Source organism: Elaeis guineensis, chromosome 4, assembly GCF_000442705.2.
Source record: "Elaeis guineensis isolate ETL-2024a chromosome 4, EG11, whole genome shotgun sequence".
NCBI lineage: Eukaryota > Viridiplantae > Streptophyta > Magnoliopsida > Arecales > Arecaceae > Elaeis > Elaeis guineensis.
Window position 1 is genome coordinate 30,802,563 of NC_025996.2, and position 144,179 is coordinate 30,946,741.

Here is a 144,179-nt window from a genome sequence, read left to right on the forward strand (position 1 = left end):
TATTTTTTTGATATTATAAATATTATAATCAGATCAAAAAATAAAAAATAAAATTTTAATTTTTTCATAAAATTGATCTGTTGCATGCTAGACTAGTTGTAGAAGTGTTCCAGTAACTTGTCTAGAATAGATTTAATTTTGAATAGTTCAATTTAAATCTTATTTTTCAGATATTACATGTAATGTATCAGATTTGAAAGCATGTTAATTAGATCAATTTTTGATACATGAGATGTATGCAAAGCATGTATTAGTTAGATCTTAAATTGTATATGAGATATGTAAATTTAAATCTAACTAGTTTTGTAGTTAAATTTATATTTTTGATTAAGGTGTTCCTCATGGCCGTCCGATCATAAGAACAAAGTAAGATTTTAAGACCCTCTCTTCCCATTCAATGAGGTGTTCATATGATGTGTAGGGGTGCCGTGCGTTCATCAGAAATCAAAACTTACTTTTCTGCAAAATTCTAGATCTTGAAACTTTAGGATTTATTTTATATGCTTTGTTTATGAATCCAAATTTAATTAATGAATTAAGTTTATGAAATCAATTTGATCTAAAATTGAGAATTTTAGATCTAAGATATTTTCATAAAATTGGGTTCAGACTTGAATAGCTCAATTAGGTCTAGCGGTTGATCAAACCGAATCAAGAGTTGGTTAGGTGGGATCATGAAAGCTAATAATTGACCAGCCTAATAGGATTAAGTCTGGATCAAGGTCGAATCGTATTTAGATGTGACTTGATCAAGTTAAGACCTAATTTGGCTCAGTGGTTAGAGCCTGTATTGTAGGCTAACCCAATTAGTTCTGGTTCGATAATTTGGTATCTAAGATAAGTTGGGCAGATGCGACCGACTAATTTTTAATTGGGAGCTACTCGACTCGAATGCGTTCTTGTTGAGTTAATGGCATATTCCTTCCATCGGTCTCACTTACCTGGCCATATATGTCGATCCAGTTCTGATTAGAGGTGGCTAACAATTCGAGCTAACCCATGCCACTAGGTTAGTCATAATTGTTATGACTATGTCAAGTCAAGTTTAATAAGATCTAAATCAAATCTTCCTAAGAAATATTAAGTCTAGGTCTTCCACCATTGTGGATGTACGGGCCCTTCCCGGAGTTGATTGTTCTCAGCTGGTTACAGTGGCTCAGTTGCACCAGGAAGATGCAACCATGTCCATTAGGCATTGGATGCTATGAATTAGAGGATGGGTTGGGCTCAATATTTCGGATACGGTGAAGGACCCAATCAGGAATCTAGTTCGTGCAAATGGTGGGTCTGACTTAACTAAGGATTTGAGCAATATTCCGGACACGGTGAGCTTTATGAATTAGAGATCAAGTTTTGGGTGCACCATGATTAGAGAATCATTGGATAAGAGTTGTTCACTCATTGATTGACCCATCATCAATAACTGTTAGGTAAGGTGATGAGCCAGTTGGTGAGACCGCACCACCCACTAGAAATCACTGATCACGAAGATTTTCACATCTCTATCAAGGGAGTGTAGGGATTTAAGAAAATAGTGGGAGCCTAATTTGTTTAAAAATAAAACTCTTAAATAAATTGATTAAGTCTGATTACAAAATCTAACTAGAAACTTTCGACTCTCTACAGGAAACATGTCTACCTCTAACCCCCTGACCAAAATACTAGACACCCATAGATTGACTGGACCCAATTTCAAAGATTGGTTGAGGAACTACAGAATTTTTTTGGATTTCGAAAAATTGACTCATGTTTTGGATCAGGACCCACCTGCCATGCCAGCACGTCCGACTGCTGAACAGAGAGCGTCTCTAGAAAAATGGACGGATGATGATAACAAAGCAAGGTACTATATGTTGGGTGCAATGTCTGATAACTTACAGCGCTAGCATGAGAATATTTTGACTACCCGCCAAATGTTGGCTCACCTACAAGAGTTGTTTGGTGAACAAAGTCGCGCAGCCAAGTATCAAGTCTGTCAAAGACTTTTTAAGGCTAAAATACGTGATGGGCAGTCCGTCCAAAATCATTGTTTGACAATGATCAAGGATCTTGAAGAACTTGAGAAGCTCGATGTCATCTTAGATCAAGATTTTCAGACTGATGTGATCCTTCAGTCCTTATCTGATGCATATGATCAGTTCATCATGAACTTCCATATGCATAAGATGCGGTGTACCTTGGTCGAGTTAATGAACATGCTGGTTACGGCTGAGCTTTCTATGAAGGGTTCAAAAGATTCAGTTCTTACTGTGGAGTGGACTTCTTCCAAGAGAAAATTTTTTTGAAAGAAAAAGAGGTCTACAAAGAAGCAGAAGGTGGATGGAAAGAAGAGGAAGCGAAACTATTCTCAGTACCTGGCCACCCTAAAGAACAAGAAGGATGGTCCTTCTGGAGGTATGCTCGTTATAGAATCTAACCTTACGATTTCTTCTACATCCAGTTAGATACTTGACTCTGGTTCTAGTGCTCATTTGTGCACTTCTATGCAGGGTCTTGAGGAGAGCAAGAGAATGAGGGATGGAAAGATGATCCTACACGTCAGAAACGGAGCAAGAGTTGCTGCCGTGGCCGTAGAAACCTACCCTCTGCGATTACCGTTAGGATTAGATTTAGTTTTAAGAGACTGTTATTATGTGCCTACAGCAAGCATAAATTTAATTTCTGTTTCATGTTTAGTACAAGAAGACTATGTGATTAGCTTTCATAAGGACCATTGTAATATTTTTTATGAAAATAATAAAGTTGCAAATGATTTTGTCATTAACGGTCTCTATCAATTACATATTGATGTATCTGTATTTAATATCAAGCAAAATGTGAATGCCATAAAAATTAAAAGGCCTAAAGATAGTCTAAATAATAGATATCTGTGACACCTAAGACTAGGTCATATAGCGGAAGGCAGGATTAACAAATTGAAGAAATTTGGACTATTGAGTCCGTTGACTTCCGAGTCATATTCAGTTTGTGAATCATGCCTTCAAGGCAAAATGACCAAGCTTCCTTTTGTGGGACATGGGGAAAGGGCCACAGACCTACTTGCCCTAGTACATATGGATGTGTGCGGCCCATTTGATGTGCCGGCTAGAGGTAACTAGTCTACTTCATTATCTTTACCGATGATATGTCTAGGTATGGGTATGTATTTCTAATGAAACATAAGTCTGAAGCTTTTGAAAGGTTCAAAGAATTCAGACATGAGGTAGAAAAACAAACAGGAAAGCCCATTAAGGTTCTTCGATCAGATCGAGGAGGTGAATACCTTAGTCGGGAGTTCCTAGACTATCTTAAGGACAATGGTATAGTCTCTCAATGGACTCCACCTAGAATGCTTCAACTCAACGGGGCCTCAGAATGAAGAAACCGGACCCTATTAGATATGGTCCGTTCCATGATAAGCTTCACGGACCTTCCTGAATTTCTTTGGGGATATTATCTCATGACAGCAATTTATGTATTGAATAGAGTTTTCTTTAAAATCGTTCCTATCACACCGTATGAGATATGACATGGTAAGAAGCTAAGTCTGAATCATTTTAGAATTTGGGGTTGTCCGGCTCATGTCAAGGGACAGCAGACGGACAAGTTAGAGTTCAGATCTTTTAGAGCTCGGTTCATAGGATATCTTAAAGAGTCATTAGAATACTATTTTTATATTTCAAAAGACCACAATGTGATTGTGAGTCGAAATGCTATTTTTCTTAAAAAATAGTTTATTCAAGATGATGGCATCGGAAGAATAATTAAGCTCAAGGAGAATGTCTCCCAAGAGCAACGAGCTAAAGAACCTGAGGAACCAAATCAATCAGAACCAGTCCTAACATAACCTCTTCCACCTCGTAGATCGACTAGAATTTTTCGTCCTCCTGAAAGAAACTTAGGTACTATACAAGAGGATGTAGAGAAAATATTCCTCACGAAAAATGTGATTCATGGTGATGATCCCAAGACCTATAACGAGACGATATCAGATATCGACTTCGAGAAATGGTTAGAGGCAATGAAATCAGAAATTGACTCGATGCACTCAAACCAAGTCTGAACCTTGGTAGATCCACCTGAAGGTATTGTACCTATTGGGTGTAAATGGATCTTCAAGAGAAAGATAGGTGCAGATGAAAATGTAGAGATATTCAAAGTTAGGCTCGTAGTGAAAGGTTATAGTCAGCGCGAAGGCATTGACTATCAGGATACCTTCTCGCCTGTAGCCATGCTAAAATCCATCCGCACATTGCTTGCTGTTGCAGCCTATTTCGATTATGAAATATGGCAGATGGATGTGAAAACGACGTTCTTAAATGGATATCTTGAGGAAGATATCTATATGGAACAGTCTCTTGGTTTCACATCCAGTGATGATGATCACAAGGTCTGCAAGCTGCAAAGATCCATTTATGGACTTAAGCAAACATCTCGAAGCTGGAATACTCGTTTCAATGATGTGATCAAAACGTTTGATTTTATCAAGAACGAGAAAAAATCATGTGTGTTCAAAAAGGTCAGTGGGAGCGCAGTTGTCTTCCTTATATTGTATGTAGATGACATCCTCCTAATTGGGAATGACATTCTCATGTTGACCTCAGTCAAAGTATGGTTGTCTAAGGAGTTCTCTATGAAAGATCTAGGAGAGGCATCCTTTATACTGGGTATTAAGGTCTATAGAGATAGACCAAATAGGATGCTCGGACTTTCACAGAAGATGTACATAGAGGAGGTGCTAAAAAGTTTAGCATGAAAAACTCCAAAAGAGGTTTATTACCTTTTAGACATGGCATTCATCTCTCCAAGAAGATGTGTCTAGCACACCTGAGGAGATTGAACGCATGAGCAAGATCCCTTATGCTTTGGCAATAGGGAGCCTCATGTATGCCATGCTATGTACACGACCTGATATAGCCCATGCTGTGAGTGTCACAAGCAGATATCAGTCGAATCCAGGCGAAGAGCACTAGACTTCTGTGAAATATATCCTTAAGTACTTGAGAAGGACTAAGGATATGTTTCTAGTCTTTGAGAATAGAGAACTCCAGATTCAGGGATATATAGACTCAATTTTATATCTGATATAAATGATCGAAAGTCGACATCTGGAAGTCTGTTCATTTGCAATGGTGGTGCAGTTAGCTAGAAGAGTTCCAAGCAGATGATAATTGCTGATTCCACCATGGAGGCAGAGTACATTGCTGCATCGAAAGCTCGAAGGAGGTATTCTGGTACAAAAAGTTTGCCGCAGAGCTTGGAGTGATGTCATCGAATGCCATCCCTCTTTACTGCGACAATAATGGCGCCATAGCCCTAGCTAAGGAGCCAAGATCTCATCGCAAGTCCAAGCACATCGAGCGCGATTCCATTTGATCCGTGATTACCTCGAAAAAGGTTATGTCGAGGTCAAGAGAGTCGACTCCACAGATAATGTGGCAGATCCGCTGACTAAACCATTGGGCCAGAAAAGATCGAAGCCCACCTTGAGAAGATGGGACTTAGATATGTAGTCAATTGGCATTAGGTCAAGTGGAAGTTTGTTAGATGTGTGCCCTAGATGCCAGATTGGCTGACACATTCCTGTACAAATCTAAGGCAAATTTATAATTTTGACTATAAATCAATAAATAGTTATTCTTCTATCACATTGTGTACATTATGTCTGTGATACATCCTTTGAGTTAGTAGGAATGTAATTCATATTTTCAAGAGTTGAAAATTTAAGGCAGAATTTACATAACTAACTCATAAACAGTTTCTGACCATAGGATCATCACGAGGATGGTGATCGATTCAGAAGGTTGGTGTACGATCACTTTCTTAGGATAGATGTGTCTTGAGTCTACGGTGTGGAGACACCGGAGTGAGAATACAGTATTTTTGAGAACGAGAGTACTGAGTGTGACCATATCGAGCAGTCATAAGGAAGTCTATCTTCTCGTCGATGACTAGCTCGATCTGCAGTTGTGTGTCTATTTTTGACCTGAGGTGCATCGACAGTTCACCTTGAGTGTGTTATAGTTTGACTATACCATAACTCGATCTCCTAGCCATTCGAAATTTGAGGTGTATATTGCTGTAGCATATTCAATGTAAGAACTAGATCATACCAAGATGGGATCTATCAACCTCGATAGATGAGAGGAGTAGTCCTATGATGATCGAAAGATTGAGTCCTTTAGCCCATGGCCATGGCAGAATAAAATAATAAAAAAGAGTTTTCCATAGGGGTTTCACATCGAACTCGGATCGATCGATTGATTCATATGACTGATATTGGGTTTAACGAGTTCACCTTAACCTAATTCAGTCGAGACTCATGATAGAGGAACTCAATCACACAGGTAGCTGCACTGAGAGATTCGTCTTCAATTCTGATGGATTACCACCACATACTGCTAGATATCACTGATGAATTTTGGGAGCAATTAGAATGATATTGATGATCGATCATTCTAATTGTCTGAATCAGAAGAGTTCTGGTCCATCGAAAGAAGTTTCGATGATGTCGATGATGAGATCACGACATGTCTCATTACCATATGGAATTGAACCTAACTAGATCACACAAACAAGGGTTAGGTCTGGATGTTATCAATTGGGCTAACCCAATTGATTTGGATAAGATCCAATTAGGTTCAAAGAAATCATGCTAGCACACGATTGAGCCTAACTTTCTCCTCATGTAATCTTTTCTGTCTCTACTGAGCCAAATATGATTTGACTCATCCAGAGAACCTTGAGAAGATTTTTTTCAGTCTAAATGAAGCTTGTCCAGTTCAAAAAGGTTATCTTAATTCATGAGATGAATTTAAGACAAGCACCTACTAATTCCTGTCACCTGCCAATTTAATTTTAGGACATTGTCAAATATTGACATATGGGTCTTAAACTGAAGAGAGCTCATTGGAAGATTTTTGTGGAGTGTCCCATACCTAAACCATATCAAATTGAGTGTCATAATCAGATTATGGTGTGAGCCCAACTGGATTAAAGTGGGCGCCCCAAATGGATAAGGATGAAAGAGTCCTGATTAACATGGACTCTTTGGCGCCACCTTGCTTGTGTTATCCAATGTTGGTGTCAACTTTTGGAGATAAGGTGGGGTTTTTATCTGATGGATCAGATGACATCACTCCACTAATCAAATTTTTTCAAAATTAATTAAAATTTTTTGATTGATCGAATGATGTGGCACTGCGCAGCATCCAGGGTCTATAAAATCCCTGTCTGCGCCTAGGGTTTGAAAGTTTCTGCTCAATACCCAGCCAAAATGAGAATCCTCTCCTCTTCTCCACATCCTTCCTGCTCTCCTCTCTCCCCTCTTCACGTCTAAGGAGTTGGACGTCCATCTGGCAAAGGTCCAAGGCGTGGTGACGCTGGAACAGAAGGCTGCAGGACATCTTCGACAGGCTGCTGCTCCAACTTCAGAAGGAGTTCTGAAGTACTTCCAGATCAGATAGAGATCTGATTTTTGAGTGTAGATTCGCAAGGAGAAGACATTCTAGGTCCTGCCCGAGTGGATACCGGTAGAGGCCAGGAGCTTGTATGGCTACATCAGAACTTGGACTGTGCAGAGATCATCTACAGGTAATCAGATTATCTTTGAGGTATTACTTGTTTTCTCATCCCTTTTAGATTTATTTTAGACTTAATATCAGATATGAAGATTAGATCTAGAGACTTAAATCTGAAATAAATGTAGGATATTTTTTTTAAATTATTCTGTCTCAATTTGATGAAATCTGAAAGATCTACAAAGAAAAAAGGAATTTTTTCTTCAACCCCATCTCCACCTTGCAATATCTCATGCTAATAAAGTGGTTGCATCTTTCTTGATACAACTGAATCAGTGTATCCAGTCAAAAACAGTCAACATTTAGAAGAGCCCATATATCTACAATGGTGGAAGACTACTCGATTTAATATTTTGTGAGAAGATTTAATTTAGATCTTTTTTGAATTTAATTATTTATTTACATCACATATAAATCCACAATTAGATTGAATCTGTTAGCGAGATCGCATCTTACCTCATCATGACTAGACTCATGGTGCAATGCAATTATGGTAAACTCAACACTAAGCACCCTAAATCAGATTTAGTCAATCAAATTGACCAGATAAGTGAAGATCGGTGGGAGGCTCTCCATTACTGGTGCAACGGTCCTAATTAAATAATCATCTTTCAAAGCACTTGCCTTAGACACCAATAGATCAACCTCATCCAAATTGGCTATGGCTTTTGGTTCCTCACCACTAATTGACCTATTGCAACTATCTAAGTGAATTTATGATACAACCCTACACCAAGGATCATAGTAACTCGATTTGATCACCATATGTATCAATAAACCATATCACGATTATCTCATAATCTAATTAAATCTTTTCTTTTCTCCAAAGATGACTTACGATTAAAAAGTTTGATTACTTATTATCTTAGGATAACCTTTCAATATAATCAACTTTATGCTAGGACAACCTTATTTCAGGATGAACTTGGACTAACTCGATTACTTATCAATTAGATCTCTAATCTAAAATTTTAAATCAAATCTAAATTTTAGAAGTTTGACTTAGGGTTTCATCTCTTATCATCTTAGAACAACTTTTTAATATAACATCAGTTATGTCAGGGCAACCTTATGTCAGGATGAACTTTGATTAATCCTATATTTATTAATTATATTTTTTAATTTTTCATTAAAATTTTTGATCTAATATTTTAGATCTCATCTAAATTTCATATCATAACTAAAAAATCAGATTCAAATAAAAAAAAATAGATCTAATCTAACAATCATACTTATTTGAAAATAAAAAATTCAGATTTTATCTAAATTTTATATATAATTGATAAACATGAATTTTTAGATCCAAGCTGAAGTAGAGATCTAATCATAAGTAAAATAATTTAGATCTCATCTGAATTTTAGATCTAAAAATATGATCATGCAACCTACACTCTGATACCAGTTGAAGAAAAATCTAGGACAGCATGCATGCTAGAATAATAAAAATTTTGTATAGACAGTAAAAATAATTTAATTTAATATGTATTTTCTAGATCTCATCTCATGAGATCATCTCTATCATATTCTTAAGATCTATATGCAGCAAATAAATTTTTATTAAAGTAAAAACCATGAAGATCTCATCTTCACCTTTGTGCAGATAGTTATTCACCGCAATTGATGATCATAGATATCTTTTCGATTCTTTTTGAGTTGCATAAGTATCCGACCTCTACAGACATCCATGAGACAGATCTAAGAAAGCTTTTCTCTTATTTCTTTACTAAGAAACCAGCAAACAATCTTTAAAGGAGGAAGAAGGTGATGAGAGAACTCCTCTCAAATCAGCAATCTGCCTTGCACGTAGAAGGAAGAAGGTGCCCAATCCTTGGGTGTGGAAATCAAGGATGTCCAACTTTTGGGCATGAGGAAGAGAGGAGAGGGCGAGGGTGTGGAGAGCTCAAGAGAAAGAGGGGGAGGTGTGAAGACTTGGAGCTAACTTGCTTTGATTTCTTAGGCTTTAGAGATCTCATCTCAAGCCCTTTTTATGGCTAAAATGAAGTCCTATTTGTTAAGAAATTCTATCAAATCAGATCTTTATCTCATAAGAAATCCAAAACTAACTTTAATTAGGACTCTTGGGGCACCTCCACTTGCTCTCTTTGACACCAAAATTAGATGGGGTGTGCTGTTGGGATGCGTAGGTGATTTCATGCATGTATTTCGAAATTTTTTCAAAAAATTATAATGAAAAATAATTAGATTAATCAAATTAATTTAACATGTATATGATTTAATCATCAAATCGGCCTACTCTAGAATCTATGACATATTATATTGCATATAAAATCTGAAATAATCTGAAGATAAAATCAGCATGCATGCATATGAGCGTAGATCACATCTACTTCTAATATGAGTTCAGAACTCCATATGTGATCACGGATCGATGATCTCTACTACTGAGAGATATAGTAAAGAAGATCTTTGTTGGTTGCTCATAGTCGCACATGCGTCTGGCCTCTACGAAAAATTCATTCGAATCCCGATCTGATCAGTCTTCTCGGAAGTGCTAGCTCGTACGAAAATCTTCTTCTTAGCTGATCTGAATTTTTTTTAAAATCTTTAAAATCTTTTTAGAGGTTGAAATAGATCTCTAGAGAAGATAAAAGGTGAAAGAAAGATAGAGAAGAAAATAATTTTCTTCTAATTTATTTCCTCCTCCCAAACCCTTAAAATCAAAAATCTGAAATTCAGATTTTTGCGCACACCCCAAGAGAGAGGACCCTCCTCTCTATTTTTCATGCCATGAACTATGCCCAAACTTCTACCACATGAAGAGATCTCTTATGTATCTTGACATATAAAATAAAACACAAAAGCTTCTTTTATAGGCATGTAAAGAGGTGGGGTGAAGAGTCCTAGTGATCCTGGACTCTTACAGGATTCTGCCTCCCTTCATAATTCTATATCCCAAAATACATCAAAAAAATATGGGACATCCCTTCTTATATTTTTTTATAGTAAATCAGTCTCCAACTGATCTCCCATGAAAATCTCCTCAAAATGTCGCACATATAAGGAGAAAGAAATTTATTAACATGGAAAGATTGATCTGGATGAGAACAGATTCTTCTGATAAGAAATATTTTAAAATCCAATTTCAAATTTTCTTTTATCAAAACTAAATTAAATTTGGACATGAGATAGATAAGGGAAAGAACTGTTTGGTGTAAAAAAATCTCACACAAAATATTTTGTGTGTGGAGATATATAACGTACAATCTGGATTGACGTAGAGAGAAGAGTCCTATTCCAATAAGGACTCTTAATTTTCTTATCTGAATCCAAACCAAATCACATCTGTTTAGCCCAAATAAAATATAAATCTAATCTAATTAGATTCATATATTCTTAATCAAATCATAATCAAATTAGAAATTGATTGAATCAAAATCCTGAACAAATCAGAGATAATTTTCCTTAGCGATTATATCATCTCATAACCTAATCGGATCAAACCTAATTAAATCTAATTTAATTAGATTTTATTTAATCTTTTTGCTCAATCAAATTGAGCTAATCAGTAATCTAATTGCTAATTAATTCTCTATTAATTCACTAACACTTAGTGAATTAATTTATTATAATTTTTGCATAAGGTTAATCATCAATCGAATTGACGATTAAGTCTTGAATGATTTTCAATCATTGATCAGCTACATGATCAGTCAGAAACTTCTTTTGAGTGTGACCTCATAGGTTCAAACCTAAGTCAGTAGCACAGAAAACCTTTCTGAATCAATCGATATAACCATCTAGCAATGATGACCCGACATCCGGATAGGTCGAATGATGGCGAAGCAACATTCAAGAATCTATTGACGTATGGTTACCGTATAATTCATCTATTTGATCCTAATGCTTGAGGACGACCTAAGATTTAACTGTCATTCTAAATAAGTCATCCACATTGTATTTCAATCATTTTCAAATCTATCACATGGATTATTCAGGCCCAGATTTTGCTAAATTGAAATACACTAATGCATATCTCCTACTAATTCGGAGGGGTCAATCCCATCTTGACTTACGAACCGACTTGACAATACTTGACTGTATCCAAAAATTTTTCATCACTGAATTAAAAACTCATTAGTCCGACATCAAAGTACAGTGAGTTGCATGCAAGTCACCGTGATGATCTCAGATCAAAGGGACACTTATACCCATACCCTTCGCGAGCTATCCTTGACAGCAGAGTGCTCCACAGTTGGTCACGTTCAGTGATGATGTACTTCTGTATCTCACCTGCATGTCATATCAGTGTCTCCATACCATTTGGTTACGATGACAACCAACGCATATGGCACACAACGACCTGCACTTGATATCGCTATCATCCTAGTAACAGCGTATCGTTTGGTCACGAACCAATTTAAGGACTACGCGATAAATCCTCCTTTATCAATCAAAATAGTCCTAAGAACTTCATCATAACATAGGAGTTTGTTAGAAGATGTATCCTTGTGATAAAAAGTATAAATAACTTTTATTATTTATCAATTCATATACATTTATAATTAGCACAATCGTCAAATGATTAGCTTTAAGACATAATTTCTAACGGTGTGCGCCCTATCTTTCTCTCCCTTTCCTAGTCGTAATAGGTTAGGGGGCACCAATTGGATCCAATCCAATTGGGTTTAAATCTAATTTTTTTCAATTCAATTAATGATAGAAAATCAACTCTTGGCTACCCATAATACTTGCAATTAACTTGATCCAATCTTCATCTCATAGGGATTCAAGTCTAAAGAAGATTTTGGATTTACAATGTGCTAGCATGGTTTTCCTAAATCCAATAATATTTCTTAAATCTAAACCAGTTGGAACTATATGAGCCCAATTATATGATCCTAGATTAATTCTCTTGTTTTATGATCCCATAGGTTCAATTATATCTGGTAGTAAGATATATTGTGATCTCTATCAATAATATCATTGAAACTCCTTTCAATGGATTGGAATCCCTTTCAATTCAACCAACTCAAGAATTATTGATCATCAAAATAATTCTCAATCGATTCTACGATCTATCAGTGACACCTAAAAGTATGTAGTGGCAATTGAGCAAAACTGAATAGATGAATCTCTAGATACAGTTGTCGTGTGGTCCGATTCTTCTATCATGAGTTCCGACAAGACTAAGGTTATGGATAACTCATCAACCTGATCTTGTCATATGTAAAATTCAATTAATCTTAGTGCATCTTCATAGAAACTCATTTCCATCATTTACACTTACCATGGCCATGGACTTTCGAACTTTATTTCATGATTCTCATAGGACTTCTCCCTAACTAACAGGGTCAATAGATCTCATATAGATACACATCCCATTCCTAAATGAATCTACTGCAGCTAACATATACCTCAAAGCTTCATATGACTAAGAGATCGAGTTATAGCGTAGTCAAACTCCAGCAACCTTATTGTGAATAGCCGAGATATCGCAGGTCAAAGAATTATTCACACTACTGCAGCATCGAGTATGTACGATAAGAAGGTGGTAGATATTTAACTGACTACTCATGTTGGTCACGCTCAGCATCTTTGTTCTATAACAAATATCTGTACTCTCACTCAGTATCCCCACATTGTATATTCAAGACTCATCTATCTATAAGAAAGCGATCCGTGCACCAACCTATCTGGATCGATCATCGTCTCCGTGATGATCCTATGGTTGGGAGCAGTTTATGAATTAACTACCAATGATATATGGCTCAAATTCTCAATTTTTGAGAATATGTATCATCATCTTGTTAATTCAACGAACGATTCATAGACATATTACACAATATGAATGAATAAATAATTCAAATTTTATTTCATTAATAAGTCAAAGTACAAATTATGTCCTTAAAATGATTACATATATCGGTTAATTGACTTATAGAACGCACATCTAATAGATGGCAGATACGATACAAATGATAACAGCAAAAAATTAAGGGTTTCCAATTAACAAATTAAAATAAAATTTTTTACTTACATATTTTAAAATAAAAAATAATAATTTTAAAAATTAAATAGCAATAGTAGTAAATGTATCTGCATGTAATTTTTACTAAAAGATAGCTCAACTTTTATATTTTTTGTTACCATATTTGAAGGCTACAGGCATTTCCGGCAACGCAATTGGTTACAAAACAAAATGGCCGTCCCTATCACCTCTAATCCCATAGTTGTCCTCATCACGTCTTATTTGAAATGGCTGCACCGCAATTGTTTGATCATTATGATAGGCCTTTTTCATGGAGGATCCACATAGTACAAATTACGTCACATCATGGATCATTCATGTCCATTCTACACACAAACTCCAGTCCGATCAAACAAGCTAATTGAATCTGGTCAGGTTGAGCTGTAGCCTGTAGGTAGACCCACTCGAACTCCCTACCCGCACCTTCGCGATTCCCAGCCATAATTCCATACATGTGATAATTTAATTTTAAAACCTGCCATTCCATTGCCACCGCTGTATCATGTTTTAGATATATATATATATATAAAAAAAAAAAAAATATATATATATATATATATTTTTTTCCAGTAATGTTAACTTTCACGGCACGGTGCACCCACCACACCTCATGCCGCTCGCTCGTGGGCCTTATGTATAATGCGTGCATCGTGATGCGTAGCTGTAGAAACAAACGGTTATGATTGATGGGGTGCACGGCGAGGTGGTGCACGAAGTGCAGGGTGTAATTTTTCGCTCGCTAGAGGCGTAGAAACGCCCCACAGCGACGACAGCGTGTTGTGCTCTCATCTCCGGACCTTCGCTCGTGCTGTGCGGTCACCGCCTTCTATTTCTTTCTTTCTTTTTCCCTTCGTCTTCTTTTCTTGCCTCCCGTTCCCTCTGCCCACCACCTCTCTCTCTCTCCCACCCCCTCCTCCAATGGCGTCGTCCTACGCCTCTCTCCCCGCCCAAGGTGACCTCCGCCACGGCCGAATCCCCACTGCCATTTCTCCTTTTTCTCTTCCCTCGCATCTAATCTTTCTTGTTTTCGTCTCTTTTTCCTACTCCAGAGGCTGTACAGGTACTGGTAGCGTCGCTGGTGGACGAGTCCCCCGTCGTCAGGGAGGCCTCCTTGGCCGCTCTCAAGGAGATCGCCCCACTGTGATCATCTCTTATACCTCTTTTCCCCCATTTTTTTTTTTCTAATATTGCTTCTTTTCTTGTTCTTTCTGATTGATTTGGTGGGACGGGGTGATGTAGGAACCCTCTTATGGTTCTTGATTGCTGCTCTGCTATCTCCCGAGGGGGGCGTCGGGTATATGATTCTTTCATCGCTTTCTTTTGCTTCGGGTTGAAAATAACGTTTCTTTTCTTTTTTTGCTTTTTCCACTCTTTATATTTTGAAGTTCTCTCATGTTTCTTGAATTGGGTGGGTTTACTGGTTGAAGCGTTTTGGTAACATGGCGGGGGTGTTTCTTGTTATGGCGTGTGCGGTGCGAGCAATGGACCGCAAAGATGTGGACCCGGCATACATGGCTAAGCTTGCAAAGTTAGCGACAGCAGAGATGATCACCTCAAAGGTATGATCGTCTCCATGGACACTTAAACCATGAGGGGAAATTTTGCTTCAATTTGATTGAATTGACTTCTTGCCTAATTTTATATGGAGGGATTTATCATGGAGCTTTAGTTATTTTTTCTTGATCAATGCTCAACTTTTTTATCTGATACCCTAGGATTATGCTTCAACTCATATTTACTTATTTCTTTGTTTGGTAACGTTATCATATGAAGGGTAAACAACAGGAGAAAGTTGTATCTGAATTAGGAGGATAAAACCCTCAAGGCATACAAAAAGCTTTATAAAATAACAAAGGTGGAATAATTTGTCGTGGCAAATACTTTGCTTCATAGCTCAATTCATAAGCCTTGCAGAAAGCATATTCTCATACTCATTCTTCCGTATTGTATGTCACAGAATATAACCTACTCAAATGTATTCTTTAACGAAGAATGAATCATAATTAACCTTTTGCTAACCCTTAAAGTTGTTGGAATGCGAAGAACAGTGGCAAATCTGGACTTGACCGTTTCTATTTCACCTCAAAAATCATTGGTGGATCTTTTAGGACTTGTGCAAACAACTCTTTTTCATGTCTGTAGCGAACTCCATAATATGTAGTACATTCTTTGAAATTTATCCCTTTCAGTTTGCTTATGCCCTCTCTCATCTTTGGATGTAAACTCTGAGGCATTGCCTTCTCATGTGACATGGATTTCTTGGGCAGAGCTCTCTGCTTGGAAAATTTGAGAATTAAACTGTTGCTTGCTATGCTCATATTGATGATGTAGTTTAGGTTGAAATTAGGAATAGATTTCATCATCGTTATTATTATTATTATTATTTTCTGGGGGTCTGTTTATCAGCTAATTTGCTATTCTGTTGAGTCTTTGTTGTCTCATATTTAGTTTTTTCTTGGAGAAGTTTTCTATGTGATTTTTTTTGTACTAAATTTTGGGGCTATTTTTATAGCGAATGCTTTAATCCTATTTTGAGCAAGATTAATGCCCTTAAGCCCTATACCAGGTCCAGGTTGGATTAACAAAGGTTTTGAGTCATGATGATTTTTTTTTTTTTTTGAAATGATTTTGGTGGTCTTTCTATGTTGGATTTCATGGAGATACAAACTTGTTTAAAATGCTTAAAAAAATTATTGTTACTTGTTTTTCTTTGTTTCTCCCAAGAGAATAAGGTGTAGAGTTGCCATAGTTAATTGAGTAAAATGTTATGCCTATATTAAATGGAAGGAGGAGAGAATTTAAATCTGTTTTCATGGTGAATCATGAATGAATAAAGTAAATTCCCTTCTTCCATCTTTTCGTATCTTCTTGCCATCTTTATTCTTTGGGCTTGGGGATTTTTTGCCAGTTTGTAAAAAACTAAAAATGATTGCCTTGGGGAGCATAATTGTGTTTTAAGATCTGAAATAATCCCTAACTATTGTGTGTCCGATCATTTGGATCAGATCTGCACCATCTGATCAACAATGGCATGGATTTGCAAGCATGGTGACATTTAATGGATAAGCATGGATTTGCACACATGATTATGCTATCTCAGGGTCTCTTTTTATAACAAATTTTTGGCCAACTTAGTTCTAGCTTAATTTTTCTTAGTGTGTTGCGAGTTGTTTAATGCAGTTGAACATCAACGCCAAATGATCTATTAGATGCAAGCATTATCAATAATCAAATGTGTGCCTCTGGTAGCTTTCAACATGTGTATTGCATAATTTAAAGCGATCTAACATAGAAATTAACATTAGAATATACATTCAGGCATTATAAATTAAAATACACCGAAAATTCATGCTACCATAAACTAAACTGTAAAATCTCAAACATGACTTTCTGTATATGCATAAATATAGCATATACCATGCAGATTAACATTAAACAATCAGAATTTCCTGCTGGTACTACCTTATAATTTTTGATGGTAATAAAAAAAAAAAAAAATCATTTGTGCCTCTTTTGATATCTGAGATATTTCATACAATGTACTCCCATTTAGGTATTAAAAGCAAATAGGTGCACAAACTACCAACTAAAATATTGCTATGTACAGGGGGGCATATAAAAAGAATAACGAATACTAATGGGCAGTTACAAACTAGGTAAAGGGCACCTATAGATCATTTAATAAATATGCGATGAAATATTGCAAGATAATAATATGTTCAAACAACTATACCATGCATACGAACTCTATAATATAATTCTTCTTCTTGATCTTAATATATGTTTATTCCATTACTGTTCAGTCTTACATTCCTTTTTTAGTCCCTTTGAAGGAAACATTAAAAATTTGATTAATACAGGATACTGATTGGTGCACGATCGGTGTACTGTGTTGATAACAACACATATGGAAAATTTATCTGCTGGTGCAAGTGGATGCATTAATTCATGCAAGGCCTTATTGCATTTTTAAGTTGTTATAAACACATTTACTGTTTGACATTTATAATCCCATCAACAACACATACATAATAAAGGATACAGTTTGATTTTCTTCTTCATGGATATAAGGACTATTCTTACCCCTTGATCTAAAATAAAATGATTAGTTCACATCATCCGTGTGTCTGATCCTAAGATTGGGTCATCAAAGCCTTTAAAGAGAGATCTTACATGTGAGGGGAGGCTAAAATAAGCTCAAGTGGCCCAAAAATACAAAGCAGGCTTTTATAAACCGCCATAGACCAATAGGCATCGCACACCAGTACACACCACCGTGCCATGCTTGTACACAGCTGACACAAAGCGTACTGTCATGCGCCAGCAGTTCAAAATTGAACAAATGAAGTATGTCTGCAAGGGCATTCACTTCCTCTACTTGTGCAACACTTTCTAGAATGTGCATCCTTTTGCTCCGTGAGTTGGTACTTGATTCCTTACCACAAAGCTATTATATAGATTTGACATTCACCTGCTTCACTGAACTTGTATCATACAAAATAAAATTGTGTTGTTTTTTGAAAGTATCCTTGAATTTCAGTGTTTTGTCATCTTCTTGACACAATATAATGAACAAGAGCTGAAAAGATCAAATATTCTTTAAAGTACACGATAACTAATTCTTGTGATAGTAAAAGTCCTGTTCAATATTGCAAAAATAATGTTATGTTAAAGTTAAACCTTATCTGGCTCGAATCAGATTAATGAGTATCAATCTTTTTAGACAAAGTTATAGTGAAGTTATTGCAAAGTTATTCATTTGGATTGGAACATCTTAGAACATAGAAAGGATATTGGCCAATAATTTCTTGCAGAATTAAATCTGCTTAGAGAGGCATATTTTTTGTATTTTGAGTTTTTTTTTAACCTTCCCCCTCTTCTGGATTGCATATAAAATGGACATCATCCACCAGTTTTAAAGTTGGTATTATATATTGTTTAGGAGCTTAATGCTGATTGGCAAAGGGCAGCAGCTGGTCTACTTGTTTCAATAGGATCGCATGTGCCTGACCTGGTAAGCTCTTCTAATGGGCACAAGAATTTGTGGAAATAATATGTTTTTGCTTTTGTCATAGCTCATGGATGTATACTTTGTGATTTTCTTATCTCCTTTAAGCATAAATTACTAAGCACCATTTTGGAGAGTTTTATACTAATTTCCATTGCAAGACAAGATCAAAGTTAGGCCATGTAGGGCAGTAGGGCCTTTTCAACAATCAGCAGTTATGCTTTGCTACATAATACCTGTTATGACAGATAAACCTGGATTTTGGAGGCTTCCTTAATACCACCATTTTTTTTTTTTGTAATTGTACACACTGTTCTGTAGCTGGTTGAGTAGTTTCAGTGGCCTAATAAGAACAATAGAGTGTTCCTGTACTACATCTGCGGGCAAAATACTTGAACATGTGGGTTCATGTTTTACACATGTATATTTATGCATACCTCTGCATCTATTATGTATACATATAAATGTAAATTAGTTTGCATGTATATATGTATATTGTATGTGTGTTTTTTATGTATGTGTAATGAATACATGTATATTTTTGCTTGTCTGCATAAGCATGGTTACATGCCTCTTTATCACCCAGTGTTTCTAGATGTATTATTTTACTATTGTTAATGTTTGTCCAAATCTGACTTGTTCAATCTTTGCCCAGGGAAGTAATTTGTTTTTAAATAATTTAAAGATCTGGATTTCTGAACATAACTGGGACTATAGTCTTACTTGAACCAGAGTTACTCTGACCGGACCCTGCATGTCTCTAATGACTGAGTCTGTGTCGGGTTACCCATTTTGTGTAGGTTGTGCTGGTTGCTGGAAGTTGTACACCCAACCAAATGTTTAGATGAGTTTGCTGTGTTTGCCATTTGGGTGTCACCGAACCCTCTATCCAGCTTCTGAGCTTCGGGCTCTTCTGCAGCCTTAACCTAGTGCCAGCTGGGAATAATGAACTGCTATATCCCTTTTGCCTGAATCTTACTCATTAATTCCAAACAGCACATGTTTCTTAGTAGATTCAGGCCAGGTTTTACATTTTAATTTCCTTGTTAGAGTGTATAATATATTGATGGTGTGATGGGTTTTCTTAAGTATTGGATAAATATGTCCTTATATGTGAGTCTGTAAGCAATGAATTTTTTGTGCTTAGATGATGGAGGAAATTTTTCTTCACCTGTCTGGAACTAATTCAGCTTTACCAGCCATGGTTCAGATACTTGCGGACTATGCTTCTGCTGAAGGTTATGCATATCTTTGCCTACTTCATGTTTATCTCACAGTTCCAGAAGTGACACTCTGAGTTGAAATTGTCTATGGGACTTTTTTGTTTGTTTGAAGCTTTGCAGTTCACTCCACGGCTGAAAGATGTCCTTTTGCGTGTGTTACCGATTCTTGGAAATGTACGGGATGCCCAGCGACCGGTTTTCGCTAATGGTACTTCTTTCTTTGTATTTACCTTCCCTAGAGCTTTAACATGCACAAAAAGGTTGCAGGAATTGGCCGTTTAACATGATTACTAATTGTGAAAGCTAAGGCTGCTGCTGTAGCATTTGCCTCATTTCTTTCATGATCTTATTTGTGCTTGATTAATAATATGTCATTTGCTTCCAGCTTTCAAATGCTGGTGTCAGGCTGCTTGGCAGTATATTGGGGATTTCCCCTCTGATCCACTTCTTGATAGCGATGTAATGTAAGTTTCCTAATCTATATTGCTTATATCTTTTAAACCGTGGGGACTTGCCAGTTGTTATTCTCTGAAAATTTCATTTTTATTTACTACAGGTCATTCATGAATTCTGTCTTTGAACTTCTGTTGAGAGTTTGGGCAAGTTCGCGTGATCTGAAGGTATGAATTGGTTCTGGTGTGACCTTTAATATGCCACTTTCTCTTCTCTCATCTAAATGTTTATGCAGTAAGTATTCATCCATACCCATATGTGTCAGTTGTCTTTATTTTTCATTTTGTATGCGTTTTCATATTTCTTTTCTGAATATACAATAATGGAAATTATACTCATTCTGTTTAGTTGTTTAGTAAGTTTACCTATTGTTGCTACCATTACTGAAACGAAAAAGAAACATGTCTCTTTAGATTAAGTTTTTGTTTTTGTTCCAAATCTACTGCTGCTTGCAAAAATGTGTATGACTGGTTAATACACAACAACATTTTCTCTTCTGCTGCTTGCAACAAACATATTAGTGGTTAATACACTTCAATAATGTTTAGCATTGGGACCTTTCAATATTATAATATTCTTATGTTATTATGTGGTTCTAATCATAGTGAGAAAGCGCATGCCGCCGTATTAGTTAAAATGGTGGCACTTTCGAATGTTATGATATCATTTTTTTGTTTTTGTTGCTCCTAGAATCATCTGGTAGCACTTTTTATGTCAAATTCTTAAAATGGTGGACTTTTCCATTCTGTGATATTGTTATGATTGGACTGTTACTAACTAAGATTGTGCGGGTTCATATTCTGGCTCCACCATCTATTGAAACAGGTGCGGCTCTCATCTGTGGAGGCATTAGGACAAATGGTTGGTCTTGTTACCCGGTCACAATTGAAAGCAGCATTGCCCAGGCTTATTCCAACAATTTTGGACCTGTGAGGATAGAGCTTTGCTATAGCTTATTGACTTTATGTCAGATATGATTATAGAGCATGAAGATGGCTGCCATTTTCTTTTTCTTTTTTGTCTGTTAGATATAAGAAAGATCATGAGATTGCCTTTCTAGCCTCATGTAGCCTACACAATCTTCTTACTGCATGCTTGCTATCAGAAAGTGGTCCTCCTCTGCTTGATTTTGAGGTAACCTGTGTATATTTTTCCTCAATGCTGGTAATAGGTGCTTCTGTAATAGCTCAATCTATAAATTAGAACAATAGTTAGATATGTGTATGCATTTCTAGCAATCCAATATGAATCATTCTGTTGAAGTGCTAGGTGCTGTTAGATGATATGCTTGAGACACCATATGTTTTTACCAAACTTTTGGGTTTTAATGATGTTTATGTATAATAAATTCAAAGACTTAAAAGATTTGAGAAATGTGTTAGCATTTAGAGTTGGCATTTTGACTTGTTCAAAATTGGGAATTTGTGCTAAAGATGGGAAAAACTTTATGTTTTATGGAAGAATTTGAAGTTTTAAGATTTTTTTTTTAATTGAATTCAAATGGAAGTGCACGTGGCCAAGTGTGCAGCCGTATATGCATACGCAGTCCCTTGACATAGTTTACTTAGCTCTGTGTGGCCATATGTGTGGCTCAACTAGCATTGGGTGTTTTGTATATGTGACACACTTCGCATCATGGAACCAAATATGTTTCCCACTCTTATGTGGTCCTGTGTGGATGAAGCTTGTTCGAACTGATGTTTAAGTCGAAATGGGTTTCAATTATGTTAGAACTATGATTATTATTATTAAATAATAAATGATAAGATTAAGGATTAGTTATTTGTTATTACTGGCATTAGTATTGATATTTAATTACCTAAAAAATTACTGTTGTTGCTGTTTTATTGTATTTAATATATTTATTTATTTTTTATAGATTTAGAAAATGTTAGCCACATATGCATCTGCATACCATGTATGCATTATGCAGTCTCTGGATTGCTGGAATACCATGGCCACTTTTTAAGACATGGTATTTCCTTCTTTACATGGAACACTGTTGTGGTGCGGACTCAACCAACCTACTTGCCAACAAACCTAACCATATCTAGTACTAACTAACCTGCGCAGGAATAGAGTCAAGCATGTGAACTGAGCTAGCAGGCGCCACTTCCTATTAGAATAGGCCTACCTGGCCTATAAATAGGTTTTGGTTGGCAGCCTAAAGGAGAAAAAAGAGTGTGTGGGCCTTTTGACAGAGGAACTTGAAGAAGATAGGGAGCTTGGTCTAAATCTTGTGGATCGACTAGATTGAGAGGTAGCTTTTCACTATTTTTTGATTTTAAGATTAGATTCATGCTTTTTAGGTCTCGTAACCTTAACTTCCAAACTACCGTTATCTTTGTTTCAAAATCTATGATTTCCCTTATAGGTAACCTTTATGTATTTCTTGAATCCAAGTTGTTGTTGTTGTTTTTTTTTTTTTATTGTTCTAAGCTATGTCTTGTTTTGAATAGTAAAGTCGGAAATTGTTTGTGGATTTAAACAACAAAACCTACTGAGTTTTCGAGACTGCTTTCTTTGCTATCCTTTCATACTTGTGGTAAATTGCAAGTTTGCATCATTTTAAAAATGGGGTTTCTGAAATTTTGGTAACTTCAGCTTGACTTTTAAATTGTTCTGTATTTTGAAATGAACTGTTCATCACAAAAGGTTCTGAAATTATTCTTCCTTTAAATCTTACCACCATGTGAGTTCGAAATTATATTTTGGATTTGATGGGGAATTTCTGAAAACAAATGATAGTTTGAGTGGATTTTTTTCGAACACGTATATGTTTGTTGTGGCTTAATGTCCTTGTCTTATTGGAAGTTCTTAAACCAAGACATTTAGGATTTTTTTTCTTCCAAATCTGAAAATAATATCAAATTGAAAAGATTTATGGAGACATCTGACTTGACGGTATATTTGGCCTCATTTAAATTATTGATGATGATTTCTTTGGACTTTGGCTAGTTGGTATATGTGGTATCATTTGAATCATGGATGAGGATTTGCATGGATCCTTGGCCAAGTTTTGTATGTTGACCTTGAGGATATATGTCTGGTAGAATCAATTGGCTAATAGTAGCAATAATGAAGGAAAACAAAATTGAGAAAAGATAAGGATAGGAATGGGGGAAAACTAAGAAGAAGAAAGAAAAAAGGGAAGAAAGAGGTGTGATGGGAGAGAGGGATGTCAGATGGTGTCTTAGGACCTCTGTGACATCAGGGGTGTGTTCTTGTAGAAGCATGTTTCATATGATGTTACAAAATACTTTTCTTTGGTTTGCTTAAAATTTGGAAAAGCACTTTTTCTAAGCAATACCAAACATGCCAAATATCTCAAAAAAAAAAGTGGTCAGCCCCTTAATTGGTAGAGGTGGACAAAAATGCCCCTAATCAGTGACATTTTAAATATGGATCCATTATGTTGGGCTTGACTGATAACTAGAGTCCATTAGAAACATAACAGAAATATTCCATATATGATTCTATAGCCGGGTAAGACCAGATCAGCTAGATTTCATGAATATTCTTGACAATATGAGGTCTCATTAGGTTTACCGGTACACTGGTGAGAATTTATGTGGCTTTATCCAGTTTACTGGTGAGTATTTGATGTAGCCTTGTTTGCATTGCTCAGCAGGATTTATGTGGCCTTGAGGGTACAAGGCGAACCTTTACAAGAATAGGATTTTGAAATGCCATGTGATTTACAAGAGTCTTTTTTGAAATGGCCATCTTGCCTTAGTTTTTGATATTGAACAATTTGTTCGATCATGATTTTGATTGATTTGTTTGAACTTTCCCCCTAAAATTGTGTTCTGAAACTTTCATGTATCTTATTTCTTATTAAAGATTTTAGTTTGGGATTTCACTGTGAAATGATTTCATTGAACCTTCACTTGAAATTTCGAATGAAAATTTGATATGTTACGTTTTGAAGGTTGCATGTTTTTACTAACAACCTAAGTTCTTCTATGATGATAGAAGTTTTTATTTGTTGAGTTACGTAGCTCACTTTATTTATTATTTAAGTTTGAATGATTAGTGAGAGCTTTAGTAGACCTCTTTAAAAAAACAGACTTGATATTTTGAACTTTCCTTTTGGATTTAGTGACTACTGAAATGGCATTAGCAATGTCTTAGTTTGTTGTCTTGAGTTGCTTGCATCATTGGAAGGTATAATATGGTGTACAAAAGGCTATGGTTTTAGTTTGTATATTGATTTTCATCTAAGAGTTAGGGCAAGGTACGCCATCTCGGTATCGGATCTCATTTGGGTAATGTCATATTACAGTGTTAGTAGTATCATATGAGACAGTATACCGAGTATTAATGTGGTACGAGATAGCATACCAGTTCGATACCGATATGATATGACCAGTATAGTACCGACTGGTATAGCAAACCCTGGTTACGAGTATAGTAAATGCTTAATTATGCTCTATTTGTTTGTACATTCTCTTTAAAGATGAGTAATTTTAATGTTAATTGCAAATGACTAAAAGATGGTCATAAGTTAGTATTTGAATAACTTGGATCTCTGGGCAAGATAGCTTTTATAATATCTACAATCTGGGAAACCCAACCCCCCTATCCTTCTTGAGTTGCCCCCCTGCTATTACAGAGACATGAATTTCACAAATTATAGGCAGGCAATCATGGTACTCGTGTTTTTGTTTTTATCAAGTATTGAGATATCGGACTATAATAATTGGGAAAAGCTTGTTGATTATGATGATTGTGAAGGATTTAGATATCAGACCATACTGATTTGCGTTTGGGCATCATCATATCCTATTGGTAGGGAATCAATGCCCAATACACCTGCCATATCAGTGTTGTTACCAAGGGATATCATATTGTTCCTTGGTATGAGGTTTACCTGTCGAGTACTAGTTTGGGTATGAATGGTGCTTAAAACCTTATTGTCTATAATTGATTTCCTATAAAATTGCCTGCTAATCGCCAAACCACAATCTGTTTTAGAATCTTTATAGTTTAGGAATTTCTAATGTTTATCCTATCCAACAAATTAGCTTATAAGAAGTTGTATTGTTCAAAGAAACTGCCAAAAAGCTGACTAAACTGTTAAACAATCCATGCATGGGTTCACACCACATCTCAACGAACAGTTTTTTCCCAAGCACGTACACGATAAAACTCAATCAAGCTTAGGAAAAAGATGGATGAGGAAATCCAAATATCTGAAGCTTTCAATCTTAGTACAACAACAAATAGCCTCTTTGATTTCACTTGGATGACCTTTCTTTCATTAAATTCCACTTGTCGGTAAATGTCTTTGCAGTTATGCATCTCAAGTTTCAAATCCCTGTTCAAGGCTTGAATCATAAAGTTTCTGTTTCTCATTCACTAAGTCACCTCCATATCAACTCGAGAGAAATATAAGTGCCTCCCCTAGCTCTTATGTTGTATCATATAGATCTTTGTTCAAAATATAAGCTAATTATGAGGTGATCCCATGGGTATTGATTTGTGTAAAGAATATTTCTGATAGTTTGATGCAAGTTGTTCTAACAAACTACTAGCTATTTCTCATGAATATTTTCTTTTCTTTTTTTTTTTTTTGGTCTTTTTGTTTTCATTCTCTAAAGACCTTATCATGATTGCAATTCTACTTCGGTACTTGTACCGGTGCAATGCTGGTACAATGTTGGTATAAGTAGGTTCATGGTGTTGACATAGCATTTACCCCATGCTGAATAGGTGAGTACCTTTTATTATTGGTACAATATGGTATGTCTAGACTTGATGATGTGGTCCAGTATGGCAAAGCATGGACCTTATTGATCTTGCCCACTATACAAAAATTAGTGTTTTAGGCTTTCAACCATATTGTCTTGCCTTCGGCCTAAGATCATGAGTCTATAGTTGTGGCGGCCGCCACATACTTATGGAGAACTCTTCCATCAGCATTCAACGTATTTCAACATGATATCAAATGCATTGTAGTGGAGATAATTTATGTAACTAAAAGTTGAAATTTAATTAATTAACAAATCTAATTAATAAATAAAATTCAAAGTCTTACATCAAATAAATCTCACTAATAATTGTATAAGACAGTAATAATAAATCTAAATCCAACTATATTGATATTGTCAAATCTTGCTTCTAATCTCACTCCTAAAGTAGTACCCATGTCTGTAACTAAGTATCTGAATATGAAAAGAAGAGATAATGAGCTTGACAGTCCAGTAAGTAATGAATATCTTAACTAGATATTTTAGATATTATCATAAGATATAATATTTAAATACAAATGCCATGATTAAGCATAAGAATATAATTAATTTACTTTAATAAAATATAAATTCAGCAAATCAAATTCTTTCAAATATATATGTATATATCCAATAATTCGATTCAAAATATATTTTATTCAACTCATCAGTCTTTAACTATGACCACACTTATATCATGTGGCTGGGCCATAAATAGAAATAACCGCACTTATGCCCGGCAGCATGGGCTAGACTACCATACTTATATCGTATGGCAGGGCCAGAGCAGAAACAATAAGCTCAGTAGTAATTAGAGTGCTAATGTATTAGTCCTATTGGTAGGGTCTATAACTAATGCATAATGGGTAGGGTCCAGAACATAGTTAGGTTGAGAGCTCAAATATGTTGCGCACCATAACTCTTTTTGCAGGATAACATATATACTATAACCTAGTCAACATATACATTTCTATAATAAATCAATAAACCATAATATTCCAAAAATCTCAAATTTTCAAGTTTACTCTCCATTCAAATATTGCTTCATAAATCATACATAAATTAATAACTAATTTATCTGCTTCCAAAATAAAATTATTTAAATGAAATATCTTGAAAAAAAATGGTTCATTACTTATCTTTGCAGGAACAATAAATGGACAGATTCAATCAATCTTAAGAGGGTTTTTTAGAACCTATTATTCAACATATATTCTTTTATCAATTTTAAGGCACAACTGATTTTTTTTATAAAAAAAATCTTATGTTGAAACCCCACATAGAGTTGAACTAATAATTAGGAGTATCTCACAGATTAGATCTCTCTAGATAAAAATCGGGCTAGGATTATGCTGATCATAGAATATAGATCCTCTAGATTTACCAATCCCAACTAGGATACACAGTAGAGAGACAAGAGGCATGGTAGAAAGAGAGTGGAGAGAGAGAGCTAAAGAGAATGAGAGAAAAGGTTCTCTCTCTCTCTCTCTCTCTCTTCTTCTTCTTCTTCCTTTTCTCTTCTTCTTCTCTTTTTTTTTTCTAGTTGTAGGATAGAGCAAGAAGATGAAGAAGAATGGTGGTTGATGGCGGATGGCTGGTAGTCGGAAGCAGAAGACTTGTGACATGTGCCAGTGGTGAGGACGGCCAGAAATAGGCGAATAAGGTCAAAAATCACTCTAAAATAGAGAATAAACAAGGGATCTTTTCCATGCTTTGTTCTGATGAGATCTCGGCTGGTGGAGGGAGTCTAAAGCAACAAAAGAAAGGGAAAAAAGGAGCCAGACGATTTACCTAAGGTTCCGATGAGCCTTTGTGATGGTTTCTGATGAGCACGTTGAGCTCAATCAATGGATTTCTATAGGAGAAAAGGAAAGGAGAGGCAGAGTCTTTGGCATTGGGTGGTCAGTTTCAAAGGAGAGCTTATCCTTTTATAGATAGCCTCCTAGGGTTCCATCTAACCCAATGGCCCTTGGAGTTCTAGTCCTTGCTGGAGTCTATGGAAAGATAGGGAAGAAGAGTATCCCTGATTCCTTTGGGCGGGCCAAGGGTCAAGCCAGTCAAGTGGACCAGGCCATCACAGCTGTCCAGGCTGTCCTGCATAATGATATATTATCTAATCTACATCCCTTAAGTTTTATCTTGATAACTAAGTTATAAGAAAGTAATGTAACATAAAAATATAAAGAAACCTGTCTTTTAATCAAAAGCATTATATCTTTTCAGGTCAAAAAAAGGACTGGGGATTAATGAAATTTTGATATTTCTTAGTAATTTCACCCACCAGAACGTCAACCTTGACTCCATCCTGATATCCTGGAAAATTTTGATTCATCACCTTAGGAAACAACAAGCTGGTGAAAGTCACAGGTTTATTGAAGTCTAGTTTTGGCCGAGACTTGTGGTGGCTTGCAGCCGACAAAGAACTCTGCTCGGTAACCTATGCCTCTCTTAGCGGTGAACACCATGCTGCTTTCAGTGGCATTGACTTTTGTGATGAGCCATAATTGTTTTGTTAAACCTGTAGACAAGGTTTGGGATGAGTGGTGTACATTTTCAGATTTATAAAAGGTGTGGAGGAAATAGCTAGCATTCAGTTTATTTGACTTTTTAGATTGGAAGTTGTTTTTGATCATTTGGTTTAGTTATGCAACTTGATTTGACGTTATGCAGGGAATGATCCATGAACTTTTAAGATATTCATCAGTTTATTCATTAAGATTTTTGCTTCATACTGTTAGTTGTTTAAATTCCATGTCGAGATTGGTTGCTTGAAAAATTATAGATGTTTGTTAGTGATTGTGTCATTTTACTTTGGATGAAATTTGAGCACATCTTTGAGATCTGAGGTGTCAAAGTTTGCAACTTTTTTGTTTTGGCAGGAACTCAAAGTTATCTTATGCACACTTATTCCAGTAGTATGTGTTAATAATAGCAATGATGATTGTTCAAACTTTTCAATGGGCCTGAAGGTATTTGTTTAGTATTGAGCATGCATTTCCTTTTGATAAGTAGTTATTCTTGAATGGAATATTGACTTTCTTAATTCTGTTGTCTGGTAATGTCTCATTATAAAAATAATTTTGCTATTCATGTTTTCTCTGTCTAGTCTCTTCCCTTTATTTCTATATTTAGGAGGTAAGCTTTGATATGTTTTAAGCTTTCAATTGAAAGTTCAAACCTTGTTCGTTTTCTTAACTAGTGCTCTTCTTTTCTCTCAAAATTTAAGGAGGAATGACTGAATATCTTGTTTCCTTTTATCCAGCTTTACTTTATTGACTTTATTGTGGCCTTCCCCTCTTCCATTACCTATGCATGCTATTCCATGACAATGAGTTCCTCTATACTCTTTTATGTTTAATACATTATGACAATATCACTTAATGCCCACGATATTGCTTATTTATGGTGTTGTGAGTAGTGAAGTGTTAGTTGATTGTCTGTTTAATTCATGTCGTTAACTAGCATTACTATTTTTTCTAGTGCAGTCCTTTCCTGTCCCACAATTCCCTGCTTGACCATGCTTCTCTCTCTTTAATATACCTCTAATATTCTTGGGCATGTCTTTCTTGTAAATGTTGTAAGGTGCCACATGTGTATGCTTTCTTTGGCATTGTACTCTGCTGGTCAACCATGGTTGCTGATGTCTCATCCTAGTGAAAAGATCAGGCTGATGTAACTTCAACACGTGACTTTCTAAGTGGAAAATTGTTTATTTCTTTTCCAAAGGACCAGTTAGTTAACAAAGATTCTTGCCCTATGGATAGATGTCTCATTTATTAGAGGCACTTTTCTTTCAGCTTCTCATTCAAGTTCATGTGTCTAATATATTTTGCCCTTTATAGACCTCATTAAGGTGGTCAATGGAATCATTTTTTCAACATATAAATTTGATATGGAATTCCAATTCTGGAAAATAAATAATTTGGTAAATCAAGAAAATTTTGTTCATTTTGTCAATAAACAATAGACAAATTTAGTGTTTCTTTAATTTTTATATTTAAGGTTGAAAAGTAGAGTACAATATGATCTGACTATTATAATGGAAACCAAAGTTTGCTGCTGGTCCAGTGTCGTATGCCTGATATGGGGTCGGTTTGGCATACAAAGACTTGATATGCCTCCTGTATGGAGTCTTGGTTGGGCACCGGATGGTACAGTATGCCTGGCATAGGGCGGTAAGCACCGGTTTGGCGAATTCTTTATTGGACTCCACTCCTCGACTCCACTTTTAATGTATGTGCAACAATATCCCTTGTGATAGAGACTCTAACCATCCCTTATACTTTTTTCCTCTTATCAGATCCATCAATTTTTTAATCATTTTTTCTTGAAAGCTGCTCATTGCTCTCTTATTTTCATCCCTCTTCTTTATGAAAATTCTGCTATTTGTTTTGTTTTTCTTTTATGTTCAACTTACAGGGATGTGAATCATGCATGCTAAATACTAGTGCATTATGATTGCATGTAAAAATAAATGTGCGTGCCTAAAATAGTATACCCAACATCTGATAGCATAAGATTACAATACTTACAGGGGATGTGAATCATACATGCTAAATACTAGTGCATTATGATTGCATGTAAAAATAAATGTGCATTTTCCTATGACTAATATACCTAACATCTGATAGCATAAGATTACAATTTTCTTTCCTCAAAGAGGACTTTGAATAAGTCCTTTTGTTAAGATCTTCATTTGCTATCCAAATCTTTTGTTGTTCTTGGTTTGCTTTTAATCTTCAAGCCTGAATCTAATGAAGATATTTTTGATAGTGAAGGGCCTGTTTGGCATAATTCTTTTTTTTTTTTAATGTTTTTGTTTCTCTACAAATTAGTAAAACATCACATGGAAAGATAGCATTTGCACAACATTTCTGTTTTTACCTTGCTTTTATTTGCACTCTTTGTTGAAAGCAATAAATCTTTGCTACCAAAAGCTTTAAAGATTCTATAGACAATTTTGAAAAAGAAGAGGTTTCATTATATATGCGAAGTAGTACAGTTCATTTTTCTTTGTAGTTTTTGAAAACAAATACATAAACAAAAGCAATACCGAATGGGCCCTAAAATATATAAGTTTCATGTGGTGGATTCAGATTACTTGATAGCAAACTTTCCTAATACACATTGAGCATACCTGTCGGTGAATCCTATAATTATAATTTCTGTTGATAGAAAAATAATGAAGAGTTAGATTAAGTGTACTGCAAGGTCTCTTACGAAATAATACTACGAGTGGAAATTTTAACCCATGCCCACCTGCCGATCCATCCAAACCCACCCAAAGTAAGCGGTTTTGGTGATGATTTCTTTTATAAATTGGTTGGGTATGGATTTGGTCCTTTTGACCTGATGGATCACCATGTGTTAAACAAACCTCTATAACCCATTCCTAAACCCCTGAGGTAGTAGTGGTAATATGTGATGGGCTTTGGCGTCGTCAAGGATTGGTTCAATGATTAGAAAAATTACATAACTAATGGTTATGAGAAGAAAATATGGAAAAGAAGAGAAGAAAGCTTGTTTAAGATTTGTCATGTTTTTTTTTTCCATGTATCTCCTTGCTTTCTCATATTATGTAGATGTCAACCCTAAATCCCTTATTCTGGCCATATTTTATTTTTGTTTACAGAGATATATACTTATATAGCCTTAAAATAAATGGGTTGGTATGGATTATCTTTACATCCCAATTATAAATTGCTAGGACATGGATTGAGGGTTTTTCTTGACCCATACTGAACCGGACCTAACCCAAACCCAACCCAACCCAACCCAACACCCTGCCATTGTCACTGCTAAATAAAACATTCCAACTTTGTTAAATATTGTATTGGCCACCAATTCCTATACATCATACACCATCACACTTTTGCAGCCTTTTTACCCACTTGGTTACCTTGATTAGATTCAGAATAATTGGAAGCTTGATTTTGCCAGACCTGTATTCTTAAAGATACTTTGATGATTAATCCAAAATAACTTAATTGACTTCAGCCCAATGTTGCTCCTACGTTATTAGACTTGAGCAAGAGTATATGAACTGCATTTTCTGATTTTAAACCTCAAAAAGGACATCAATTGGTATGTGAGAAATGAAAGCAGTTAAGAAAATCCACGGATGGAATTAAGTTTCTATTTGCATTTCAAATTAGCTGTAGTCTTGGGAGCAAAGTTTCCTATATCGATCTTTGCTAGTGCATACTGACTGTCTGTACCATACGGGTATGCAGTACGGGGTTGTACCAATACTCGGTATGTGGAACCAGCCCCCATATCGGACATACCGGCATTGTAATAGGATGGTACCAGCACGGGGTCTGGTATCGAGACAGCAAACCTTGCTTGGGAGCATCAATATCCTTTGCAGTTGGAAATCTTAAGTTCTTAGCTCAAAATATTGATCATCAAGAAATTTTAGGCTGATTTAACAGTCCATCTGGTGTTTGAGGAACCTTTCATTCTGTACTATTTCCTTGTTAGATACAAATACTCAAGTTTTCTTCTAGATTTCCTTCTGGAAGAAGTATTTGTAGCTTAAGATTATGTTTATGTTGCCCTAATTGTGAGTGAGGTGATTAAGAATATCTTTCACTATAGGTCCCCATATTATAGGGATTGCTGAGCACCTTATGTTTACATTCAGGAGCTGCTGCCTAGTCCATTCTTGGTAATCTTTTGACAGTAGACTGCATATGGAAACCAGGCTCTCATACAATCAAAACTATTCTTCATATGTTCATTATTAGGGCCTCTTTGCTGTGATATCCTCCCATCTTTTAGGTTTTCACAGAGTCAGTTTTTCAGGTTTTAGGTTAAAATTATGTACCAGCTTATATATTTAAGGTTAAAATGGTACCTTACTCATATATGTAATGATAATTTGTGTTATGACAGTTATGTGGTTCTAGTTTACTTGTTTTATGTGAATGCATATTTGTGGATGGGAGGTGACTTGAGGTCTTGAATATTTATTAATAATTATTGTATTTTATTTTTTATTTTTTTGTTCAGCAGCTTATTCATGCTGATTTTAGCAGCATATTGGTTGTTTTATTTTAAATATTCTTGGTTGAGATACATGATACAAATCCATATATTATGTTGGCAGACTTACAATGAAATCCAACACTGCTTTCTGGTAATTGGTTCAGTATATCCTGATGACCTTTGTGTCTTCCTTCTGGATGTGAGTAAATTTTTACATTATTCTATTTTGTTCTACTTGTCAATAATTGAGTAAACTTCCTTTTAAACTAAAACATTTAATAACAATCCGAACTACCTTTTCACTATGTTCACCACCAAAGAATTTTTTTACATCCTGCAATTTGGAAAATTATCTTTTTATTATTCAGTTGATTTTGTCGATGGTTTGTTCCCAGATATGTCAGTCAAAAGATGAGCCATCCATAATTGGAGCCCTTTGCGTCATAAAGCATCTCTTACCCAGGTTTTGTCTTCCACTATGTAGTTTAGTCTGCTTGAATTGTTCCATGCCTGACCTCCTAATACATCTGGAATGTCAATATTTCATTTTGAAGGTTGTTGGAAACTTGGCATGGCAAAAGGACTTTACTTGTTGAAGTTGTGAAATCCCTTCTTGATGAGCAGAGCTGGGGTGTTCGAAAGGCACTTGCAGAGGTATGTTGTTAATGCTTCCTCTTATCATTCATATTTATTTTTTTAAATTTACATTCTTAAAACATTGCTATTTTTTGATTTGTTTTATTATGGTCTTTTTTTGGTTTTTGGTTCTTTGTTTTTATTAATGTTTGTTATCTGGAATCATTTCATGTGTTTTTGAATGTTAGAGTATCTATTTAATTCTATTGCTACCCTAATCTGGATTCTCTGTGATAGTTGATTGTTATTATGGCTTCTCACTGTTATCTAAGCGGACCTCCTGCGGAATTATTTATTGAATACCTTGTGCGCCATTGTGCTACAACGGAGGACGAAGTAAGAGATTTCAAGGCTTCGAAGGAAGTTACTTGGAGAAGTGGCCCCTTTCAACCTTTTCAGTATAAGAAACTGGAGGTTTCACGCCAACTTATTACTATATAATATGCATCTTAGTTCCTTGCTGGTAACTGAGCTGTAGCGGATTGATCTTCTGAGCAGGTGATGATGGGCCCTGTTTGTCCTGTGAAATTAAGAGCAATCTGTGAAAAGGGTCTCCTTTTGTTGGCTATTACAATTCCTGAAATGGAGGTAGAGTGCATAAGTGATGACTACTGGACCTCCCTAGATGCTTAGTTTCTGTTCTACTTTGAATCTACCATTAATGATGGCATCGATGTCCTCTTCTTAGTAAGGATTTACACAAGTTCTTTACCATTGCCTGTCCATGACAACTTGGTTGCTTGTCTCTAAATTTTTGCAGTATATCCTCTGGCCATTCATCTTAAAGATGATTATCCCAAAGAAGTATACTGGTGCAGTTGCAACGGTAGGAAATTGAACTCTTTGATCTATTTCTTATTCTATTTTTAAAGTTGTGTCAGAAAGTTAGATTCTAATAGCTCTGTACTTATTCTTTAGATGTATGTTATTGGTTAAACAAAAATTCTGATTTTCTGGAGGCAATAATATGATATTCATTTAGTGCGACAGACTATATAAAACTTCTTAAGGTTCAAGATTCTTTTTGGTTATTCTCTATGTTTGATGATGCTTTTCTATTCTTGACAATTTCTTGCGTTCATCTCTATCTCTGCAGGTTTGCAAGTGTATAACTGAGTTGTGTAGGCATAGATCATCTCGTAACAGTTTCACATTTAGTGAATCGAACACTTCCAATGATATTCCTAACCCTGAGGTAGAGCTCCATGGTGAACATAGATGCTTTTGGTTTGCTTTCTAAAGTAATTCGGTTATTAATTTACATGATTCTTGCTTGTTACTACAGGATCTTTTTGCTCGTTTGGTTGTTCTTTTGCATGATCCACTAGCCAGGGCACAGTTGGCAACTCAGATTTTGACGGTCTGTGCTCTAACCTTTATTACATGTTGTTAAGGCATATACTTCTCGTGATTATTGACAAGATGGATTGCCATTAACTATCATGAATGTCCTTTTGTAGCAATTAAGTATAAAAATGAGGAAATTATCTTTTTTTCTTGATATTTTATGCTATGTTGTCCTTTTAAGAATCTAGTCTTGTTTAGGCATTGAATTGTATGCTGAGCTAACTACCTATAAAGATCGTTACTGTGATCTATTAAAATTTAAAACCCTTGGATGAAGTTCCATTTTTGGGCAAAGTGGGCTGACAAGGGGTTTTTTGCTAATAACTATCACTTTGTCAGCCATGCTTTTACATATGTAATTGTACAAAAGGCTCTTGAGGTGATACTTGATATTGTATACACCACTATGGGTGTATTGGATGTAGACTTCTCTCTTTGCACCATTTTTAGTTCAATGAAAGTGAAATGATGACAGATACTTTCAAACTTTTTGAGCTCTATAGATGGACATCTGAAGCACAACTTAGGAACTAAGTTATATTCCATTGTCAGGAAACTTCATGACTTCTAACTTTCAATTTCTTTCAGGTCTTATGCTACTTGGGTCCATTGTTCCCAAAAAACCTCAGTTTGTTTTGGCAAGATGAGGTATAACAATTATTAGTTATTTTTTAAATGTTTACATTGTTAAACAGCATGTCTTGTCTTAATATGTGTGAACAGTCCTTAGATTAACATATATGTCACGTGGCATGAGAATGACCTATGTGATGTTGCAGCTAAACAATTTAGTGGATGCCAGTTACTTCCTGAATTGTTGGTTGAGAATGCACCTTTAGGCGCTCTTTGGATGCTGGTTATGTGATGGTTAGGGGTGTTGGTTTATCTTAAACCAATGAATCCATTTTGTGTAATACTGAATATGATTTATTACATGGTATTAGCATAACTATATTTTCATTTACAAATGACTAAGCTGAATGTAGTAAATATTGCAACTTTTTCATCAAACTTCATCATTTTTGCTTCATCAAGGACTCGTGCAGCATCAATTTTAACAGATCAGTGCTTGGTAATCAAGGAAAGATCTCCAATAACATGGAAGACCATAATGCACTGTAGTCTTAGTTTTACATAGGGCCAATTTATGATGAATATATTTCTTTGGACGTTCAAATATGTTTAAACAATAAATGACATAGTAAAACTTAGAGACAGACAGACAGACAAATAAATAAATAAATAAATAAATAAATGAAGGGATGCTTGATCCGGACAGCCATCGGGATGGGGTGCCCTGTTTCGCGGGATAACCGGGATTCCCCCGTCCTATAGGATTTAAAACTTTGGATGGAAGTACAGTTATTTGGAAAAATTTTGGTCTTTTGAGACATGTTGTTATTACCATGATGTATTTTATTTGTAGATGATAGTGTTGATTACTGATGATAGAACAATGTGGATTTTAAGCTCATTTTGCAGAAGAAATATATGGAGAATAAATGTTAAACTAATAGAAGTTAAACTTTGTAAAATACAATTTTAGTGACAACAAAAACAATGATGAGGTCCCAATCAAGCTTGATAAGAGATGCTGCAGAGTGATCGGTTGCATTGATTGGGATACATCATACATAATGATGGAGAGATAAATGGAGATATAGAGTGAGGGCTTTTTGGATGGATTGGAGAGGTTCTTTTGGGGTATTATTTAGTTGATGCATCCCTTCATGATTTAAAGAAGAGAAACTGTAAAATGACAATAAGGCCTATATTGTTGTATGGCTAATAGTGTTGGGCAATAAAGAGGGTCCATGAAGATAAGTCCGATGCAGTAGAAATGTGAATGCTGAGATGGATGCATCATGCATGGTAAAACTAAGGACTGATTGAGAAATGAGTTCATTAAAGGAGATAGAGGAGTTAGATTAATTAAGGTTAGAATGTTAAATAACTAAGGATTAAGGCATCTTGGTCCGGTCTATCTTAGCAGTACCAAGCTGGAACAGAGAAATTGGGTCTTGAGACATGTTTAGGATCTCCGATCTCTCCAAACTGGGCCATCCCGATCCATCCTGGTCAGGATGGATTGCATCTTGGCATTTAGGAAAGCAAATTTCGTCCCAAGATACCAAATTTTTAATTTTTTTATTTGTTCTATTCAGTATTCATTCTTGTTTTTTGGACTGATCTAGGGACTGTTCTAGTACCATATTGACCCAATACCAAACTGGAATGCCACCCCCCCTCGGTTCAAGATTTAAACCCTTGTAGAGAACAAATTGAGATGATATGAAAATATACAACAAAGATTTGAGGTGGCTTTCACACGGAGGGGTGCTTATTAAAGGAATGTTTCACCTTGTTGATTGGGTTAACCATAAGACTAAGGGAATGCCTAGACCTGGATATTTGTTAGTTGAAATACTGATTGCAAATTCCCTTTAAAGTCTTTCAATTCTTTTGGTTTAGTTGATCATGAGTAACCAGTCCAGGAATTTGTGATAAATTATTGGAAAATCTTGTCAAGTTGTAAAAGTTGTAAAGATTACTCGTGTAGTGAGTTGAGAGTGGATCTTTTTTCTGTATAAGTATCTATTTAGTGGAATACCCTTGTATTATCTCCCTTCTTAAAGGAAAAGAGGCCAACCAAAAGAGGGGAAATTGATGACAAAGGAACATAAAGTTTGAATGCAATCTAAATCTTCATATATTGTTATTTGTGAGTGTGGATTCCATTTAAATTGGATGTTGAATTAGTATTTTTTGTTCTTGGCATTCTGGTAAGCCTGTCCAACCTTATAGTCTTTTTTCCCTGGCAAACCAAAATGCTCCTAGCATATGTAGCATTTGAAGTTATTGAAAATCAAATCATCTGCTAGTGGTACAGTTGCTCATTTTAACTTGAGTCTTGAAAATGTTTTTACTGCCTTTGATGGTTGAATCAGCTGGCATAAATCTATGGGGAAGGTTAAGTCGTTATTCATATTGCCTTTTTACTATATTTATTATTGATGATCCTTGCAAATATTTCGATTCTTTTTTTTTCCCCTCCATACATGCATCTTATATTCTCTTTCTTTCGGCAAGTACTAGGTGCCTAAAATGAAAGCATATATCAGCGATCCTGAAGACTTAAAGCAGGATTCTTCTTATCAAGAGACGTGGGATGACATGATAATCAATGTAAGTCTATGTACTGAAGTTTTGAATCCGACAGGTCTGGTGGTTGCTATCAATGTTCTCTTCTTCTTCCTGTTACAATGCTAAAGTTAAGATATTAATAATAAGGACATGGTACTAAGTCTACTTGTTTTTTACTGGTGACCATGTATGGTAGCAAGCAGCCAATTTTCTGTATATATTTGAGCTTTTCACTGGTTACTCCTTTTCCTTGTTGACCTATAAATAAATTCTAAAATGAAAATGCTATAGGATCATAATTAATGATCATGGTTCTCTGTATGCAGTTTTTAGCAGAATCTCTGGATGTTGTTCGAGACACTGAATGGGTCATTTCACTGGGTAAAGCTTTTGCAAGACAGTATGCTCTATATGCTGCTGCTGACGAACATTCAGCACTTCTTCACAGGTATATGTCTACCATTTTGTGCCAATTTCCAGTTCTATGTTCTGTACTCTGTGATATATCATGATTCTTCATTGCAGTAACTAATGGATATTGACTGGTAAGCAGTGACTACTGACTAGTATCATTGGCATACTTTCTGTTAGAAGTACATATTTGATGGAACAACTAATCTAGCTTCTTCTTCTTCTTCTTTTTTTTCCCCTCTCAAAATTATTGCCTTTATTTGTTTTTTTTTTGTTTGTTTGCTTTTCAATGCATTTTAAATATTTTCAAGACACATGTATATTTTATTAATTACCGGACTTAATTTTTGAGTTGCTTTCCCAGTATGTTCAGTCTTTTACATTGTCTTCTGTTATTAATATTATTACTTTTAATATCCTAGTGCAATGTTTGGAGCCCTTTAGATCTATGACCATCGTATGCTTCTATTCAGCATGCTGTTCTCAATTAATATGCTCCTTCCAGGTATTCAAAGAACTAGTATTGGAAACTTATAGATGACATTTCCAAGTGAGAAGCAAAAGTTGAGAAAATGAATGCCAAGCTTGTTTTTAGGGCTGAAACCAGATCGGATACTTGTATATCCATATCCATATCCATATCCATATTTGTTTCTGACGAATACAAATATGGATACGGATATTAGCTGGATGTAAAAATTCATATACATATTTATTTTAAACGGATACAGATACAAATCAGATACTGAAAGTATGGATATAAATATGGATATAAGTCAGATAATGAAATTTATGACTACAGAATCAAAGATATTACTAAATGGATGATAAATCAAGTTAATAACATATTAATATAGTTGTATATTTCCCTTAAATCTTAATGAATGCTGTTCAAAATTACATAGAATTACAGGTAGAATCGGATATTTGGATACAATCAGATAGTTATCTATCCATTTCGATATCCATTTTTCTTTGACGGATGTGGATACGGATATGGATATTAGTCGGATGTTTAATTATCTATCCATATCCAGATAGATTCGGATGCAAAAATAGGATCCGAATGTATATTATCCATACCACTTTCACCCCCTATTTGTTTGTTACAAGGTTTTAGCAAAGATAAGTAAATATCATAGTAGAAATTCACGGTTCACCCGAGTATGGTTAAACAGTTCTTGATGAATAAATGTTGGAGTGACTGCAGTAATGTTATACATCACCAATTGGTGATCATGTCACCACGTATAATCAAAACATGCTATGTTGGGCTTATATAAGCATATAACTTGCGTGCCTACACTATTCAATATCTTTAATGCTGTGTTAGACTCATCTTGCTTCCTAGAGTTTGCCGATGTTTTTTATTTGAAGCAATACTAGTAATTGCGAATAGGTCAGCAAGTTGCTAAATAGGCTACATATAGTGAGAAGGTTAACATGTTGATTTTGTAAGAAGAAGGCCAAATCAATGTTGATATGCTTATTCCATTAGTGAAATTCATATTGTCGGCAATCTGAACAATTTTTCAGTGGTAACATTTCACAGGTGGTGGAATATAGATAAGGCAACAAAGGTATGATCTGTCACTTGATTTTGGTCTTTGTATTAGTGCATGAGACTCGATGGTGTAATAGGGCTGTCTATGTTAGGAAAACCAAAAGTACAATGTTAACTTTAAGTTTTGCCAGGGTTCTGAAGCTCCTTTAAAAAGAGGATGATTCCATCATAAGCTAGACGCTTGACATATGGCTTAAAGTGGTATCCTGATCTCACAAGTTATGAAGGCAGAACCTTATGGGCAGATGAGAAGATTGAGAAAGGTCATACTGTCATAATGTAAGACTAGAATTTTTTAACCAATTTGGTGCTTTGAAGTTTGAACATTGAAAGGGGTGGGGCAAGATCCAGTCAAAGTCAAAATTGACGTGTCTTGGATATAATTTGTCATGTTGCCCCATAGATTAAGGACTCTTGGGAGTTGCATGAAACTTTACCAGCTGCTAACGTAGTTTCCTGCACCAAGCTGTGTATCTATCATGTTGAAACATTTGTGTCTAGTGGCTTTGTGAGTTTGATCTCTAATTTTTTGTAACATGTGTTGGTTATTGTTTGTTAGAATTTCAACTATTAAGATGCTGTGGAGTTGCATAAGAGATAATCATCTGTAGATACAGTTTCTTGCATCAAGCTACATATCCATAGCTTGGAAACTGTTGTATCCAGTGTTTTGGAGGTTTCCTGTGACATTGAGGGCCTATGTGTTCTATGGCAGTGAGATTGAGAGGACAAATATTATGTTGAGTCACAATTAATTAAGGCCACTAGCACATAGTGGATGATTATTGAGCAACAGTACTTATGGTACTTGACTTGAATTTCTGTCCTGTATTGGAATGAGGCATTGGCGTATTTGCTCCATTTGCACTGGCAAGGCAGGTCATCTACTTTAACCCTTGGTTTTGGCTGAAGAAACTTGAAATTCTGTGTTTCTGGAGTAGTAGTTTATATCTCTCACTCTTTCCATTTTTATGAAGAAACGATGGTATAGGGGATGTAAATTTTTCTAGGTGCAAGAGATCCTGAAATTTAATCAGTGCAATCCTCTGATATGCTATATGAACTAACCATGCTACTAAAAATGATGATTGTCAGGTAGTTCACTTATCTGCTGGTCTTTCTGTCAGAAAGCCTTCTCAATTTCTTTAGATGTTGTAACATGCTGTCTTTAAATTATTTGATATATTTATATTAGACTTTACATATTTTACTTTAGTTAGTAGATAATAATGAACAGGATGGATCTGTTAAAATTATACTGTGTAATTTATTCATGAATAGCTTTAATGATATCTGATTTTAAACTCACTTGTTTCCTTGGGGCCAGTTATTGGATTTTTAGTCAAATCACCACTAGCCATGAGCACTGAGGGCCAATCACAAATTAAAAGAAACATTTGTTTCCCCCTTCCTTTTAAACTTTTCCTTTGATTTTCTCGGATAGCCCACCTGTGCTCATCATGTTATGTTCCTCAATTCCTTTTTCATACGAGTTTAATTATAGTTTAGTTAATGAACAATATTGTCTGGACATGGCAAATTGTTTTGATTATTTACATGAACAGTTATCATCCCAACTTTGTAGGGTGCATGAGTGAATGTAATATGACAATGAGTCCTGTTATTATGTTAGCAATCTCCAAATTGCTTTGTTGTTCAGTTGGAGTTTGAGTTGCCTCCTGTGCTGTTATGTTGCATTTAATTATTTGTCACATGAATTTGCTATATTCTTGTTTTTAAAATTGCTAAATATACACATTTAATATATTGCTGTCTTTTTTAATTTCTTGTCTGGTTACTTCATTGTAAAAATTTGGTCTTGTAAACTGGCTCTAGAAGAACTTTTTCTGCAAGCATTTGTTGGCAGTTCAAAATATTGTCAATGAAATGTACTATCATATCATGGTTTCATAGACTTTTGCCGCTTTGGTTGGCCTTGGTCGTCCTTTGGTGAAGAATACAAATGATCTTTATTGATTTTCTGTCGAAACATTCCAAATTTTTCCAAAATTTTTTAAAGCCATGCAGATGCACCTTTACTCTTAGTAGGTTGTTAGTCACAACATTATTGGTCTTCTGGCTTGCAGATGCCTGGGAATGCTTCTTCAAAAAGTTGATGATAGAATTTATGTTCGTGAAAAAATAGAATGGATGTATAAGCATGCAGATATCTCAGTCCCCACAAATAGGCTTGGTCTTGCTAAAGGCATGGGGTTGGTATGTTGGTATAGAAAGTTGGTTAATGTTTGAAATTTGCTCTTTCTTTTTTATATTTTTTTTTCTTTGCTACTGGCAGGTTGCAGCTTCGCATCTGGATACTGTTCTGGAAAAGTTGAAGAATATACTAGACAATGTTGGATATAGTAGGTTTCAGAGGTACTAGCATGATCTATTTGATAGGACTTCCTGTTGCTCTAAATATCTCCTCTTTTCTTATTATCAAGAATTCTGTATAGTCATTCTATAACAAATTTTTACATAGTTATCAAGTCTGCAAGTTGGTCTATTGATCATTGCTGTGGATTTTTGAGCCTTTATTCATGTTTTTGCTATCTAAACCATTTGGCTCTGCATGCCTTATAGATTACAGGGCTATCCAACTGTCTATCCCAAGTGGTTGAGCCTTCAGCTTTAGAGTATATAGCACCGCCCTGTTGGTGTGACTTAGCTATGATTTTATCATCAAGGGATATGACATGATCAGAATCCATGATTTGAAGCTTCAGTTTCTCAGTACTATGTTAATTCTAATCCATAGCACTTTTCTAAAAACGTAGGGAGTAGGGAAGTTTGATATGCAATTATATGCTCTCACAAAAATACATGAATTTTTAATGTAGTCTTGGACCTTATTGTGCAAATGTCTGGGTTGCTAGTACGTCTTATATTCTTTGATGTATTGCTTCATTTCAATTTGAAGGATGATGACAACTTTCCGACGAGTTTCTGGTTAGTTGATGTTGTATTATAACTCTTCATTGTTATCTGTAGCCAGACCTCTGTCTATGATTATCCCTTTACTGACCTGTCTTCAAACTTTTGAAGTCACTTGACAGCATCTTCCTGGACAACATTTTAGATGATGACACAATTCTTCGTTGCTTCCAAAAATTTCTTGGGGGTTAATTTTTCTCCCAAGTGCTGGTTGCTATGTTGGATTTGCATGCTGGTTCCTCAGTTGAACTCAAGAACAACTCGTCCTTTCTTTCAGGAGACTCTGAGAAGTTGCCCATGTGCATTGTTGGCATTTGGTGCCAAGTCATACTCCATCTATTGATAGTCTACTTTGTTATTCAGATCTTTTTACATATTATGTCATTCTAAATCCTTGAACATGTCGTTACTGATTATCTTAATCTTTTAGAATAATGGGTCTACTAGATTTTGAAATCGAATGACCCTGTAGTTACATTCGCTCCCCAATCATCCATAAATTCTTCAAAGCAGGGGTTGCTATTGTCACTCGTCACCTTTCTTTATGTGCTTTTGTTTTATGCTAGACATGTCTTGCTGTTCTCCCCACTTGTTTCCAAATGAATATTGGAGAACAGTGAGTAACTTATCATGATGGCCATTTGTTTTCAAGGGGTTAATGGAAAGTCAAGGTTTTAATTCTAGTGGGTGGGGGGTCTCTTGGTTTTTCCATGGAATGGGATGCCCCACTTCCTGCCCCATCTCAGGCGGTGGTTTTGGTCATGCATCTAATAGGATATCTTCACTTCTCTCCCCTTCTTCTTTCCTTTTGTTCTTTCTTTCTTTCTATTACTTCTTTCTTTCCTTTCATTTTTTTTCTTTTCTTCTACCTTCCTTTCTTTGTTTTCCTTCTCTTTTTTTTTTCTTGTCCCTTCCCTTATTTCTTTTTTCTTCTTCTCTCTTTCCTTTCTTTCCTTCTTTCTTCCCTTATTTCTTTTTTCTTCTTCTTTCTCTTTCCTTTCTTCCCTTCTTTCCTTCCTTTTTTTTGTTCTCCCTTCCTTTCTTTCCTTTCTTCTTCTTATTCTTTCCTTTCACTTATTCCTTTTTTCATCTTTCCTTTCCTTCTTTCCTCTTTCTTTTTCTCTCCCTGCATGGACGGGTTTTGGAGTCCCGACCTCATCTGATCTCATTTTCTCACAGGAACCGGACAGAAAAGCCGGGATGCCCCCCATCCCGCCGGGACTTTAAACCTTGTGGAAAGTATCTTGTTACACCTCCCTATCATTTTCACATGATTGATGGGAAAATATCTTGTTTCATTGCCCGTTTCATTTAATAATTGATGGCAGGGAGGTTCTTATTGGACTTCCTCTTTACTTCCAGATGGAAAATGAGAAACATCTTGTTGCTGTACTTTTTATTCCCAAATGGAAATGTGATGTCTTATTGCACTTGCCATTGCTTCCAAATGGATAACAGGAGGTATATTATTGCCCTTACCATTCATTTCTGAATGAATAAAATTCTCATTGTAATATTTTCAACCGCTTGGAGCCCTACCAGATTTGCCATTAAGATTAGGAATGCCAAGAATAACATAATGATTGTATCAAGAACTGGTAATTAATTGCCAAGAATGTGATACATGTAAGTAGTCAATTGAGGAATCAGGCTGATGCGAATTCTTGAGTGCCTAAACGATAAGGAATTCTAGGCTGAATATTCTAAGATTCATAAAACAGTACAATCGCAAAAGCAGTAGAAAATAATTCTGGAAAACGTACTTTATTAGCAGAAATAGTATGTACAATCTTCTTAAGCATCTGACTCAGTCTCCTCAAATGTCTAAAGGTTACTGGGTGGTCAATTTTCACAAATATACAGTTTCACTTCCATTGATTTCAAACTACAAGAAGCCAAAGAATCTAAAATTGAGTTAAAAAAAAAAGAATATTAAAATTGCAATTATATCATGGTATTTCTAATGATAAACATAAGTGAATGTTAAAATATTATTTTGTTTCAATCTTGGTGTGGCATCTGTGATGTGACAAAAGGAGCTCTTTTTCTCAGAATCACTGTAATTGAGTGTCTTCATAAAATTGTTTGATATTGGAGATTATTTATTGTGACTGATATGATCAGTATGTCTATTCATTTGCTGTAGATTTCTATCCTTCTTCTCAAGTAGATCTAAAGTAGAAGATGCTGATGATACATATGCTGCACTAGCTTTAATGTATGGATATGCTGCGAGATATGCTCCAATTACAGTAATAGAAGCCAGAATTGATGCACTTGTGGTATGTCTTTTCTTGAAGTAAACCTGTGCTTTTCTTTTGAATATGTAGCACTCTAATACCTCACACTTCTTCATCATTTGTGAAGTTTTTCTATATGGTTATTTCTTTGACCCTCAGTGTTGCCTTCAACTGCAACTTAAATTCATAACATGGATTAGATTTTCAATTGGCATGGAAGATGGGGCATGGAGTGCATTGTGCTAGTGCCTTTATGGCATGTAGCTAGGGTGGCAACGGATCGGGTATGGATCAGGTCGACTGATATCGTACCCCCCCACCAGCAAAGAAGTCATACCCATACTGCCCAGTACCTGTCTTGGGTTGGGTCAGGTCGGGCTCAAGAATGGATTGGGTCGGGTCAGGTATACTTGAAATCCCGATATGGTTAAAAAAAAATTGTGCAGTGGGACAGAGCTCCATAAATTGAAAATTTTGTAGTCAAACAAGAATCCTTTCAATCAAAAATCTCCAACCCTACAAATTATCATGCTAAGGAACCAACTCACACCGCCACAACTCCTTCAGAATCCTATATACTTAGAAAAAAAAACCCAATCAGAGCTCGAAAACCCCTCTAATCCCTCGGAAACCCCTTTTCCCCTCTTTTTCTATATTTTTCATCTTCAAGGTCCTAATTGGGTGGGAAGCTTGGAGTGGCCGAATATGGAAGCTTAGAGGAGATAAGAGTGGTCGAATACTGGAAGCTTAGATGCTAGGGTTTTGTGTTGGGTATTGGGTGTGTGTGTGTGTGTATTGGGTTAGGTTCGGGCGGGGCGGGGCATACCATTACCCGTACCCAACCATATCCGCTTCAGATTTTTTGTAAAACCCATACCCGCCTCGGATTTTAATCGGGTCGGATAAAACCTGCCCTATTCAGGGCAGGTCGAATCGGGTACCCGATGGATCGGATCAAATTGCCACCCCTATATATAGCACTAGTAAGGTATTGGCTGCATTGCACTTGCAACTACTTTACCACTGTGTAAGAATTCCAAACATCAGCACAGTATGGTATTTATTATGCTAATGCTAGATCGGCTGGCTTCCAATTCGTTAATCCTTTATTTATAGTAATTTTGTACATCTGCTAAAACTATTTCACAGTGGATTTAACAAGCCACCTAGCTAGGATTCTAGGGCTTAAACAAGGGGTATGTGTAAGGAATTGTACAGGCATGTGCTGGAGAGGTCTTGGGTACTTAAGCAGGGCCAAGACCTTAATTAATAACCTCTTGGCTACACGTTTCTAGGTGAGGTCCAGGGTCATCATAGATGGTATCAGACTGACCTAGGCCATGGCCAATGTGGTTGGGGAACTGCAATATGGACCCTTTTGGGGCTGACCATGAGCTGGTTGTGATAATTGTGATTGGATTCTTCTTGTTGCAAGGATGAAGGGAGTATGTGAGAATTCATGCAGGTGTGTTCCTATTCCCACATCAGGTGTGTTAGGGAGGGAGGTATTTGGTACTTAAATAGGACCCAGGACCTTAATTAATAATCTTTTGGTTAGCCCCTTTTGGTTGAGATCCTGTGTCGTTATGTATATTTATTTGGAATGAGAGAAAGACCCACTCACTTTATAATTGACTCCGAATGTTTGGGGTAGCGCCACATGAAAATTGAATGCAGAATATTTGGCTACTAAGCAAATTATATTGCTATGGTGTCAGTTTCTGTGCTAGTAAGTAGTAACTGGCTGTCATGGCATGTGTCCCACTTTGTTGTGCCAATGAATGTGCAGAGTCTTGCTGGAAAAATATTAAAAAATTAAAAAGATTTATTTAGAACTTCTAAAATAATTTGATGTCTTGCTGACCTTGCTACCAGCACCGGCTGACACTTGAAATCTTGTGTCATATTGTTTATGTGCATGTGCATGTGTACATGGCTCCTCTTTTTTTTTCCTTTTTCACGAGTTATCGATCTATTCCCTGCTTTATTTTTCTTTTTCCCTTTTCATTTTTCCCTCTCTTTATATTTGTCCTGTCTAGAAGGCCAATAGAGGAGGGTCACTCAAATTTGTTGGATGTTTCAGTCTCTGTCTCCCTCTGTTATATGTGTCTGTCATGCATAATTGCATATATGTATATTGATATTTGATAGGTTCTTTCCTATAGATTATCATTGAATCTATTAGATTGATTAGTTGACAAATGGCACCAAATGAATGATGAAAGGGAAGCAAGAAGATGACAGGTGATTTGCTCACATCTATCATTTCATATAAGATTTCAGGTTGAGTGAATCTTCTTCATTGGGAAATCTACTCACTTTGGGAAACTAATTCCTTCTTGCTGGATGCTTTTAGCTTTCCATCACCTGATAAGTTAATACTACTAGGGGACTACTGTAGATGTTGTTAATGGTTCCTTTTATTTTCACCTAATTTGAATACTGATAATGACAATAACAATTTAATTGTTGGGACATGAGGATATTGGCATAATATAATTCAATAGAACATCTTTATTTTATTAAGGGTGCTTAAGCAGATATACAATTCTTACTTTACCTAGTAGGGAAAGTATGCATCTTAAATGCATACTTTTTGTTGCAGATGCATGCATGCTTATATCTTCCTGATGCAGAGAACATAAAATCTGACACTGTTGGGAGAGAAAACACAGTCTTTGTAACATGACTTTGATAATCCTGATTTGATTCACAAGGAAGTTTACCATGACTTTAGTTCTAGTCATTCATAAGTGAGTTTATCTGCTTGCCCAGGTTTTGGTGCATAAAGCAATGTGCTGTTACACGTATCACTCACTATTCCTTGTTGAAAATGCTGACTTCTGTCTTGCAGACCAGCATCATCTTTTGGTGTTCAGCATATTTATGTGATTATATTGGTAAACTTTTTAATACAGGGCACCAATATGCTTTCACGACTTCTTCATGTACAAAATCCTACTGCAAAGCAAGCTGTTATAACTGCAATTGATCTATTAGGTGATATCTCTTTCCAAGCTTCATGTGAAGCATTTCTTTATAATGCGCTATGTACTTGTTCTCCTTGAATTTGGGAACCAAAGTATTTTCGTCCTGTTTTGTTTTTCATGTTTCTGATTTGCAGAAAGGTCCCATGAAAATCAATCATTTCAGTTAGTGAAAGCTAAAAAATCTGTTATATGCATTCTTCTGTCATTCAGAAAATTTCAAATTGGTTTAGATGATGGGATCTAATATTTGTTTGAATATACTTTGTGGATCTTCATACTTTGTACGGTATGACCTTTCCTCTTTTAGAGACATTTATCCATGTATGCCATTCATTGCATTTTATTTTGCATTGCATTATATTTTTTTCCTCTCATGTGGGTATTCTACTATTCCTGACTTGTTGGCCAATCACAAACATAAACATAATAGAACTTCTTTTCTGTCCTTTGTTTTTTGAGTTAGAAAAATACCTAACCCACTGTCAATAAGAAAATGAACATGTGGCCACATCCCAAAAAGATATGATAAAAAATGAACCAAGTACAGTAATTAGGTACAAAATCCTAAACCCAGAAGAACATGCTTGATAGAGAGTGTTTTTCCCTGCGGCCTCCCTAATCCAGCCTTTAATTGCAAAATTGACACCTATCCTGGACTTGCTTTTCAAGTTGCTGCTGGCTTGAGAATGTTGTTCCTCTCTGTCCTTGAACTCCAGCAAACACGTGCAACCACAATATCCCAGTCTGAAGTCTTTTATCAATCAACATTCTCCAGGAGGTTCACAGAGAGTTTGAAATAGAAGGTAGATTCAAAATCTGAAAGGAAAAGATGCCAAAGAGAGCACAAGAAGAGCCATGATCTTTATATGAGCATTACAAAGAGGGAAGCATCTAGTGCACTCGAATTCCTCTTGATGGGATTTTCCACTGTCAGAATTTTATCATAAGCAGTCAGCAAAGAAAAGATTTTAGTTTTCTCTAGGATAAAGCACTTCCAAAGTTGCTTTGTGAGAGCAGATAATTGACCTCCATGGCTCAGAAATTTATAGCTAGTTTTCACAGTGAGTCTCATTGTTCCACTTCGAAGTTGGTTTGTCATCCTCTTGCCTTAGCTGCATACTTTGAATAAAAGTGGCTACACATTTCCAGTGATCAACAAGTCAACTCCGATGGAAGAGAGTTGTCACTTTTGTTGTGTAGTACCAAGAAAACCAAGGTATCCTTGTTATTAGATGATGTGCACAGAGTTTGAAATAACTGTAAGAGAGGCCCTCTTTGATGCCAGCAGTCTTCCCAGAATACGACAAAGTTTCTATTCCTACCCCTGAACTTGAGCCCAGGGAAAAAAACTCTTTTTTAATCACCACTAACCAAATTGGTGAAGCCTACTAGTTATACATTGTTCACCATCTCAGGTAGGCTTCCTTACATAAAATACTAATAAAAGTATAAAACTTATGCTGGCTGATGCATATTCTGAAAGCTTCCAGCTGAAGTTATGCATTTGTTCTTCATAGCAGGAATCTTCCACTTGGTGCATCTGCATCGGAATCTCCTTGGAAGCAGGCTTCCTTACGTAAAATACTAATAAAACTTATGCTGGCTGATGCATATTCTGAAAGCTTCCAGCTGAAGCTATGCATTTGTTCTTCATAGCAGAAATCTTCCTCTTGGTACATCTGAGTCGGAGTCTCCTGGGAAGCTCATCCTTGCATCTGCTTCTCAAGTTTTTCTTCCTCCTCCTACTACTACTATTCCTTTTTTTTAAATTTTTTTAATGGGAGCTTCTTCCTGTACTTGGGGTCCTGCTTGTTCTTGCTAGTTTCTTTTTAATATGGCTGATCAATGACCCGAGTTTTGCAGGGCAGCATGCATGTTCTGGATTTTCCTTTATAGGAACAAGTGTTGGACATTACAGCTGGATATGCTCATTACAAAATCTTGTGACTTGCTTGGAGTGTTGTTTTGATTTTCATTGAACTAATAATGCATCAAGAATAGAAGTGGTTGAATATTCTGAGAAACATGAATTAATAAATCTGCAAAAGATGCATCATTTTCTGTTAACTATTACACCTTGTTTATCCAGTCTAGCCATTGTATAGACTACTGTTATTCTTCTGGTGAAGATGATGTATTTAAGTTTCATCAAAATGGTCAGTGAAGCCAATAATAGCATCATAACATTTTGAGTTTTTCACATCCAACATGACTTCTGTACCCACACCACATCTACTCGGTACATAAGGTACATGACCACATGGTATGTTACTAAAACAATTTTAAGCACATCTCATGCTTGACTTAATAGATGGTCAATTTCAAGATTAAATTTGATATTTGTGAAACTATGTCAGAGTTATGCATTTTACCTTTTCTATTTTGCTAGACATCTCTCCTAGTTCATTTTTTGTATTAGTGTAATAATTGATTTGGTCATAATGTAATGCCTAGGAAGCACGGGTACTTCTAATTGCATGCTGTGTCCATATAGGTTATGTGTCAGGTATTGATACTTGTTAAATACTTCCAAACTACATGTGGCATGCCTATGCTAAATATTCTATTTTTTAAAAATTTAAGAAAGGCGTTAGATATTTTCTAGATACACCAGATATCAAAGATTATCAAACCATGCCAAATCGGCCGATCGGGGCATACCGAACTAGACCAGTCGGTTATCGACATAGTTTAGGGCCTCTTTTCAAAAAATTAAGCCCCTTGGCAGACCTTTCGATACCCTTGTGATCCATCACGGACCCTTTGAGACCCTTCAAAACTCTTTGCATCTTTCCTGCCTCTTCCTCCGCCCCCCCTCCCCCCCTCACTCCCTTCCTCCAATTCCCTACCATTCTCTTCCCCAATCCCAATTCGAGACTTGGGCTGGACAATGGCCCTGATCCTCCTGTTTTCAGTCTCGATTCTCCTTGGATGATGATTCTACAATGGGGAATCATGATGGGCAGCAATGATGAGAATGTTGACTATGGGTCCAGTCTCTCTCCCTTGTTGCGAAGCTCTTGAAGCCTGGCCAGCTAAGTCCCCCCTTTCCCTCACCTTTCCTCTCTTTCTTCCTCTCCAGCCCTCTCCCTCTCCCTTCCTGTGCGGTTCTAGTATGTTCCAATTTGGTATGGTATGGACTAATACTGTACCATACCAGTCGCAGGCTGGCATGCTTATTGGTACCAATCCTACTGTCCTTGCTTGATGTACTCCTTCGATACCTCAAGGGAGTGGGTGGGAGAGGTGGAGGGGGGTGGTCGCTTTATTTGTAAAGCCCGGCCCTTGGGCCAACCTATTTAACCCAAACAAAATGAACATGTGCATCAGGGAAGAGAGAGAAAAAAAAATACGACTCCGAACTGGAGTTGCCTTCCTTCTCCGAGTCTGTCGAGTAAAGGACTCTCAATGATCTCCAATTTCCCTCCATGGATCTCCAGTCCATCTATTAAAAGACTCCTTCTCTCTCCTCTAATATTTGGCTAAGAAATCCCTCAAATAGAGAGTGAATTTTTGAGCCCTTTTCTTGGGATTTCACCAAATAGATCATCGGTCTTCCTTATCTAGCCCCGTCGGACTTAGGTATAGGATCTGAGGCTTGATTTTCTTTCTTTCTCTGACTTGTTGCCGTCAATTGGAGTTAATGAACCATCGGATTTGAGCAAAATAGGGGTCTCTTCTGTTTCGACTATTCTTCCTCTATTTTGTTGATCATCGGTAGTTGTGGTCACTACTGGGGTCGCATCTTAGTTGGCACAGGGTGTTGCTGTTGGCCATTGGCTAGGGTTCCACAACCATGGCCAGATAGAGAGGGGAGAAGAGCAGGCATTTGAGTGCCCTTGTTAAAGAAGAAGAAGAGAGTGCCTCTCCTCTCTCTCTCTCTCTTTTAAAAAAATTAATATCTTTCTTCATCACTAACTAGGTTGAGGAAAATTTAAAAAAAATAAGGGGACTTGGAGTGGACACCTAGCGAGTCATAGAGGGTTTAAATTAAATAATTTATACTTTATTATTTAATATTGAGATTGGTTCTATAGGGGAACAATGTTCCAGGCAAGAGATCTTTGAGCATCCGGAAGATCTTTGAGCAGGTCCCTTAGCACTTGGTTTGTAAATTGGGATATGGATTGATTTTAGGAGGTTAATTTGTCGTCAATAGAGATAAAGATTCTTGGACACGATCATCGGTGTATATATTTATTTTTACACTACATGATTTTGGTTTCTCATGGCTGATATTTATTTTATGATTGCCAATATGATTATTTGTATTTCATTTTGTATCATATGTTCGTATCAAGCATTGAAGGTTTTTCAGATGATTTAGGTTATGATACCAGCTATTGAGAATTTTGAAAAGAACATAATATGATCCAGTATTTTTTCTAGCGTAATTGAGATTTAATAAATTGATGATCAAGAAAGGGATGTTTGGACGAGCCACGTTAACTTGCGAATAGCCTTGTTACAGTTAGGAACGTGACATTGAGAATAGCCCGGTATCGACAGGAATATGGCACTGAGAAATAGCCCACCACAGGCAGGAATATGGTATTAGGAATAGCCCACCATAGATAGCAACATGGCACTAAGAATAGCCCATCACGAGAAGGAACGTGGTACTGAGAATAGTCTTGCCACAGGTAAGAATGTGATACTTGAGTTTGCCAGTCACAGGCTGGAGTGTGATCATGATTAGTCCAAAATCCTAAAGACAACTGTGGATTGATCCGGATCATGATAATGAGAGATGGATGATAAGATATGAAAGCACAATTAAGTGAAAAGAGTTCCACTTAATGATATATGTGTGGTATATTGGTTTTGAAAAAAGATGGATATTCGATGGTATATGATGTATGTTTTTTAATATATCACTATTGAGTTGTACTGAATACTTGACATGAGATTTTATAGTCTATGGTTTTCTTTGTTTCTATTTAATAATTATTTTGAATCATATTATTATACTGGTGTAAGTGTATGGGGTTTCTTACTAGGTTGGAAAGCTCACCCCCCCCCTTCAATTTTCTTTTCTTTCAGAGTCGCAGGATGCGTAGCTGGTCAGTTTGGGTGTGAAGTTTGAGTGCTGGATTTGCTAGTTAATTAGTTAGTCAAATTATTGATACCATGGAACATTTGAAATAATTGTACTTATACAAGTTGGCTATTTGCCCTAATGAAATTATTTAATTGAAGTGTTTGGTTTTATTTATTAATTCTTGAAATATTGAAATTTTGTTTCAATTAAAGGCCTTGCATGATCTCTAGAGTGATACTCTAGGGTTCACGTGGCCGTGTTACTTGACCGAACAAAGTGTTGGGTTCAGGACGTGACATTATTTTCTTTCATGTTTTGATGAATGCCGTCTTTTAATAAATGGTTAACATTGAGTTTATTATGTTGACAATGTTGTATGGGAGTATGGATAATGGCCTGTTGAGTCAAATGATGGCTCAATGGTGGAGTTCGTAGATATTCATTCAATTGTGGAATATGTTATCTTGATAGCCCACTATGCTTTCTAGATGTTTTTTTAATCGTATGTTTAAAGAGTATACCTTTATTCGTTGTTGTATCCTTAGCGATATCATATCCTCTTATTTTCAAGATTTGTCTGTTGATATCCATATTATGTTATAACATATCCTATGTACATGTTCATATTTCATATAATAAAGCCTTTTTGGAGGAATTAATTGATGCCATTACACTCTGCAATTATCTATTTGTGTATCAGCATTTCCACCTAGTCAAGAAAAAGTTATATCTTTTGCCATATACATTGTATGCTAGATCTGCTAATCCCTTTGTAGTCAATATGATGGGTCAGCAGCTGTGTTTATGGACTCTTTTTTGCTTTAATATATGAAGCTTCTTTTTGACTTATTCAAGAAATGATTCTGTGCTTTGTTTCCTAGTTCTGACATGTTCTTTTTTATATATTATTTTAGTGTTGTAAGAATGATATAGTTCTTAAATAAAAATATTTTTTTTATTCATGTCTTTTTATATAGGTCGTGCTGTAATTAATGCTTCGGAAATGGGTGTTTCATTTCCATTAAAAAGAAGAGATCAAATGCTCGATTATGTGCTGACTTTGATGGGTAGAGATGAAAGCGAAGATTTTGTTGATTCAAGCATTGAGTTTCTACATACTCAAGTATGTTTGTTTTTTTGGTCTTTTTTCTTTGTTTCTTTATTAAAAGTCCATATATTGAGAACTTTTTTTTTGGCAAATTACTTAATTCCCTGTCATTTCATAAATTCTTATGCAGAGCCTTGCTTTAAGTTCTTGTACTACTTTGGTTTCTATAGAGCCAAGGTTACCAATGGAAACAAGAAATCGTGTTATGAAGGTAGTTTGCACTATTAAATCTCACAGCTCATTAGAAACTAGAGTCTTCCTTTCTTTTCTTTTTCCTGGTATTGTTATTTGGCTTTTTAATTATGTATTTTTATGCTATTAGGCTACTTTAAGCTTTTTCGCCTTGCCGAGGGATCCTTCAGATATTGTAGATCCACTTATAAGCAACCTCATTACTCTGTTATGTGCTATTCTTCTAACCAGGTAAACTTACAACTAGTTCATTTAAGTAAGCTATACTTTTGTGAATAATTGTTCCATGAGCGGTTCCTTTCAGCATGTATCGTATGTCAAATCACTTTTTGATCTGCTTTGAAGAGAATTTGATCTAACTAAGTGCTGTAACTGAGATACATATCTTTGTTCCTAAGTTCTTTTTTTTCTTTTTCTTTCTTTCTTTTTTTTTTTTTTGAAACAAAAATTTTAAAGTAGCTCTAGCTTCAAATTATTGATGATTATAAACATGCCATAATGCATATTGCATATATTAAGGCAAATGTTTAGGAAATAAGGTTCTAATGATTAGCCGGGCGGTGAAGTATTCGGAATGTAGTTCAATGGGGAATTGGTCGTAGTCAAAATTGTCAATATTTACTTTCAATGCTTGAGAAGGAGGATATTGATGAAGGCTTGTTTGTGTAATTGCAAATGGGATGGTCATATGCTTCTAGAATATTCAGATTTGTTGCATGTCAATTGCATGGAAAAAATATGAGACATATATGAATACTTATGTTGTATGCATTAGAATGTTCTGCATCGTTAGGATTTGAGCGTTGCAAAGGTGAGAATATTGAGTTGGAGGTGTGCTAAAACCAAGGCAGCTGACAAGAGTTTAGGAATGAGTACGTTATGGTAACTTCACAGGAACAAAATTCAAGTGATAAAGAAACTTAGTCAAATACAAGCATGAACATCGGAGGTCCATTAATCGGAAAAGCTTCAAGACTTATGGTGGATTGGGTTCTTGCTGAAAGGAGTTCTCTCCCTTATTTGGTTGGAGAGGGTAAACTGTATGACTTGTTCTATCAACAAATTTCAAATAAAAAAAAATTGTCCAAGAAGTTAATGTGTTAATCAGGAAATCAATAAATTTATTCAGCAATTTGTTCTGCCTAATCATTGGTGAAGTTATATCTGCTTATTGTAATAATCAAGACTTGTCTTTGAATTCATGCTCTGTAAAAACTCTCCCCAAGACACAATTTTACCTATCTTTGGCTTTTTGTGACAAGTCTTATTTCAAGATGGTCTGTGAAGTCATTTTCATACTGTTGAGAAACATATTGATTTTATTTTCAAAAAAAAAAAGAAGAAAAAGAAAAAGAGCAGGAACCTATTGATTTGAGTTGAATTTTTTAATGTTCGACTGCTGTATTTTTATATATTAAAAAGGAATATCTGCTTCTCTAATAAGTCATAAATACATAACCAAGGGCCCTAGAGAGGGGACAAACAAACCTTTCCACAGTTTATAGTATAATGGATATGCTGTGAATCCTCCAGCTACCAATCCCATATCTTCATTATTTTGTATTTTTTTTATGAGATGTTCAAGTTTCTAAGTATCCTATGGCATCTCTTATTGATCCTCAACAAATGCTATATTCTTGTTATCTCCATTTGCGTTTCATCTTCAAGCCGTTTCTTAATGTCTTTTGTCATTTCAACCACTCCAGTGAATTCTGTTATAAAAGGTATATTTGGATATTTTGAGTGAGAAATCATTACTTTTGCTGCCAAACCTACATATATGCTTTCAAGTTTATTTCGCATTTTTATAAGTATACTATTTACTTTTAGTTTCAGGATAGAATTTTTTATTCTGTTCTCATTGTGCTAATCAGACCCATGATTCAAGTCCTGTGGGACACCGGGACATGGTACCATTCTGTGTCAGGACAAATCATCTTACCATCGTCTCAGCATCCCGATCAGCACATCTTGGGACATCCTTTGTCCTAAGTGTTGGGACAAAGTAGGACAGCGATGCGTTCCATTCCATGGAAAAACTTTGACAGTCCCATCCCATGAGATCTAGAGCCTTGTTCAGACCTATTGTCAATGTCAGGGAAGAGCATTGTAAAAGTCTCTCTAGATTTAGTTTGCATTTCTTATTTATACTTGTTGGATGGGTTGATCAATTATTATTGACCAAGGTTTTAAATCCCGTGAGATGGGGCTGTCTCGATTTTTCTATGGAACAGGACGCGTCGCCGTTCCGCCCTGTCTCGACACTTGGGACAGAGGATGTCTCAAGGCGTCCCGATCGGACGTTGGGACACTAGTGAGACGGCCTGTCCCAACACATGGGATGGTACACCATCCCGGTATCCCGCAGGATGTCTTGTTGGGACCTGAATCCCTGTCATTGACCATATACATGCTTATTTGGATGTCCTCTGTTCCATGGTGTTCGGAGATTGATTTTGAATTTTTGATGCTGTTTCTTCTGTAGCATGTTTTTCATAGAATGGCAGGCCATGAAATAGTCTATTGTTGATGAAATTTATTATTTCATTATTTTCTTTGTACATTTGGCTTAATCAGTGGTGAAGATGGTCGAAGTCGAGCAGAACAACTGCTACATATTCTTAGACAAGTGGACTCATATGTTTCATCTCCCATGGAGCATCAAAGAAGAAGAGGTTGCCTCGCTGTATATGAGTTGCTACTCAAATTTCGTGCACTTTGTTCTGGTGGAGTTTGTGGCTTTGGTTGCCATTCAAGTTGCACACACAGCAAACAAATTGATCGAGCAACACAAAGAAACTTTGCAAATTTACCATGTAACTTTGCTCCTCTCTCTCTCTCTCTCTGCTTTTGTCCTTTTGTGCTTCAGTATGAGAGTGTTGTGTTTTACTTGGATTTTACTTCCAGCTGCATTTGTATTGCCAAGTCGTGACTCCTTGAGCTTGGGAGAAAGGATCATAGCTTATCTTCCACGCTGTACAGATACCAGTTCTGAAGTTAGAAAGGTGGCAGTTCAGGTCAGTTTGTTTTAGGACCTTAACTTCAGGTTCTGTAAAATTGGACTGCTATCCTGATTCCAATTCCTTTCAAAAATTTTCCATTGTTTTTAAGGTGTAATGATCTGTTCAGTTGATTTTGTAGATTGTTGGTCTATTCTTCAGCATATCCTTGTCACTTCCTAAACTGGTGGTATCGAGTAGTGATCTAGATCTAGAAGTCTCGTATAGTGCCTTGTCCTCTCTTGAAGATGTGATTTCTATTTTGAGACGGGTGAGCACCTTACTCAATCTGTGAATCATGTTAGGCTTTTTATATGATTCCAGAAGCCAGTGCATGGGAACTATCACTTTTGATTTGCCTTTTTCAGGATGCATCTATTGATCAGTCAGAAGTCTTCAATAGGGTCCTTTCATCTGTTTGTGTTTTGCTAACAAAAGATGAGGTAAGTCAGTTTTTTTTTTTTAAAAAAATTCTTTTTGATTCATTTTAATTTATTTTGTCTGTATGCTCAAGCTGATCCGCAATAATTCCTTGACAGTTGGTTATTGCCTTGCACACATGCACGGCTGCCATATGTGATAAGATCAAACAATCAGCAGATGGTGCTATTCAAGCCGTCATTGAGTTCATTACCAAGAGGGGCAATGAGTTGAATGAAGTTGATGTTGCAAGGTTCGCTTATAATTATTAATTAGACGCCACTTATGTATGTGGGAATACACACCCAAATATGTGCACGCACACACGAACACACACACACACACATACATATCTGTTTTGTGTGAATTTGATAGGAAATATCTGATAATGGTCATGTTTATCTCTGTAGGACGACCCAGTCTTTGCTTTCAGCCACTGTTTCCGTGATTGACAAACATTCACGTCAGGAGGTTCTCAATGCTGTATCCTTATTTATTTCTATTGGTTTTGCATTTTGTTTAATATGTTTTGAGTTATGACTTGGCTAAAAAGCAGATCGAAGCTTGGTTTAGTTTCCAGAATCTTTGATTTTCCCTTCGACATCATACAAGATATCATGCTTGGCAGAGAACACCAATTCAAGGGTTGTTTTCAATGAAGTTTTGGCTGCTGCAGGACGAGATATAGTTACAAAGGATGTATCCAGGATACGAGGTGGCTGGCCAATGCAGGATGCATTTTATGTGGGTATCTCAGCATTTGCTTCATAAACTATTTGTTTTCTTCTGAGCAACAAATAATCATTGACTTATTAATTAGAGGAAAGATCTGAAGCAAGTTTATGCATTTGGTGTACACAGGATGTGGAAGCATTAACTGAATACCTAGAATCTTGGCACTCTGGCACTCTCAAGTATCAGCAGGATTGGAGAGGCTGAGGGTATAGGTTCGAGATTTTAACCAACCTTAGTGAATAAGCATAGAAAGAAGAGAGGCGAATAAGGGTGTGATAAGGGACCCAAGAATTTGCTTTGGAGTTGGATATGCTAAAACTTGCTAAGGACGTGGAAAGATTGCATGAAGTGAAGTTGGAAATGGTCAACTTGAAATTTTCACCTATTACTATTAGTGTATGACTTCAAAAAGGTATGGCATAGGAATGTTCTTGTAGGGGAGTCGGTGAGTAGGGGAGGCATGTTCTTGTACAAGGAACACCAAGTGAAGAGACGATATCATAAATCATACTAAAATTTTGGTGAACCAAATGTGGGGAAGGATATGATAGAAATGTTCAACATTGGCATAACATAATTAGCCTATGAATGACAAAAGACCTCCTTAAGGAGATAATTATGATGGATGACGTTCATTTCAAGCATTTGATAGGGTGGCTAATTTCAAACTGCAATGATTGCAGTCAAGAAGCATGAAATGATCTATTTGGGCAGAGGAATCATCACTAGGTTGAAATGCTATTCATCATTTTATTATTGTTTAGGGATCGGCATATTGCAAGATATTGTCCCTTCTGCATGGAGTGACACATCAGGAGCGGAAATTATGACATTTTTTCCAGACTCTACTGGTGTCAACACTACTTGCTTTTGACATTAAACGATATATTTGACAACATAAAGAATTCTGCCATCTCAGATTAACTTTAACTGGAATTGCTCATGGTCACGACCTGATCATATGTAGTTCTTATTTTGACAAAACTAATCCATAAATAACATCAAACTAGGTTTTACGAATGTTCTTGCATAATGAAAAAATGATAGATGTTCAATAGATACAAGAAAGAGATGATAATAAAAGACCTACTTAGCTTTTCCTTAATGATATATGATAAATATGTTTGTCAGGATTGCTTTTCATCTCACACGCTATATAATCTGGTATCTTTTGACGGACATTTAGCCATCCACAATAATGAGGGGCATTAAAAAATAGTTCCTATGCCTGATTCAAAAGGCTAGCTGCAAGCTATAAGACATTTAATCTCCAAGGACCAAACCCTCCCATTGTCTACTTATGCTGTCTTCTCATGAAAATGATGGTTCAACATGCAGCATTCTCCAATCTCTTTGATTTTTTTCTATTGTAGCACTCATTACAGTGATATCTTAGCAGTTGTAGTCTTCCTTTATGGCATCTGGAGAAGTTATATACTTGGTCATGAGTGATGGTCAGTCACAATGGAGCTAACCAAGGGTTTAGATCTTGCTCAGACCACTATTGGTTTGGTCTTAATTGGTATAGTATTAGGGCACTTACATCTCAACTGTAGTGATGGTTTGGCACCTCAGTAACGTACCAGGACACTTTCTATTTTTTATTTTTTTTGTATTAAATAAATTTTTAATAAATATTTAAATATTTTAAGGTCCTTAACCTTAAACATGGCTTCTGTGTCAATGGTGGGGTGTATATTGTCAGTGTTAGTACCGCACTTGGACATATGGAGTCTCTGGTATTGAAGAGGCCAGGTCTCAGCAAGGGCAGCTAGATTTGCACGTAAATCCCTCCTTCACCTCCTTTCTCCTTTCTTTTTCTCCTTTATTATTTTCCTTTCTGAGCCTTAGGCCTTACTGTGAATGAAGAAAAGAGAAAATAGAGCAAGAGGGGACCATGTCTCTGTTTCTCTCAAAACAAAGGGAACTGGTTGGGTCTTGGTAGGTACTGACCAAACCGGCCATTGTACTGGCCTGTCTAGATCAGTTCCAAGTAGATGGGTGAGAGCCCCAGTTCATGCCCAAATTGGTGTCTCAAACCTATCTCACTTATCAGTCTCTCCATGGAACGGTACATTAATACCCCATACAGATATTTAAAAACCAGAAAATAATTTTCAGAAAATTAATTTTGTGGATTAAAAAAGATTTTGTTTTGCTGGAGCAGAAATTGTCTTATGTAGACTTCTTAAAACAAGATAACACATATATAGAAAAGTGTTTCGATATTAGAAATTTAGAATAATTTAGAGAGAACTAGGGGAAGGAAGAAATTGTTGCAGAAACTTACAGGAAATTGAGATCCACATGGAAGAAAGAAAGAGAAGTGGAGCATTGCTGGGCTTCTTGCATGTGAGAGAGAGAGGAGAGAGAGAGAGAGAGAGTGATGCGGGTGACAAAAAGGTGGGGCATGGGAATTAGAGGGCAGTAGGCCCCCTGCCTCAAATAGAATTAGACTTAGTTTACCTATGTGACTGAACTGGTCCCTAATTTCTTTTCTAATGCTGGGTATTACATCCACAGTCCGCCACCACCATCAGGGTACCCCCGTGTCTCCCTCATTTTCCTGTCTCCTCTCTAGATTTGGGAGTGCTGGCACCTGATTGGCATGGTGTTGCATACCGTGTATCGGTACAATGCAGTTTGATAATGTACAAACCATGTACCTGATCTGCATGGGTTATGATACTATCACCGCCAACATTTAACTGTACAGTTTATGTTGAGATAACTGTTGTGAAAATGCAGCTCTGTGGTGGCCCATTGTAAACATGCAGAAAAGGCCACAAACATTTGCTTCATAATATATAAATCCACAGCAGAATTTAAAATACTACTCAGTTCACTCAACATGTTTCTTTACCCAGGTTGGTTGACTTGGTGGCTTAAATGTATCATGATAAGGTTTTGGAAATTCAAGACTTGGAATAAGTGTTTTTAAAATGTATAAAAAATTAGATGGCATATAGTTCTATGGTAAAACATGTCGGTTTGAATCTTAGTTTTACATGATTTGGCAATGTAAGTCAACTCAGATTTTTTTTTTTTTAACTTTTCTGCTATATGGTATACTCTTAGTTTTATTCCTACAGCATTTTAAGCTTTGATGCCAATTCTTCTCATATTAGACTGGTTTCTCTTGAGAATTATTTTTATTTGCTGTCCTGAAATCTGGATTCTCATGTGAGCATACCAAATTACCAATCAACAAATTTAGGTAAAAGGAGAAATTTTGTTTGCATATATGAAACCTAGTTTTGTTATTTTTGCAGATTATGTGTGAACCAAGGATTACATTATTGGAGATTTCCTTTAGATATTAATGCCTTTTATTTTACTTTTTTTATTAAAATATGGTTCTGATCCATTGTTTTCTTCCCCTTCCTTTTTTTCTCTGTACTTTGGCTTTTGTCTTTTTGTAATAGGCATTCTCGCAGCATGTTGTACTTTCGGTTTTGTTTCTGGAGTATGTGGTATCTGTGCTCAACCGGACACCTGTTCTTAAAATGATATAGATAAGGGAGACCACACTACCCATCCTGTTGAGTTACCTAATGATGAGCATGTCTTGCAAGCAGCTATTCTTGCTCTTACTGCATTGTTCAGGTGTGCATGTTTTAAATATAATTGTTGACCTTAATCTTTAGTTTGCTCTAGGATCATCTATAATCTCTCATTAAGATGCTAAATGCTTACGGCATCGCAGAGGGGGTGGTAAGACTGGGAAGAAAGCAGTTGAACAAAGTTATTCTTCTGTTCTTTCTGCACTCACACTTCAACTTGGAAGTTGGCATGGACTGTCTGGATTGGGCCAACAGGAACATTCACGGTACGATTGCCATGATTTAGAGAAGTTTAGCTGCTTTTTCTCTCTTAATTGTTTTAAAAGTAACCACAATTGATTGTGCTACACTAATACCTTGCAGAGCACTGTTAACTGCATTTCAGTCATTCTGTGATTGCGTTGGGGATATCGAAATGGGCAAGGTAACAAACTTTATAGCATGTTGTTTTGGTATTATCATTTAAAGATTACGATGAGACTTATTTGTACATTAGAAAGGTAAGAAATGCTTGTTGATATGTAGATTTTGGCTAGAGGTGGAGAACACGATGACAAAGAGAAGTGGATTGACTTGATTCAGGATATTGCAAACTGCACATCCATAAAGAGACCTAAAGAGGTAAATTGGGGTAGATGTTCTTTCTTTTCCCCTTCCCATATCATGCATAATCTCATCATAGTCTCAGATTAAAGAGAACAACTTAATAGAATGAGAAAGTATAAATCCGTGAACAGTCTAAAGCTTTTCCAAAAATCCTATTGCATATAATGTAAACAAAAAGATAAGAAAACTATCTGAAAGAAAGAAAACAAGAAAATTCCATAATTCGTTGTAGTGCCCTATGGTGAGTCAGTTGAAAGCACAATTTAGAATTTTTCTTCTGATTTAGCATTGTAGCTTGGTATTTATGTGCCATAGTATGTATGGACTATAGAAGTATCTTTAATAAGCCAAATTCATTGCTAGGTGACTTTTCAAAGTCTGTGATTATTCAATCTGACAAATAAGAGCATGATGTCATAGGTACATTACCCAATGCCCAATGCCATATCAGCCCTCATATGATGTACCATGTCTATCTATTTGAAATTTCTTCATATTGCATATCAATACATAAAGTACTGTATGTCTTGTCATGTTGTTGTTAGGATTCCATAAACTTCGCATTTTCATTTGCTGCTTTTTGCAACATTTTTTTTCCAATTAGTTTGCCATATATGCTAATGGATGAAATAAGCATAAAAATTTAGTCAAGCAAGAAAAACACACTCAGATGTTTATGCAAGCTCCTGTTGGTTTAAATTTCAGGGTGATTTTCTACTTAATTTTGATCAATGATCTTTTGTTGATGTAACTGCATAGGTCCAACCTATATGTATGATTCTGAGTAAAGCATTAAGTAGGCATCAAAGATTTCAAAGAGAAGCTGCTGCTGCTGCATTATCAGAGTTTATACGTCACAGGTATTTTATTGATGGCTTATTATTCTTTCATACTTTCTCATATGATTGTTGAAAATTGTGATGGTGCAGATTCGGAAAAAATTATGGTAGGTTTTTAAAATGGCACTTATAGAGGGAGCCAGTTGGTTTAGTAAAATCACTGGGTGTTGGATGCCAGTGACCTATGTTCAATCTCAACCTCATGCCAATTCAGCTTGTGCTTCCTGCTGTCCTAGGTCTCAACAAAAACACCAGTTATATTTATTTAATAACATGTAAATTTTTTCTTTTTTAAGGATTCAGATCTTGAGGATCAGGTTCCATATCAATGGCTGGCCTCTCTGATGCAATCCTCTTTGTACAAGGGATGCACACCTTGTTTTGCCTTGAAACGATGAGCAGAATTTTTTCTTTTTTCTTTTTTAAAAAATAAGGTGCACTGCATGGTGAGTGCTTGACGGGGTTGACTGGCTGACAATATCCTTTTTCATGCATGGTTTAAGTGCCTTGTGCAAATGGTGTGGCATGGTAACCAAGCATTACCATGCCATGCCAATGTTTGGCATGCTATGGCATGTCTTTAGTTTCATAGCATGCATTGGTGTGAGGAGATAGACATTTTTGGGGATCTATTTCTAATCTATAATATTCTAAGTTTATTTTTGAATCTTAGGGATTTTATGGGAAAAAACAATAATTAAAATCAAGAAATAATATTGACAAATGAAAAGCCTTAATTACCCCAACATGATATATCATATCTATTTAGTTCTATAATACAGCTATCTCTCCATCCTCTTCTATGTTGTAAACAAGGAACAAATTGATGCGCATGTGGCATCTTGTAACCTTATATTAACCAGATTCTTCACTACACATCATTAAATTTCAACTCAGTATTCTTCTTTTTAATTCGATATCTTAAAACTTGGAAAAGCTTTTGTGAACTCCCCTTCTCTCATTCACAAGTAAGTAGTCACAGGCACATGAGATGCATGTGACTGATGTTAAGCAAGCAATATGGTTTCAAATAATCACACATGATGCAAGGCAAAATAAGTCTTCATTGTAATAGTCAGGACTCAGAAGTCTTGGATACGAAGCTTAAAAGAACAGCAAGAGGGGATGACCCATTGATTCTTGCAATTAAAGGCTACCATTAGAATACCTTTTAAGCATTAATCTATGCAAAGTTGCAGGTCGAGATAAGTTTTGGAATAGGGCAGATCTAACATGGGTGTAGTAATGCCTGGAGGCTCAATTTATAATTTTGCTCTTAAATCATAAGATGGTTTTATTTAGCAAGATTTTCACCTAGGTTGCTGATTTTAGCTAGAGACATTCTTGTAGATGATTTAGTATGGAAGATCAAATGACAAAAGAAATAAGAGAAAAGTAGCAGAGGAGGTGGTCACATGGAAGTGGCATCTCTGATAACCAGATTAGCAGGGTAAAACAAAAAAATGGATCTATGGCCCTAAAGCTTGTTTGTAATTCCATGAACAAATCCACAAGTCAGTAGATGCCCCCTTGTTCAGACTTCTGATCCCACCACAATGATAAAGTGTTTGTCTGTGTGCTTCAAGAGTGACTGTGTTCTTAGAGTATCTTCAAATGAGATAAGGGAATGTCAAATACAGTAGGCTGTTCATTTGTAGTCATGGGAAGAGATTTTAAAGGTCTCGATGGGAAAAGGAGAGATGGAATATGTTGGGACTATTACAATTTCTTAGGGTCCCTGAAGATGGATCCCTTGGTGGTGTATTGGTCTAGTCTCTGATGGCTCATCCTTTATCTTCAGTAAGGTCCTTCATACATAGGGTTTCCTCATTTTGAAAAAGCTTTTAAGCTGCTTCCTTTGTAGCCACCAATCTCTTCTCACTGTTGTAGTTGATGTTGTGCACTTGTGCAACAGGAGGGACCAACAAGTGATGCCGTGCTTGGCATGGACTAAAGTGCTGGTGAGTGTTCATGACATGGCATGCTATTTGCCGTGCCAGTGTTCTATGGAACATAGCACTGGTTGATTATTTGTGCTTGATGCACAGTCATGCCACTGCATGTTAAATATACCTGCATGAGTGCTTTCTATCATGCTAATGCTAAGCAGACATCGTATTGGCACACAAGACACCATGGGCCTGGTCCATGGTTTGCATAGTCTCTACCTGCATCACAAACCATGACATTTAGGCAGTGTTGGTGAAGACAATGGGAAAGGTGCTATGGGAGAGAGGGTTTTGAAAGGACATATTGTTGGTATCTGGGGGAAAGAACCTGATGGAAAGGTTTAAAATCCTGTGTGACGGGGTGTCTAGTTTTCTTATAGAATGGAATGTACTGCTGTCCTATTTGTCTGGATATTTGGGATAGGGGATGTCCCAAGATGCGTCGATTGGGAGTTGGGACAAGGCATGACAGTCTTGTTCCAATGCTCTGGATGGTACCCCATTCAAGTGTCCCACGGAAGATCTTGCCGGGACTTGAATCCTTGTTTGGTGGTGCCCAAGTGACACGGTTGAGTGACTTGGTGTCAAGGGAATGAGGTGAAGGATGGTGTAGTTAATTAGGAGGGTTAGAACACTTGTTTTTCTATAGAGGGAGAGAAAGACATGTAATGTAAATTGCACCATCCAAGACTCGATCTTTAGAGTCATTACTGTTGTGGCATCACCCAGTCCCCTCTATAAATTTTTTGTTATAAAGAGGTAGTAGGGATAGTCCAACACCTAGGTATTGAGATAGGTAGAATTTTTGCAAATGTCTAAGTGAGATTTTTCTCAATGATGTAGATAATCTATGTCTCACCTGTTAGTCATTAGCTAATTGTTATCAATTTGTGCAGTGATGGGGTTCCTTCCTTGTTGGAACATATGGTTGAGGCAATGTGTTTGCATGTTTCAGATGAATCACCAACTGTAAGAAGCCTGTGCCTACGAGGTCTTGTACAGGTATGTCTTTTTCTATAACCTTAGTACTCATATGTTGCTGTTATTTGGAATTTCATTGATTCTTTCTTTCTCATTTCGAAACACTTTTTGTCCCATATTTTGTTTCTACAACATGTAGATGTCATTAGCTAGTTTTGGATTTCAATTTTCACTTGTAATTTGTCAAGTATTTACTGTATGTCCATGGTCTTCCACTACACTTGATGTATCATTTTGTGTTAAGTTATTCCTTCCCCCTTGGTTTCATTTTTCAATGTTATGGGCCAATTTGTATGGTATGTATTCTAACGAGAGTTATGTGATGCCAAATTTGTATGCTTCCCCTCTTTAGCTACCCTTTCCAATTATGATGTTGTTTGAAGAAATCTGTTATCTATATAAAAATTGGCAATTTCATCCTCTCTAGTCCCTATCGTTGGGCACTTGGGCTTAATCGCTGTCAGTTGACTTGGGGTATACACTGAAGGGTGTTAGTTACTACAGGATCTCTGGTTTGCATCCAGATGATACAAGGCTTTTGAGAAAAATATTTACTGTATAATATTAGAAAACAAGATATATGAGTCAAATAATTACATTAGTTGATCGTGTCATCAATCCCAAAATAAAACAAATTGAGCTTCTATAAACATATCTATTATATTTACATGGAAAACTGAAAAATACATTTTTTTTGCCACAATAACATTGAAAAAGTCAAGCAATGGTATTTTTATTTTATATAATGTTGCTATTATGAAATCATTCCTAAGCTACAATGGTTATTAAAATTTGGTCACTGTATTATGTCATTTTTCTCTACTTTTTGTTGGTCATTATAAAGAGTGAATATGGTCTGTCATTTCATAACTTTGCTTTTCATTAGTATGAACTACTAAAGGGTTGGCATGTGGGTACACATTCAAGCTACTCTGAACAAACATGATTCATGATCCAACAATCTAATAACGTAATATTTTACTATTTTGATAAACAAAAATCCAATTAGGGATATGCACTTTCATTATTCCTCTGTCTTGAATCAAAGAGTTGGTGAATTTTATATAAAAAGTATATTTAACTATGGATTTTTGCAAGAAAAAGTTGGATTTTTTAACAGAACTAAATGTATTAAGATATTCCGACTTCCAAGACAATGTTGCCCCTATGTCTAGGTAATAACAGGTGATAACATTTTCTGTGTTTTTGGTACACATTCGCTGAACACCAATACCTCTATATTTTGAAAATTTGATACACATCGCTAAATTACCATACATGTCATACTTGGATACATGGGCAGAATCAATAGGAGACCCCTAAAGGTGTATCATTTTGCAAAGAAACTAATCCATCCTTTTCTTACAAAATCAATAATTAAATGATTTTTTTGTGCAAAATCTTCAAAGAAATTATGAGGGGAATATATTTATTAATGTGGAAATGGTTGTGGGAGGGCCAGATCAACCAAGCTTCACAAAGCTTCATGAATGTAGTACAAAACTTTGGGTTTAATGCAAGAACTCATGAACAAATATGGAGTGCATTTAATATTTTTAAATTGAAATTTCAATATTAATTTTAGGAAAAGTGATATAATTAATTTATATCTTTGTCATTATTATTATTTTTTAAAATATCCGTCTACTAACCTACTATGAATATTTTGTTTATATGGGAAAATATCAAATGTGAGTATAACTGTATATTAAAAATGATGATTTATATGAAGGTCTGCTTTACAGTCACATATACCAATGCCAAATCATGCCTAAAAATGTTTATTGAATTACATTAAGCTATATTTTAATTTATTGTTTTATTTTACATCAAATTTGTTTTCAAGTTATTATATTTCAATAAAAGTAGATCATTATGCTTTAAATATGTTTTTTTTCTATGTTCGCTTGTGCAATGTATGTGCCTCTATGCTAGTAATCTAGTAAAAGAGAGTTCTCTCTTATTCTAGTAGTACTTGAAATTATTATTTGTTTTATTGACAAGATATAAAATTCAAATCAAGAAGCAATCAAACGCATAAGTAAGAAGCAACTACATGCATTATTAGATTCAAGACAATGAATGATTAAAGATTGCCACTACCTCACAAGAAAAATGGGGGGAATGACATAGTGTGAAGCAAGGTTGGCATGGTGCATACCTTGCCATTCCGAGGTAAATTGAAGCAGGGAGAGCTAGAGAGGGAGAGGGAGAAGGAGAGGAAGAGAGAGAGAGGGAAGGTGGGTGGAAGGGTGCCGGGTTGGGGGGGTGGCATTTGGATGTAAAGAGAGGCGGAGAGAGAGACACTGTAACCTAAATGGCTAAACCCTTGGAGAGGGAGAGAGGGAGGGTCAGGTGGCTTATTGGGGAGAGAGGGAGAGACGGTGGTGGAGAAGCGAGAATGAACATTTGAGAGAGACGAGCAATGAATTGAAAAACTGTCGAAAAGTCAAACTGAATGTGCCCCCTTCTAACCTATTTTGAAGCATTGAACCGACCCGGTCAGGGACTGGTCTGGCAGTTCAACAGACCATTGTGGGAAGTGTGAAGGACGATTCTTAAAGTCAAATGCACAAATTGAAAGGAAACTGGATGGTAGAACCCTTTGATTACTGAAAAAGTGTTCTCTGAAGAATTTTATTAATATGTAATAATCAACCAAGTCTCCTTAGTCCTTAAAATAGATCAGCAGCATATGTAGGACTCAATCCCCTACTTCAAGCATTCAAACTGGTACAAAATCATACTAGAAATAGGGCTGCATGACTTAATAAAGAAAGCATACTAAATAATTAAGCCCCAGGAACATAGAAGCCCAGCAAAAATCAGGCTTTCTAATGGGAAATTTGCTGGAAAATCTGCCGGCTTCTATAAACCTTGGCATGGTCCAGCTGGTCATATCTGCCAGCTGTATCCTTTTGCTGCATCAGAAAACAATAAAACAAATGATAATAATAAATTACTTTATTTTAGCTTTTTGGCTATTAAGTAAAATGTTGTGGAATTTAGTTTACAGCTCCTGATTTAAAGCAATTTCGATGGGCTAGCAGAAGTTTAAATTTGGACTAAGGTATCCAGGATTAGCATTTTAATCTTCTTTGTTGTCTAGTATCACGTCAGCATCATTAATTGTCTTTCTTATTATGATTATTATTTTAATGCTTTATTGCAGATACCTGACTGTCACATGCCTAAATACATTGCACAAGTTCTTGGGGTAGTAGTTGCTTTACTTGAGGATGCTGATGAGTCAGTTCAGCTGACAGCAGTGCAGTGCTTGCTAACAGTAAGTTCTCTTTATCATATGAATTAAAGAAATTTTTGAACTTTTATCGTATTTTCATGGTTTATATATGTGTAAATTCTGCATGTAGGTTCTCAATTCATCACCTAAAGATGCTGTTGACCCTGTCTTAATAAATCTCTCTGTTCGGCTTCGGAATCTACAGGTAATCTCCTTTCTTGTAAAGCATACTTCTTGTATTGTATACATTCAAGTGAATGCTCAAAAACATACAAACATGAAGAGTAAATTTCTACCATGTAAATTTTCAAGGAAAAACTTGTTCCAGGAATTGAAGTTCTACTCTCAGCAATCAGTGAGATACATGTACAAGAAATGCTGTTCAAAACAGAGAAAACAGAAACATATAGATTTGCCTTTTATCCCTTGTCTTTCTTCTATCTCCTTGATACCTGTGTCTCTCATTGAAGAACCTGTATTTTGATGTTTCCAAGTACATGGACCCTTATCTTCTGCTCACATATATGTGAACCCCGCATTGAGTTTCAATTACTTAAGTATGCCAATCTGGTCATTCGCTTGACAAGTAGCCACCTTAATAAATGTTCATAGACACACATACACGATGGCTATCTTAACTCTTTCTCTTTATTGTATAGGTCTGAAGCATCTTGATCAACTCTCCATTTTCGTTTTTCATTATTACAAATCCTAATGTACTCATTTCTAACCTAATTTTCTTTATATCTCTTGTAATCTGCTTCAACGTTCTAATGTTTTTGACGGTCATGTTATTTAACCCTCATTATCACACAGCATCTAATCCATACATCTTGGCACACTTGAAATTTTATTCTTAGTTTGTGACTTGTGGGGCAATTACACATTATTCTGGAAGCATCTTTCCTCTAAACCCATTACTATTTAATTATACCATGTCCATATACATCTCCCCTCCCCCAAAACACTGAAATATGCACACTTTCACTCTCTCAGTCGCGCACACAAAAAAAAAAAAAAAATTACAATATATCCATATAACAAAAGCAATGGCATCACTTTCCACAAATTCTTTTGGAGCCTAATTTTTGCTTCCTTGCGGTGAAACTGCTTTTCTAAATGATATGTAAATCGTTCTAAGAATTTGTAATTCACTTTCTTTGAGAACAACTCCAGAGCAACTATTCTTAAGAAAATATGTTAGCATTCAATCTTGTCAAACTTTTCAGTCGATATTTTCAATTCTGTTCGGGCCAAACTAATTTGTGTTTCAGAGGTCTCAAGCTTAATTTTTTTTTAAAGAAAGAAAAGAAACAATTCAAGTCATGAAAAATAAATTCCAAGCATGACTTGGAACTATATGGTATAAGTTAGGACCATCCTGTGTATTGGTGGCCATAAAATGAAGCTATCAGAAATATATCTTATTTAGAAATTAAAGTTATTCACATTGTTCGATGATATATTAGGGCCGAAAACTCACTTTTATTTTTGGTTTTGGCTGGGCTAGATGGGTTTTCTGTCGTCACAGTTTCTGCAGTTTTGGGGTTCTTGACATCATTTTTGGCAGTTTCATTTGAAATTTATAGAAAAATAAAATTTTCAATTAAAATTGGACATAAAGAAAGAAATGAAAGTAAACTAAGTCAAGAAAATAAACTGGACATGGTTTAAAGTATTATCTTGTTTAGGACCTTTGGGTGCAACATTTTGTTTGGAAAGGCTTGCACTGAGATGATTACAAAAAACTGTTTGGAAAAATAATGTGAAAAAGTAAAATTAGATTGTATTATGTCAGTTATTCACTATATGGTTTGATGGTAATCGAGCAGAATAACCTAAATGCCTATGACATGTGTTCTAGAACAATGAAAGCTATGTAAAGAAATATATTTTCGTTAAAATATGGTTCGAGCAAAACAGTGCTCCTAGATTTTCCTAGAACCCCAATTTATGAGTAATCCAGGGAGAATGTTTTCAGGATTAAAAGTAAGAATTAAGAAATATTAAAAATTGGCATATATTGCTCAAATACACAATGAATTTGGCCCATGAAACCAGTTTTGACTTTTGACTGAACCTCCAAAACTGGCCTTGGCCTCTGCTCCAGATCTGTTTTGAGCCAAAAGCTTCAGAGATTCGGGCAAAATTCTAAAAAAAAATTCTATGTATATTTTTTTGTTTGTTGACTATTAGAAACATGACACTTGGTGATACTTGAGTTGGGGGATAGTGAAATCTGGTTTAAAAATGTACTTACAAATTTCCTTTTTACTAGCATTGCAGGCTTTACAAGTTTGTTTTAAACTAAAAAAATCAAATGAAACAAGAAAGGACTAATTAATAAAAATTTATTTGTACAAATAATGCATCTAGAATTACTGATTTAAGTCTACTAAACAAAGATCCAGAACCACCTCCATTTTGAATTAATATTCGAGTCCTAGCCAAATCTTAAGACCTTGCTTCATTAATGACAATTGTACAGAAAAATTGGTGGATTGAAATCATAACTATGTTGCCTCAATTTGACAAAATGAGTCAAAATCATCCTGCTTGAATCTCAGAATAGCTAATCCAAATTTTTGTCCAAGTATTTGTGTTTGTCTGTGTTAGACAGAGAGAGAGATTGACTCAAACAAATACATGTGGAGATTCTACTGCTTTGCTAATCCAATAAAAGTTAGTTGCATCTTTTACATCTTTCATTCATAAGATTTCCTTTGCTTAGCTTACATATACAATTTTTGTAGGTAGAATATGTTTGATGACCTTGACACCTCATAAATTTACAAACCTTGTATATGTTTTTCGTAATATCACATGCATGGCTATGATGTGAGAGTCTGAGAGATACTGCACAGAAAAATTGTTAATTATGATATAATCATAGAAAGTTCCCCTGGGACTAATGGATTGATGAAACCAAATTTAATAGTTTATCTTTCTCTGTACGTGTGTGGAGAGAGAGAAATTGATGCATTTAGGGACTAAACGGAAGAGTAGTTTGCTAATTTAGCAAAGTTTCATATGTTTTTTACCTTTTGTTTCATAAGATTTCCTATGCTTAATTGTCATATTGCTGTGTTGATTGAACCATCGAGATAATCTCATGGTATTATGGACCTTTATGTATTTTGTTCTAACACTATGTGCGTATTGTTCTTGGTTTGGAGGTATTACCACAAGCATGTAGAAGCATTAGATGCATCATGACTGCTAATCATATGTTCAGTCAGTGGTTTACATCATGAAAAACACCTTATGTCCATTGATTTTGGGTCTGCTATGCCATCCTGCTTCACCATTAGTTCTTATTGAGTCCTAATTAGATGGCTACCGAGCATATAGTCTAAAGCAAGAGATGACGTTGTCTAAGAATGACTCCTGTGCATTGGGTTCCCATGTTCTTGCTTTTTTATATTTGCCCTTCTCTGCTGCAGCTAATTTTGCATACTTTGTCCAAGCTTAACTTTTAGAGTTTTGCCTACCAACCTTTCAACTTGTTTACTTATCCTCTTTGTTGATCTTGGACTATTTTCTCATCAGTAGCTAGTGAAAATTACGATTGCCACATCTGAAGGCACCACCTTAACTACAATAACAAGTATCTCTCAAAATGTGTAAATTTATTTTTATCAATTGGCATTAAAAAACAACTATAAATATGCTTATATGGCTGCATGGTTTACAAAAGATGTATATATGAGTATATTTACTAAAGACACTAAGAATCAACTAGGAAAACATGTGAAATTTCTGGCTTCTGTAGTTGTGGTGGAAACAAACTCATCAATCATAAACCTGAGAATTTGGATTTTGCTTTCTGACATTGTATCAAATGTAAACTGGAGAACTATCCATATCTTTTGACTCTGAATCTCTTGTAATTTCTGAATTTCATTTGCGGTTAGTCCAGCTCGCCGGTTTGATTGTGTCAGTTTGTTTTCATTGTTTGGTGCAGATATCAATGAATGCAAAGATGCGTTCCAACGCCTTTGCAGCTTATGGAGCTTTAAGCATGTATGGAATAGGTTCACAGCATCAGGCTTTTCTTGAGCAGGTGTTAATGCTTCGACACTATCATCAATAAAAACATATTGAATCTATTCAAAACCAAACTATGAGTACCATCATGACATTTCCACATCAGACATTTCTCATTCAGTGTGCCTGTGAACAAATCAATTCTTTATCAACTTTATGATGCATAAAAATATGAAGTGTTTACTGGCTCAATCTACTAATAACATTGTAATTGCGATTTTTAAGTGCGATATCTTGGTGATGCACTGTAGAGCAGTAAATTGGCTTAGTATCAATTACATTAGAAAAGCTTCAAATGACTCTGGTGGCATCTTATAGGAGTAGATTGGCAAAAAAAAACATTTCATGATGCTGGCTTTCCCATAGTGTTGCAGTTGTGGTAATGATCAAGTTATGCATACATAGATATGCACATAAATTATGTATGGATGTGCACAATGTAGGTACTTATTAATGTATCTTTATGGGTGGTTAAGGTCGTAAGGGAAGAATGTATGATGGTAGCCCATAAAGTTTCAACTTGTCTGGTGGATTTGTGTAAGATAAATTAACAGGAATGTAGTTGCAGTGAGGGTTCATTTCTTCTTGCAAAGAAATTTGGAATATATCAGGCCTGCAAAAGTATGCTTTAGGGATAAAACCACTGAGATATGATTTAGAAATGACATCGCTCTCTAGAGGAAAAATGTTCTTAAAGATGATTTCAGAATAGTAATGATGTTTAACCTAAAAATGTTGCTTAACCTAGAATATAGTGATTTTTTTTTTCTTTTTTGGGAAAATATAGTGGGATGCCGCCACCACCAGGATTCAGAACCTGTACCTCTCAAATGGAGGGGGCTGCCAACTGAGCTAAGGCTGGTTGACATGTAACTATAGTAGTCCATAAACAATTTCTTTTGTGGGAGCACGATATCTACTTGAGGATACATAATGTGGAAAATTAACAGCAAGAAATATGTATGTGGTGACTTTCAAATATATGTGGTAATGTGTAATATATGCTTATAAAATAGGAGTAACTTTCTTATTAACAGGAAAAATGTCAAAGTCGGTTTGTGATTAATAGCCAGGGAGAAGGTACCTGTTGTACTATAGTTGGGGGCAAACTGCAGTATATGCAATCTCACTGAACAAGTAAGAGAAGCTCCTTGTCGATATAAAAGGGGCATGGTTCTGTGTTCAATCCTGTGAATAACTGGTTAATTAGATGGCATTATATCGCTTGACCAGGGCTGCAGTACTTGGGAACCAACTTCAATGCTGTTATTTTTGAGCAGCATCCTGTATTAACTAAAAGAGATCCTTTTAAGGACCTCAAATTCTTTATTGATGTTGTGCTAATTATGGTTCTGTTGATATATTAGAAAGGACATGAACTTCGATCTTTACCTTCCTTTCTGATGCATCATCATAGTCCAATATATCAAGAAACCATGCGGCAGTCTTCTTCTTCTTGAGTTTGAATGATCTCATATTGCATTTTGACCTACATATGTCCATTATTTTACCATAAAAATATGTTTCCATATGAGCACTAGTGATCTCTATTTAAATCATTCTTTTATTTATATAATGGCATCAATTAATCTGAAGAGGTGCTGCCCACGATCACCTAATTGTTGATCACATCCCACAGGTACATGCCATTTTCCCACGCCTAATTCTCCATCTTCATGATGATGATGTTAGTGTTCGTCAAGCATGCAGGGTACAATTATTTTTGCTTTCATCTTTCTCCATGATTTCTTCACAACTGGAAACAACTTAAAAGTTCCCCATTTTTTGTTTATATTAGAATACACTGAGACAACTAGCTCCATTGATGGAAGTGGATGGTTTCTCTGCTCTCTTCAGCAAACAAGTTTTTAATTCTGAACACCGGTGTGTATTGGGTTGTCCAGTGTTCTGTTATCAGAAATTATAATTACTAAAATGAACCATTAATGCTTAGTGAAATTCTCAAATTCTTTCTCATGCATCAGAAGTGACTATGAGGATTTCATACGTGACCTAACCAGACAACTCTGTCAACTGTTAGCTTCTAGAGTCGATAAATACTTAGCATCAGCAATCCAGGTAAAAGACATCAAGCTTTTGGTTGAACTTCATTGCTCTCAATCATACCTTGGCATCTGTTACTCTTCAACTGGAAATTCTAGTGCAGGCTTTTGATGCACCTTGGCCGGTCATACAAGCAAATGCAATTTATTTCTCCTGTTGCATGTTGTCACTTTCTGATGATCAACGCACATTGGCTCCATACTTTTCACAGGTTTCTATATTGTCTGATTTTTTATTTCATTTATGCTGGATCAAGAAGATTGTGTCTTTGACTGAAAGATACATCTTTGCTAGGTGTTTGCATTGCTGGTAGGCAAAATGAGCCGATCACCAGATGCAGTTGTTCGAGCAACATGCTCATTTGCTCTGGGCATGCTGCTGAAGTCTTCCAACCCACTCACATGGATGGTATCACAACTTGATCGAGTTGATTCATCTAGGAGTTCTCAAGATTGAGTATTTAATATAAAGCCCTTTTAAGCTAAATGAAGAGACCAGAAAACTAAAAAGAGCCAAAAAAGATGAAGATATTTTGAACCACTGAAAAAGAGCCAAAAGGATATCGGACACTCAGGCTAGGACTGGGCAAATTTATTAAACTTCACAGTCGATCATGAGAAGGGTGTATGATGTTGTACCATATTCCATATATTCTGTGCCGTATATGCACAGTTGTATAGTATGAAATTAGGAATGCTGCAGACTTGCAGGACCATCTCATGTTAATATGGTTGCTTGATTCTTGTTCACTACTATGATAGATGTTTGTGGCTAAATGCTGTATACGACATGATGCAGTAATTCATTTGTATATTTCTTTTGTTGGCGCAATAAATCAAACTTTACATGAGTTCTTTATAGTGGACTGAAAATTTCCCACAAAAGTTGTGCCAATTAGTGCTTATTTCAGAATGAGGCTTGCCAGGGTTTTTGTGCTTGCTGAATTTCTTTTAAGATGTCTGGGACTGGATAAAAGTGTTCTGTGACCTAGCAACTCCAACCCTGATTCTCAGCCTTTTCCAAGAATTCTGGTCAGGTAACTTATGCGCAGGTGAGATCTCTGATCAACATATGCATTTATGCTTCAACCAAACAAGGTAGAAGAAACCATGTTTGATTAGAATTTTTTTTTGCAATGACTAATACCTCACAGCAGTAGTGGAGCGGTTTGCAACTTGAGATCTGAAGAGGAAGATTAAGCAAGGCAAAGGAGAAAGAAGTCGTCCCCTCTTCTCTGGTAACCCCCTGCCGGTTATATATAGAGCGCTTTGTCCACCATCGCATATGTAGGAAAGGATGTGGGGGGGAAGGAAGGGCAACCTTTTGGCTTTGGCACGTGAGGTGGCAGGTTTGGCTGGGTAACATGATGGATACGTATCGAGACTGCAAATCCAGGAATTCAGTTGCATGATTGTGTGGAGAAAATCCATTGGTTGTATTTCCTTCAGAGAGAATCACAATTGTGCGTGCCACTGAATGACCTACATTTAGATAGATAGAAGACTTGATCATGACAAGTCAAGCAAGAAAATCCATCATTAGAGGTCGTTTGACCAAAGGAATCAAAGAGTATTCATTAGAGGTCGGCATTAATTGGAGCCCCCTGGAAACTTTTCATGTATTATTTTTTTTATGTTTTCTTGTTTATTTTGCACATTAGTGAAGCACCAGGAGAGTCGTATATATTTCCTCTCGCGCATTAGGTTTGTGCATGAACTGAACCTTGAACAGTCTTCATGATGCCAGAGCAGATGATTTCTCATCCATGGCTAAGCTCATTTGAACTCCTTTCTGTATTTTCTCTTGGGTTGCACAGTATCACAAACCCAAAATTTGAAGTATGGCATAAATAAATCCACAATCAGAAATCTGAAAAAATGACCACATTTGAGGAAGGTGCTTAGACTAGTCTAGGCCTCTAGAGTTTGTGTGAACTTAGGAGTAGTATTTGTAGTTTCTATTGAAGTTGTTTAAATTTCTTTATTTTCTTCAAGGTAAAAAAAATTTGAAGATGAAATAAATTTGTTTAAGAGCTTTCTTATAAATAATTGCGAAAACGATGGATGCTAAACTTCTATGTTCAGAAGTCATGCCAGTCGGTGCGTGACATCTCCTACATTATTGCATCATTAGCTAATGAAAGAATTTTTCTAGGACTGAAAAATGATCAGTTTAGGAGTGGGATATTTGGTGCCCATGCATGAATACAAATTTGATACAAATTTGATACAAATTCAAAATATAGTTGTTTTTCTTTCTGTTTTTAAAGAAAAGGAGGGGTTAGTGCTCTTGCACTCTCCATTAAGCACATAAAGTTGATAGAAAACAACCTTGAGGAAAGTTTTTTTTTTTTTCTCTCTCTCTCTCTTTTTTAAAGAAAAGGGGAGGTACGAGCTCCACCACTCTCCATTAAGCACACAAATTAGATACAAAACCACCTCTCAGGTAAGCAAAGAGGAGCTCAGCTCAAAAAAAAAAAAAAAAAAAAAAAATAGAAAATTACATGTCATTAGGAAGTTTTGGGCATTGAGTGGTGACGAGGATTGGAGGGCTAGAAGAGTGTTGTAAGAACAAAAACCATATGGGGTGGGCACCGTAGAAAGAAATATGGGACTGGCTTGACATTTCCTCCATACCTATTTTAAAGAAGGAATCTAAAAGTCAAAAACTTCTTGTACTAGAGTCATCTATCTTGTGATGAAAAATAAGCATTATATTCTCTTTCCTCTTTGTTTTTAGAATGTGCTTTAAATACATTTTATATAGTTGGTAATAGACATCAAGCAAATTAATCATCTAAGAAGTGAATATGCATATGTAAGTAAATCAACACACAATTTGGATAAATCGATATAGTATTTTCAAATCATATTATTTATTGATACATAATATATAATTAGGTGATGCATGCTTAGCAAATTAATTATCTAGTAACCTAAAACATCTCCAAGCAAATTGGCAAATAGCTTCCAGAACATTATATTCACTGGTACATTATATAGCAGGGTGAAACTATGTATGGGCAAGCTTATATTTCAGTGAAAAATATATTTGAGAAACTATGTATCAATCTATCTAAAGGAGCATTTGATATGGGGTGATCCATTCAAGAGCAAGGATGATATGAGTGGAGGTGATGAGATCACCATATTTGGTTGTACCATAATTATCATACGTATCAATGATTTCAAATTATCTCCATTCTTTAAATTATCCTCCACCCAGTAATGGATGTCCATCCTCGAGGTCAAAAATCCAAAATCACCCCCAAACACTAATTTTGGAATGAAATATAAGACAAAAATATTCCTCAGTCTAGTAAAAAAATAGTATATCAATATACTGTTAATATATTATATCTAAGGCTGGAGTTGGGCTTGAGCAAGTCCGAGGTCCATTGGGTAGAGCTGACTTTGGGCTAGGCTCGCAACAATTCATATCAAGCTTGGGCCTAAAATAAAGCCCATTTTTCTTTCGGACTAGATTGGGTATACCTTTGGCCCAGTCCAGACTTAAGCCCAATTAGGTCTAATTAAAGCTCGAATATCCAGCCCATATTATTTTCTATCGACTTCCCATCTTTTGTCTTCCCCCGTTGTCACCATTCCAATACGATCCACGATGGCGGGGAAAAGTCGGTGTTTATGGAGGAGGACGGAGATGGGGGACTCAGGGGCGGAGAGGATGGAGTCTGAGAGGGAGGCGGCTTGGAAGCAAGCGAACATGGGGGACCGGGGTGGAGAGGAGGACGGAGGCTGGGAGGGAGGTGGCTCGGAGGTGGGGAGGTCGATGACACTATAAAAAAACTGACTATTAGTGATGACTGTTTATCATCGCTAATTATTAATTTGCGAAGCTAATGCTATTAACAATAGCTTTCCGTCGCTAAAAAGCTACAGAAATATCTTCATCACTAATTATTATTATTAGTGATGGTAATTTTACCTCGCAAATAGTTTTTAATTTTTTTAATTAAATTTTAAAAAATCTGTTAGAGATGGTTTTGTTGTCACTAATGCTGTCACTAATAATTTTTTATTTTTTAAATTAAATTTTTTAAAAAAATTATAGCGTCACTACTGTCGTCTCTAATAGTTTTTTTTATTAAAATTCAAAAAGCTATGCCGTCACTAATACGTCGCTAATAGTTTTTTTTTAAAAAAATTATAATTAAATTTTTTAAAACCTGCTTTAGTCACAGTAACAAGCAATAATATTTTCTAAAATCTATTATAACTAAGATAAAATTATTTAACACAATCATAAATATAAAATTAATTATATTATATTAAAAATATAAATTTTATAATTTTATATACAGATACTGCTTTACAAGTATCAAAATTATATACATATAAAAAATAAAAAGTTATGTAAGATTCTACTCGTCATCCTCCTCATACTCCTGTACGTCCTCTCCAGCAGCTAGTGGATAAAGTCAGATGCTCCAGCATCCTGTAACAAAAAAAATAAAATATTATTAATAAGTTTCAATACGAAAGTGAATGTATCATACGGAGATGTATATTACGATATATTAGATCAATTTTAGAACAGATTGTTTCTACACGTTCCATTCGATGATACGGAGCTATAAACATCCTGACCTATCATTTGGATAGTTAGATTAAATTTTTATCCTCTAAATTTTATTTTTGAATTATTAATAAGTTTTGATACGAAAGCGTATATATAGATATAGAGATGTATAATTGATATACTACTCTGATTCTCGAATAGATTGTTCCTACATATTTCATTCGATAATACAAGCTATAAACACCTCCAACCCATCATTTGGATGGTTAGATTGAATTTTTATCTCTTAGATTCTATTTCTGAATTATTAATAAGTTTCAATATGAAAAATATATATCGTTACGGAGACGTATATTTTGATATACCACTCTGATTCTCGAACAGATTGTTTCTACACGTTCCATTCGATAATACGGAGCTATAAACACCATTGGACCATTATTTGATGGTTAAATTAAATTTTTATCTTCTAGATCTCTTTCTGGACTTAAGTTTCGATATGGAGGCATATCTTTCGATACACTCTTCCGATTCTTGAACAGATTGTTCTTACATATTTCATTTGATGACATGGAGCTATAAACACCCCTAGTTTATCAATTGGATAGTTAAATTAAATTTTTAGCTCCTAGTTCCTCTTTTTCGACTCAAGCTTAAATATGTGAAGCTTTTAAATATGAAAATTTAAAATAAGTAAAAGAATTTACGAGTAGAATTATCTGATGTAATGGTTCGGATAATGAGCCCAGCTGGTCATGCAGCTATGGATCTCGGAGAATCTCCACGATCATGTGCCTGATGGCATTCTGAAAGCTCTGAGATTGCTAGCTCAGAAGTCTCTGCACGACCTTCTCCATGTGTGCATCGCTCAAAGTCTAGGATGTTGAGGCTTGTGATCACACTGAAGAATATCGAGCCACTGGAGGGTCGAAGCTATGGCGACTCCTATGACCCGGCTCTTACTCACCCCTCTGGTGACCTTGAGCCATCCCTCAAAGTCGAGAGGCTGAGTGGATGGATCATCACCGTACCATCCAACAACATACTTCGCATAATCTGCCTACACAGTTCAGAAATATATTAGTTCTAATATATAGTTTGAAATTCTTACCACGATCTGTCGCAATCTAGAATTTAAGTAATCATCAGTCCTCCTAGACTGGTGTGTGGTCTCCCACAACCGCAGCTGGCTGGTGGATGATCCAGTTGTTGTGTCTACAATAAGTAAATAATAAAATTAAATTAATTAAAACATACATATAAGAGTTTTTACAGTTCTAGTGAAGAGTTTTGGTATAGATTTCTTACCAATCTGTCGATCATAATGTGTGTATCGATAGAGCCGCCCGTGTGCCTGATCGGATCTTGCTGGACGGTCCGATTCTGTCGGACCCTCTGTTACCTACTGGAGTACTCCTCGCTACTCCACTAGTTGCAGAAGGCCTCCCACACATCCGCTCTCATCCAATGATCTCTGTAGGACCTCCAGTCCGATGGTGACTGAGAACCAGAATAGTCGATGGCAGACTGCCTAAGGCTGTGTAGCCTATTTTGAACCAAAAATTGAGTCGACTCGGTAAATGTGTCAGCCATAGAAATTTTAAAATTTCAGATCATATGAGCCTTCTTTTCATGGTTCTTCTTCTCAATAAATGCAGGCACCTCTTCCACCATAGTCTTCTATGGCAGGATAGCCTTTACCATAGATTTTGAGGAGTATTAGGCTACTCAAAAAATAAACTACACTATACATATCATATATGCATGTAAATAAAATCAGAACTTGATAGTATTGCATGAAACATCAATAAATCAAATCAATTTGATTTCTGATTTATTAGTTGTCAGATTCATGCATTTATGTTCATGTCAACAATCTGGCTCTGATATCACTGAAAGTTTGCAGGTAGTTTCATGCATATAATTTAATTTTTTTTTTGAATCTTAACACAATGAAATGAATCTAGATTAATCATTTCAATCTAGCATACATTAGATCTAATCTAAAAACTACCTAAACAAGGATCTTATGATTTTATATAACATGCATAATCTGAAATCTAAAATCAAAAACATAAATTGTATCTACAATATAGATCATATCTATCATGAAGTTGAGATCATATCTTTATACCTGAGCATGGGCCAATATATACTGCAGCTGATAACCATGGATTTATCAGATTCTTCAAGATGCACAGTAGCCGCATAGATGGGATGCTAACTCAAGAACGGACGTCAGCTTGGGGATGCGACCGCAGAGATGAGGGCGCAGGGATGGGGTTGCTGGAAGGCGACGTGGGTCGGTGCTGAGGGGTCAGGCCAGTAGGTTGGCGAGGCTGGGGCGGCGGGACTGGGGGTTGCGGGGCCGAGAGGCTGGGGGTGGCGGGGTAGGGTTTGTGGGATTGGGCCGATGAACTCGGGGAGGCAGGAGGCGATCGGGGGCTCAAAGAGGTGGGAGGCGGCCGGGGGCTCGTGGCCGGGTGTTCGAGAAGACGGGAGGTAGTCGGGGGTTCGTGGTCAAGGGCTCAGGGAGGCAAGGGCGGTCAGAGTCTGGGGGAGGTGACTGGGGGCTCAGGGAGGCAGTTGGATGCTCGCAATCGGGGGCTCAGGGATGCGGGAGGCGACTGAGGGCTTAAGGAGGTGGGAGGTGGTTGGGAGCTCGAGGAGGCAGCTGGGTGCTTGCGACTGGAGGCTCGGAGAGGTGGGAGGTGATCGGAGGCTCGAGGAGGCGGGCCGTGGGTCGGGGAGGTAGGAGGTGGCCTGGGGCTTGCGATCGAGAGCTTGGAGAGGTGGGAGGCAGCCAGGGGCTCGGAGAGGCGACTGGGGGCTTGGAGAGGTGGTAGGCGGTCAAGGGCTCACGACTGGGGGCTCAGGGAGTCGGAAGGCAGCCAGGGCTCGGAGAGGTGGTTGGGTGCTTGTGGTCAGGGGCTTGGGGAGGCAGGAGGCGGTCGGGTGCTCACAGCTGGGGGCTCGGGGAGGCGGAGGTGGGGGAAAGAGGGGGTGGGCGAAAATGGGGGGGGGTTGGGTGGGCCGCAGAGAAATGTGGGAGTGCAGGGGAAGAAATTTTTTTTATTTTTTTGGATAGATTATTAGTGATGGTATTTTCCGTCGCTAATACTATTAGCGACGATATTTTTATCACTAATATCGTCGCTAATAATTTTTAAATTTTTTTAAAAATTTATAATTATTTTTTTTAAAACCTATCTTAATCATAGTAATGCATAAACCACTGCTATACAATATATGTCAGTGGTTATGCAATCGCTGCGACAGATCTATAGCAGTGGTTATTACCCAACCGCTGCTATAGAGGCATAATATAATTTTTTTTATTTTTCTCTGAATATGATGTAATTTTAAAATTTAAAATTTATCTTCATTATTCATTATCTAATTAATTATCATTAGAGTATCATCATAAAAATTATCTGGATCCGATAGCCCTAGCTATATCGATCAATAAAATTTAATTTCGACGGTCATGAATGACTGCATAATGATCTGATAGATAGAGACCACCGATGGATTTAAAAATTTATAATAATAATTTGAATGATATTTATAATATATTATTAAAATTTTAATTCAATCGAACATCATTATCATATTCAATTTAATACGGGATGATTTCGATCATTAAATAAAAAATGAGTGATCAAAAGGCTAAATGGTGTCCGATTAACGTAATTTTTTACGTAAATGATCTTTGCTACTACTTTAATTATTTATACGGTGGTGATCATAAAATCCAAACTGTATGTATATGAACCATCCATATTAAGCAGATCTTATAAAAATATAATTATAATTACTTAAGATTTTAAGAATGAGTATCAAGAAATATATAGTTTTAGATCGTTTATATATGCATGGTTTGAATTTTACGATCACTGCTATACAAATGATCAAAATAGTAGTAAAATCATTTATCTAAAAAATTATCTTATAGTCGAATGTCGTTTGACCTTTTAATCACTTATTTTTTATTTAACGATTCAAATTATTTCATGCTAAATTGATCATGATCATGATGTCTGATTGAAGTAACATTTTGATAGTATACTATAAATATCATCAAAATTATCGTTATAAATTTTTAGATCCATTGATAGTCTCTATCTATCAGATCATCACACAATCGTTCGTGACTCTTGAAATTAAATTTTATTGATCGACATAACTAAGGCTACTGGATCGAGGTGGTCTTTTGTGACGATACTGTAACGATAATTATTTAGATAATGAATGATGAAGATGTACTTTAAATTTTAAAATTATACTATATTCAAAAAAAATAAAAAAAATATATTCTGCATTCAGTATTAGCGACGGCATATGTCGTCGCTAATACTCTTCCTATCTTTGCTAATAATTTTGGTAAATAATTTTTTTTTTATTTTTTATGATGGTGGATGTCGTCGCTAATGATTATTAGAGACTGCAATATCGTCGCTAATATTTTTTTCACCATCGCTAATAATTTTAATAAATATATTTTTTTTTACGATGGTGAATTTCGTATCTAATAGTACCGTCACTAATGATGGTTAGCGACAGTCTTATCGTCTCTAATACCATTTCCATCATTGCTAAAACTACTATTAGCAATGGCAAAAATATCGTCGCTAATATCTATCGATAAAATAATTATTCACGATGAAAAAATTATCATCAGTAATACCGTCACTAATACCTCTAATAGTGATGGCAAAAATGCCATCGCTAATGGCCATCACTAATATCTTAATTTTTTGTAGTGTGAGAAGCTTGTCAGGGAGGGAGCTATTGGGGTTGGGGAGGGAGGCGAGGGCATTGAGGGGGTGGTGGAAGGAGTCGGCAACATGATGGAAGCTGTGAGCATGTAGGGGTCGGCGATGCGATAGAAGTGGTGGGCATGATAGATGAGGTGGGTTGTGATGGTGATGGAAGCAGCGACGAGGTGGGTTGCAACTGTGAGGATGGCAAGACAGACATTGATGATGATGGCTGGACTGAGTACTCATAGTGGAGATGGAGGGTGGCTCAGCCGACGACTGTGATGCCACCGCCCACGACGGTCGTTGCCGCCCCATCTCTAGCTATAATGATGTTTCCCGATCCGAGATGACCTTCCCCATCCGATCCAATAGTGGCAGCGCTCTCAGTGCAAGAGGAGAATGGAAGGAGATATAGGGTTTGGGTGGAGTAAATGAGGAAGGAAAGAGTAGGGGGAGGAGAGTCAGGGGTTGGGCTAGGCTCGGGCTCGGGCTCGATTGTGGGTCGGCCTGATTGGGTTCAAGTCGGGCTCGGGCTGAGCTTGGGCTTTAAATTTTAAAGTATTTTCCGACCTAAGTCTGGCCCGAAGTCCGAAAAAATATTTTGGACCGGGCTCAGGTAGGGATATAGCCTGACCCAGCCTGACTCATTTCTGACCCTAATTATATCATATTATATATATGATATTATATTATATTTGATATTATATATTATATTATAAAATATTATTTTTATATTATGATCTAATGTTAAATTTAAATTAGAGTAAAAATATCTTATTATACTTTATATGTACATAATAAAAAATATTTAATATATTAATTTTATTTACCTTATTTTTCTAATCAAAATAAAATACATATTAATAAATAATATATTATCAGTATAAATAAAAATATTAATTATATAATAATTATTATATTTTTAAAGGATTAATAATTTATAAGACTAATAAATATATTATTATAAAATTTATTAATTACTAATATATTAATAAATATAGTAATATTTTATTTATAATATATTATATATGATTAATAAATATATTTTTATGGAATATATTATGTATAGTTTTGGTATTATATAATCAATGATCTTAAATTTTCATAGATACAAAATAGATTACTCATGGATATCTAAGGATCTTTAATCATTGATCTATAACTTACCAAACATAGTGATCTTAGATCACTGATGATCAGATTACTATAAGATTCGGATCATCGATGATCTTAAATCACCATGATGACCCCATTTGGATCATCAAATGCTATCTAAAGGTATGCATTAGATCACTATTATATATGTATCAAAGAGATTTATAGTATGTATCAGAAAAATGAATGTATATCATCTTGCCATATTGTATAATCTAGTGAATATGATATTCTAAAAATTATATATCAATTTGCTTGAAGGTGAATATTGGATTATTAAATATCTAATTTGCTAAGTTATATTATCTGATTGTGTATGATTTACTAGCGAACACAATGTCCTGAAAACTATATATTGATTTGTCTCAAGATATATATTGATTTGCTAAATGATTAAGTTACTTGGTATTCATTATTCAACTATATAGTATATCCATAAAAAATATATTCTAAAAATGAGGGGAAGGATGATGCCATGCTTTTTATTTAATTTTGGATTAGCGCCTCCACTAGTAGGAGTCTTTAAAATGGGCACAGGAGGGAACGTGGCAAAACCTAAAGCCCATCCCATATTTCTTTCAGTCCATAAAAAGTCAGCTTTTTGAAGCATAGCCCCCAAAATATGTTCTCTTTTTTTTTATAGTACGACGGTTACTTGATACAATTCTTTTATGAATACAACTCAAAAGATCAAAAATAAGAATATCCTTGAAGGATAGAGGCAAAAGAGAAATATCAGTCCAAACCCCACAGGAATGGTGAGCAACAAACAAGGCCACTAGTCTGCCGCACTATTCATCTCACAATAAATATGGTGAATCGCGTGAGAGCAGCACCTCCATGGCAAGCTTTGGATATCACGCACCAAGAAATATGAAGTCATCGCACGATCCTCAACCCCCTAAAGCCAAATCACTATAGTCCTCGAGTCTCCCTCCACCACTAGCTGGTCGACCCTAAGGATCATCCTTGTATTAATAATACCTTCCCAAGCTGCCCTTAGCTCTATAGCAAGAACAGTGGTCTCCACCAGTCGGACCCTTCAGCCATAATAAATCGAGAGTCAGGACCTTGGATCCTAAAACTAACGCCACCTCTCCCATCAATGATATTTTCATCAAAGTTGACCTTCAGAAAGATCAGGATGGGGCTCCCAAAAGAAGAAGACCCTCCTCCGTGCTCTACGAGGAAGAAGGAAGTTCCAGCTGTCTCGAGTCCCTAAGATCAAATCAGACGAGCGAATCCTTAATAATCTCTGTGGTCTGCACCATGGCTTTCTCAATAACCAACTATTGCGAAATTTAGTGCAGGGGCAAAATGATAATTTTAAAATTTTTTCAAAATTACTATTTTACAGCAAAATTATTAATTAATCTCATTAATTAATACTAATTAACCCTACACTAAGATCTAAATATGATACAACAACATGCATTTAAATTTGAAATTCAAATTTGAATCAATAAACCTTTTACAGTACTGTGTTCAGAACACATCACCTTTTGCGGGTAGTCGATCACCGCAATCTGATCACCGTCGGGGGGCTCTGATCGTCACATTGCAGCCACACAAATGTCTGACCTCTGCGGATCATTCATATGAAGCTCCCTGGCCAAGGTTTTGCTAAATTGAAACACGACTGTACACAGCTCCTAAACTGGAGTGGTCAATCCCATCTTGACACACGCACCGACAAGTCAAGTACTTGACTACACCCAGCAGCCTTCCGTCATTGAATTAGAAATTCAGGTAGTCTAGTGTCTAAGTGCAGTGAGTTGCTTGCAAGTCACCGTGGCGGTCTCAGGTCGGAGGGATATTTATACCCATATCCCATCGGAGCAAATCTTGACAGCAGAAATAGCTCCGAAGTTGGTCATGTTCAGTGCAGATGTACCATTACATCTTACCTGTATGCCATACCAGTGTCTCCACACTCTTTGGTTATGAGGACAACCAACCTATATGGCACACAATAACCTATGCTCGATAAATATTGTCGTCCTTGGTAACAACGTGTCATTTGGTCGCAAACATGTTTAAGGACTAAGCGACAAATCCTCCTTTGTCGAGTCTAAATAGTCCTAAGGACTTCACCACAACACAGGAGTTCATTAGAAGATGAAACATTTGTGATGAAAAAATATCAAAATAACTTTTATTTATTTATAATTCATGTACTAATATAAAAGGAGCACAACCGTCAACAGGCTGGCGATTGGCTTTGGGACACTATTCCCAACACCAACCTCATCGATTGCCAGCTCGCTTCAAAGACCCCTATATTATGGGCAAGCCAAATATGATAAGCAGTATAAACTGCCCTAAAAATATGTTCTTTAATAAGAAACGTCCTTCGATTCCATTCCATCCATATGCTCCATGTAAAGGTAAGGACAAAAGAGCCAAGTATTGATGAAATTATTGAGGTGTCATAAAGTTTACCATTATTTTCTACAAAAAGTGAGCAAGAAGAGGGACATGCAAGGCTGGAAACAAGCTGCATACTTAGTATTAAAAGGATGATCATAAGACCAAAAATAGATCGGATATCAATATATTCATATCTATATTTATTTTGTATGACAAATATGGATACATATATAGATATTAGTCAGATATAAAAATTTATATTCATATTTATTTTAAGCGGATAATGGATACAAATTGATTATTGACAATACGGATATAAACATAGATATAAGTTGGAAAACTAAATTTTATAAGTACAGAATCAAATGTATTACTAAGTAGATGTTAAATAAAATTAACAATATGTTAATGTAGTTATATATTATCTTTAAAAGTTTTTGAGTGATATTTAAATTAAATAGGATACAAATAAAATCAGATATTTGGTTATAGATTAGATAGTTGTCTATCCATAATTATATCTACTGCGGTCAATCTCCTAGTGCGCCAGGCATCGGTGAAGAGCACCTGCAAAATGAAGTCCGCACTGACCGAAATCATATCTGACAGAGACCTTCCGATGCTTAAGTTAGTGGGAAGTGGTGAACAGCAGATTAATATTTAAAGAGGCAGAGTTTCAACTCCAAAAGTCCTTACCAAATGCTGTTTATTTATCTTCTTTTATAGATGAGTTGTTGGTAACTGTTTGTAATAGTTGGACATGTGGATCCCACTTATCTCGATATTATGTGATCGTGGGATGGATGGTTATACTCATCACTGATCAAGTTTTGGCCATTATGTGCTTTCTGCACTGACGGTTTCTGATTTGCCGACTATATGTCGATAGTTAGGAGATGTCGACTATATGTCGATGATTGTAGAAGTCCGAATAATCATCGATCGATAACTCTGATATACCAATAGTCATTAGTCTGAAGTCAGTTGAGTCGTCATAGTTGGAGTTTGCCAAAGATGGTTGAGGATAGCCGATTGTTGGTCGGCCAACTGATTATTAGTCGACGACTCATGTTCATCAGACCGATTGAAAGTCCAAATCGGGAGAGTCGGTCGAATTGCCCTAACAGTTATCCCCTACTCTCGAGTCCAAGATAGTCTGACATGTGGATTGATACGTGATTTGACATGTTAGATGACAGGAGTTGTCACATGCTATCTCGAGCTCCGATTCGACTGTAAGCATTAATGATTTCTTCAAAAAATGAAAGATTTTTAGCCGTTTTATCATTTCGATAACTGTGAGATCATCATTGGAGTGTCGTTTCGAGAAGATATTCTGGCGTCTGATGATCTGGATGATTTGATTCTAACTAGTTAATTTTTGCCACATGTTCAGACGTTATTGGCTCTATGCCGTTCATGCGGATAGTGATGATATAGCATGAATTGAAGATAGATACGTCGAACTATTCGATCAATGATCGATTTTGATGTAGCCATGTATCAAAATCTGAAAAAATTCTGATTTGAATAACTTCATCCAGACTGTTTAAGGGTTCTATATATATAACATCACTTTTATTAGGATCTTCTGCTTTTGCATTTGTCATTTTCTCCTGTAACAGAAGACTTTGCTCTGGGTGCTGAGAGCTTTCGAAGTTTTCTCTCTTCTTCACATCATTTTCTAGTTTCAGATTGAGTTCTCGTCCCTTCTTCATAGGTTTTTCTTTTTTCTTCTCCTAAGTTCTATCATTTTCAATGGCAAGTAGGGATAAGAAGACAAAGGCTTCAACTTTATGAGATAGTTGGTTGGAGAATTCGATCAATAATTCTCTTTTAGATCTGAAAATGAAAGTTTCTTCCTTATCCGAATCCAATATCGATTAGCTCTAAGAACAGTATCGTATTCCAGAGTAATTTCAGCTCTTCACTCCTGATTCGGATGGTCGGGTGAACTCTCCTCCTCCGAATCAGGTTGCATTTTATGTAGAGGACCTTCGGACCGGTCTTCGATTTTCGATTCCAAAGTTTATCTGGAATCTCCTTGATTACTACCATCTATGCCCCGCTCAATTAGCTCCTAATTTTATTTGGCTAATTATCAGTTTTGCTTTATTGTGTTGTCTCATTCCGATCAATCCTCATCCTTCTCTTTTTCGAGCTTTCTTCATCCTTTGTCCTCATCCAAAAGCCAAGGATTGGTAATTTTTCAACCCGAGGAATGATCTATCTTTCATTTCTAGTCTTCCATCATCCATTTATGGATGAAAAAATTAATTTTTCTTCATTTTTTTTTCATCTTTTTGGGGCTTTCCTTCATCCTGGAGCAATCCAAAAATTGGCCCTAACGAGCACAGTCAGATCGATATCATTGATCGGGAGGATTTTCTCCGACTGAAGGACATGGAAGTCCTAGAGAGATAATGACGAAGCAAGCTCTCTATGATGCCAGATTTAGTTTGGTGACATCTTTAGGTATAATATAGTTGATTTTATTTTTCATTTACTTTCAAACTTTATAACTGAACTTCTATCCTTTGATTGCAGCTATGCAGTCGACAGCATGAGTCTCAACTACCGACATTCGCCAACATGCTGCCAGAAAGAGGGCAGTGACCGATGCCAAATCTTTCCGAATGACGAAGAAGAGTTGGGTTGTATCCGAGTCAATACCAACGAGGGAGTCCGACATTCCATCGATGACAACTCCCAGCACTGAGCCGGTTATAGCGTTGTCAGCTTTAACAATGCTTTCTTCTGTTGAAGTGTTGTCAACCGGAGTAGAGATGGCGAGAGATGAGGACGTCACTACACTGGCCGAGAGGACTTCGATCCTGGCTTCGTCGGCAGAGGTTCGAGCTGAATATGCAGCCGCGGTCGAACCAGATCCATCTATTGTCAGTTAGACTATTCATCAAATGTCTCCAACTGTATCGATGCAGTCTCAGGCATAGTACTTCATGGTGGTTTCAAGCGAGCAACCACTGATCAGAGAGCGAGAAAAGGCACTAGCTGTCTCTATAAAGGATGGATTGTCGATCGATCTTCCTACTCTCTTCAACATCTGTATCCCGATAGGTGAGTCGGCTTTGTCCACTCCAATGCTGGCCAAGCGGCTCATTGAGGCTGCTCTTCTCCCAACTGATAGGGAGAATAGGAAAGATCGGACTGTATCCAAAATATTTTCTTCTTTCTATCCGATGATCCTCGGAGTACATTGATGATACTTCTTTTCTTTTTTTTTTTATCTAACTTGTTCTTTTCTTTTCAGCTGGTGCATGGCATGCACGTTGTGGAGAGCGGGTATCAAAAAATCATCGAGCTTCATCGAGCTTGGACAAATAAGGTTGCTGTTGCAAACACTGAGAAAGCCATTACCATTGAACAACTTCAAGCAGCAACTGAACAGGAGAAGGAGCTCTAGGAAGAGATCTCTCGTGCAACGGCCGAACTGGAGTCCACCAGAACCGAATTAGGATCGGCTCAATAGAACATCGTGTCCTTGAAATCTCGGATCAAAAGCAAAAAGCATTCGATCAGTCGGCTCCAAAGAGAAAGGGACGGATGTATAAAAAAACTTGAGATGGAGCATGAGAGGCATCGGGCCATCAAAGAGAGGTTGGCACTGGTCGATACAGAGTCGGCTTCCATCAAAGAAGAAGCAAAATCAGTGAGAGGTGCTTTGAATCTAACCATCGAGAATTTCAAAGAGTCACAAGAGTGCAAGGATGAAATTCTTGAGGGTGGATTCGCCTTTTATCGTATTGGATACGAAGACGACAGAGATGCGGTCAAAAAATTATATCCGAACTTGAATTTGAGCAGTATCATTCCTCTTAGTTTGGAAGAAGAAGCTGCTAAGGAGACCCCCACATCGAACAAAGGAGATGCACCGACTGTACCAGAATCTACTCCAACCACTGAGCTTTCTCTAGAGTAAGTTGAAGAAGAAGCCAATTGGTGATCGGTGTAATATCTTTTCTTTCTTTCTTTTTGTAATCAGACAATAGTCCAATTTGTAATCGGACCTTACATCCAATTTTGTAATCTTTTCTTTGATGAATGAAATTTTTTTTTTAAAATATGGAATCTCTTTTCAACCTTGGTGTATTGTCAATGTCATTAATAACAGTCGAATTTTCAATTATTCATTGGTGAACTGAATATCGACCAATAATTGTAGTAGAGTGTGTCTGCTAGTCAGAAGTTATCTGACTTAGCCTTTAGACTTTTTCTTTTTAGATATTGATAGACAGTGATAAGCCGAATATCCTTTGACTGATCGTAGTCAAATCGATATATTTTTTACTCGATCGAAGTCGAGTCGGTATAATATTCTGCTTAGTTAAGACTAAATCGGTATGAGTAGTCATTTGATTTGAATCAATTTTTACAGTAGAAAATCGAGATATAGTCAGTATGAACTGACCGATTGTCTATCCATCTGATGTCACTCTTATAGATAACTTGTAGATGACTGAAAATTTCAAGATTTAGAATTTTAATATTTTATTTTGAGTATGGCGTACATGTAAATAACTTTATTGATAGTATATCTTCAAATTATTAGCATTCCAAGTTCGAAGAATAGTCGCTCCATTGAGAGTTTCTCGTCGATATGCATTCGGATGAAGTATTTCAGTCACCTTTTAAGGTCTTTCCCAGTTCGGAGATAATTTTTCTTGGTCTAGAGATTTTGAAACTTCTTCCTTTTTGAGGACCAGATCTCCTGGACAAAAAACTTTCAGTTTGACCTTTGCATTATAATACCGGATTACTCTCTGTCGATAAGCTGCCATCCGAACTTGAGCTTGCTGTTGGACTTTCGGGAGTAAGTCTAAGTCGGGTCTCCAATATTCAGAATTACTCGCCTCATTATATTGTTCAACTCTTACTGATGGCAATCCGATCTCAAGTGGAATTATCACCTCAGTTTCATAGGCTAAGTTGAATGAAGATTCTCCTATCGGTTATTCGATATGCCCATAAGATCGGATATAATTTTTTCATCTAGAGGTCTTTAACTTCATTCAATCTGATCTTGAGACCATGTAAAATTGTTTGGTTTGTTATCTTTACCTCATCGTTGGATTGTAGATGGCCGACTGAAGTGAGTTTATGTGTAATATAAAATTTTATACAAAACTCTTTGAAATTTTGATTGTCAAATTGTCGATCATTGTCGGTGATAATAGTGTATGGCAGACTGAATCTGCATATGAATAATTTTTGAATGAAGTCTTCCATCTTACCTTCAGTGATTTATGCCAAGGGTTCAGCTTTCATCCATTTGGTGAAGTAATCAATGGCAACCACTATAAATTTTTTTTTATCAGATGCTGGAGGGAAACGATCAAGTATATCGATTCTCCATTGTGTGAAGGGTCTTCTGACATGGTTTACATCTTCGGACAAGTTCAGTTGTATCTTTCTTCATGGCGGGTCAATAATATCCTAGTCGTAGGACTTTATAAGTCAATGATTTGCCCTCCAAATGATTTTCATAAATCTCTTCATGAACTTCTTGGAGCACATAGTCGGCATCCGTTGGTCTCAAGCACTTTAGTAAAGGAAGAGAGAATGACCTTTTATAGAGTTGTCTATTCATTAGAATATATTGCGAGGCCATCTACCTTAATCGTTTGGCTTCTGAAAGATCCGCAAGTAGAGTTGCATCAGCCAAATATTGGATGATTGGATCCATCCAACTTGGTTCGTCATTGATTTACAACACTTCTTTGACTTTATTAACACTCGATTGTTCAAGACATTCGATGAACGTCCGATCAAATGAGTTGAAAGAAGTAATTGCATATCGAAAAAGTGCATCAACTCGAATATTCTCTGCACTTGCAATGTAAGAGATCTCGAAGTACTTTAAAGTTGATGTAAGATCTTTCACTTTTTGAAAGTATTACTTCTGGAGAAATTTTTAGCATATCGGTTGCCGACCAAGCAAAGATGTCGGCATTTGCTCTTAGTAAAATAATCAATTATTGTTGCTCCAGATTAGATAATTACGATCTAATTTGGACCGTCTTCTCAAGATTATCTTCTTTTAATGGGATGGAAATCAATTGCTCGACTGGTTCACCCCTCTCTTCATTTTCTTTTTGATCCAATTTATCAGTGGACAAAGAGTCTTCAGATTAATTATTCTTTGTAAAGACCATGAAGCAATATCGAGCAAGTTGTTGATCTTCACGTATTTCTCTGACTTCATTTTTTGTTGAAAATCGAACCAATAAATGATATGTTGAAACTATCACCCTTAAGGCATTGAGTTCTGATCGTCCGAGTATTGCATTATAAGCCAAAGAAACTTCGACGATCGTGAAAGTCAAGAGGATGGTACTTCATTGTGAATCTGTTCCTATAGTTAGTAGGAGAGTAATTTTTCTTTTCATGATAGTTGCATCTCCAGTAAAACTGACTAATGACGTGAGACTCTTCTGAGTCAGTCAGTTGGTTGTTGTATTCAGAAGAAGGTCGAGTAAAAGAGAACATTGATAGAACTTTCATTATCGACTAGAATTTTTTTACATCATAATTTATTATCGTCGTCGAAACGATGACAGTATCATCATAGGGAGTTTGTATTCTTCGAACATCATCTTTCGAAAAAGAGATTACATTGTCAAGTCATCATTTTTTTGCCAACTCTTCTTCAGAAATTGCCCCCCAATCTTTCGATCGCCCAGAAATCATGTTGATCACTCCCACTGTTGATCGATTATTGATCGTCTTCTCAGTTTGCGACTAAGGCTGTTGGTCGGTGGGAGGTTGAGTTGGGTGATCTTATCGAAATCTTCCGAGATAGCCACGTCGGATCAGGGCTTCTATTTCATCCCTGAGTTGAATATATTGTTCGGTATCATGATCGTGATCATGATAAAATCGATAATATTTTCTCTTGTCATGATTCCTCGATGGTGCTTTCATCGGTGGGGTATGTTGTAGATACTCCTTTTCTTTGATCTTCATTAAGATTTGCACACGGAGAGCAAAAAGAGGAGTATAGAAGTCATACCTGTTGCTATAGTTGTTCGACCTTAGACTCCGTCATCGGGGTGAAGCTCTTTTATTGGTTGTTGACCGACTTGGTTTGGTCGAAGCTCTCCTTTTTTTTATTTTTTTTATCTTTTTCTTCTATCTGGTGCTGGTCAAAAGCACCTTCGTCTGCGTGAATATACTTATATGCATGCTCCAAAAGCTCAACATAGGTCCGAGAGAGAGTTTTATTTAGAAAATAAGTAAATCTGGATCCTCTCATATCTCTCTTCATGGTTGAGATAGTCATATCTTCATTGAGATCTCTAATCTCAAGTATGGCCTTGTTAAAATGAGCCACGAAGTCTCTCAGTGTCTCCATCTCACCTTGCTTGATAGAGAAGAGACTATTTGATGTCCACGGCACCTTTCGATTTCTGCTAAAATGGGCCAGGGCGTCAGTTGCCCCCTGGATCATATGAGAGCCTTGTGACTCTCTAAATGATCAATCGGATCAGTGGAACTGTCGTATGGCTCTATTTGCGGTATCTTGATCCAAGATGGGATCGGTTTGTTCAAGATTCACTGAGAGAGAGGTGGGCAATGTAGAAGTCAAGATCGTTGGAGGACTTCCGATCTTCTACTTGGAGTCGGACAAGTTGGCAATCGATCTCCTTGAATTTATGCTCGTAGTCATCAAGCTGTCGTTGTTAAGAAATTCTCGAGGTAGAATCTCTTAAAAAATTTGAAGATGGAGAAGTGGAAGGTACACGTGGCCTCTTTTCCTTCTTGATGCTATGTACACGAGAAGGAGAGGGAGATTATCGCAAATGATGAGCGACATGATGAGAATGCCGAGAGAGTGGTTGCTTGACTCGATGTGAATGTCAAGATTGCCATCATTCTGAAGATGAAGAGAGTGACTGTCATGGAGGATGGCGGCTATGTCTGGATGGCACTAAATGAGCCATCGGCTCCTCCACCAATGGCTGCTGCTGTTACTATGCCTGTTGTTGTTGGAGACTGTGTACTGCTTCCGTTAACACCTTCATTTGCTGCATTAGAGCAGTGATTTGTGCATCCGTAGTGATTACAAGACGTGAAGAGCTGGGCTCTGCCATTGAAGGTGGAAGAGGAAGATCTTTTCGATGGAAAGATTGCCTCACGGATCTTATAAAGTTATTTTGAGTTCTGATTTTCATCATGATTGCTCGTACGAATCTCCCTACCTGACTCACCAATCTGTTGCGACCAATCCCTTAGTGCGCCTGATACCGGTGAAGAGCGCACCTGCAAAATAAAGTCCACACTGATCGAAATTATATCCGACGGAGACCCTCCGATGCTTAAGTCAATGGGGAGTAGTGAACAGCAGATTAATATTTAGAGAGGTAGAGTTTCAGCTTCAAAAATCCTTACCAAATGCTGTTCATTTACCTCATTTTATAGACGAGTTGTTGGTAACCGTTTGTAATGGTTGGACACGTAAGTCTCGCTTATCTCGATATTATGTGATCATGGGATGGATAGTTATACCCACCACTGATCATGTTCTGGCCATTATGCACTTTCTGTGCTGGCGGTTTCTGGTTTGTCGATTATATATCGGTAGTCAGAGGATGTCGGCGATTGTAGAAGTTCGAATGACCATTGATCGATAACTCTGATATGCCGATAGTCATCGGTCTGAAGTCAGTTAAGTTGTCATGATTGGAATTTTCCAAAGATGGTTGAGGATAGTCGATTATTGGTCGGCCAACCGATTATTAGTCGGTGACTCATATTAATCAGGCCGATTGAAAGTTGGAATCGAAGGAGTCAGCTGAATTGCCCTAACAATATTTATTTTTTTTAATAAAAATAGATATGGATATTGATATTAGTTGAATGTTCAAATTTCTATCCACATCCGAATAGATTGGGATACAAGGGGATTTGGATGGATATTATCCGATTTACTAATAATAAGAATATAGTGCACCATATTAAAGATAGCATGGTGCAGAAAGAAAATTAAATTGAAAATGCATTTAGTTGTAATTAAGTTGTTTCCCGTTGGAATATATGAGATCCATGTGAAACTAAGTCGAGTTGAAATGGAAGACTTTTTGATCTCGTATCAGATGTTTTGTTGTCCCGGTCGCGATGTTCAAGTTTGTGTGACATCTGGCCGTAGATTTAGATATAAAAACAAAGTAAGATGGGCATTATGCAAATTGTTTCTCTAGGAGAATGAAAATATGACAGTACAATCGCTTGGTCTAACATTCAGGCTAAATACCATACATGAAATCAACTAACTTCGGCAGAATAAATTTGGCTTTCCTTTGTAAATTGAGATGATGTCGTTGTTCCTTGCAAGCCACCCAGTTATTCATTGCTGCTCTTTTTTTTTTTTTTTTTTTGTCCCCTCTTGGTAGCAACAGCTAGCATTGGTGCTCTTCACGTGACATCCAATAGCGCCTTTTTTTTTACACCGACACAAAGCATGTTGTATATACTGGATGTGTGTGTGCGCGCGTGTGAGAGAGAGAGGAGGAAAGCATTGTACTAGATTTCCTCTGAAGGGAAAGTGGCTCTTGGATCATCAGTCTCATTATTTATTTCCATGCAGCACTTGTCGGCAGATATCTTCACCTGCAATGACACCTTATACAGCTTGAAGCATAAGCTTGACTCGAAGACTATTGGTTGGATTTCCATCAGAACCTGAACACTCGCAACCAAGTGCTCGGTTACCATGAGATCATCGCATGAACGGATGAAAGTAGAAGGCATCCCTTTGATACCTTTCAGGATCTCTTTTAGGATATCCTAAAGGTACCCAGCAAAAAATAGAGAGAGAGGGAAGAAAGAAGTGACAGATGGTGTCAGCAACTGGAGCATATCCTCAGAAGATGCCATCTCTCAAGGAAAGAGAGACCATACCCCGTCACCCTTTCCTCACTACAAAGAGTCGGCAACCCCTTTCATTGCTGTACACCACCTCTGGAGTCTATATAACCATCCAAAGAGAGCTCGCCTTCCTGAAGACCACGTGAATCGATCATTTCTTCCATCCCACCATGTGAGGGAGGGTGATCACACTCCCTCACCAATGGTGGTGGTGGTGGGAGGTGGTGGGTGCAATCAAATAAAAATCTGCTCTACTCTGTTGAAGTCGTTTTGTAGTGAGAGTTGGAACTTGGAAAGAATGGCTACTTGATCGAAAGGCAAGTGTCCATCTCTCCGGCAGGGCAACTTGAAACCTTTGGCATCTCTGACGTCTCCAAGTACTGTATGGGGGTTGAACAGAGAAGTTATGTCAGTGTGTCTTTCTTCTTGTATTCATTCCCTTGTTTCCTTTTAGTGAGAGAGCTTTGTTAGTAGCTAACTTTGATAGCGGTCTTGGTGATCAGCTCTCTTTTTCTCTGTTTGTGTGTGTCCATGTTAATGGAAAGGTACCCTGTTTAATTGGTCACTTGTTAGCAGAAAAGTTGGTATGCATAGAAAAATTCATGGGGAAGGCCGCATTCTGCGGTTATGATAGCTAGGCTCCAAAATCCAGTTTGGTTTGTGGATAGTATGGCATGAGAACGTTGCGGCTATTCTCATTTAATCCCATCTAGTATTGTAATGATTTAAGAATTATGTACGTTACAATTTCTTAATTTGTGAACGACTGGTGTCTTGCATGGAAAACGCACGTATTTTTTATTTTTTTCGCCTTTTTTTCTTGGCACATGTACTCAAAACGAAGGCTTCAGGCTGGCCGTGCATGATCAGCTAAAAAAAAAAAAAAGACAGTCAATAGTCCTGGAATAGGCAAGTCGGACCAGAGCTACAACCTCTTCTCTCCACCATGCTGCTGTCATTGGTTGCAATGGACATATCATAGTGTCAGATTCTTTTTTTCTTTTTTTTTTTTTTTCTTGACGAATAATGGACGAAGTAAGGTACAGATCGAAAGGGTATTTGCAGAGTGAAGAAACGTTCAGGAAGGAAACAGATACAAAAGATACGGGCATATCATTGTCAGATGCTTACTGTTGGTATTTAAGACATCAGAGTCGGGAAAAAGAAAAAGGAAAAAGGGATGTGTGCTAAGACATTAGCAGTCAAACCAGCTTAAAAGATTCAGTTTTTGAAGGATTTGCATGATACAATTGGAAAGCATGTCTTCTAGTTGGTATTATGACAGTAATCTTACGTGGGATAGCCTTCTTTGTTAAATATTAAGGGGACACTAAGGAATGATTGGTGCAAGTGATCTGAGATCCCAGAAATACTAGGATTCTTGTCAATTAAACCAAAAGTTCATGGAACCATGGAAATTAAGCCAGGAACATTACAATATGACATTAAAATTCTCATCTTCTAGAGACATAGTAGGTCTATATCCTCTTACTTATCACAGGGAGCCACAGGTGAACAATCCTGTAATGACCCATATTGTCTTGTCTTATATTGGCTATATATTGAATAAATCTTAGATACTCAAAAAACCTAAATGATACCTTCGAACTAATTTTCTTAGATGAGGTCTCGAGTTATGACAAATGGTATCGGAGCTTACCCAACATATAACCCATATGCACTAAGAGATGCTGCAGCATAGATCTATTTAGACAAACCACTAGCTAACTAGGGTATTTATAATTAGATTTGAATGGATTTAAACTCGTAGCCTAGCAAAAAAATGTCAGAGCTTAAACAGGAAGAGCATACGAGGACCACAAGCAAGATTGTTTAGTTCTACATCGACTATGTACCGGATCATTTGGGTATTTATATAGAGCCAAAAAATTTAAACGATACTTTTGACTAGCTTTTTTGGATGAAGGTTTGAGTTGTTACAAATCCAACCTCAAACTCTTTCATCCAAGTACAGGACTTCGCCCAGTTCCAACGTGAAAAGTGGGTAGAGCTTATATGGTGCCCTACAAACTAAGTAATATACGCACCTGCCGAGTTCTTGTTTCAAGTAATGTCCCAAGTTACTTTGGGAATTGCTAATGAGTGAACTAAGTTTGCTGCCAGCTGTATTTGGGCCTACTATGTGGTCAGAAAAGCTACATCTTCTAATTACAGCACCTATTCCAAGTCCTAATAATTAACAACATGCTATGGCCTAATAACTTGTATTTACCCAACTGGTAAAGAAAAAAGAAAATCTAACATATAGATAAAATTTTGATTGATCCATCAAGTATACCTCCAACCAAGTACTCGGCAGAAATTTTATACCTAGCTTAATCTGTAACTGAGCTGGGGAAGTCAGAATGATATCATCATACTTTTCCAATTGACATTGGAGTTTCTCAGAAATCATATATGTTGGAGCCTATTGTCTGCCCTTCTGAAATGGGCTGAACTGCTAGGAATAATCTTCATCATGAAAATTTCTATGAAATTTTGTGCACACAAAAATTTCCTCGGTAGGACTTTTCAAAACAGGATGCCCTTCGCATTACTCACCATGGAACATAGTAGAACATCTCATATAACAAGCAGGACCAAGAGAATAAAGGAAAGCTTAAATGTTCATTTCAGAGCTAAGGGTAGTTTCCTCCTTCAAGGAGAACAGGTCCAAAAAAACAGAGCATTACCCAGGTGAGAATCCAAGACAGAAGCCATTGCAGATACCCAAACTCCCATAACAGAAACAAGACAGTCAAAAATAGACCATTTACTCAAACAAAACTTATTAGTCCAACATTTTGAAAGCCAAATTATTCCATCCATTGCACATGGAAACTCCTCTTTGAAGCCAATTGTGCCACCAATTGTCCCTTTCGAAACATCCACCAAAATCTATCACCACTATAGCTAGTACCATAACCTGCTAACCATGGAAATCCCCATCATAGTGCCAAAGCCACAGTTCTTGTCAGGTGAAAGGCAGAGAAGAGAACTGCCTCTCCCACTTAAGCAGAAGAGTGAGTTCAGCTTCTTCTGCTTCCTTCTGAGAAGACCTGAGGTGCTGGAATTGCTTGTGCAGCAGTGATGTGCCCTCAAAAACCATTAGGTACAGATCCTTGGTGCACTCTGGGAGCTGCAGGAATTGTTCGATCATATTATTACACCATAACATAGACTTAAAAGCACACTAGGTGTGCAACAAAAGCTACCGACCTGATCTCGTGATATTTTCTCAAAGCCAAACTTGTTCCTCCAGTAGGATACAGCATCATTTGCTGCTGGAACCAGAAAATGTTTACTCCCAGATTGATAGAGTTCTCAGAATGCACCAAAACAGTGATTGGAAGTAGCCCTATAGAAGGCGGGCGGCTTGATTAATATTGACAAAGGATGATCCTGAGTAAAAGTTCAGCACACAATCTCAGACAAACATTAAAGTGGAACTCACCATCCCCTGGTCCTGGGTGCATGTAGCAACCAAGGGCATTTCAGCTACTTGGCAGCCCAATACTCGAAAAATTGCCACCGACACAACGAATGAACTGCAATTGTTGCACCAGATATAACCATGGTTATATAACCTTGTATAAAGAGTATGTAAAACATGCCAATATGTAGCTCTTACTTGACAGTCAGCACAGCACAGTGCATCCCATTAAAATCACGACTGCCGATTTTTCTTCTGTAAAAGGGAAATTTGGTTACTGAAGGATAAATTCAAATGGAGGTGACTGACAAAAGAATTGCCAATAAAGGAAAAAGAAACATAGAGTATATGACTGAGGCTTTTCTCACCCATAAACCATGGCCTTAATTAGGTCTCTACCGGTTGCATCATCTTTGATTGGTTTAAAAGATTCCTGCAGCAAAATATGCGATTTGGAGAAGAGAATTCAACCATTATCCCGCCAACTTACCGAGAAAGAGAGAGGGGGGGGAGAGAAGAAAAAGGAAAATACAAGCAGCATGAACATACAAATTGGACTCCCCAAGAAGCATTACAAAAATGAATTTTAACATGAAAGAATGGAGAAAAATCAGGAATAGAAATAATTTAACGTACGTTGCTTCTCTAATTCATGAAATTGGAAGTGGTACAAGGTAGTAACTTTGCAGCAGGAGCATGATTTAAGTTAGCAGATCACAAGTCAATGGCAGAAAAATTTGATTTCATCTCAGACATACATATAAATCAGTGCTTGGTGGATAGGTGGTTTGTTAATAGTTGTCCAAAGAAGGCAACTGATGGACAAATTAATAAGCTAACAGGCCAGCCTTAGTCACTTTTGATTCGACTACTTGTGGAACTTATGATAGGTAACTACTGCAGTTGAGCACAAGGATGCAGTATTATATATAATTTTAGGTTCTCCTAGAGACACTTCAATATCGACTTTGCAAGGCACAAACACAAGCAACATGTCAATGAATAAGATTCACTGAAGTGACTTTAACATACAATAGTGTCCCATAAATATTATGTACCCAATTTGCTTCATATTAAAACAGTAAATCTATATATATATAACACATTAACCAGTACCTAAAGACGTGAATCAATAAGGAATCCGAATGACAATGGATAACGTACTTCTAGAAAGACCATCTATCATTATTTTGTGGGCAACAAGCCACCTAGTATTATTTAAATCAGCGCATGAAAAAATTGCATTCCATATTATAAGTTTGCTGGAAATTTTTCTAAGCTTTTTAGACTGCCAACTCATGGAGTCTGCATAGGTGATGAGAAAGAAGGAACCATCTCTAAAGGTTGTTAAAAGGTTGACAACTAGAAGAAGAGAAAGAAAGAAAGAATGAGAACAAAGGAATCTAAATTATCCCAACAACCGCAAATTGCTCTCCCAAAGACTAAACCAACTCCATGTAAACAACTTATTAGGAAAAATTTCAACATGCCCACCAAATTGCAGGGGCAACTCTGAATAATTGTTTCCTTCCAAATCTTTTACCAAAAAGTATGTGGTACTTTCAGGCTGGAAGAGTAGCTACACAGCCTTTGAAAAGATACAATCAAGAAGTTGATCAATGAATTTAGGGTCTATCTTTTGTTTCTGACATACATAAAAATTGCATGAGCACATATCTCGTGAAAACAATATAATGCGATCCTAAATTCAACAAGGAAAAATAACTATGTACAACACTTCTCCCGCATGTATACTTGACTAGATACTATATTGCATAGATAAGATAGCAATATATCACCTTACTGTTTAAAACAATAAAGTGAACTTAAAATTCTTAGGAAGGTTTCCACTCCCAAAAAAATAGAAAAATCTTGGGAAGGTAACTCACATAAAACAGAAGAGTTCCATTAGCATTCTAATCTATGCTATCCAACTACCCTGTGTCCTTGCAAAGAAGAACCAATCTGACTTCCATGCCGCAATAAGGATAGAAAGTGAGAATCCAATTACCCACCTCAGTACGCACCAAAACAGACATAACCTAGCTCATGTCAGTTACAGGTAAATGCAGGTCATCTCCTAATCCATCCTTTTTTATGACCACAATTCAGTTTGGTGACTCCTAATAAATTTTACTGCAAAACTCATTTATAGAGTAATAGCAATTTAAATAGTTATGGGCCATAAACGTTGTGTACCTCTTGTTTGATAAAAATGCAGCCAAAAATTGCAACTGTCAATCAACTTTTGTTGCTTAAGCCCGTAAGAACTTACATGAAGAATAGAGACTATCCTGGAGAGAATTGGATTTTTAGCAGCAGAAGCTGTGCCATGGATAAGTTTCCATCTTAAATCAGTGTCTGCATTCATGTGAAGACCCTTCTCCTCACATTTTTTCTTGATCAAATGTGAAACCAAGTCAGGAAGAGGTTCTGGTTCGCAAAGATCTAACTCTTTTAATGCAGAATTAATCTTTTTACAATCATTGCTGCAGAACCAGTCACCACTCGGCAATTCCTGTGATTGAAACAATGAGTTGTATTATACAATTTTCAGTGATTTTGACAGATAAAACAATCTAAAAAGATAATAGAATGTAAATGCACTGACCTTTAAATCACACATGTTGTTGCCTTTTAAGCATCCAATGTGGTACTCCTTGTCACACTAAGCAATTTTAAATAATTCGATGAGAACTCACTCAAACACAAGCAATAAACAGCATATGCTGACAATTTCTTAAGCTGTCGAAGAGAACTGACATCACTACCGTTAATTATGTGCTTTATAATAATAAAAATATACCTGATCACATAGTATAACAGTGCGCGGACCAAATCCTGACTTCAAAAAATCTGTAGACCTGGAATACATTACAATGATCAACAAAGAAAATATACATAATGAAATTCACAGCTCAAACAAAAAATATTCAAATAAAAGCACAACTACAAGGGCTCAATGCAATCAAAGCTGCAATTGCTTTAACATGACTGACAAGCATAGTAGATTCTGTTAACTGACCGACAGACTCCAAAAGAATAGGCCTGAATGAGGATCTAAACCTATAACCTTTGGCTCTGATAACATATTAACTAAACAACAGACCGCAAAAGTTTAAGCTATTAGAGAAAGGGTTCACAACGTTTATCAGGCCTCAACAGATATAAAACAAAGGCCTGGAGTGAGTTTGCTACATAATGAGGGACTTCAAGGCCGCAATGGTTTCACACATGGAACATGCATGAAGTGGCTAACCTGCAAAGCACACAGCTACTCAGTTTAGTACTTGAAGTTTTGACCATCTGAACTTGCCGAGCTAGAGGCTTTTCTCCCTTATACATTTTCTTGCAAAATGGACAAAACCAGGACTCTGGAATGCTCGACAATCCCACACATTCTGTTAGAAAAAAGAACTTCCATTGTATATAAGACATATATAGGAATGGTGGGCATTCACTTACCAATAAGATTTGCATGAAATGCATGTGAAAACATCACAAAACGCATATAAAGAGTTACTAGATGGAAGCCATAAAATGAAATATATTCATTCTATTAACTACATGAGAAAACTAATGTATTGGCATAAATATTAAACAGTTCTACATCCATATAAAATAGCTGCAATAATTGATACATGCATGGAAGATTGGAAAAGTAAAAATCAACTCTTGTCAAAGTTGAGACTATTAAAATATTTCATTGCATCAAAAAGTAGACGTTCACCCACAGTAAAATAGGAATATAGTCAAAGATGTACAACGAATATGATAGAATGCAAAAGCATTCAAAATCATTTCATACCAACTGGAGAAAGCTGGATTGGTGAGTCACTGAAGTAAACAGGTAAAATTGCCTCAAATTAGACAGTTTAAAAAGGAATAGACACCTTGTTGCTGCATAATCCAGTAGAGAGGTCAACCCAAGATTGTCAATGGGCAGCATGTGTTGAACATTTTGCTGCTAGATACCAACTAACATCACATTCAGTGTTGTGTGTCCCATGATAAATCATAGTTGACCCATCAAAATAGTGCAAGGTTGGATTCCATAGTTTAAGATATCTGTTGGTATCGTCTGATGACCTCAACAGAAGACATAATTAGATGTAGTCGGGCACATATAAGCATGTTGCTTCTGAAATCATTGAATGCCACTTTATCATCAATCATTATAATACAAAAATGCATGTGTATTATATATTGCTATAGGTATGTTGACCTCATGATTGATTTTGATGATTGCCAAATTTTGAATAATTATAATTCTAATCAAGTATTTAAAATTGGATGTAGGATTTTTTAAGCATTCAAAATGAAGAATTTATCTAAGGCAAATCTCTCAGGATACCACGCCAAAGCATTTAAAAGAACAAATTCACACAAGTTTGGATAGCTGGTACGAAGAAAATAAGATTGGAAAAAGAGAAATTGAAATTGAAGGAAGCAATATATTGAGACGAGATTGGGGCCAAAAAATTCAAGTTTGGAAGGTCAAAAATTAAAGAAAAATAATATTGAAAGATTTTGAGTCGACTCCGAAAGGTTTTGAGTCGACTCCGGCAATTGGCATACTTGGTACATCAGTTGAGTCGACCCAGTAGAAGTTGAGTTGACCCAATCTCAGAAGGCAGCAAAAGACAGAAGGCTGAATTTTCTGACAATAGTTACTAATCTGACTCAAAGAAAATTGAGTCGACCCAGTGACAGTAGTGAGGAACTAAGTTGACTAAGAGAAAAGTTGAGTCGATCCAGTGACTTAAATGACTAGTTTTTCATAACTTCAGCTTTTTGCTCCCAATCGCTCCCAACGGCTATTTTTTTCACTCCAACGGTCCAAACTCATTCTCCAACCATTGTTAAGTCTATTTAAAGGTGAAAAATCAAAAGAAAAAAGGCAAATGGATTTACAAAAAAAATTTTAAATTTGTGAGAGCTCCATTGAATATCAAGAGAAAAGAAAAGAGAGAAATTTGAGCATCATTTCAAAGAGCACTCAAGAGCATTCTTCCACAACATCTTCAATACTCTTTCAGCCTTTAAAGAAGAGTATCAAGCTTCCAAAGCTCAACATTTCAACCTCTTCTCCGTGCTTCAAAAAATTCTATTTTAGTTTTTATTTTTGTGCTAAAATCTTATCTTGTATTTTTGTTTCTTTATAAGTTTCTTTGGGAGAAAAAACTTGGGGTTAAGGCTTGTTCAAGCCCGTAATTAGACATTGTAGGTTTTGGTTGGTTGGCTTGGAAAACCACTAAGTTTAATTGTGATCCTAAAAATAATTGTGTAAGATTTTGGTTTGTGAGCCCGAAAAATCAACTGAATTGATAGTGAGCCCAAAAACCTATCGATGTAAAGTTATGGTTGGTGATCTCTGAAAACCAATTGGATTTATTTGTGAGCCTGAAAAAACAAACACATTATAATCAGGGAGATTATAGTGAAATTCCTAAGAGGAGCTTGGAGAGTAGATGTAGATGCGAGTTGCATCGAACCACTATAAATCTTTGTGTATTTGTGTTGTGGCTTTGTTTTTGGCTTTACTTGTTTAGTTTAGCTTTAAATCCTTGCAAAGTATTATACATATATCTTGAATCCACTACTACTTGAATCATACACATCACATATATTTAAATTAGTTTAACTAGAAGCACATAAAGAACCCAATTTAACCACCCCCCCCCCCCCCCCCGGGTTGCTTCCTTTGGGCAATAAGGTATAATTTGTTGAAGCTACTCCTTAGAAATTATGTTATTGCCAATTATTTTCTCATCAATGATCTGTTATTGTTGTTAACTTGTGGTACAGATATTCTAAATGGAATGATATGTATGCTCTTCAAATTTTATTGATGATAAAAATGATGATTATAGTGGTTGCTGCAGTAGCAGCACTGGAGTAGCATTAGTGTCACTTTGTAGCTACCCAGATCAGTCTTGACCATAAAAACATAATCTTGTAAACATACAGGCATGCATCTTGAAAGTTGAAACCATCTGTTTGCTGTGCTTATGTGACTTTCCATTGCAATATGTCCTAAGTTTCACCACAGCACAACATAAATTTGCATGTCAAGAACCAAAGGATAAGATCATGATAAGAAGCTTGCCTTGTCCGACATTTGGTTTATGCAACATTACACACAATCTACATGAAACAGAAAAGATAACTGACTTCTTGACTAGATAACAACAATATTACAAGAATAAGCAACAAAAATCAAATAAACCTGATAAAGTTCTAGTGTCCAAATGCCATTTCACAGCTACAGGAATTGCCGCAACAAATACCTAGAATCGTGCACATGAATGTGCGGAACCCTTTTGCAATAAAGGTGGCTAAATTTGGAACAAGTTCCAACTATAACTTGTGTAAGAGTGTCTGGAATAAAGATATTTTTTGAAAACCAAGAATACAAAAACAAATGATACATACATACACATACAAATACGCATGTACATAAAAAATTTTCCTACAAAGACAAGGCATATACCTTTGTGGTACGCTCTTGGACATCGATCACATTGTACAAGGGTGCCACTTCTTTTACACATCTGACAGAGTGTATCACTTTGTTTATGTCGTTCCATTGATAGTATAAGTGCTATTTGATGAAGTGATTTTCCATCCAAAGTATATGTGCCATGGTACCTGGAAATTAAGTCACAATGGAATAGAGAGATGAGTAAATTTAAGGGGTTGAAAGGAATATACATGTAATATACACAAATAAAATATATATATAGAGAGAGAGAGAGTTAGGTTGGAATGCTTCTAAAAATAATTTGGGTCCATATGCTTCCAAATGGAATCAATGAAGGGCCTACCAGAATGAAAATCCGCACCATTGATCATGATCTACGATATATAAAAGGGCAGAAACCAAAAAACATGAATTTTTAAAGTATTTTTACTCATGCATCAAATGAAAAGACAATTGATAATTTCAATCGTATGAAATCAATATAACTTTGATCTATAGATTAGAAACATGCAAATTATACAAAATTTAATCTATATACATTTAGAAATATTTAGATCAAGATCAACAGTTTGGAAATGCAAATCAAGTAGTTTATGCTATGCATTTTACTCACTAGCTATGCTGCCACCATTTATTTTTCTAGTTAGATGTATAGATAAGAGAGCTCTAGAATAAATGGTCATTAGTTTGTAAGTTACATATCTTAGATCATGATCAACATCATTGGTTTTCATTTTGAGAGTTCCCTCATTGACTTTCTTTAGAAAGCATTTGGAGCCAAATACTACTCTTCAAGCTTTCCAGTTTAAAACACACACACTCCCTCTCTGTCTCTCTCTTTGTATTTGTATGTGTATGTATATGTGTGTGCTGTATGTATGCATGTTTATCCATGGATAATATATTGGACATATGCATGTCAAAAACCCCAACTCACGGTTTGCGTCTGTGTGCACAGCCAGCATGGGCTTCAAATTTTGAAGCACTAACCTGCTTATCAGCCATATATAAGATAGTCGGCACACAAGAACAAAATTAAAGAATTTAAAGATATTGAGCAAAATAAATAGATATACCACATCACGACAGTGGGTACAGCGTATTCCATAATTTTCTATCCGCCCTTGCAGTGAATTCTGTTGAAAGATAGTAGTAGATTGACCAGTCAGAACGGTGCAACAATAATTTCCAACTGTAATAAGGACCAACATACTCATATTGGTTCTCCAACCTCTCCATCTATCCGGTATTTCACTGGAACATTCTCATATCGGCCACTCTCAAATATTAATCTATGAAGTCCTAAATCTCTTTATTGAAAATAAAAAAAAAAAAAAAAAAGCACCAAATTAGTAAGATGCTTGCAGAAGTTGAACCATACAAAATTAATGGGAAAAAACACTTTTTTTTTTTTTTTTTTTGGGTGGTAGAAAGATAGCAAAAGACTTGATATACAGACTTTGTAGTTAACTTTCCGTATACTATTTCTTCTGCAGATGCACATTGAGAAGATCCCAATTCACTTGCTTGCGGCGATAATCTGGATTCAAATAAATACAAGAATATGTTAGGTACAAAGTCATTGAGAACATAAAGTAAATCAGAATATCAGATTCATGACAAATTTTATGAAGAAGATAGACAACAAGTTGTAACAAAGCTTGTTCAACTTTATGCATGCAATGAGGGCTCCTGAGTCAGATATCAAAAGCAGTGATTTGAAATGGCAAACTTGACAAGGTTGAATGCCATTTGTTTGGGAAATATTTGCTCAGAAAAAAAACAGAAAGAAAAAAAGAATGATGCTCACAGAAAACTTCCGAAAAGTGTCACCTCTGACGCATATATCTACTTAGAGAAATCATTGCAATCTCGTATGCTCAAACCTATGTATATTCCTTAATCTTTTAATAATGGAGGAAAGTGTCTCACTTCCTCCATTGCCATGCTCAAAATGTTGGAACGAACTATTTATTGGTTAGAGTGCTACAAGTGCAAGGGCTCTGTCCTTGAGATTATTTCGTAGACTGTCAGAACTAAAACATCTTGGGATAGTTTGAAGTGTCTTTTATTAACTGGATCCGGGAGTTCGAACAATTGATTAGGTTATTTTAACTTGATTTCAGTTTCACAAACAAGCGGAACTTTCTCTGCTCGTGCTGGTAGGGATAAGAACATAGATTAATTATGATTGGAAGTAAATCACCAAACTCTAACAATGTGCACTCAAAATTCTGTCCCATAAAATACAAACATCATAAAAGAGAAGAGGAGGAGAAAATAAAACTAATTGGTAAGCCACAAGCCCACAATTAACAGTATCCTACAGCCTCTGCTGGCCGCTAATCCTCAATTCAGATATGTAAACCGTCCAAATCCTAGGAGATAAAGGCCATTTTACCCTAATAAAAAATTCTTGAGACCACTAAAAAGTCATAGGTGAAGCCCACCAATTTTCATTGATCAATAAAATAAGGAAGGACAGGGTTTACTTGACCCAGGTCCAACTATTCCCAATAGGATATGTGCAAAACGTTATCTATCCTACACGAGAACGACCTGGTTTGGTCCCAGGAACCACTCACAACTAACAAATAGCTCATCGGACACTTGAAGCCTCCCCACACACTCCGACCCATAACTTCATGCAGAGGAACAGGAAGCCGGGCTCGAAGTTTTAGCATAATCTCACAACATCAAAGCACCTGGCCGTGCCACGGAGCCAGCATGGCACACCTTTTCTTTGGGGTCATCCAACATCGTAAGCATTCCAATCCCACATTTAGGCTTTGATCAACTGCTCCTCCTCTTGCAAGTGAAAATCCCCATATCTCTTGTAGAGCCATGTAATTGTGTATTTAGCCTCAAATCCGTCGTGCGCTAGATAAATTTTTGATATTTATATAGAATCAAAAAATTTAAATAATTTTTTTTATTGGGCCAAAAATGAATTTGGGCTAGCCCGAGATTCATCGGCTTGGGTGACCTCACTTTGGGCTATGGGCTAAGCCAGAAGTATTCAGATTGGATTTGAGTTTAAATATACAGCCAATTTATTTTTTGGACTAGGATCAGGTATGTCATTAGCCCAATCTGAGCCCAAACAAGACTCGAAGTGGAGCCCAATTTAGGCTCAAATTTAAGCTCGAGCAAATTGACTTTTGTATTTAATTATTTGGAGAGAATGATGAGAAAGTGAAGGGCAAATTGGAATAGATTTAGATGAGAATGATATATCATATATCATTTATTTGTATTATAGGAGAAAGCTCAGTTTTTGGCTTGCCCATTTACTTGTGAAGCAATAATATGAGATATTAAACTTCAATTGCATTGAAGCAAGATCTATTTTCGATCCAAATAGATAATTCAGACCGGCCCAATCAGGTTCGAGTCCAACCCCTAGGCCTAGGCTCAAGTCAAACTCAGGCTTGAATTGTCCAAAAATTTTTAGACCTAAGCTGAACCCAAAGCTAAAAAAAAAAAAAAAAAATCGGTCTGGGATTAGATAAAAGCATAGCCCGACCCAATCCTGTCCACTTTTCATCATATTTTCTAACTAGCCTTTTTAGATGAGATCCTATAATACTATGAATGATATCAAAATAAACCTAACATTAGGCCCTTTGTACTAGATGATAGGGCAGCTTAGATGTATTTACGTGATAGGTTAATTATAGTATTTGTGATTGGATTTATGATACTTATGATTGAATTTTACTAGATGCTGACCTTTAGCCAAGTGAAAATGCATAATAATTTGACTTTGAAAAAAAAATATATATGTAGCCTTTATCCTACTGCCGACACCAAGTCATCCACAAGAATTTCACTAATTCAACCACCCTTGAACATAGAATTTAGAGTATGAATCCCCACGGTGCTCATGCAGCACCACAATGTAGTCGTGGATGGCATCCATCACAGGATGTATGGCCATCAAATAATGTGCGATGCATGCCACAATCCACATGCTCATGTGCAGCAATCTATCCTATGATGGATGCCATCCAAAGATAAATGGTACTCTCTGATGCGCACAATTTGACAAGAACTAATTCTCTTTGAAGATAAAATCAAGAGACCGTATAAAAACTGGAGTCCCAACCACACCATTAGCTATCTCCTCCAAAAACTCTTCAACCAATTCTTCTTGTTTTCACTTTACTACAAAAGAGATTAGGAAAATGATCGACAAGAGTAAGTTTTTTTGCTCACTCATCATGCAAAGAAAGGACAGAAGATCTCTAGTTAAAGATCTAAGCAAATGAAAAAATAGTCTTTAAGGATACCCTTGCAGAATGCCGATACTCTAATTTAAATCCAAAATTTAAAGTTTTATAGTTGCATCAATCTAGCAAGCGCTATAAATCATAGACATCCACATATTGAATCTTCATGTTTATCTCAAATAGACCATAACAACTTTATGAAAATTCAACTTAAGACTTGATTGGCCCTCAAAGCAATAGAGCACTAATTTTAAGCATCTCCAAAATCACTTGTTAGCTTTATAGAATATTGATAAGTCATTTGCATACCACAAATTGATGACCCCGCGAGGAGGCAAAGTGCCTGTTAGTCTCTTGGTCATCCTTCGCTTTAGGGCCAATCAGATGCAAAAAATCAATAGATAATATAAAAGATAAAGGAGAAATGGGGTCCCCTCTACCTCAATCCCTACCTAATAGAAGCTCTTCCAACTTGCTACTCACCATGACACCGACCACCTTCAACATACAACTCCCTCGATCAAGGAGATTCATATCCTCAAGACCTCAACCATGGAGGTTGTAAGCTTTTTGAAAGTGTATCATGAATAGAATATACTTTGCCTTCACAATAGCTACTATCTATGATGACAACTTCTACACAAGTAAATGAATGAATGATGTAGGGCTATAAGAAAAGCATTTTAAACATCTCCAACTAAATCAATAACTATGTATTCTAATCTATTAGCAGGCATGAGATACCTATTAAGCAAGCTAATAGGATGGAATTCCCCCACACAATATGTGGCCTCCATCTTAGGGATAAAAACTATAATGACATAGTTTCATTTAGCATCCTTCCAAATCTCCTTTGCAAGCTGGCATAAGTCCCATTTGACCAACTCCCACCACCTATAATATAGTAGGAGAGTCTACCTATTTGGACCCGGTGACTTTCTTGCCCATGACCAACTATTTTAAATTGCTTGATGCTTCATTAGCCCAACATTTGAGGACATTCCTATTGATTATTACATAGATGGAATATGGCCTTCTCACTTCTGGATCTCCTTAGCCTTCCAAATGGTTGATCAAGAAATTATATCCTATACCATACGGCGGTATATGATGCCAATCATAGATATACATTCCTAATGATCCTATTCATTTATGTACTTATCTTGGTGTTGATCTATCGAGACCTATGCTTATAATTGGTGTGGTAAACCGTCATGTGGTGTATATGATGCAGGATATATTTTTTCATTGTTGATCCTACCACAGTCAAATAACCCACATGGTAACCAACTTCACATCAACTGGGGAACTTAGATATGGAGCGGTAGAATGCGAAGATAAGGATGGATGGACGTTTATCTATAGGACGAAACCCAACCTTGAAGGTCCCTCCATTGTCTTTGTCTTTGCTAGTTCCTCCACCCTATCCATGATTAATTCCACCTTCCCTTCAACAACCTGTTGCCTACAATGCCATAAGGTAAGGGAGAAGAACAAGAAGTGACAATAATGACCTATTCTGATCTCTGCAAGGGTTGTGTTGACGGCTGCAATGCCACTCCTAATATTAAACCCCTTCTTTAAAGAAAGAAGATAAAAACTAACTTTCAAATGCCATGAATATCCTCTTTAAGATAAAACTTTTTGTCTGAACCACAATATATATAGCCCAAAGATGAACGATAACCAGTTGAGCCAGTGGTATAGGGACTAGAAGTCGCTTGGTTTAAAACTCCTACATTTATATATCCTACTCATGACTAACATCCAACCACTCCTCAAAGAAGTGGTGTCTTTTGCTACCATGGTCGAGGCATCACTTAGGGTGTCATCTTGGCAGAGAAGCATGTACCACTTCCGTCTTTATGAGAGTTTGTTGACCTCCTCTTAGAATAGTTAGACCTCATAATTTTTTTTTAATGCCTTGGCTTAACATTCTTCTCTCATGATCATAAAAGTCTTGCTAGAGGCTATAGATCTTAAAACTTACACCAGAGTTTGCCGATGGTGTTGTACACACCTCTTTGTGAGTCCACACTTATATATTATGATCATTGACTGCATATTTTTTTCTTATCAAATCTTTTATTTTTTTAAAATATTGAATTTTATTTTGTTATATGTATATGTTAGGATCATTTGCTACTCGCTCTCTATTTTAATGAATCTCTTCTATTCATTAATGCTCGTTTAATGAAGGAACTTACATGTTTATGTTTGAGTTTTAACCTACATTAAATTAAAGCTTACTTTATTGGAATAAGTTGTATGGTGATTTATGGAACCGATTTAGAAAATTGGCTATCATGATCTTAAGATCATTTAAAGAATCACAACTCACCAGTATTTGTTGATGGCTAAATTATTTTACTATCAAATAATTATGTCTAGCATGTCAATCAAGTAGACAATGTAAGCAATTAGCTGTGCAATTGAATGGAAGATTAATGGACAATGATGTTCAATAATATGTAATGAGAAAGATAATTTTGGTACATTCTCAAAATATTAAAAATCATCAAAAAAAATTTATTAGTTATCAATATAAATCAACATTTATGAAATCTTTTTATTTTTTATTTAATAAATTTTACTATGACAAATACTTATTATAAATTCTTAAGTCTTCACCTCCTGCTTAGAAACCCTGGCTTTGCCATGTTATTCACTACTGATCTATCTTGATTAATTTTCATGAGTTTGTTATAATATTTTTTATCCAAAAAAGATAGAAAATCTAACTAATAAATTAAGAAATCCTTTTAAAAAGGTTAAAAAAATAAATCAATTATTTTGCACAATACAAAGTGAATAATGATTTCTTTGGTAAAATATATGATATAAGTTATATTCTTCTGATCTTGAATAAGCAAGTGCACCTTGATTATTATATCATATTATTGTGTTAGAAAAATGATAATATCATATTCTAACAAACCAAGTTCACGAAATCTGTATTTAACTAGTAAATTTAGAAGTGCAACAAATGTATGCTTAATTTTAAATGGTTAGCTATTACCTTCTATGATTAAACATGTGAGTGCATAAGCTATCCAAAAAGGTAAAATAAAATAAAGTGGTGCACACAAGCCACTATGGAGACATACCCAAAGCTGCTAGTAGCATGTGTTTGAGCAGGGATTGTTTGATATTGGTTCGATTCCTGACACAAGTCATGTAATGATGTGAACTTCTCGGCATCTGAAGCATGAAATGAATTTAAGAGTCTGTAAGTCCCTTGGGGAAAAAAAAAGGAAAAGGAGAAAAAAAAAATTAAGAAGCCAATGTCAACATCCATATCGGAACTACAAAGCATTTATCTTCACCTTCACAGTTATCAACATCCTTTATCAGACCACCAGTCTCAACTTCCTGTAATCATAAAATCAATTTAGAGTTTAGACCATATTATTAATATTTTTGAGATGGGATCAACCAAAACTATAAGAAGAAAATACAAAAAAAATAAGAAAGTTGTACCACCTATAGTTGGCAGTATATCCTACAGCAAATAGCTTTAAATAAATAAATAGATAGATTATAGCAAAATGCACTTAAAAAGTCTGTAAGCAAGCAATTTCAGAAAGAAATCTAAAGAAAAAATCATGTTTTGTACATAACTGGTCTAGCTTTGAATCAATCAATAATTCAAACTTCTTAGATCAGTCATTGTTTTTTAGAACATAGGGATGATCAATAAAGATTTAAAAAAAATACTATATGATCATATATATTAACTATCAAGTATTGATAGCAAACAACTGAATGGACATATGAACATCAAAATTTAATCAATCAATTGATTTCCATAAGAGTAATCTAATCAACGAACTATCAAGTGGCTTTGAATCTCAATAGAGTTCTTTCTAAATTCATCATATCATGACTACAAAATAATAGAAATATCCAAGTTTCAATCCATTATAATATTACCAAAATAATTAAAAATAATAGCAGATACTTGGCATTTGTTACATTGCCTATGATAGCAATAATAGTTGGAGACTCTACATGCATAATTGAAATAGGAATAAGAGTTTTTCCTACCAGATTTTCTATTTCAAGGCTTGATTTTGGTCTTGTAATCCCTGATGCATACTTCGAAGTAGGAGGCATGCCATTGACATCGATTAAGATCTCAACATTAGGTCCACCATGACCATCAGATATTGCAAATGTCCCCATGAATGAAATTGGAGCCCTTAACAAGGATTGAGAGGAGGAGGGATCACCAACAGGTACTTTAATTTGTTTGCCTCTCTTTCTTGGCATATTAGAGCTTTTAGCGTTCTTTGGCTTTTTATTGAGGATGGAAGATGAGGAGTGAAGGTAGAGTAAAAGGGAATAGAGGGCTTGCGGAGCCGAGTGGATCTGAAGGTGGGGTCAAGCTCAGACTGGGTCTTGAGGATAAATGCTAGTTCACGCTTGAAGCCTACTCGAGCACTGGAGCATACTATAGGCTTCTGCGCTACATCAATAAGGTATGCTGTAGGCTCTTGTTCTACATCGACAGATGGTATTGCAGACTCCTGCACTACATCAATAGATTGTATTATAGGCTTCTGCACTACATCGATAGATCGTACTGCAAGCTCCTGTGGCATATCCATAGATCGTGTAGGGGCCTCTTGCACTACATCGATAGATCGTGCTACAGGCTTCTGCACTATATTAATTGATTGCATTGCGGGCTCATATACTACATTAATAGATTGCACTGTGGGCTCCTACACTACATCGATAGAATGTGTTGCAGACTGCTATATTAGATTGATAGGCTTTTGCTTTTGTTGGCCATCAGAGGATTAAAGGATCGAGTTAGAGGAAGTAATGGGATTAGGGCTTGGGAGTAGGGGTTTTAGTCCTAGGAGAAGGGGAAAGAAGGCATGATGGAGATGAGAAAGAACAAAAGAGAAGAGTTCAGAAAAGATCTAGGAATGTAGATGGGTAAGGAAGAAAAAGGGGGAGGAGGATGGACATAAAAAGGTAAGTATAGCACAGAAAATATGAGGATACTGAAATAGAGGGTAGGATGATGAAAATACCCCTCTCCTTGAGGATATCTACTTTTTGATGCCAAAAATGCCCACAGCTACTTTATGAAACCGATTTTTCTCTAATGGAGAAATATTCTAGTTATGTTAGTATCTATAGAATTAAAATTAGATGATAAAATAAATTCTTTAAAGTGGCATTTAACCAACTTAGGTCTATATCTTGGTTTTATTTTTTAAGATAGAAAAAGGCCTATAAGAAAAGGGATAGACAATAAGGGATATTCTTCCCAAATACCCTAGACATCCACTAATCTTCATGAAGTTGAGACCAAATAATGATGAAAATTTTGATCTAAATATAAATTATTTTATAAACAGATATTATATGTTAGCATTTGAACCATAATTGAATATAAGACATATCATGATTATGGCTAGCACTCTGAGGTTATAACATATTAAGATTTTATTGGACTTAGATGAACTTTTAATAGCTCAAAAATTAAATCCAATGGATTGAGTCAAGAAATAAAATTTTGCTATATATTTTTTTTTAAGAATTTGGTAGAAACTTAATATTTTTAGATTAACATTAGGCTCAATAAAGCAAGTATTTTTAAGAGTCCCTGAATCAAACAAGATATACAGTCTTACCCATTGAATCCAAAATAGATAGTTATAAAATTAATAGCTCATTAGTATTGACAGTCTGTAATTTTAAGAAATAGAATATTGTTTAAAACTTCATGATAGTATTTATTAGAGAAAACAATATGCGCAACTAGTTTTCAATTACCATTATATTCAAGACATTCACAAAATAAATTTATTTATGACAAAAGGTGTAGTGACTAGGATATAGCTTAATAAAAGAATGGCAACATTCTTTTGTCTTTTTTGTATATATACTATAGTTGTCACTCTAAGAAATGTAAGTCACTCTAAAGAATACTTACAAAAAGCAACACGCAGAATCGAAAATCAGTATTAAGAAGAAAGAGTGGAATTAAGATTGAAAAAAAAATTATATATAACTTCCTATTGAGAATGTTGATTTTATTTATCTATCCTAAATAGCTCTCTAACTTTTATGAAACTTGTTAGCTTAATCTCAGACCTTAATTAAAGTTTAGACCTACTAAATCTATGAATAATCATATATTGGATTAACTTAGAAAGGATATAAATCAAAACTATAAAATCAAGCCTGAAACCTAGTTATGAGTGACAAATAAAAATTCAATTTTGCTAATATCCAAATTCTAGACCCAATAAGTTGAGTTTAGAATTAAAACTTGGCCCATATATTTTTTGAATTAAGTAAAAACTTTTCTTCCCATTCTAGTATTTTTTTTTTAAAAGTAAAAATATAACCTACTTCAATTAACATCAGATCTAACTAAAATAAGTCATCTTATAAACCTCTATGTCAAATAAGAAATGTTGCTTAGCCATTGAATCTAGAATATGAAACATATAATTTTAAGAAACAAATATTGTCACGATCATCATGATATTATAGTACCTATCAAAGAAAACAATGCATACAATATGTTTTCATCCATCATTATATTCATAAAAGTGATATAATCAATTTCTCTATGAGTGAATGAGTAGAAACCAACATATAATTAAATGAAAGGCATGACAACAAATATGGATTAATAGTTCATTAAAATTGATAATCATAAATAAATAAAATATTATCATGATCTTCAAATAGCATCTTCAAAAAAATAAATAATATGCATAATTTTTTTTCAATTGCCACTATACTTAATAGACTGATAAAAAAAACATACATTACAAGAGAAGGAATACTTACTATTGCATAGCTAAATAGTATATACAATAGCATGCTTTCTATTTTCTTAATATATATATCTTAGTTGTCACTCAAAGGAACAAACAGTATGCAAAATGAAAAACTAGCGTGAGAAAGGAAGAGCAAAATTCATATCAAAGAATCAAAATATATATATATATCTTCTTTCTAAATGTTGGTTTTATTTATTACCTAAGATGCCCTCTTCAACTAGTAAGATAATTGGCTGTTTTTTTTCATGAAATAGTTTTGCCCATTCACTTTCATGAAATCTCTTAAATAATATGATAGGGCTTACCATAAGCTTTTCATTCTTAAGATGAGATCTATTACTTTAACTGGAGTTGGATTCCTCATATTGTTAAAAGCAATTTGATTTATTAGAATCACTAAAAAGAGTATAGGCTAAGATAGTGAAGTCATTATACTACTTTAAAGTATGCACAGTAAAAATATAGAAATGATAAAAATGTAAAAAAAAAAAATATATAAAAATATATCATTAATATAAGAGAAAAGAATAACCAAAGATTAATGAAACATACAATATTAAAGTCATTCTATTAATATAAAGGGAAGTGATGAAAAGAAGCAAAAACATAATAAAGTTAGGGTTTTTACAAATTGGAATAATAAAGATAAATTTTGCAAGCTTCAAGATAGAGTCATTCTACTTTTCCAAAATATGCACAATAGGAAAATATAGATAAAATGATGAACAAAATGTGAGAATGATCAGGATTTGTAGAAATATAAATAATATAACTAACAAAACTAAATAATGATGCAAGCTTTGGAGATAGATGGAGTCATTTTGGTATTTCAGATTATGTGTAACATAAAATATAACAAGTAATTATAAAATGAATATAAAAGAATAATAAAATAAGATTTTGTAGAAAATAAATAACTAATATAATAAAAAATAAATAAATTTGATGTGGGCTATGGGACTAGAGTCTTCCTGCTATTTCAAAATATGTACTTTAAAAAATATATAAAATAGCAAAATATGAAAGTATGATAAACATGGGCTTATAGAAATATAATGATTAATATAATAAAAAATAAAAGATCAATGCAAGCCATAGGAATAAAGTCATTTTGCTATCTCAAAAGTGCAAAAGACAAAATATATATAAGAAGTAATGATGCAAAAAAATGTAATCTATAGAAAAATAAATAACTATAATAAGAAAAGGATTAAGGTTTAATGCAATCCATAGGGATGGAGCCATTATTCTATTTCAAGTTATGTATAATAGTAATAAGAAATGATTAAAAAAAAGATCCTTGAAGAGGAATATCAAATAAGGTCTATAAAATATAAATAATATAGTAAAAAAATAATTAAATATTGAAGTAAGCTATGATTGGAGTTATCTTGCAATTTATGAATATCTATGAATATCTATGATTAGTTCCTCTCTTTATGAATATCTATGAATTAATATGATCAAGTAGTTAGTCTGCATAGTTTATCCTAGTTGGATTCTATTTTTTAAAAAAAATCTCTATCTCATATCTACATCTGCAACCTAATGGACATTTTAAATTAAATCAAATAAAAATTTGCATACTAATTATTTAGTCCATGCATTTTATCTCTCTTATTAATTTGTCAGTCACTTAAACTTCTTTTTGTTTATTTCTCAATATGTATTATATCATGTGCCTATTGCTAGTAATAATAAAAAATAAACAAATATATAGAATTAAATAGCCCATCTGATGTGCCCAGACCTAAATAACTATCTTGTGTAGGTAAAATAAAGGTTGCAGCATAAGAAAAAGAGAAAAAAAATCTTTGAAATCTGATTGATAAAAAAATCGCCACAATCAGATCACAAAGGAGTAGAACGCCACACTCAAGAAAAGAAGAATGTGACTGATAAGTTCTAGAGTTTATAACTCGTCACTAACACACAGGGGTTAGATAAGAGAAATCAACAACACTCATTTTCATTCATTGAAATCTGAATTGAATACATAGGTCACCTCCCTTTATATAGATAAAAGAGGGAGCATAAGACAACTTCAGTAAATGGAAGGAAATAACAGAATTTGATTATCATAGAAATGATGGTGGCTATATCTTGCTACAAAAAAAATGATAGTAGCCGTATCTTGCTACTATGAAAATGATGGTGGCTGGAGATCATGATAAATTAGAAAGAACAAAATAACTTTGGCTGCATCTTGCTACTATAGAAATGATGGTGGCTGGAGATCATGGTGAATTAGGAAGAACAAAATAATCTTGATTGCGTTTTGCTACTATGAAAATGATGGTGGCTGGAGATCATGGTGAATTAGGAAGAACCAAACAAGCTTCTAAACTCGGCCCTTTTTTCAAGCAATAATTTCTTTCAAATTCCTGTCAAATCTGATTCACACCATATCATGCTTCTACGCACGTGAGCAAAATCATCAATTTGGCTCTTAGATCCATATATGGCATGTGATCATCTCTTTCTTCATGATGGTGCACATCATTTCCTCCTTGTTGAGTAGGATTTGCCCTCAAATCCAAGTCTTCCCCATCATCCAAACTATCCTCCAAGTAAGGAGAAAGATCTCGAACATTGAATGTAGCGGACACATTGTAGTCACCAGGCAATTCAATCTTGTAAGCATTGTCATTCACTTTCTCAACAACTCGAAATGGACCATCAGCACGCGGCATGAGCTTAGATTTTCTTTAGTTTGGAAATCGTTCTTTGCGAAGATGTATCCAAACAAGATCACCTGGAGCAAAGCGAACTTATTTTCTTTTTCTGTTGGCTGCCTTCTCATAAGCCGCATTCTTCCTCTCAATCTGCTCCTTGATGCTCTTATGCATGGACTTAACCAACTCAGCTTTCTTCTTCCCATCCATACAAACTCTTTCGCTGATTGAAAGTGGTGCCAAATCAAGTGGGGTGATAGGATTAAACCCATAAACCACTTCAAAAGGAGAATGCTTAGTAGTGCTATGAATACTACGATTGTAAGCAAACTCAACATAAGCCAAACACTCATCCCAATTCTTCATATTCTTGTTAACAACAATGCGAAGCAAAAAAGAGAGGATACGATTTACCACTTCGATCTGACCATCGATTTGTGGGTGGCAAGTCGTGCTGAAGAGCAATCTAGTACCAAGCTTCTTCCACAAGATCTTTCAAAAGTAACTCAAGAACTTGACATCTCGATTAGACACAATGCTTTTTGGTACACCATGCAGACGTACTATCTCTTTGAAAAATAATTCTGCAACATGTGAAGCACCATCGGTTCTGTGGCATGGCATGAAATGAGATATTTTTGAGAATCGATCCACAACCACCAGAACCGAATCCTTCCCCCTTTGTGTTCTTGGCAGCCCAAGCACAAAATCCATACTCAAATCTACCCATGGTTGATCTGGTACAGATAGCGGCATATACAACCCTTGTGAAGTCTCTTTGCTCTTCGCCTTCTTATAGGTAACGCACCTCTCAATGACGTGATGCACATCACGAATCATAGCTGGCCAATAAAAGTGCTTTTTCACCATCTCCAATATTTTTTTCTCTCCAAAATGATCCGACAATCCGTCACCATGAGCTTCTCTCACCAAAAGCTCTCGAATGGAACTGTTAGGAATGCACAGCCGACCTGACTTAAACAAGTATCCGTCATACCTGTAATAGCCATTTACAGCTCCTTTCTCGTACTCTTCATAAATATTTACAAATTTTGGATCATCCTTGTATCGATCTATAATCAACTCAAATCTCATTAGTTTAGCATTAAGCAATGAAATCAAAGCATACCTCCTAGAAAGTGCATCAGCCATGATATTGACATTCCCTTTTTTGTATTTGATCACATAAGGAAAGGTTTTCAAGAATTCTATCCACTTGGCATGTCTACGATTTAGCTTGCTTTGTCCTTTCAAGTGCTTCAAAGACTCATGATCAGAATGGATGACGAACTCCTTTGGCAATAAATAATATTGCCAAGTCTTCAAAACCCGAATCAGAGCGTAGAACTCCTTGTCATAGACAGAATAGCTCAAGTTTGCACCATTCAACTTCTCATTGAAATATGCTATGGAACGCCCTTCTTGCATCAGAACAGCTCCAATGCCCACATCGGAGGCATCACATTCTACCTTAAAAGTCTTGAAAAAATCGGGTAGAGCTAGAATGGGTGCTGAACTCAACTTCTCCTTGATCAACTCGAAGCTCCTTTGGACTGCTTCAATCCATTTGAATTCTCCTCCTTTCTTGATGCATTCAGTGATAGGAGCAAGAATAGTACTGAAGTTTCTCACAAACCTCCGATAAAAGGATGCTAGGCCATGAAAACTCCTCACTTCAGATACATTAGTAGGAACAGGCCACTCCTTGATCGCTTTCACCTTTTCCTCATCAACTTCCACTCCATATTGTGACACAACATAGCCAAGAAAGACTATGCGATCCTGACAAAAATGATACTTTTTGAGATTGCCATATAGCTTCTCTTGTCGTAGAACCTCAAAAATATCCCTGAGGTGCTCCATATGCTCTTCCTGATTCCTGCTAAAAATTAGAATATCATCAAAATATACAATCACAAAATCACCAATAAACTTACGCAGCACATGATTCATCAATCTCATGAATGTGCTAGGTGCGTTGGACAAGCCAAATGGCATGACCGTCCACTCATACAATCCGAACTTGATCTTGAATGTGGTCTTCCATTCATCACCTTTCTTCATGCGAATCTGATGGTATCCGCTCCTAAGGTCTATTTTTGAGAAGACCTTAGTCCATGCAACTCATCAAGCATATCGTCCAGTCGTGAGATTGGATAGCGATATTTTATTGTGATCTTATTTATCGCCCTACTATCCACGTACATCCGTATAGATCCATCCTTTTTTGTACCAACAGAGCTGGTACTGAACATGGGCTCATAGACTCCCTCACATAACCCTTCTCCAAAAGATCCGCAACTTGCCGCTGCAACTCCTTGGCCTCCTCGGGATTGCATCTATAGGCTGGTCTATTTGGTAGGGCAAACCCTGGAATGAGATCAATCTGATGCTCGATCCCTCTGATTGGTGGTAATCTTTTGGTAACTCTTCCGGAAATACATCTGTAAATTCCTCCAATATCTCCTTCATTTGCGGTGGAAGGGAGACTTCTTCACTTGAAACCTGCTTAGCTACAAGAACAAAAATAATTTCATGATTAGTCAAAACTCGCTTCACTTCTCCTTGTTGGCAAATAGATTCTCTTTCTTGCCCTTTTCAATCACAAGCTGATCCTTCTGGACCTGTTGCGGGCTAAGTGGTGCCAACACTATGTTCTTTCCATTCTTGGCAAATGAATAGGTATTTTTGAAGCCGTCATGAATAGCCCTCCGATCGTACTATCAAGGCCTTCCCAAAAGAAGATGGCTGGCTTTCATAGGAACCACATTACAAACAACCTCATCTTTGTAGGACTTACCAATAGAGAAAGGTACTACAACCTGCTTTGTAACCTTCACATCACCATCGTCAGTAAGCCATTGCAATCTATAGGGACGAGGATGCTTCATAGTCACCAGATTAAGTTTTTCCATCAAAATAGTAGAAGCCACATTGGTACAGCTACCCCCATCAATGATAACATCACATACCTTATCTTGGATGGTGCACCTGGTATGGAAGATATTTTCGCGCTGCTCATCATCCACTTTGGCTTGAGGTTCAGGTTGCGATAAATAACCAACAGCTCTCTTTCATCTGCAAACTCCACATAATCTTCTTTTACCTCTTCCAAAAAGCCTCATCTTCACTTTAATTTCTTCTTGTGACTTCGAATGAACATCACCCTCTTGTTTGGACATTCAGAGGCTATATGACCGTAACCAAGATACTTGAAATACTTGATATCTCAACTTCATCTGGGAGGTTGTGAATTTTTCACCTTCTCTTTTTTTTGACCGCATCTGTGACTTGCTTGCTAGAATCACTTTTTCTACTTTTTTGGAACCGCCTTAGGGACGGACCATGGTGATAAGGAAGACGATTGGTAGTCTTACTTGGCTTACTTGCACCATATTGCGCTGTCTCTCCACCTTAACAGCAAGTTTGATCACATCGTCAAGGAACACATAAGATTGCAACTCCACCGTATCAATAATCTTCTTATTCAAGCCTCCTAAGAACCTTGCAATGGTATGTTCTTGAGATTCTCATAAGTCGCATCTCATCATCAGCATCTCAAATTCTTTGATATAATCCTCAATACACATCCCCCCTTGTCTCAAGTTTGTAACTTGATGTACAGCTCCTGCTTATAATATTGAGGGACAAATCGCTTCTCCATGATCGCTTCATAAGCCTCCGTTCTGGATCTCCTCTTCTCCATCCCTCCTACGCTGAGCTTTCACATTCTCCCACCAAAGATTAGCATAATCAGTGAATTCAAGGACAGTAAGTTTACATTTTTTTACCTCAGAATAGTCTTGACATTCAAAAACCTTCTCCACACGTTGCACCCATTCCAGATATTCTTCGGGTGAGTGGTTCCTTTAAAGGATGGGATCCTCATCTTAATATTGTCTCCCGAACTCCTTTGCTGCCGCCTTTGCCATGGGTGTTCCTCCACACCATCATCATCTCCGGTTCGTCATACTCCTCTTCATCATCGCGATCAACTCGTCGTGGTGCTGGATGGCCATGCCGCTGTGGTGGTGGGGAAAGTATTGCCAACTGCTCAAACACTTGTGTTAGGCGATTGAGTTGCTCCATCATCTCTTCTTGACATCGCTGGAGCCCCATAATCTGAGCTTGTTCCAGACTCATGCCTCTAGGAATGACAGGGGCCTCGTCTCCTCCAGACATAATTTGGATGTCAAACACTCCCTCAGGCTCTGATACCAAACTGATGTGCCCAGGCCTAAATAACTATCTTGTGTAGGTAAGAATAAAGGTTGGAGCACAAGAAAAAGAGAAAAAAAAAAATCTTTGAAATCTGATTGATAAGAAAATCGCCACAATCAGATCACAAAGGGGTAGAACGCCACACTCAAGAAAAGAAGAATGTGAGTGATAAGTTCTAGGATTTATAACTCGCCACTAATACACAGGGGTTAGATAAGAGAAATCAGCAACACTCATTTTCATTCATTGAAATCTGAATTGAATACATAGGTCGCCTCCCTTTATATAGATAAGAGAGGGAACATAAGACAAATTCAGTAAATGAAAGGAAATAACAGAATTTGACTATCATAGAAATGATGGTGGTTATATCTTGCTACAAAAAAAATGATAGTGGCCGTATCTTGCTACTATGAAAATGATGGTGGCTGGAGATCATGGTGAATTAGGAACAAAACAGCCTTGATTACATCTTGCTACTATGAAAATGATGGTGGCTAGAGATCATGGTGAATTAGGAAGAACAAAACAAGCTTCTAAACTCGGCCTTTTTTTCAAGCAATAATTTCTTTCAAATTCCTGCCAAATCTGATTCGCACCACATCATGCTTCTACGCACGTGAGCAAAATCATCAATTTGGCTCTTGGATCTATATATGGCATGTGATCATCTCTTTTTTCATGATGGTGCACATCACCATCTCTTTGAAAAAAAAAAAAAAAATTAAAAAATATATTAAAAAAAAAACTCTCGAGACCATCTTCTTTTCCTCTAACTGTCTTTCCCAAGTTCTCTTTTTTTTAACAAATGCATAAATAGTTCCATTGATGTTTTTACAAGGGAAAAATACAAAAGTATGAATATTAGCTCAAGTAAAATTGAAACAAATCTTCAATCAAATGAGAGGAACAAAATATCTATATTTCTTCCGTGCATTCAATTTCCTCTTCATCCATGTGCATTGAGTGTCCATAAGCTCTGATGCTTATAACATTGATATTACATGTATATCACAAATATTAATGATATCTCATCATTACTTAAAACAATTGAATCAATATTTTATAAGCATAATTATAGGTATATCATTTGAATAAATTAACTCTGAGAACCTATGCTGGCATGTTTAATCCTACAATGGATGTGCATTGGAGAGATCTTAAATATCCATACAAGACTAAGAATCTTTAGAAGAATTTATGATGATTCATTTTGGGTGACGCCACGAGTCATTCATGAGAACCCATGTAAGTGTGCATTGAATTCCATGTTGATTATGCACATGGAGATTTTGGATACACACACACACACAGACAGAGACACAAAGAGAGAGAACAAAAAGTCTAAATAACATTTTTCAGCTAGGTTTTTGGGTAAAATCCAATATTGTTAGGAATGGCACATGTATCAAAGTGAATCTGGCCTATAGCCCATATAGAGTAGAGGACATTATGGTAGAGGCCCTTTTGGTGCTAACCATGAGTCAATTATGGAAGCAGCTTCATAATTTCTAAATTCTACTAATTGGGCATGCTTATAATCCATAAATTGCTACTAATTGGATGGCTTAGAGGTCCAAAAGTAATGTTGAGAAGAACCCTCCACTTGATAGCTGCTTTGCCTCTTCTGGTTCCCATGGATCATATGAATTCTTACTCCGTAGAAAGACTAGGGATATTGTAAAACAGCTCGGGTCATCCACATCATTGTAATTCAGCATCCTCAATCCACAAAAATAGAACTAAAGGCCCCGACACCAGAGAGCTTTTCATGGAATAAACCCCCAATTCTGCTCTCCTTAGCTCTCACGACCATTCCCAAGTCTGCCAAAGACCTTCCTAACAGGCAGTCACGTTGGGAGGACATTTTTTAACCCAACTCTGGATTGATGGGAACTGCCACTTGGCTTGGATGTGTGCAGGCTGGAAATAATGATAGTCTATGAAAATTGAGTTGAGTATTACCCCAAGACATTCACAATCACGTTTGATGAAGTCCAACCACTAAAAGAGATATCATGGAGTTAAGAGTTTATTGTACCACCCTTATTTTTTCCACCAGTTGGTGCCCCTCCATCAATTCTTTCTTAAGGTTAGATTGATGCTGCCTTCAATAGGCATGATAGACGACTAGGTGCTCATTTTATCAATATTCCTTAAGTATTGTTGTGGCTGGTCGCTTCCATTCTGTGCTACCTCATACACCGAGCTAGAGCGTGGCTGAGCTTATTTGGATTTGAGGATGCCTGTTGGCAACTTTAAAGCTAATGACCTAATCTTCGAAGTAGAGGCTATGGCTTTTTTTTTCTCTTTTTTTTCCATTTGGTGGAAGAAATCCCAAGGACTTCAGTTTTTCTCTGAACTTCTCAGGCAAACCAATCAACCAGTTGACACTGCAAGCAAGGAGCTCCCCTGTGAACTGATAAACTTGGTTATCACACATTATTGGACGTGGCATGCACAGAGATGCTATCAATGAAGCTTATTAGACACAGTCTTACCAAAACATCTTTAGATTATTAACTCAGCCAAACTGTTTCTGTGCAAATCTGTCTGTTTTCCTTAATCTTTTTTCCTTCTATCAGGATTAACATACCTTGAAAACATAAACCCCCCTATACTCGATGCTCCTTCCTCTACACTTATTGCAGATTTGCAGTTCTCTTCGTCTCTGAAGCTCCATTTCCAATACCTGTTTTATAGTAATTAGAAAACTAGAGCAAATTGTTGGTTCCCTCCCTGTAAACTTAGATAACTCACAACTTGTTTGAGCTGAATGATCACCAAAATACTGTGAAATAATTAATTCCATTGAGTCTATCCAAACTCTTTTTATTGCAAACATTAAAGAAATCACCAGTTAATAAGATATATTTCTTCATTATTGATTTGTACACTTAAAGATAGTAATGGCTAATCATTGAAAGAAATTGAGCACCGCTACTACACTAGGCTTCCCCATTATTCACTCATGGCAATGCAACGCTAATAATGGAAGTTATTTGTAACTCTATGTTACAACACAAGCTTGTTCTCTAAATGGCTCTCCATTAGACTATTCAGTAACTCATGATGATCAGCAAGCCAATTGCAGTGACGATGAGGGTTGATGGGACCCCAAAACGTAGGTGGCTGAAGAAAGAGAGGTTGTAGCCAAAAAATTGAGCCCGTCTAGCCTGTTCGCAGACAATAAGATTCGCAGCAGAGCCCAACAAAGAGAGGTTTCCAGCCACCGTGCTAACCCATGCAAGTATAAGCCAAGCCTTCGTCTCCTCACCAGGAGATATAACTGCTGCTGATGCTGCCACCCTCGCTCCAAGGAGGAGCACTGGAACAAGCAGAAAAGGGACATTATTAAAAACCATTCATAGATAAGTACTATTTGTATATGCATTTAACCAATGGATGAAGCTTTATGATTGCAACACAATATACCACAAAAACACATCTTTATATTAATTCTTTAAACATTGGCAATGTCACACACACATGTTAGTTGTATTTTTGCCTTTGGAGCAGTTCTGATTTTTCTGTCAATCATTAAGAAATTCAACGCCATGCACTACAGCCTCATATAATTTAAGCAAATTGATGCAGTCAACACTGTATTTGATTAGTTTTAAGAGTTGATGCATGAAAAAGAAAGGGTTGGATCTGTAAGAGTTATTACAGGTCATCTTGTTAATCTTCAGATTTTTGAAGTCATACTACAAAATTTAGCAAGTTGACCACAAGCTCAAAGGAAGCTTCTTTCCAAAAGGTTAAGGAGGTTTAATTGGTATCTTATATATCCAAAAGTCACTGTCATCTATTGATTGAAGATGTTAAGTGACAAGCTACAGCCTACAATGCCACATAGTTAGCAAGATACAGAATTACACTAATTCAAAACTCACTTTTAAGTATTACATATGTGTCCCATATCACATAGTATCCTCTTTCACTAGTAAAATACATCAAAATTGATTTATTTGTGAGAAATTACACAATTTTAACTCAAAATCAGTTGTTAGGAGAACAAGAGAGAGCTGGCACCTTGTATGTGTGTGTGTGTGTGTGAGAGAGAGAGAGAGAGAGGGGCAGGGGCAGTGAGAGATTAAACATTTATAGCTATATGGCTTAAGAGGACAATCTAGACTGGATATGCTCATATTCACATGAAAGATCATTACCGAGTTCGGGAAATACTGCCCCAAGATCCCCATTGTCCACCATTTTCACAAGAACAATATTACATGTTATTAGATCAATTGTATATTAAACAACACCATTGCTAAGCTACTTTATGTAAAGGTGAATTTGTTAAAGCACCCCTAGGTCAAGGGTGGACTGGATAGGAATCACAAGAAGGGGGTGGGGGGAAGCAATATACAAAAAAAAAAAAAAAAAAAAAAGTAAGAAGAACATGGAGCAATACATTTAAAAATAATAATGATGATGATGATCAGAAGAAGAAGAAGAAGAACCCAGATCTAGAATAATGAATATTTGAAAACTAGGTGGAATAAATGGAAGCTATTTGTAACACCACATTAGCTCATAGTAGCAATATTCTCCAAAGTATTGAAAAATTCTTCAATTGGTTTCTCTTTGTAAAAATGATTCTTAAAAAAATCATTGTCCATGCAGTCGATGCATGAATGAGTCTAGAAATATAACAAATTATATGATTTATTCATGAGTTATTTAATTTATGAAATCTTTGTATTACAAACTAATGATACATTTAATTTATAGTGACACGTTCATCTCAATGCTTCAAATAGCAACTTCTGGAGAACTAATTTGGCTTGGAAGACATTGGAAAAAGATGAGAAAGAATAACTGGATATCAGAACCATATAAAAATTTGTGAAGTTTTAACAACAACTGCTTCACAAAAAGCATGTATACAAAGAGTTGCAACACTTGTCCCTGAGTTAAGAGATGAAGCATATTCTAAAGTTTTCAGTTTTTAAGTAAACAAGTAAATTAAATATTTTACAAAGCTTATATTTTTAATTTTGTTATTTTTATTCATCATTTTGTGTATCCAAACTTTTGACAAATTTGCCAGATTTTTCAAGACTCCAAATATTTACCTCTAGCCAAGTTACTCCAAATGTCTAACACGTGACTGTACTGATTTGCTGTGGTGGCCCGCTGCAAAGAGCTAGTTCACATACCAAAAGAATCAAAAAATTCTTTAACGTATGCCAGAAAGAAAATCTACAGGTTCGACACTTGCTACCTAGCATTGTATGACAAAGCATGAAATCACTATCTTTTCAGTGCGTTCATAATTAGATACCACAAGCACTGCATAACCATGACCGGCAATCCAACTTAATCTATCTGGGCTCAGTTTTATGAACTTTAACTCTCCATGGGAGTTGGTTCTGTGAATCTGAACTCTTAAACTCTTCATCCACTCCTATTTAAAACCATATCCTCTGTCACAATGTTCTTCTTGAAGCAGGGCGGAACACTCCTATCACACCATGTTATATGGCACAAATTGGCATCAGCCAATGCTGTATGATACAAACACCATGTATCATGTATTGGCTGTTACTGCACTCCAATTTGTGCTGTGATATAATTTGATATGAATCAAAAGATTTGACCTGGACGCATATAAACCATTTAGTCATATTAATTGACTAACAACCCAAACCCATTTGAGCTTAGTTTCTTTAAAATGGCCCTTTTCTTCCAAGAAAGAAGGGGAAAAAAGAACCCTCATCCAGACTTGATTTCATTGGACATGGTCAATTTGGCTTAATTCTTTTGAGAAATGCAAAATGCCTTAGTTCAAACCTAAAAAAGTCTGCAAAAACAGCATTACCTAGATTCAAGGTAGAGAAGTTCAATAGCACAGAAAAGTTGACATTCTTTCGGGGAATGTTGAAAGTTGCATTGGCACAACAAGAGTTACATGGGATAACACAGCAACTATGATAGAATACCATAGCAAAGAGATAAAGTTTAAGGCAGTGTGCATCATTCATCTTTGTCATGCTAGTGAGGTGATTCATATCATGCAAGGGCTTGAAGCATCTTCAGATGTAGAAGAAAGAAAATCCAAGGACTCACTTGGATGGCATCAACAGGAATTATGGTTACTAGAGGTCCAATAAGGAGGTGTTCAAAGGCAATCGAAACAAAATACTAGACTAGCAAGAGCATAAAACAAAACAAGGTGGAGACGAGTATACGTAAGAAGACCTCAGGAAAATTCACAAGAAGCCTAAAAGAAACCCAAGGTAAGATCAAGACAATATAGCAATTACGATCAAGACCTGTGCAAATGTGTATTGGCTCCACAGTGGATTTGGGAGGTCTTTGGGTACTTAGGCATTGTTGAGGACCCAATTAACAACTTTTGGCTAGCTTTTTTGGGTAAACTCCTAGGTCATGACAAATAGTATCAGATATGATACTAGCCCACAACCTAACTAGGGGATGCTATGATGCGGGCCCTTTAGGGCTTCCCATGAAACAGCGGTAGCGTTTTTATTTTTGATTAGACCATCTCCTGGCAAGGATGCCTAGACTTAAATGGGGGGAAGTATGTTAGGGCCCGTTTAGACATGTTTAATCCCATATTGGGTGTGCATCAGAAAAGTTCTGAGTACTTAAGCAAGGTCAAGGATCCCAATTAACAATTACTAGATAACCTTCTTGCGTGAGGTCCCGGGTCATTACACATTCTCTCTCTCTCTGTCTCTCTCCCCCCCTCCTCTCTCCCTCCTGTTTCTCTCTCATCTTCTTATGTTTCCCTCCTCCTTTGGTTAGCTCCCACTAATAGCACTCATGGAGTCCAAAACTGAAATCTATCCAATTTACTTTTATTTTATCTATGGGGCCCCACTGAAACCCAGAATATGGTATCTAAGTTGACAATTAACTCCAAAACCTCCACTTTTCCAAAGAGTCAGTAAAACTCACTAGCCTATGCTGAAAATTAACGTTGCATTATTTGTCTTTTCACCCGTGACAAAGGAACAAGACATAACCCCAAAAATGTCAAATAATATTGTTTAATTCCTAACTAACCACTAGACTCCGAAAGCTTAAGTTGTTAAGTAAGGGGTCCAAATGTATATCAGTTTTCCCTTAACAACATCTCAAGATAACAAATGAATGAAGAACGACTCAATAATGGGAAGGAGTTAACAGAAGAGAAGATTCAAGATAACAAACAGGAGATTATAGAAAAATGGCCTAAACAGAGATTTCAACCCCGGGCCTTCAGCTCTTATACCAAGCTAACTAACCGCTAGAACACAAAAGTTTAAATATCCTGGAAAGGGATGAACAATGTTTCTCAGATCTTAAGAACATCTCAAGATAGCAAACCAATCAAGAACAACTCAAGATAAAAACCAGAAGCAAGCCAAGACAACAACAACTCAGCAACACAAAAAGTTAATTAAAGAAAAATACTACTTAGAAGGGATTTGAACCCATGATTTCCAGCTCTAAGTTGATGTTAGCTAAGCACCAGGCCAAAAAAAGCACAAGGTATTAGGAAATTCATTGATGATGTATTTAATAACAACTCCTTAAACTTTCTTCTTCCAAAATCATACCCATATTCCATACTTATGTCCATGTCATGTCATGTTAACAATATGTACTTTGAAGCAAACCAATGGAGAATGAATAAAATAGAAAACACTAGTTATTGTAAGTCTCCAAACCACTGATCATGCACTGTTACCTTATAGTATCATGAACCCGTGCACCTTTTTTTAAGTGTGAGTTTCGTTCTCAAACTTCAAATTCTCATCTAAGCAAGCTTGGAACATATTTTCTAGAAATAAAACAAGCATTAGAAGTCAAAATTGCCTATAAACATATGCCACCATAACTTCAACTAAAACATGTTCATTGTACTTATAACCAAGACAAGAGTGATTTTTGACTGCCTTGTCTTGAATAAAATGGTGTCTTCATTTTTCCTTCTCATATCGATGATTACACGGTCTCATCAGTACTAAGAATGCAGCATGAAACATGACTACTAGCTAGAAAAGCCCCTCATGAGTTAACATCCATTATCTGTACAATGCATTCGCATGGTCTTTACTGAATGATAATCTTTCTCATCTTTTCTATAGCTACTAGGAATTTTAAAATCCATAACCTTGTAAAACCTTCCATCATGGGAAGATTTCAACATGTATGCAGTGTTCTCATTTAATACCTCTCTCATTTTTTGGTAGAAATTTTGAGAAGTTTTTTTCAAGGGTTGAGCTTCATCCATCCACTGTTTGGATCTACTGTGCATCCACATTTTCAAGGCGTTTAACAAAACCCAACTGCCTTTGAAAATTCCAGATTCCCTACTTCTCTTCTTCTCCTTTCGTTTAAACTTGAAGCTTTGAAATAGGCTGCTATCTTAGTACTCACCCATTCTGTACTACTAAGTCCATATACCATTCCCCCCCATCTACATATTGACTTAAAAAATTGTGACCCAGCATAGACACCCTACCTTGTACTTTTGCACCCTCATTGCCTCACCAAGGAAGATTTAGGACAGAGAATGGATAACAAACAAACCAAGGAAAATGCACAAAGATTATGAAAGAAATTCTGGATAACTCAATTAAAGAAGAATTAAGCTTTTGATTGTACAGAATAATTCATTATGATGAGCAGAATATTCCCCATGGGCAGTCAGTACTGTCCTCCAGCCCTCAGACCCTTTCTCTGATGCTTTTAGTGTTATCCCAAAGCAAGCATCTTTACTTAATACAATTATGACAGTTGACCTGGACTAAAAGCCTCAGTGCCAATTCCAAACATGGAAAATCCTGTTTCAGATTGCAACATACTTATTTCTCTAAAATGAAAAAATTGCAAGTTTGCAACATACTTGTAGTTGGACTTGTTTGATATTACTTCATGTGCAAACGTATGCTCTAAATGATGTTATGCATCTGATTTCCACCAGATAATAACAAAATTAGGGGAACACATGCAAGATATAAATATGCTACTGAAAAATAACATGCAATCAAAAGCAGTTCACATGCACCGAGAAATTGATTGCTGTTATTAAGTCAAAATATTTGATCAGCAAAAACCATTGCTTAGGAGGACTTACCAGTGGGCACATTGGAGGCAACATTTGAGAGGATGAGAATCACCAGAGAGAGCAGTGCAACACCACCAGCATTATCAATACGTGCATGTGGTTCAACAAATTCCCACAAAGCACTTGGTATTCCAGTTTTGTTAAATCCATCGACGGTTATGAACATCCCACAAAAGAATATCAATAAGGAGTATGAAACCTGCTTCTTGCGAAAGGAACAGAAGATCAGATTAGAAAAGAGCCATACATGGGGAAAAGTAACAACAATAGTTGATGAAAAGTTTCGATTTTGAGAAAATTAGAATCATGTTCATAAAGCAGAGCATGCTACAACAACAGCAATTGTATTCATCATATTAATCTGTCACATGATAATCTTTCTTGCAGAAGATTAAAACATGTAGATGTATAAATTACCTTCTCCAGGCATGGGCGTGCATCCTTGAAATCGAGTACCACAAGAGCAAGAGCAGCAGTGATTGCACTCCATGACATGTTAAGTCCCATCAACAGAGCAACAAGCATTCCAATAGTAACAAGATAGACGCATGTCTTCCACCATAGCTTCTTCCACCTCTCGATTGAACTCTCCTTCTCGTCTGAAGATTGGACCAAAGCATTTTCTCTCGGACTATTTCTCAAATTGCTGGTACCTCTCACAATCCTCCTTGAGGTCACACCTTCCTCTCTTCTCAGAGAAATTCCAGCACCATCTACCACTTCCCTTGATGCATTTGAGACCCTCGTGGATTCAATTCCACCACTTGACGCAGTTTGTATGTCGATATCAATGCTATTAGTCCTACTTCGTTGACCATCAGGGCGCCCAAAGTCCCCATTCAGTACCACGGCATCAATTGCAGAGCCAAACTCCTGAGAATTCATAGAAGTAACATGTGACATTGTCGCCGGTGAAAACCGGTGCAAAGTCACATCATCTTCCACCATCATATCTCCTGCTGTTGATACCACTTCTTCATCCTTCTCTATCGATAATAACTTCCAAAAGTAGACTAGGAGGATGGCGGCATTCATAAGAATTCCAACAATCATAGCTGGAAGGATCCCCCACAAGAACCGTTCGAAGGAGATTCCACTTTGAACAGCTATGACTAGATTTTGCGGGTTACCGATCGGAGTTGCAGCAGATCCAATGTTTGAACTAGAAGCAAGTGCTAGAAGAAAAGGTTGCGGTGGTAGATTGTTCTGTCTAGCGATCTTTAGGATGAACTCGGTAAGGACGACACAACAGGTGTCATTGGTAAATAGAGCACTTGCTATGGCAGAGATGAGACAAATTCGAAAAAGCAAGTCTTTACCACCTCTACTCTTCCATGAGAGCAATTTACCCAGATACTTAAACATGTCAGCCCTTTCAAGAAAGACACTGACGACCATGGTTCCAAAGAGGAGCCCAAGAATTGGAAGATCGATCGCATCGTAAGCTTCCTCGGGCGATATGACTCGGAAGATGACCATGAGCATCGCACCAAGGAGAGAGCCTGCAGTTCTCCCGATTGGTAGAAAGGGAACCGCAGGGAACACAGCCAAAACCCAAAAAATTCCAAAGGCAACAGAGCCTAAGACTACTTTCACCGGACCTGCCATGGCCATTGTTAAGATTTTAGAAGGCTAACCTCCTCCAGATCTAAGGCAACACAGCGAGAGCAATTTCTGGAACCTCTAGCAACCTGAGCTTTTGCATTTGATATGCTAAGATGCTGAAAAACCAACCACTAACTAAGCTGTGACGGAAGTGAAGACCAAGTGCTTCCCAGACCTTCACAAAGTGGGGAAACTTAAAATCACAGCAAAACTTTGATCCAAAAAAATCGTAGTTTGGCGTGCAAGCAATTGATTTCCGGAAATGGAAGTGTGAGGAAAAACAAAATGACTGCCTCTCCACCGTTATTCTCAAAATCACTACCGCCCAAAAAAGGAAGAGAAGGTGATGGCAGGTAGAAAGCTATTAAAAGAAAAACGAAAAGGCTCAAAGATCAAGAAGAGCTCCGCTGGTTGCTTCCATTTCCATCCTCCTGCAAGACGGAGAAGCCAGAACCCATCAATTAAAGAAAACAAAAGAATCCACTAAAAAAGAAAAAGAAAAAAAAACCTAAAAACTAACATTGCAACAAAGAGAAATGCCATACAGAGTCGTAAAAACCCAAACAGCAAGAAAACCTTACATGCCATCATCTCCAATCAAAGAACACAAGCCCTCTTCCCTTTTATAATGGATCTCAGAATTCCGAACCCATCGATTTTTATCCACTTCTTGGGGTCGCATACGCTGAAGATCCCTCGAGGGAACTAAAATGTCCCCAATTAAATCAAAGCACAGCAATCAGTTTGTTGCGGCGCTGATGTCCACTTCCCTGCGAAATGACCCCGAAGCCTAACCGAATCGAGAAAAAAATGAGAGGCAATATTCCAAGAACTTTGGAATTTAGTAATGGATCGTTATGTTCACGGAAAAAAGGGAGGAAGACGGTAGTCCTCGACTCACCTTGGAGAGCAGCGAGCCTTGAGCTAATCACCAGCGATAAAAAGAGACTGTGAGCTACAGAGCGGCCCTGCATGCACCATTCCTGTGTGGGGACACCCGAGTGCAAGAGCTTATCACGCTCTCCTTGTCTCCATCCATCGAGCTTCAGCGTTAGTACCGTACCACTCACTGACGTGTGAGCTCACCTCCGGCACTCCCGTCGAAAGGCCTCCACCAATTATAGCCGTTCAACGTTAACATACTATCTTTTTTTCTGAAATATGTATATAAATATAATTTACCACTAAATTAGTGGTGAAAATTCATTGAATAATTTTGATCCAGATTTTTTTTTTTTTCATCTTTCAATTTATTCCAATATGGATAAAATTTGAACTCACATCTATATATATCAAAAAATAAATAAATATAAATATAGATAGACACTATCTAGCTCTATTTAATTTCATATACTATTTATGAATTTTTAAAAAAATATATAATTATTTAGAAATATTATTAAATCAATTTGCCACCTACATAGTAATATTTTTTATTTTATGATCGTGAAATTTAATTATCTAATTTATATCTATATATATATATCCATATTTTTACTAGCCGATTTGTATCTAAAATTATTTAAAATAAATATGAATATAATTATTTGCATCTCATTAATATCTATATCCATATCTATATTTATCAAACAAAATGAATGTGATATCTAAAAATCTAATTTTAGCTCTATACTAAATATTTATAAAATTTTGAATCATTTTTTATAAAAATATTTTTTATACAATTAACAATAAATTAATCTAATAAATCTCTCACATTTATGTATCATATTAACATCAAGCAATATCTTTCTATCCACAAATCAATCATTTACATTTTTGTATAAATAATTATTTTCTATCTGCTTTCTTTTTCTATGATGTCAAATTTTTAAATAAATTTTTTTATCATATTTCCATAACCAAAAATATAATGAAAGATTAAAAATAATTTTTAATTTCAGCATATATATGAATTACATCTAGCATAAAAATATATTTTATTTATTATTAAATATTTATTAAATTATATTCATTTATTATTTCATTGAATTAGTTAGGAAACAAATGTAATAAAATCTATATGGTCTCATTTTCTATGATGCCGCATTTTTAATTAAACTTATCTATCATCTTATTTAAGCAAAAAGATGATATTGATGTTAATGGATATAAATTATGAAAAAGACAAAATAATTGATATTCAATAAGATATATACATTTATATCTTAGTCATGAACAAGAGAATTTTATTAATTTATTTTCTAGGCGTGCATCGTATGTCCCGGTTACTAGTTCATAAAACTATAAACATAGAAATATTATTTCCAAAGGTTTTGCTCAAGTCTTAAAAACTGCCTTTTTATTTTCATTACTTCCATGTTTTTCTTTTCTTTTCTTTTCTTTTTTTTTTTTTTGCCTCGGTTGGAAGAACATAATTATGAGAGCCTACAACACTATTATACTAGTACATACTGGTGGTTGGTGGTTTTCGGATGACATAGATGTTAAGCTACACCTAAACTACATCAAGAGAAATTATCAAGATTTCTGCTATGATATGCTTTAGGTCTACCATGAAATGGACACTAGAGCTTTCACTTGAACAGGGTAACATCCATGGATAGCACAAAACGGATGATCCTTGTTGCTCCACCAACAACCGAGTGGCATAATCTGCCATATGTGAATATCAAAGCTATTTATGGATGGCATTCTGCTATTCCATTTTGTATATGATCTAAACAACACTCTTGAAACATGCTAAACCACTTTAACCTTGCCAAGATGAACTAAATTTACCCATGCTAACACACCCTTGCTCCAAACATTACCTCCTATTTAGTTAGAGAATGTCATTGGCAGATTATCATCTCCTTGAAAGATAAAAGCATCATTGTAACCATGGCTCTATTAGAAGACCCTCTTCCCATGAGAAATTATATCTACATGATGTACACCATATGACTGTACATGCTGATAATCACAATCATTCATTTGTATAACTATACACCGAGATTAGCACTTGATGAATAGAGTCCATGGAAATAAGTGATTATGATTGGCGGAGTGGATGACCAAGTGATGCATGTGGTATAGGATAAAACTTCTCCTCTTCCTATGGTTATATCTCTTGCTTCCTATGGTTACCCTAAGGTTAAGCTCGCCAAGATACAGCAGATCTAGTAGTTCCGTCTGCTAGTGGTATTCTGGAATTTTGGGCGGCGCCACAAGATATTTATCTCAAAAGTGGATGAATGCCTAGAAGAATAATTATCAGCTTGTCTGCCCTTGAATCGAAATTACTTGAAGCGGAGCTCAGTGGAATTCGTTGTTCTCTTCATTGTCAAGATACAGAGACCTATTGTTAATTTGGTATAACTTAAGCACTCATTCATAAGATATATAAAACCTTGGCTCATATCACCTTGATGTAAAATAATATATTTGAGAAATTATTTAGTATATTCGTATTTTTCGGTTTTCATTTTCACTATCTGACATTCAGCGTTACATCACCGAACACTAACAGCAATGTTTGGGAGCTGTGGTCAATTTTATCTTTCTACATAAGTCGATTCCTTAATATCTCCATCATTACTTCATTATTTTTTGGTAAAATGACGGGTGAACCACTCAAATCCACTTCATTAGAAGTATGAATAATGAACTCTGTCTTCATACATAAGTTCTGGATAACTCTGAAGTCTAAAATTTCCTGAACCATGTGTCTTGAGTAAGATCAACAAATACTTTAGTTTATTGCAGGTTGCAACATTCTTTTTATTAACAATGACTGAAATCATTTTTACCATTCCAATTTATATTTTAATTAGACTCGAATCTTGATTGTCATCTCATTTCATTGCCCGCAATATTTAACGGAGATACTAGATCTGTAATAGAATCTTATGCTTCTTATTTATAGTGTTATAGAATAAAAATAAGGGAATGCAATATCTTGTTCACATCGCAATACGATAAATAGAGTACTAAGCGTCATCATCCCCTGATTGAAAGGAATATATGTCCTACCAAAAAAAAGGAATATATATGGTGTACCCCACAGTTAAATTGATAGGCTATGCATGGTATGCGATCTCACAAGATTCCATGATGGATAAGGCGCACATGGTATATGATCCCACAAAAATGGCTAGATATATATGGTATTTGATTGCTCAAATATTTACGTAATTGGTGGGATTGGATTACAGATATAGTATTTATGTTCTAATTAGTCATGAATTTTCCAATATATAAAGATAGTCTACTTAACTAGCTGAAATGATTAAAATTTTTATTTTTTTTATGATATATAAAAAGAATTGATAAACAGGCACTCACACTCGAATGTAAGAATATCTTAAAAAATTAAAAAATAAAATATTTCGTAGGACATGCAGCAGGTAGTTCGATCTTATCGTCTCGTCTAATCATTGATGTGTTCGGCCACATAGGAAGTGACTTAATCGACAGCATTGTTTTCTTGTATTATTTTTTATTCTTAAGTGCACACAATCTGATGTGAAAAAAAAAAAAGAAAAAAAAGATAAAGATAGGATATGAGTGCACACAATCTGATGTGGAAAAAAAATAAAATAAAATAAAGATAGGATATGATCTCAAACGAGGACCACCGAATTTTGCGGCTGGATGGGTGAAAACCTAAACGACCCACACAAACCGATCCCAGTGCCGAAAAGTTCGCACCCAACAAACGGTTGGAGAAGACCAGAAGGCATCCTAACGTACCAGCAGACATTAAACAGTAACAAAGATGGGTTCCGCGTGCGTGCGTGCCAACCATTAATGTTTTCTAAGCAGAACAATAATTCAAACACTATAAATATATCTTTTATAAGATTACATAGCATGTACTTAATAACTTTAATGACCTTAAAATCCGTTACAGTCACAATTTAATAGAATCTACTAACCACCTTTTTCACTTGGAAACATTATATGATTAAGTTCTATTAATTCTACTATTTCACATTGTTTTCTTCTTGGGCTTTTATCCTAGTTGGATTTTTTTTCAATCGTGGTATGCTGCAATCCTAATTTGAAAGGACGTGATGGACCATTTGCACCTCAACAGTCAAATCCAGGAATGGTTGCTTCCAAGAGCAAGAAAGCAGAATCTCCTCAACTGGTCCTATTTGGTTGACATCTTGTGCCTTATGTTCCTTGGAACATCACAATGGAACATAACTAGCAGGTCTATGATCCATGTATCTCATCGCCTTAAACCCACTCAAACATATGATTGGAAACTAACTTCGCAAAATTATTCCTCCTCATTCTTTTTATTAACATCTCCACCTACTTAGTCCTTTTGGTCGCACGAAAGTATGGTTGATCTTTTTTATGACACCAACCATTGAATCATGACTTGCACAATTTCAAAGTATTCAAAACTCGTCCTTTCATCATCCTGCATAGATCTTATGGCAGCTATTGTGTGATCCAACAGTGTATATCGTACAGGAAAAAAAAAAAAAGAGATGAATCAACCTCTTGAAAGATACAATCGGAACCCTGTCTTTCTGATTGCTTTGCCTCTTTGATTATTACTTGTAGTATTAGACCTAGCGCATCTTTCAGTTCTTGACACAGGACGAACCTGAAAAACAAACAGGTTGGTCTTCGGTTCAGGGACATGGAATGGACCCAAGAAGTTTGTGTGTGTGTGTGTGTGTGTGTGTGAGAAAGTGTTGGGAACTCGGTCTAGTTATCAAACTGAAGGGACCGCGAGATGAAAAAGGCTTTATCATTTGTTCTGTTGGAAAGGGAGAAAGAATGGACCACTTGATGCTGCGTTGGTTGTCCAGTAGGCGGGCCCGTCACCATCATCCATTCAGCACACTTATCAATTAGGCTGTCCAGTTTGCACGGAGAAATTGAATAGAGAGGGTTGGGAGTAATTGTGTATGCTCCACCTTTATCCTCCAAATCTTTTTTTGTGGTTGAAGTTATACTATCGATCCCTTTTTTTTTCTTCATTTTACTTTATTTTTAAGATCAAATATTGGCTAATTTTCATCCGCAGGAGCTCAGACTCATGGTAGACCCCATCAAGCTTACAAAACTAGGGCTATATTAATCAAGGACCAAAGGAAGAGCCAAGGCAATTGGTCCCATCGAATCAATCTCCTATTCTTTTTTCCTCGCAACTAGGTTGGTAGTCTACCCAATAGTTGTTAGTCCTGATATAGAACAAAAAATATTCCTCAAACGCCGCTCTCATGGGTAGAATCTGAGGGATGAAACCCAGAACAAAGGGTGACATGTGAATTAGTAAGTTGAAGTATGGAGATTTCAATAAGCAAGGAGGAATAGATAGGCTCTGATATCATATAAAAATAATATCCGAAAATCCAGATTTTTAGATGGATTAGCCTGAAAGTATATTAGCACGAGAAGAATTCTTAACCTATACGATATGTGACTACGATTCCTCAACAATAATAATCAACAATTGCACAGAGACTTCTCAACCAGGACTAAACTGCACACTCTCTTGGACTAAGCTAAACCATGCCCATTTGTGCCAAACTGCTTGAATAGAGCCTGAACCAATATTGTATGATGTGAAACTGCTCAAATCAGGCCTCAACTATGCCCTAATAGTTCCAAATCATTCTGCTTGAGCCCAGATGACACAAAACTACTTCAAACCAGGCCAAACCATGCCCCTACCATCTTTGTTATGTATGCCTCATGGCCTTGAAACTCAACCCTGCTTCATCCCATGAGAAACCATGGGGCTTTGAGTGGCAAAGTGCTTCCCACATTGGTGGTATAGCAACTTTCAAATAGCTGCCCTGGTCCATTTGTGTGGCATGTAAGTACATTGCTGCATTTTTCTCTCAAGTAATGCAAATCGGACTATTATCCCTCATAATTATCTCTAGCTTCATCGGAATGCATTCAGAACTTGCACTAAATCTCATGTTTCAGCTC

At 36.2% G+C, this 144,179-nt stretch overlaps 3 protein-coding genes across 5 annotated transcripts; 1 reads left to right on the forward strand and 2 right to left on the reverse strand.

Annotated features, from left to right (window-relative positions):
* The first annotated feature begins 14,341 nt into the window (after window positions 1–14,341).
* LOC105043025 (protein SHOOT GRAVITROPISM 6) lies at window positions 14,342–76,866 on the forward strand. Its single transcript, XM_029263966.2, is given in 52 exon segments — window positions 14,342–14,500; window positions 14,598–14,688; window positions 14,788–14,842; window positions 14,976–15,107; window positions 18,491–18,562; window positions 19,704–19,794; window positions 19,892–19,987; window positions 20,165–20,243; window positions 20,336–20,399; window positions 21,058–21,161; window positions 21,261–21,366; window positions 28,844–28,933; window positions 33,076–33,153; window positions 33,350–33,417; window positions 33,509–33,608; window positions 33,828–34,004; window positions 34,089–34,178; window positions 34,351–34,416; window positions 34,687–34,785; window positions 34,876–34,950; window positions 35,526–35,585; window positions 38,034–38,123; window positions 38,408–38,529; window positions 42,144–42,273; window positions 42,353–42,432; window positions 45,137–45,272; window positions 48,149–48,230; window positions 54,239–54,384; window positions 54,500–54,580; window positions 54,692–54,792; window positions 57,139–57,377; window positions 57,469–57,578; window positions 57,703–57,831; window positions 57,929–58,003; window positions 58,100–58,233; window positions 58,391–58,463; window positions 58,593–58,724; window positions 62,141–62,219; window positions 62,222–62,321; window positions 62,422–62,544; window positions 62,642–62,702; window positions 62,804–62,899; window positions 63,644–63,744; window positions 66,569–66,674; window positions 69,826–69,939; window positions 70,028–70,102; window positions 73,862–73,960; window positions 75,584–75,655; window positions 75,743–75,828; window positions 75,930–76,023; window positions 76,112–76,219; window positions 76,303–76,866. Coding segments are annotated over 52 exon segments (5,163 nt in total). The 5' UTR covers window positions 14,342–14,466; the 3' UTR covers window positions 76,465–76,866.
* A 24,579-nt stretch (window positions 76,867–101,445) lies between these two features.
* On the reverse strand, window positions 101,446–122,377 carry LOC105043026 (increased DNA methylation 1). The gene is given in 16 exon segments (XM_073256066.1): window positions 101,446–101,796; window positions 101,799–101,859; window positions 101,940–102,033; window positions 102,035–102,078; window positions 102,175–102,268; window positions 102,352–102,408; window positions 102,522–102,586; window positions 104,429–104,671; window positions 104,765–104,821; window positions 104,960–105,017; window positions 105,413–105,554; window positions 108,647–108,804; window positions 114,248–114,334; window positions 115,977–116,070; window positions 116,196–116,241; window positions 122,213–122,377. Coding segments are annotated over 16 exon segments (1,512 nt in total). The 3' UTR covers window positions 101,446–101,749.
* Window positions 122,378–129,433: 7,056 nt separating this feature from the next.
* LOC105043028 (silicon efflux transporter LSI2) lies at window positions 129,434–138,339 on the reverse strand. Of its 3 annotated transcripts, none has more exons than XM_073256181.1 (5): window positions 138,175–138,339; window positions 137,819–138,063; window positions 136,086–137,704; window positions 135,678–135,873; window positions 129,434–129,908 (listed from the first exon to the last, which is right to left on the reverse strand). In XM_073256181.1, exons 3-5 carry the CDS (start codon window positions 137,280–137,282, stop codon window positions 129,640–129,642), a joined length of 1,662 nt encoding a protein of 553 aa, XP_073112282.1. In that variant the 5' UTR covers window positions 137,283–137,704; window positions 137,819–138,063; window positions 138,175–138,339; the 3' UTR covers window positions 129,434–129,639. The 3 variants fall into 3 exon arrangements, with proteins under 3 accessions (XP_073112282.1, XP_073112284.1, XP_073112283.1); XM_073256183.1 differs by having other exon boundaries at window positions 135,678–135,867; window positions 138,175–138,334; XM_073256182.1 differs by lacking the exon at window positions 138,175–138,339 and having other exon boundaries at window positions 137,819–138,168.
* Window positions 138,340–144,179: the final 5,840 nt, after the last annotated feature.

Excerpts from the sequence above, each read along its gene's own strand:
- LOC105043028 (XM_073256181.1), bottom strand. The coding sequence starts at position 137,282 with ATGGCCATGGCAGGTCCGGTGAAAGTAGTCTTAGGCTCTGTTGCCTTT. Across the intron at positions 135,874-136,085 it reads CACGCCCATGCCTGGAGAAG|AAGCAGGTTTCATACTCCTT; the intron begins GTAATTTATACA and ends TCCTTTCGCAAG. Across the intron at positions 129,909-135,677 it reads TGCCTCCAATGTGCCCACTG|TGCTCCTCCTTGGAGCGAGG; the intron begins GTAAGTCCTCCT and ends TGCTTGTTCCAG.